The sequence below is a fragment of the Pholcus phalangioides genome, unplaced genomic scaffold, assembly GCF_987345545.1.
Source record: "Pholcus phalangioides strain wild (caught in Gottingen) unplaced genomic scaffold, Ppha-v1.0 ptg000010l_1, whole genome shotgun sequence".
In the NCBI taxonomy this organism is placed as follows: Eukaryota; Metazoa; Arthropoda; class Arachnida; order Araneae; family Pholcidae; genus Pholcus; species Pholcus phalangioides.
In genome coordinates, this window is record NW_028301603.1 from 11,330,757 (window position 1) to 11,445,061 (window position 114,305).

General features: G+C 35.9%; 2 protein-coding genes across 5 annotated transcripts; one reads left to right on the forward strand and one right to left on the reverse strand.

Moving 5' to 3' along the window:
* Window positions 1-51,421: 51,421 nt before the first annotated feature.
* On the reverse strand, window positions 51,422-89,522 carry LOC149080921 (transmembrane channel-like protein 7). 3 transcript variants are annotated; one of them, XM_089237611.1, is made up of 17 exons: window positions 89,307-89,522; window positions 85,345-85,392; window positions 83,577-83,639; window positions 81,737-81,802; window positions 80,795-80,937; window positions 78,304-78,438; window positions 76,609-76,899; window positions 71,800-71,954; window positions 70,188-70,335; window positions 68,807-68,962; window positions 67,312-67,454; window positions 64,151-64,241; window positions 61,013-61,221; window positions 58,926-59,132; window positions 57,291-57,455; window positions 55,870-55,948; window positions 51,422-51,597 (listed from the first exon to the last, which is right to left on the reverse strand). In XM_089237611.1, exons 2-17 carry the CDS (start codon window positions 85,379-85,381, stop codon window positions 51,535-51,537), a joined length of 2,151 nt encoding a protein of 716 aa, XP_089093737.1. In that variant the 5' UTR covers window positions 85,382-85,392; window positions 89,307-89,522; the 3' UTR covers window positions 51,422-51,534. The 3 variants fall into 3 exon arrangements, with proteins under 3 accessions (XP_089093737.1, XP_089093738.1, XP_089093736.1); XM_089237610.1 differs by having other exon boundaries at window positions 51,439-51,597; window positions 68,804-68,962; window positions 89,307-89,447; XM_089237612.1 differs by lacking the exon at window positions 78,304-78,438 and having other exon boundaries at window positions 51,423-51,597; window positions 68,804-68,962; window positions 89,307-89,508.
* A 491-nt stretch (window positions 89,523-90,013) lies between these two features.
* Window positions 90,014-113,403, forward strand: spas (spastin). 2 transcript variants are annotated; one of them, XM_089237614.1, is made up of 16 exons: window positions 90,014-90,411; window positions 93,124-93,210; window positions 97,535-97,618; window positions 98,767-99,021; window positions 99,663-99,832; window positions 100,278-100,428; window positions 101,341-101,405; window positions 101,992-102,066; window positions 104,279-104,350; window positions 105,005-105,080; window positions 106,623-106,714; window positions 107,095-107,174; window positions 109,650-109,772; window positions 110,640-110,710; window positions 110,830-110,870; window positions 110,972-113,403. In XM_089237614.1, the coding sequence occupies exons 1-16, from the start codon at window positions 90,039-90,041 to the stop codon at window positions 111,092-111,094; spliced, it is 1,938 nt and encodes a 645-aa protein (XP_089093740.1). In that variant the 5' UTR covers window positions 90,014-90,038; the 3' UTR covers window positions 111,095-113,403. The 2 variants fall into 2 exon arrangements, with proteins under 2 accessions (XP_089093740.1, XP_089093741.1); XM_089237615.1 differs by having other exon boundaries at window positions 90,015-90,411; window positions 98,767-98,982.
* The last annotated feature ends 902 nt before the right edge of the window (window positions 113,404-114,305 follow it).

The following is a 114,305-nucleotide window of genomic DNA, read 5'->3' on the forward strand; positions in this document are numbered from 1 at the left end:
AATTGTGATGTGAATATTTCCAAGCACAGACATTTTGAAAGTCTCCACCCCTCCCCATTTTTTTTCTACTTGCAAATTCTTTGATATCTCCTGAATTTTTTTTTTTTGGAACATCGAATGTTTTGGATTGGATTTTTCGAACATTGGATGTGTTTTTGGAATTTTTCTTTCATATTTTTCCGAAAAGACAGATTTTTTTTCAAAATTTTTTGAAAATATTTCAAGATATTTTCTCCTATCGACTACTTGTGAGGATCGGAATGAAGGCATCTTTATACCCATATTCTATAGGGCTCAAGATTAAACCACCAAAGAATTCCTCTAGGCTGCCTATGGGCACTGAATCAGGGGTGAAGGAGAAAAATAATTACAAAAATTGCGAAAAAATAGTTTTTATGCGCGAATTTCAACCTAAAGATGCGGGCGAAACACCCGCATCTTCAGTGTTCGTGTGAATGCGGACCCGCGTCCGCATCCGCATCCGCTCCGCGTGTTTTTTCCGGCGTTCCTCGGAAAACGCATGTTTTCATTCTTTCCTCTTTGATATTTTATTGAATGAAAATAAAAATAATTAAAGTATATATTTACAGAATTGTTTCTTTGTGTTGAAACGCGGTTAGGAATATCTTTTAACTCTTTAGCGCTTATAAGTGTGTAGTTTTATATTTGAAATTTATTGGATGGGGGTGGGGGGGGGGGACAAGCCTCTTGCTACAATTTTTTGATAGTTTGTTCAGTATTTATACATTCGGTTCAGTTCTTATGAAAGTGAGAAAAAAAATTGCTTTCGACTTTCCCTCGGGAAGGAAGTTTCGGGGTTTGAATTTCATCACTTTACAAGTTAAAATTTTTAAATTGATATGTTACTGAAAATTGTGATCAATCGCGGATATGATTTCTTTTTTGTTGTATCATTCAAAACAGTTGTTAGAAGATGGATTTTTTTTTTTCATATTAGCATAAGTAGGCCTATATGTCATGCAAAAAAATTATATTACTGGGGATGGCCCATAATGTAACTCATTGAAAGTTATATGGTTTATATTTAATTTCTGTTCAAGTAAAATATCCATACGAATTTAATGACTATATAAATAATCATAAATTTTTATTGACGTGGTTTATTTTATTTGAAAAAGAAATCGTGTGAGAAAAAAACTATACAAATCAAAATTTTTTCCTACTTTTTATTCAATAAAAATAATTTCATCATAATTCAATTACAAAGGTCCTTAAACACACAGATGATATTTTTCGTAATCAAAAACTGTGCAATGGTGGAAAATGTTTTAACATACCAAAAACAACAACAATCATCAATAGTGATAAAGACGACAACATATATAGCATTTAAGAAAATAAATTAACGATAATGAAAACAGTTTTTTCAGGCTTTGCGCAAGTCATTGGATTGAAAGCCACCAATAGATTTGAATGGCTTTACGCAACAAGATTCCAATATAGTCAAGCGAAGGAAAAGGTAAAAAATAATTCCGGCAGAATTTTCCAATAAAAAACTTATTACGTATTTACTATAATTTCCCACTATCTACAACATGATAATAAAATAATGTTTCATTGTATGTAAATACAAAATTCCATTTTTAAAAATTACTAAGAAAACTGGTAACATTTTGCAGCGAATGTGTATTACCAGTTCCACGAGACATTACTGCAAGCAGATATGCATAGATATCTACTTGTTTCATCTAGTATGCTTATGTAATGTAGTGCATTTGATTCTTTTCCAATCGCCATGGCACGGATTGAATCGGAATTGTTTGAAGAAAGGTCATGAAATGAAATCTTTATGATCAAGTCCTAACTCGTAATTTATTGCTGCGAAATACTATTTAATCAAACCCAGTGCTTCATGTATTTATTGCAATATTTTTATATTTAAAATATAATATAAATACAAATACAAAAACAGCGCCATGACAGGCAAAATGCCCAACAAGTTGGCTGAGAAAAAGATGCCCATAACAAATATGGACGTCGTATATTTCAAAAATACAACAACTCAATTAAAAATGCAATTACAAACAATATATATTCATAATGAAATATTATACAATGCCCATAAAGAATACTTATGGTTGTCTTATTCTAAGTATGGATAGGGCTTCTCGATTTACTCCAACATGTTTATCGTATTTCTTTTTAAACGTGTCAGTTTTGTATTAGAATTTACTACTTCCGGGGTGAGCAATTCTATTTATTAACAACCCTATTAGAGAAACATCCTCTGCGATACCATAACCTAGAATTGTCCCTTAACATTCGATACTTTTTTTTTTTTGCCGAGCACAACTCAGGTCTATCGCCATGGGCAATTTACTACCTAGTGAGTTGTACCGGAAGTGTAAGTATGTGTACCTAACAGTCTGAGTGCATTTTTGTGTTGTGTATGATTTTTAGTGCTGCCATCTATATCTCAGAAGTGAAGTGAGTGAAGTGTAAGGACTGAATATTTGTACTGTTTGTAGGACTGTTGCTCTCTGTGGCGAGACTTTTTAACAGGGACATCGGCTCGCATTTGCGCCTTGAAGTTGGAAACCACAGACCATTCGATACTGGTGTCCCCTTGTAGAAGCAGTCGATTGACGGTGTACTAATAATTCATGCTCCATCCTATCCATCTGAGTTAAAAATTTTGAACACTTCGATCATATCTACCCGACACCTGGTTTCATCCAATGTAAACATATTCAAAAAAATGAAGTCTTTCTTCATAATTCAAGCCCGGTGTGTCAATGAGGACACGCGTAGCTCTTCTCTGCACCTCTTTAACCAAGTCTATGTCCCTCTGTAGGTATGATCTCCAAAATCTTAAAGCATACTACTTTCCAGGACGAACCAAGCCTCGGAAAAGCGGAAGAATGACTTTAACGCTAAGAGACTTTATTGGAAATGAAACATTTTCACTTTTATATATAAAAATTACATATTTTATTATGTTTACGAAATTTCATTTTATAAAGACAACGAAGGAAACGAGTAATATTTTGCAGCGAAGAATTACCAGTTCCACAGGACATTACTGAATGAATACCAGAACTTTGCCACTGGTCATATCTCGTTGCCGAGATCTCTTCCAGCCCAGCTTCATGGCAGAGTCTGGAACACTTTATTTTGTGTCAAAAAAAAAAAAATATATATATACAAAATTTTTACAACATATTTTCCCTGGACAATCGGGTACTGTCGCGATCAACAAATTTTGTGGTGATTACAAACGAGATGGGTTGGGAGTTGGAGAAAAGTTTCGGCTTTTCGTTGAGACGGATGAATCTACACATTATTAGGATGGAAGTATGTTTTAAAAGCAATTGGGGGGGGGGGGGCATTCCATCTCATTTGTTATCTTACACTTGCCATATTATATACACAGGATACACAAAATGATGAAAAAAACGAAATGGGAATCTTATTGTGAAATATAAAATATCCATCGGAGCGAGTCATCTCGCTTAACCCGTTATTGGTGAGCAGATGGGTTTGATAACTTGTGGAATAGAGGCCAGCATCAGTTTTATTGGGTTGAGTTCACTCGCTCCGGCGGATTTAATGAAAATATACAAAATAGAAGTATTGTGTGGGGGAATATATACAATTAGGGGGAATCACCCGTGGCATCTCGCTTAGCACCTTATTCGGTGAGCAGCATGAATACGACAATATGAGTACGCACGTGTGTTGTGTTGTGTAGAGGAGAGAGAGAGAGAGAGAGAAATATATACACATATAAACACATTTATATACATATATATAACTGTCAGGCCGAGTCGTCTCGCTATTTTGGTAAGCAATGTGGGCGGCTTAGTTTAAATGGGGGATTGTCTGGAGTTTTGTCAGCTCCGGTCTTGTTGTTTTGGTTGACTCACCCTGGCTGGATATATTTGTATTTTTAAAAACAAAAGAATATATATAAAATATAAACTACGCATGTAATGGTTATTATAAAACCATTCGTGTCTTTCTGCCTAGCACCCTCGCTAGCATAGGAGAATAAAGGACACTTGTGGTTATTACATTTACATCATTGTAACGGAAATGCCCTAAAATCCTTGTTAGGGTCCCGTTAGTAAATGCTATATCTTGTACACGTAATGGTTATGTATTAGTAGTGGCAGACATGTGTATATGATTTTTGTTCTTGTTTTTATCCATTTCTGTTTTCTAAAGACAACGAAGGAAACGAGTAATATTTTGCAGCGAATGAATTACCAGTTCTACAGGACATTACTGCAAGCAGATATGTATAGATATCTACTTGTTTCAGCCAGTATGCGAATGTAATGTTCTGCATTTCATTCTTTTCCTATTGCCTTTTAGAATGGATTGGATCGGAATTGTTGGACGGAAAAGGTCATGAATTAAAATCTTTCTAACCAAATCCTAACTCGTAATTTATTGCTGCAAAATACTAGTTAATCAAAGCCAGTTCCTCATGCATTTATTGCAATATTTTTATACTAATAAATATAGTAATACTTTATATGTAAAACGAAATTTCATTTTCTAAAGCCAACGAAGGTAACGAGTAATATTTTGCAGCGAATGAATTACCAGTTCTACAGTACATTACTGCAAGCAGATATGTATAGATATCTACTTGTTTCACCAAGTATGCGAATGTAATGTTCTGCTTTCATTCTTTTCCTATTGCCTTTTAGAATGGATTGGATCGGAATTGTTGGACGGAAAAGGTCATGAATTAAAATCTTTCTAACCAAATCCTAACTCGTAATTTATTGCTGCAAAATACTAGTTAATCACAGCCAGTGCCTCATGCATTTATTGCAATATTTTTATACTAATAAATATAGTAATACTTTATATGTAAAACGAAATTTCATTTTCTAAAGACAACGAAGGTAACGAGTAATATTTTGCAGCGAATGAATTACCAGTTCTACAGGACATTACTGCAAGCAGATATGTATAGATATCTACTTGTTTCACCAAGTATGCGAATGTAATGTTCTGCTTTCATTCTTTTCCTATTGCCTTTTAGAATGGATTGGATCGGAATTGTTGGACGGAAAAGGTCATGAATTAAAATCTTTCTAACCAAATCCTAACTCGTAATTTATTGCTGCAAAATACTAGTTAATCAAAGCCAGTGCCTCATGCATTTATTGCAATATTTTTATACTAATAAATATAGTAATACTTTATATGTAAAACGAAATTTCATTTTCTAAAGACAACGAAGGTAACGAGTAATATTTTGCAGCGAATGAATTACCAGTTCTACAGGACATTACTGCAAGCAGATATGTATAGATATCTACTTGTTTCACCAAGTATGCGAATGTAATGTTCTGCTTTCATTCTTTTCCTATTGCCTTTTAGAATGGATTGGATCGGAATTGTTGGACGGAAAAGGTCATGAATTAAAATCTTTCTAACCAAATCCTAACTCGTAATTTATTGCTGCAAAATACTAGTTAATCAAAGCCAGCGCATCATGCATTTATTGCAATATTTTTATACTAATAAATATAGTAATACTTTATATGTAAAACGAAATTTCATTTTCTAAAGACAACGAAGGTAATGAGTAATATTTTGCAGCGAATGAATTACCAGTTCTACAGTACATTACTGCAAGCAGATATGTATAGATATCTACTTGTTTCACCAAGTATGCGAATGTAATGTTCTGCTTTCATTCTTTTCCTATTGCCTTTTAGAATGGATTGGATCGGAATTGTTGGACGGAAAAGGTCATGAATTAAAATCTTTCTAACCAAATCCTAACTCGTAATTTATTGCTGCAAAATACTAGTTAATCACAGCCAGTGCCTCATGCATTTATTGCAATATTTTTATACTAATAAATATAGTAATACTTTATATGTAAAACGAAATTTCATTTTCTAAAGACAACGAAGGTAACGAGTAATATTTTGCAGCGAATGAATTACCAGTTCTACAGGACATTACTGCAAGCAGATATGTATAGATATCTACTTGTTTCACCAAGTATGCGAATGTAATGTTCTGCTTTCATTCTTTTCCTATTGCCTTTTAGAATGGATTGGATCGGAATTGTTGGACGGAAAAGGTCATGAATTAAAATCTTTCTAACCAAATGCTAACTCGTAATTTATTGCTGCAAAATACTAGTTAATCAAAGCCAGCGCATCATGCATTTATTGCAATATTTTTATACTAATAAATATAGTAATACTTTATATGTAAAACGAAATTTCATTTTCTAAAGACAACGAAGGTAATGAGTAATATTTTGCAGCGAATAAATTACCAGTTCTACAGGACATTACTGCAAGCAGATATGTATAGATATCTACTTGTTTCACCAAGTATGCGAATGTAATGTTCTGCTTTCATTCTTTTCCTATTGCCTTTTAGAATGGATTGGATCGGAATTGTTGGACGGAAAAGGTCATGAATTAAAATCTTTCTAACCAAATGCTAACTCGTAATTTATTGCTGCAAAATACTAGTTAATCAAAGCCAGCGCATCATGCATTTATTGCAATATTTTTATACTAATAAATATAGTAATACTTTATATGTAAAACGAAATTTCATTTTCTAAAGACAACGAAGGTAATGAGTAATATTTTGCAGCGAATGAATTACCAGTTCTACAGTACATTACTGCAAGCAGATATGTATAGATATCTACTTGTTTCACCAAGTATGCGAATGTAATGTTCTGCTTTCATTCTTTTCCTATTGCCTTTTAGAATGGATTGGATCGGAATTGTTGGACGGAAAAGGTCATGAATTAAAATCTTTCTAACCAAATCCTAACTCGTAATTTATTGCTGCAAAATACTAGTTAATCAAAGCCAGCGCATCATGCATTTATTGCAATATTTTTATACTAATAAATATAGTAATACTTTATATGTAAAACGAAATTTCATTTTCTAAAGACAACGAAGGTAATGAGTAATATTTTGCAGCGAATGAATTACCAGTTCTACAGTACATTACTGCAAGCAGATATGTATAGATATCTACTTGTTTCACCAAGTATGCGAATGTAATGTTCTGCTTTCATTCTTTTCCTATTGCCTTTTAGAATGGATTGGATCGGAATTGTTGGACGGAAAAGGTCATGAATTAAAATCTTTCTAACCAAATGCTAACTCGTAATTTATTGCTGCAAAATACTAGTTAATCAAAGCCAGCGCATCATGCATTTATTGCAATATTTTTATACTAATAAATATAGTAATACTTTATATGTAAAACGAAATTTCATTTTCTAAAGACAACGAAGGTAATGAGTAATATTTTGCAGCGAATAAATTACCAGTTCTACAGGACATTACTGCAAGCAGATATGTATAGATATCTACTTGTTTCACCAAGTATGCGAATGTAATGTTCTGCTTTCATTCTTTTCCTATTGCCTTTTAGAATGGATTGGATCGGAATTGTTGGACGGAAAAGGTCATGAATTAAAATCTTTCTAACCAAATGCTAACTCGTAATTTATTGCTGCAAAATACTAGTTAATCAAAGCCAGCGCATCATGCATTTATTGCAATATTTTTATACTAATAAATATAGTAATACTTTATATGTAAAACGAAATTTCATTTTCTAAAGACAACGAAGGTAATGAGTAATATTTTGCAGCGAATAAATTACCAGTTCTACAGGACATTACTGCAAGCAGATATGTATAGATATCTACTTGTTTCACCAAGTATGCGAATGTAATGTTCTGCTTTCATTCTTTTCCTATTGCCTTTTAGAATGGATTGGATCGGAATTGTTGGACGGAAAAGGTCATGAATTAAAATCTTTCTAACCAAATCCTAACTCGTAATTTATTGCTGCAAAATACTAGTTAATCAAAGCCAGCGCATCATGCATTTATTGCAATATTTTTATACTAATAAATATAGTAATACTTTATATGTAAAACGAAATTTCATTTTCTAAAGACAACGAAGGTAATGAGTAATATTTTGCAGCGAATGAATTACCAGTTCTACAGTACATTACTGCAAGCAGATATGTATAAATATCTACTTGTTTCAGCCAGTATGCGAATGTAATGTTCTGCATTTCATTCTTTTCCTATTGCCTTTTAGAATGGATTGGATCAGAATTGCTGGACGGAAAAGGTCATGAATTAAAATTTTTCTAACCAAATCCTAACTCGTAATTTATTGCTGCAAAATACTAGTTAATCAAAGCCAGTTCCTCATGCATTTATTGCAATATTTTTATACTAATAAATATAGTAATACTTTATATGTAAAACGAAATTTCATTTTCTAAAGACAACGAAGGTAACGAGTAATATTTTGCAGCGAATGAATTACCAGTTCTACAGGACATTACTGCAAGCAGATATGTATAGATATCTACTTGTTTCACCAAGTATGCGAATGTAATGTTCTGCATTTCATTCTTTTCCTATTGCCTTTTAGAATGGATTGGATCAGAATTGCTGGACGGAAAAGGTCATGAATTAAAATTTTTCTAACCAAATCCTAACTCGTAATTTATTGCTGCAAAATACTAGTTAATCAAAGCCAGTGCCTCATGCATTTATTGCAATATTTTTATACTAATAAATATAGTAATACTTTATACGTAAAACGAAATTTCATTTTCTAAAGCCAACGAAGGTAACGAGTAATATTTTGCAGCGAATGAATTACCAGTTCTACAGGACATTACTGCAAGCAGATATGTATAGATATCTACTTGTTTCACCAAGTATGCGAATGTAATGTTCTGCTTTCATTCTTTTCCTATTGCCTTTTAGAATGGATTGGATCGGAATTGTTGGACGGAAAAGGTCATGAATTAAAATCTTTCTAACCAAATGCTAACTCGTAATTTATTGCTGCAAAATACTAGTTAATCAAAGCCAGCGCATCATGCATTTATTGCAATATTTTTATACTAATAAATATAGTAATACTTTATATGTAAAACGAAATTTCATTTTCTAAAGACAACGAAGGTAATGAGTAATATTTTGCAGCGAATAAATTACCAGTTCTACAGGACATTACTGCAAGCAGATATGTATAGATATCTACTTGTTTCACCAAGTATGCGAATGTAATGTTCTGCTTTCATTCTTTTCCTATTGCCTTTTAGAATGGATTGGATCGGAATTGTTGGACGGAAAAGGTCATGAATTAAAATCTTTCTAACCAAATCCTAACTCGTAATTTATTGCTGCAAAATACTAGTTAATCAAAGCCAGCGCATCATGCATTTATTGCAATATTTTTATACTAATAAATATAGTAATACTTTATATGTAAAACGAAATTTCATTTTCTAAAGACAACGAAGGTAATGAGTAATATTTTGCAGCGAATGAATTACCAGTTCTACAGTACATTACTGCAAGCAGATATGTATAGATATCTACTTGTTTCACCAAGTATGCGAATGTAATGTTCTGCTTTCATTCTTTTCCTATTGCCTTTTAGAATGGATTGGATCGGAATTGTTGGACGGAAAAGGTCATGAATTAAAATCTTTCTAACCAAATCCTAACTCGTAATTTATTGCTGCAAAATACTAGTTAATCAAAGCCAGTGCCTCATGCATTTATTGCAATATTTTTATACTAATAAATATAGTAATACTTTATATGTAAAACGAAATTTCATTTTCTAAAGACAACGAAGGTAACGAGTAATATTTTGCAGCGAATGAATTACCAGTTCTACAGGACATTACTGCAAGCAGATATGTATAGATATCTACTTGTTTCACCAAGTATGCGAATGTAATGTTCTGCATTTCATTCTTTTCCTATTGCCTTTTAGAATGGATTGGATCGGAATTGTTGGACGGAAAAGGTCATGAATTAAAATCTTTCTAACCAAATCCTAACTCGTAATTTATTGCTGCAAAATACTAGTTAATCAAAGCCAGTGCCTCATGCATTTATTGCAATATTTTTATACTAATAAATATAGTAATACTTTATATGTAAAACGAAATTTCATTTTCTAAAGACAACGAAGGTAACGAGTAATATTTTGCAGCGAATGAATTACCAGTTCTACAGGACATTACTGCAAGCAGATATGTATAGATGTCTACTTGTTTCAGCCAGTATGCGAATGTAATGTTCTGCTTTCATTCTTTTCCTATTGCCTTTTAGAATGGATTGGATCGGAATTGTTGGACGGAAAAGGTCATGAATTAAAATCTTTCTAACCAAATCCTAACTCGTAATTTATTGCTGCAAAATACTAGTTAATCACAGCCAGTGCCTCATGCATTTATTGCAATATTTTATACTAATAAATATAGTAATACTTTATATGTAAAACGAAATTTCATTTTCTAAAGACAACGAAGGTAACGAGTAATATTTTGCAGCGAATGAATTACCAGTTCTACAGGACATTACTGCAAGCAGATATGTATAGATATCTACTTGTTTCACCAAGTATGCGAATGTAATGTTCTGCTTTCATTCTTTTCCTATTGCCTTTTAGAATGGATTGGATCGGAATTGTTGGACGGAAAAGGTCATGAATTAAAATCTTTCTAACCAAATCCTAACTCGTAATTTATTGCTGCAAAATACTAGTTAATCACAGCCAGTGCCTCATGCATTTATTGCAATATTTTTATACTAATAAATATAGCAATACTTTATATGTAAAACGAAATTTCATTTTCTAAAGACAACGAAGGTAACGAGTAATATTTTGCAGCGAATGAATTACCAGTTCTACAGGACATTACTGCAAGCAGATATGTATAAATATCTACTTGTTTCAGCCAGTATGCGAATGTAATGTTCTGCATTTCATTCTTTTCCTATTGCCTTTTAGAATGGATTGGATCAGAATTGCTGGACGGAAAAGGTCATGAATTAAAATTTTTCTAACCAAATCCTAACTCGTAATTTATTGCTGCAAAATACTAGTTAATCAAAGCCAGTTCCTCATGCATTTATTGCAATATTTTTATACTAATAAATATAGTAATACTTTATATGTAAAACGAAATTTCATTTTCTAAAGACAACGAAGGTAACGAGTAATATTTTGCAGCGAATGAATTACCAGTTCTACAGGACATTACTGCAAGCAGATATGTATAGATATCTACTTGTTTCACCAAGTATGCGAATGTAATGTTCTGCATTTCATTCTTTTCCTATTGCCTTTTAGAATGGATTGGATCAGAATTGCTGGACGGAAAAGGTCATGAATTAAAATTTTTCTAACCAAATCCTAACTCGTAATTTATTGCTGCAAAATACTAGTTAATCAAAGCCAGTGCCTCATGCATTTATTGCAATATTTTTATACTAATAAATATAGTAATACTTTATACGTAAAACGAAATTTCATTTTCTAAAGCCAACGAAGGTAACGAGTAATATTTTGCAGCGAATGAATTACCAGTTCTACAGGACATTACTGCAAGCAGATATGTATAGATATCTACTTGTTTCACCAAGTATGCGAATGTAATGTTCTGCTTTCATTCTTTTCCTATTGCCTTTTAGAATGGATTGGATCGGAATTGTTGGACGGAAAAGGTCATGAATTAAAATCTTTCTAACCAAATCCTAACTCGTAATTTATTGCTGCAAAATACTAGTTAATCACAGCCAGTGCCTCATGCATTTATTGCAATATTTTTATACTAATAAATATAGTAATACTTTATATGTAAAACGAAATTTCATTTTCTAAAGACAACGAAGGTAACGAGTAATATTTTGCAGCGAATGAATTACCAGTTCTACAGGACATTACTGCAAGCAGATATGTATAGATATCTACTTGTTTCACCAAGTATGCGAATGTAATGTTCTGCTTTCATTCTTTTCCTATTGCCTTTTAGAATGGATTGGATCGGAATTGTTGGACGGAAAAGGTCATGAATTAAAATCTTTCTAACCAAATCCTAACTCGTAATTTATTGCTGCAAAATACTAGTTAATCAAAGCCAGTGCCTCATGCATTTATTGCAATATTTTTATACTAATAAATATAGTAATACTTTATATGTAAAACGAAATTTCATTTTCTAAAGACAACGAAGGTAACGAGTAATATTTTGCAGCGAATGAATTACCAGTTCTACAGGACATTACTGCAAGCAGATATGTATAGATATCTACTTGTTTCAGCCAGTATGCGAATGTAATGTTCTGCATTTCATTCTTTTCCTATTGCCTTTTAGAATGGATTGGATCGGAATTGTTGGACGGAAAAGGTCATGAATTAAAATCTTTCTAACCAAATCCTAACTCGTAATTTATTGCTGCAAAATACTAGTTAATCAAAGCCAGTGCCTCATGCATTTATTGCAATATTTTTATACTAATAAATATAGTAATACATTATATGTAAAACGAAATTTCATTTTCTAAAGACAACGAAGGTAACGAGTAATATTTTGCAGCGAATGAATTACCAGTTCTACAGGACATTACTGCAAGCAGATATGTATAGATATCTACTTGTTTCACCAAGTATGCGAATGTAATGTTCTGCTTTCATTCTTTTCCTATTGCCTTTTAGAATGGATTGGATCGGAATTGTTGGACGGAAAAGGTCATGAATTAAAATCTTTCTAACCAAATCCTAACTCGTAATTTATTGCTGCAAAATACTAGTTAATCACAGCCAGTGCCTCATGCATTTATTGCAATATTTTTATACTAATAAATATAGTAATACTTTATATGTAAAACGAAATTTCATTTTCTAAAGACAACGAAGGTAACGAGTAATATTTTGCAGCGAATGAATTACCAGTTCTACAGGACATTACTGCAAGCAGATATGTATAGATATCTACTTGTTTCAGCCAGTATGCGAATGTAATGTTCTGCATTTCATTCTTTTCCTATTGCCTTTTGGAATGGATTGGATCGGAATTGTTGGACGGAAAAGGTCATGAATTAAAATCTTTCTAACCAAATCCTAACTCGTAATTTATTGCTGCAAAATACTAGTTAATCAAAGCCAGTGCCTCATGCATTTATTGCAATATTTTTATACTAATAAATATAGTAATACTTTATATGTAAAACGAAATTTCATTTTCTAAAGCCAACGAAGGTAACGATTAATATTTTGCAGCGAATGAATTACCAGTTCTACAGGACATTACTGCAAGCAGATATGTATAGATATCTACTTGTTTCAGCCAGTATGCGAATGTAATGTTCTGCATTTCATTCTTTTCCTATTGCCTTTTGGAATGGATTGGATCGGAATTGTTGGACGGAAAAGGTCATGAATTAAAATCTTTCTAACCAAATCCTAACTCGTAATTTATTGCTGCAAAATACTAGTTAATCAAAGCCAGTGCCTCATGCATTTATTCCAATATTCATACCTGATTGGTCCTTTCACCAATAAAAGCAAAATCCAATCCAAATCTTACTGAATTATTCTTATATTTAACATATAATACTTTAATACATACATACTAAAAATATTTTATTTATGGAAACGAAATTTCATTTTCTAAAACATCTAAGGAAACAAATGAATTTTTTGCAGCTAATGAATTATCAGGTTAATTGGACATTAATGCGTATAGCCAGATATCTTCTTGTTTATCATGCAAATGTATTTCACTGCATATTAGATTTTTTAAGCCAAGGCACATTTGCAATCTGCCGGGCTTTGTGGAAAATTTTGAAGTACGCGGTCAACTAATGGACATTACTGATAACAGTACTTCTACATAATATACCATCACACGAAAATAAATAAACTTAATGCTGAGAAACAACGAGAAATGGCTCTTTTCTTTCTTGTTAATTTGTATATAATTATTTAAATCGATTCATTAGAGATTTTATTAATCTGATAATTTTTTTAAGAATTTAGTTAGATATAATTGTGCTTCATTCATTTTGTTGTGTTCATGCTATAATTAATAATTTAAGCAAATAGTTGTGCAGTTGGTTGAGTTCGTTTGTTTCAAATTAGTGATTCATAGTATTTCTCATTTCTGCTTCTTATTTCTATTCAAGCAAAATCATCGTATTTGTATACACATATATCACAGAATTTGGACTGATACAGTAGGTATGCATTACTGTATTCGAACAACACGGAATTGATTATATTTTTTGTGCGTCAAACATAAGTTTTGAGTATTTCATTTTGTAAGATTCTTTCTCATGGCGCTTCCCTTTCAAATGGTTATTGTAATCGCTTCGTTTTTTATAACTGATTTTGCAGAACTTGCAATCGAAAATTTTCTCACCTCTAAGCTGTTTGATCATCTGTAAGCGTAAGGCTATCGATTTGTACATTATTTCCTCTTTTTTGGTGGGCTTCCCTTTGTTGGTGGATGTCATCTCCTTGTTGTGCTTTTTACCTCTGAGATGATCTAGGAACCTCTCGTGCCCTGCTGTGCGGATGTTGCATTGCTCGCAACGAAGCTCGATATCAGGCTGTATCGCTGCGTAAAAAATCACATCTTCCTTGTTAAACGTGCAGTGGAATAATTTTCTGTTATTTGGAGTACTTCGTTCTAATGAACTAGCGTGAAAGTCGCTCTTCAGGTGACTAACGAATGGTATCATGCCATTGAAACTCGTAACGCCACACAATTTACAGGAGTAGTATAGAGCTGATTTAGCAATGACCTGTGTGTGAGTAAGGTTGAGTAAATAAATTGTGAATAAAATGAATTAAGAGAAGTAAATAAAAACGAAGCTAATAAAAAAAAAAGTGAAAAATAATTGAAAACAGCATTGAAATAACCACTGGAAAAAGAAAAATTAAGAATAACCATTATCAAAGTATCTGTTAACTATCAGTTAATTTGTTTTTCATTATTTCATTCCACTTTGAATTTGAACGCTCAGTTTTTTTTGAGAAACTCCATTGTGATAGCCTCTTCGCAACCGCCATTTTCACCGGTTTTAAATGGTTTTTAATAGGGCTGGTCGATTAACTAATTAAGTGGGTTGTTTAATCGATCAGTTGTTAATCGCAGTTAAAAAATTTAGTTGATTTAATCGACTCGATTAATCCGATAAAAAAAATCGATTAAAATTTTTACTAAGAAGTTTCTGAATTAACTTGATTTGTTTGAAGAAAAAAAAACCGATCAGATGTCTTACAAATTAAAATTCCTATACCGTTCAACATTTTGGATAATTGACCATATTTAAAAATATTTGAATCAATATTTTGATCAAATTTCTTCCACAAGTCTATTCAACAGAAACTGATGATTTCAGTATCAAAATGAATTCGATGGGAGTTTTTTTTAGAAGACAAAGCCAAAATATATTTATTGTCTGCACTATGAACAGTAGTTTACGGTATTCTTGGAAGCATCAGCTCCTCTCCTCACAAGTACCATTTGGGAGGAGTTTCTAGGAAAACAAGAAACAGTATGAGATCGCATATAGTTTCTCGAAATCAGTGAGTAACGTAAGAGATAACCGATTTTCAAAAAATACGATAAGATCCAGGTGAAAAAATTACAGGTTTTGATAAAGTTATATTCAGCATATATATTAAATTGCTTCAAGCGAGCAACCTTAATTTCTTAATTATCACTATATTTGTTTATATCTGTAGAATATAGGAGAAATGAATAAAATTTATTTTTGCAGCATATATTTAATATTATATATAGTTACAAAAACTATCCGATTAAAATTCGATTAATCAGTCGATTAATCAATAAAAATTTTTGAATTAACGGGTTTAAATATTTTAGTTGATTCTGTTGGATTACGATACCTCGCCAACCGACACTCAAAGCCTGTATGCTGAGAAAATTTTGCATCGTTTTGGTATGGAGCAGTAGCCAGTAGCTACTCCGTGTGAAACCACTAAAGCTCAGGAGGGAGCTGATCCTGTTGATGTTCCCTACAGAGAAGCAGTTGGGTGCTTACAGTATCTAGCTGTGGCTACTCGCCCGTATATACCTTTTCTGTCTCGAGTTTTGTGCAAACCAACAAAAGATGACTGGATTCGTGTGAAAAGGATTTACAGATACCTTCGCGGTACCACTGATTTGTGCCTGATGTATCGTTCATCTCTGAGATCAAGCTCCTGCGTTTACAGTGATGCAGATCATGCTGGTGATGAGAAAACTCGAAGGTCAACTTCTAGAACAGTCTCTTTGAATTCAGGTGCTGCTATCACCTGGTGGTCAAGACTTCAACACAGTGTAGCCATCTCCTCGACGGAAGCCGAGTATGTAGCCGCAAGTGAAGCTGCTAATGAGCTGGTGTGGTTGAAGCTGTTATTCAAAGAACTTATCGGATTCTGTGACATTCCAGTTCTGTATGTGGACAACAAAAGTGCTATGAAGTTGGTGCAAAATCCACAATTTCATCGTAGATCAAAGCATATTGACGTTCGATTTCATTCAGTGTGTGAAAAATGTGAAAATAATGTAATGTCTGTGATGTATGTACCGTCCCGAGATCAAAGGGCTGATATCATGACGAAGCCATTGTCAAGAGAATTTTTAATTGTATTCGAAAAAATATTGGGCTTCATATTGGGAGGGAGTGTTGAATTACGATATCTCGCCAACCTTGGCGGTGACTTGGCGACCGAAACATGTAGTACCGCGAAGTCAGTTCGTTCGTCATCAGTCCAGTACTGTACTCGCGGAGACTGGGTTGTGTATGGGGTATGTGCTAAGCATCATGTAATATTTTTTGTTTCACTTTACTATTAATTAAAGTAATAATTAAGCATGAAGCACTCCGTATTAGTTTGCCATCTCCGTTATCTACTCTGCTACACCTTGCGTCTGTAGAAATCGCAAGAGATTCGCAGCCCTACTTTTTGATAATTATTTTTTCAAGTTAAGACCTGAGGTAGACGTGTACATCTAACTTAAATGTTCCTGGTAAAGTTATCGACCCAAATTAACTAATTGGATGTTTTCATTTTTAAAGGCATTTTGACATACAATAATTACAAACCAATCAAAAAAAAAATTAACAGTCAGTTTTGGCCCTGGTGCGAACAGTATAGGGCCGTCTAAACGAGTTTTAGGCTTCAAAGCCTAAGCATTTTTAGGCTGCAAAAAAAAATTCTAAAACAACTTTTGTAAAAAAGTCTTAACTTCTAATTCCTTTAAAAAAAAAATGTCTTTTTAGCAGTACAACACTGAATTGTTGATGTGACACCGTATTATATCAATATTCGACTAGCTTGAGATGTTCGGGGGTTTATTTATACAAATACAACGCCACAACAGGCAAAATGTCCAACGAGGTGGCTGAGAAAAAGATGCCCATAACAAATATGGATGTCATATATTTCAAAAATACAACAACTCAATTAAAAATGCAATTACAAACAATATAAATGCAAGATGAAATATCATACAATGCACATAAAGAATACTTATGGTTGTCTTATTCTAAGTACGGATAAAGCTTCTCGATTTACCCCAACATGTTTATCGTATTTCTTTTTAAACGTGTCAATTGTGTTAGAATTTACTACCTCCAGGGGTAAGCTATTCCATTCATTAACAACTCTATTAGAGAAAAATTCCCCCTGCGACACCATAACCTCACATTGCCCCTTACCAATCGATACTGGTGTCCTCTTGTAAGTTGAAGGTTTATTTAGAAAGTTAACTTGAACTTTCATCATATCGGATGGAGTGCCATCCGATCCTATTGTGCACTGATCTAAACCTATTGCCACTGAAAGTTAACTTGAAACTTTCAAAGTTTATTTTGAAAGTTTATTTATAGGGGGTACACGTTAGTTCGAGAGGCGATTTTTTAACTTTGCCCAACACTACTGTTGTATATATACAGTTATTGTAGATGGCTTTATATCGTACCTGTAGTTCCCATTGCCCGCCTGGACCGTTCCAGTGCCATCCGATCCTATTGCCACTGATCTAAACCATCTATGATAATAAATTTCTGACATTATTTGTGAACGGATAAAATTTAAATAGAATCCGTTAAATTTGTTCCCTACTTCCCCATAATAGCTTTTTAAAAAACACTTTTCTAAAGAAAAAAGAGGAATTTCCATCATTTTTGATAAAATTCGTAATAAGATCACGGTTCAAGAAGAAGAAAAAGTGATATTTAAAACAACTGACTTTATCGGGTGACTAACTTGAAATCAAATCGGAAAGGTAGAGAAGCACTTACTTCGATCATTGCATTCTTCCGTTTCCGACGACGAATCATGAATTTCCTCAAAGAAATGGGATCGGTGTCCTCTGTAATTTCCATTTCATCTAAAATTAATGAAAAAATTAAAAAAAATAACCGATTTATAAATCCACATTTTTTCCAATATTTTTCATAATATATGAATAACAAAAAAAACCTTTTCTTAAAAAAAATAACTTAAAAAAAACCATTTTAAGTTAATATTAAAAAAATAATAATAACCATTATTTTTTCGAATTTTTGTTATAATTTCTTTGATGGCCAGCGGAAAGAAAAAAAGTAAACTATTTGACTCACCCGTAATGTCTTTGCTCGTTGCGACTCTCTTTCGGGCTGATGACTTTCCGAATGTGACATCGGTTTGTCGGATCAACCCAATCTTTTATATGTATTGAAACGCAAAGTAAACCTTATGAAGGAAAAAAACAAACAAACAAAACTTTCGGTTCGGAAATGTCCGAGAGCGCGACACGTTTTGTTTCGGAACGGAATCCCCCTCCCCTCCTCCCCCCCCCCCCCCATCGAACAACGTTATTCCGAAAGTAAAAGATATCATTCCAAAAGTAAATCTTTATCCATTACTTCTTTCCGCGCCCCTTTCCCTGTTGTCGGACGTAATTGGACGAAGAGAGTTTTGGTTTTTATGTATTCAACGATGATTTCGTGATTCTCGCTTCTTTTTTTTTTCTTCTAGTGATAATACAATAAGTTCTTTCTTTCCTATATACCATTAACAGAGAGAGAGAGACACACACAAACACACAATGAGCATTACCGCTGCACTGATTAAAGAAAAAATTGATTGTTTTGGTTTTGATATCTTTACAGTTTGAAAATTTCTCCTGTTTAATCAGCATTTAATAAGTTCGAAAACTCGTGTTTTGGTAGTTTTTCCTCCCCCTATCTCTTGTATGTAAACGAAATCGGAATGAATTCTTGAATGAATCGGGCAGTAATAGGAAAAATATATAATGCTATCGCGCGTGCGCGCGTATATACTGGTCGACTTATTTTTCATCAGATTTTTTTTACAATTTCGGTTATTACATTGCGTATTCACACGAATGTATTTGGAATGTGCAGCTGTGGTGGTCGAGTGGTTATAGTGACGGACTCGCGATGCGAGGATCCGGGTTCGAACCCCGCTGTGGTGGTCGGCTAAAGTTGATTTTCTGTGGTTCCCACCTTCAAGGCGCAAATGCGAGCCGATCTCCCCGTTAAAAAGTCTCGCCACAGAGAGCAACAGCCCTACAACGATAAATCATTCAATCATAACACTTCACTCATAGTTAGAAAAACTGGTGGCAGATGGCAGCACTACACATAACAAGCGTTACAGAGAAACAACAAAAAAAAACTTCACGTCAGGTTTCACTACACCTGACGTGCCCACTGATGAGCAAGTTAGTGACCTATGAAGTAAGTGATCACTTACTTCATACGTCACTCGAGTCCCGTCGTTCACTCATTTGTTAACACTCATTTGGTCACTCACTCGATCATTCACTCACTCTTTCACTTGATCAATTCATTCACTCGTTCATTCACTCATGTCAAACTGTTAACGGTAAATTTTTCCATTTAATGAATTTTCTGGACGCCTGCTACCTTTCTTTCCGGGTTACTCTTTTGGTCGTTCACACTGACCTGCTACCTTTCTTTGTAGGTCACTCTTTTGGGCATTCACATGCTTGCACATTCTCTAGGTCACATTTTTGAGCGCTTACGGACCTGGTTCACCCTTTTCAGGTCACTCTTTCGCTCACTCATGTGCATGCCCACTCTATAGATCATTCGTTTAGTCACTCGCTACAGCCGACCTGTAAACACGCTACTGGTGGGATGATCATCTACCTTGTAGATCCGTGCCCGACGCTGGGTTCGAGAGATCGATCTTATTTGTAATTTTTTTTTTCATTATCGATTCAGTTTTGATTAAATTCCAATTCGATAAGCAGAAAGAGTCTCGCTCTTGGATGACGGTAGGGGGCCCCTGGATAAGACAAGGGAGCTAAGAGAAGAAAATATCGTCCAGGGGGGGGGGCATGGGCTGAAAAGGTTGAGAAACATTGGTCTAAACCAAAAATTGCCTCCTCTTCATATGGCAAATGGATATTAAAATCAATAATAATTGGCAGTGTTTAGTCTGCCGGGGCTTGATCCAATGATAAAACCAGTATTCGATAATAATTTAAAGCGCTCATTGCCAAAGTCCCAGTCGCTGAAACACCTTTATCGGATATTTAGCACAAAAAGCGCTCAACTTTTTGGAAGGTGCGGGCCACTTCATTGTTTTGGAAATATGTCACGAGCTTCTTGAGAAATGAACCTCAATCCTCCAAAATTATCTAAAAAAAAAAAAATTCACGTGTCACTTAAGTTATCTGCAAGCGTGCCGCGGGCCACTCGAAAGATCTGGAAATGTGCCACTAACCACTCAATAGGATTTTCTGCAAATGTACCACGATCCACTTAAGCGAACTGGAGGTGTGCCGCTGGTCGCTCAAGTGATTTTGAAACGTGCTCGAGGCCACTTGAGAGGTTTGTTTTGTTTTTTGTTGTCACGGGCCGCATAAAATGCTTCCTGGAGCCACATTTGGCCCACAGGACATGGGTTGAGCATTTATGGCTTAACATGTTGCGTGATCTGATGTGAGTACCAAATTTAAAATGTCTCCTATATTTTCACATAAGAAAAAACCCAAAAATTTTCGAACCGTTTTCTATTTATATAATTTATGTTAAAACCAAAACAATGATTCATTTATAGAGCATCGGAAATTAAACCCAGTTACTTTTCCAAGTTTACATTATTATTTTAACAAAAATCTCCCCGGCAAAATTTCGTTATATGCTATGAAACATAATTTTAAACTTCCTTTTCCCATCAAAGTTGTAGAAATGTTTATTCAGATGTTTTCTACAAAACGCTTGTGCCGCAGAACCGAGGTCAGGTGCGTCTAAACAATTTCGGGGGCACGAAAAATGTTTAGGACATCCCCCGCCCCGCATCAACAAGATTTCATATATTTTGTGGGGAAGAGGGGATCGGCATACACAGAATATACACGAACGCTAAGAAATACACACACAATTAAATGTGAATTAACACGAAAATTGATGGAGATAATTTTAAACTAATGTGAGAAACCGTTTCCGAAATTAATGAAAACTTTAGAATCGATGGATTAAAAATAATATAAATAATTTCAGTACTAATGAAAATTCACAGAACTGACAAAAGAAATAATTTCGGAATTATTGAAAACTAGCTGATACCCGGCGACGTTGCCCGCCCCGTAAAAAATAGCTTATTAATTACTTCTTAATCAAAAAAATTTCTGCATCAAGTAAGAGAAAATTACTTTTATATTTAAATATTTTAATTAAAATCTTCAGGCAATCGCTTGTGGATACACAATACTTTTTCTTTTTCCATCTGGTGTGTAGATGTACAAATTTTTGCTATTACCAACACGCGAACAGGTGACGAAAAGGTGTGAAAAACAGGGCTCAAGTAAGTGGATACCTGCCACTGCTAACAACTGGCCTTGCACTTTGTTGATTGTCATGGCAAAAGCTAAACGAATCGGGAACTGTAATCGCTTGAAAGTGAATGGCATTTCTTCGGTGATGATTGGGATACGTGGAATGAAGACTTCTTTTTCTTTGTAACATCCAGTTAGAATCGTTGCTTCAATGATGCAATTGTGCAATTTCTTCATGCAGAGTCTGTTGCCATACCAGAGTATCGGTGTCTCCAAATTTCTTAAAAGCATTACAGGTGCTCCGACTTTGAAGGTCAAATTGTGTGGTGGTGCACCCGGAATATCCAAAGAGTTCAGAAATTCTGCAGGATACAGAACTGTCTGCGCTGTGTCTGTGACAGTGTCAACCGATTTGCAGGATGTGGAGTCTCCCGGAATAATTTTTGTTGATCTTGTTCACACTGTCATTTTTCGGTGCCAGAATCGCACTCTCACAAAGTCACTCATGGTTTCGGTGATTTTGTTGAATTTTTGGGAAGACTTTGTCTGCAAGTTCTTGAACTGAGTTTATATATATAATAACTGGCAAAATCCATTTGGGAACGTTATCAGTCCAGTGCTTGGGTCTACGGGAATTCTTCCATTGCCAAGTTTGATCAACTGATGTGAAAATGATAGCAGTGCTGAGTCATTTTGCAGTTGAACTCGCATGTTGGTGGATAATGATAATTTTTTAGCTTCGTGCCAGAGTGTTGATGTCCTAACAAACTCGACCACCGATAGACAGAACCTTCACTTCCAACCCATCTCACTAATGGCAGTAAATTGCAATGTAACGATATGGCCAGAGTTGGTGTTTGGTGAAGTAGAGTGCTGATGATTTGAGGCAAGCATTTCATCAGCTGGCGTAGAACATTTTTATTCCCTGTTTTATCGTCGTAGTTGTTGTTCTCTGTTGTTAGTGACGTCAGATGTCCAGCTTCTGCAGCGAATATTATTCAAACTCCTTTTAAGCACTTTTTAAATTGAAACTATACCTCAACGATGGGTGGTTGAAGAGATAAAGGCCACATTAGCACTTACAGGACACCCTGTATACATGCAAGCAAAAATATCTGGCGCTTCCAGGGTTTTCTTCAATTACTGGGAGTATTGGAAAAGAGCCAAACCATTATAAAGGAATAAACTGTAATGATGGCAGCGTTAAAGATGTGACAAACCATTGTAAAGACATATACACGTCTGAAATGCATTGTTGGGAACCACGGTAACCAAAGTAAACGTTCCGAAAGTAATTGTTGAGGCCCCAAAACCATTGTTGCCCGGCAGTTTTTCGCCCATTTCGGGCATTTGCCCAACTCTGACGAACTTTTAAAGTAGCCTACGGTTCAATCCCGGACCTGTTTGGTATATATGCAAAATCTGGCGACGATCGGTCTAAAACTGTAGATTTGTATAAAGAGCATACATACATACATACATACTTTCACATTTATATATAAGATTTCAGAATTAATGAAAATCGAGAAATAAATGGAATGAATAATTCCGCAATTGATGAAAATTGAGAAGCGAAATAAAATAAATGAGCTCTTTTATAAAAAAACTAGCCATAATACCCGACAAATCAGTCACGACCCAGGCTCTGTCCCTCCAGGGATATAAGCCTTTTACTCTTGCGGGTTAGCCATAATACCCGGCAATGCCCGGGTTTTCTTCAGTTACTGGGAGGACTGAAAAAAGTGACAAACCATTGTAAAGGCATAAACTGTTATACATGATACTGGCAGCATCAAAGAAGTGACAAACCATTGTAAAAAAAGTGACAAACCATTGTAAAAAAAGTGACAAACCATTGTAAAAAAAGTGACAAACCATTGTAAAAAAGTGACAAACCATTGTAAAAAAGTGACAAACCATTGTAAAGGCATATACACGTCTGAAACGCATTGTTGGGAACCATGGTAACCAGAGTAAACGTTCCGAAAGTGATTGTTGAAGCCCCCAAAACCATTGTTGCCCGACAGTTTTTCGCCCATTTCGGGCATTTGCCCAGCTCTGACGAACTTTTAAAATAGCCTACGGTTCAATCGCGGTCCTGTTTGGTATATATGCAAAATCTGGCGACGATCGGCCTAAAACTGTAGATTTGTATAAAGAGCAGACATACATACTTTCCCCTTATATATAGAAGAAGATATAAATTATCTGCTCTATCTCTCTCGCACGAGAGACCGCACCGTCACAATATAAAATAGACTCAGAAATTGAATGTTCTGGATGTTATGCCGAAACTGGTATTTGGAAAGAAAAGCGTTTTGCCTCCTCCCGGGAATTGTACCCGGATCCCCTTGCATACCGGGCAAGTGCGATAACCAATACGCCAGAGACACACTTTTCAATTTCTTGTAACATGAATTAGTAGCGTGAAGCACTGAGTGGAGTCGGCAGTCTCCCCCTTATAACTACAGCAATTTTCGCCCCAGTCGGCGTAGTTGCTTTAGTTAAGGGAGAATGAACGAAAGTCACCAATTGAACACGTAATGAAAACTTTGTCAAAAATTAATATCTCTTGTTATATTTCCCAAAAAAGGAGTTCTATTTTTTTTATTTCGTTTTTTGAAGCTGTAGTTTCAGCAGCCAGTTTTCGAAAATGTTTTTTTTGTCACCCCTAGAGGTTTCATGTGCAAGGATTGGATGTTTAACACGAGATAACTTCACACAGCTTTTGAACTCAAGCATGGCTGAGGAGCTGAGGCTATCTTTTGCCAGTTTCGCCGATGGAGAAAAGTAAACTTATATATCTTCATATTCACTTTATTACATTAATTTTTTTTTTTCCCCAGCATCAGTATTAGGACCTGGGTCATGGGTCGACAGGTCAAAGTTCCAACAGGGTTATAACCCCGGAATGGACGAATTGAAAATTTTAGTTTCACCGTATACGCCGCTTTTCGCAATTTCTGTCGAGATTTGAATTTCTCGCGGCGGAGGGGCGTTGTGGGGTGCCGATCAAGTAAATTTTGAAATTTTAATCTTCACCGTCTAAGCAGCACTTTGCCCTTTCTGTCGGGATTTGCATTTCTCGCAGCATAATGTTTCGTATGTCTGGGGAGGAAAAGAAGTCGTTTTTAAAATACAAAAGTCTCAGTCATTCGATGTTGAAAACGAAAATCCATCTGGACAGGCCAATATATACCGGTGTCACAATTTTGGGCCTGTCCAAACACTTGATGGCGGACTTCCATTACAATTTCATGAAGAAAAAATACGGACCCGGTGTGGAAGTTTTGTTCACAGATACAGATTCATTCCTATACGAGATTAAAACCAGTGATATTTATAGTGATATGCGGGAGGAGCTCCACAGATTCGACACGTCAAATTACCCCGGTGATCATCCTCTGTTTAGCCTGCAGAATAAAAAAGTGGTGGGCGTCATGAAGGATGAGAACGGCGGTGAACCCGTTGTGGAATTCGTCGGTTTGCGTTTCAAAAATGTATAGCATGGTCACAGCAGTCGCGGAGAAAAAGACCGCTAAAGGGGTCGTTCGTGCGGTTGTTAAAAAACAACTAAAACATCAAGATTATCTGGCTTGCCTCCGTAACCACTCCTCCATCAAAAATACTATGATAAAAATATCCTCCGTGAATCACAAACTGCAAACGGTCGCCCTGCGAAAAACATCGCTGTGCCCCCGTGACGATAAAAGATATATTCTCGGTGATGGTGTAAAAACATATGCGTATGGTCATTACGCAATCGCAACCGCGATAGAGACGGTGCTGTAAATATTTTTTCATGTAAATATTTTTCATTAATTATTTTATTTTTATTTATTTATTATTTATTTTCATGTAAATATTTTTCATTCAATTATTTTTTTTTCTTTTCATGTAAATATTTTTCATTCAATTATTTTTTTTCTTACGTGTATATATATTTGAATAAATGAAAACTTGATTCGTATAAAATGACTCTGTATTTTATTGCTCCTTTGTTTTATTATTTTTTTACAGCTAAAGTGTTGAAAAAATATCTTGGTGAGAACTTTTTTGGGGATTTAATTTGTGTGGGAAGAAAACTTTTTACATAAAAAAGTAAGAACGGCTCCGACGGGAAAGTTAAAAAACGATAATTCCCTCTCTTAGCGTTGGAAACTTCTAGGAAAACTTTTTAGTCAGACTAACATAAAAAAAAAATTTAATTTAAGAACAACCCGACATAAAAAAAAACCGATATTTTGGGATGCAATTTAAGAAAGATCCCTGATGTGACATAAAAAATTTAATTTAAGAACGACCCCTAATGAAAAAAAGTTTTCCGACCTCTTCGTGGGAATGATAATTTAGGAAAGATCCCTCTTAGACATAAACAATTTTAATTTAATAATGACCCCCCAATAAAAAATTTAATTTGGGAAAGATCCCTGACGTGATATAAAAAATTTTAAATTTAATTATGACCCCCCCCAATAAAAAATTTAATTTAGGAAAAAAAAACAGTAAAGCGCCATCTAGTGTCCCTCACCTTCGTCATTCTCTTATCGCGGGGCAGCAGCAAAGCCGCTTGTAAGTAACTCTTAATGCAGCTTTGGGCAGCAGCCTCCCTTATCGGTGGCAGCAAAGGGCAGCAGGTGGGCAGCACCCATTGTTCTCGTGGGCAGGCCTATTGTGTCCCAGAACCGCTAATTCTCCCCTACTCTGATGCTCGAAAAACATAAGTGGAATAAAGTGAATGTAAAGATAAGTTCAATTTTCTCCATCAGCAAAAATGGTAAAAGGTAGCCTCAGCTCCTTATTGTTCAAAGCCATGCTTGAGTTCAAAAACTGCGTGAATTTATTTCGTTTTAAACATGCCATTCTTGCACATAAAGCCTCTCGGGTGACCAAAAACATTTTCCAAAACTGGTTCATGAAACTTGAGCTTCAAAGAACGAAATCAAAAAATAGCGCTTCTTTTTGGGAAATGTTAGAGGAAATTTAATTTTCGACTAACTTTTTCATTAGTTGTTTAATTGGTGATTTTCATTCAGAACGTACTGTATTTAATTAATAATTTTCGACGTAATTTCAATTCTTTTCATATTTATAATTAAAGCGTTTCTCGCTCACTCATTCGATTACTATTTCGCTCGAAAGCTCACCCACTCACTCGCTCCTTCATTCCCTATTTCATTCGCTCACGGACTCAGTAGCTCGCTCGATTACTCCCTCACTCACCCACTCACGGTAGCTCGTTCCCACCCACTCGTTCGCTCGCTCACTTACTCACTCGTCCACTCACCCACTTATTCTCTCCTCCACTCTCCCACACGCTCACCAACTCACTCGCTCGCTCATTCGCCCAATCACTTGCCCACTCTCTCGCTCGCTCATTCGCCCAATCACTTGCCCACTCTCTCGCTCGCTCATTCGCCCAATCACTTGCCCACTCTCTCGCTCGCTCATTCGCCCAATCACTTGCCCACTCTCTCGCTCGCTCATTCGCCCAATCACTTGCCCACTCTCTCGCTCAGGAACTCGGTAGCTCGCTCTCCCACTCATTCACCCACCCACCCACTCACTCACTCACTATTTCCCTGCGCTAACTAACTCACTCACTTGCTCACTGACTCGCTCAAGCACTCAGCTGCTCGCTCGCCCACTCATTCGCAACACCCAGTCACCCACTCGCTCGCTCACTCTCAAACTCACTCAGTATTTCACTCGCTCATGGACTCCGTAGCTCGCTCGATCACTCCCTCACTCACCCACTCACTCGCTCATGGACTTAGTAGCTCACTCGCCCACTCATTCGCCCGTTAACTCATTCATTCACTCGCTCATTTACCTGCTCGCTCATTTACCCACTTGCACCTTCACTCACGGACTCACAAACTCGCCCGCTCACTCTCTCTCATTCAGCCACTCGCTCACTCGTTCACCTACTCACTCACGGACTCAGTAGCTCGCTCACTCGCTCCGTCACTCAATATTTCACTCTCTCACTTGCTCACTGACTCAGTAGCTTCGTGACGAACTGTTGTCAGTGAATTGTTGTCGGTTAATTTTCCCGTAAACCATTTCGCTCGGGGCAGTGTCCCGGTTGCCCCAGACTTGTTACGGCCCAGGGTCTCATAAATATCTGATATTAAATCAAACTTCTTCACAGCCATTGAACCCGGGTTTTAATTTTTGTCAACAGATAGCAACAGCAGCGGCATTTTGATTTTATTTAATTACTGAGGGGGCTCTGCCCCCTTTCGCCTGTGCCGGCCACCCCCCATTTTCTCTTCACAACATATCTTGTTTATTTCGTTCCACCTTATCAGAGTGCTATGAAAAGCGAAATGTCAAAGCACCAGCTTACTGACGAATTTTAAAATAATAAACGGGGGAAAAAAAAAACAAATGTGATTCATCAAGTACCTCTAGAAAACTTCTCCATGGAGGGTCCCTAGACCCTAGACTGGAGCCCTGTTGGACCACGAAAAATTTTCACTGGTATTCATTTTACCAACAAATGAATTCCAGGACTCCCAATCGAGGACCTGGGACCCAATTAGCAGATTTTAGCGGAGCCCAGACTCTGGATTTATCTCGGTCTTCCACAGTTGCAAGTGTACAGTGTTAAACAACCGAAAAACAACACGATTCATGCAAGGCCCCCAAAATGAAATCTGTCAACTACCACATTGGGCCACCAACCTGGAACCTTGTCGGTCATCCCCTCTGTGAGGACCACGAAAAATTTTTACTTGTATTCAATTTGCCAACAAATAAATTCCAGGGGCCACCAATCAAGAACCCAGGAACCAATACGCAGAATTTTAGAATGCAATTCATCCAGGGTCCCAAAATGAAACCTAACAACTTCCACATGGGTCCCCCGATCTGGAAGCTTGTCGGACATCCCTCCTGTGAGGGCCACGAAAAATTTTCATTTGTATTCATTTTAACAACAAACAAAATCCAGGACTCCCGTCCAATTTCCCGAGACCCAATGCAGATTTTTAGTGGGGGCCGCAAATTGGATTTATCTCGCGCTTCCGCTGTTGCAAATTTTACAATGTTAAACAAAAAAAAAATCATTGAGACTCATCCAAGGCCCGCCGAAATGAAACCTGTAACTTTTCCATGGGGGGGCCCTTACCTGGAGACTTCTCGGACATCCCCCCTGTGAGGGCCACGAAAACTTTTTTTTATTTGCAATCATTTTACCAATGAATAAAACCCAGGTCCACCCAATCAAGGAACCGCAACCCAATTCGCAGATTTTTATGGGGGCCCACAGACTGGATATATCTTGGGCTTCCGCTATTGCAAATTTTTCAATGTTAAAGCAGCAAGAAAACATTGAGATTCATCAAAGGCTATTGGAAATGAAACCTTATACTTTCCCCGTGAAGGTAAATGTGCAATACCACTCCCTGGGTATCCCGACCTTGTGTGCTGCGAGCACTGGTAATATATATATATTATAAATATACACACATCTCGGCATGGCCCCCAAAAGGGCAGGGCTGACAGGGCCCGGAAAGATTCTTGCCACTTTTTGATTTTTCCACAGTATAAATTAACCACAGGGGGGGGGGGGGCCCGCCAACTATCCCAGCATAGGGGCCCTGCTGCAGGATGTGGGGGACGACGACATGTTTTGGGATGCTAACTGAGTTGGTTTGATAACGCATATCTGACTCCGCTCTAATTATAAGGCGACTCTTGCCAACAATCTCACAACATTAAATTATTTATCAAAATCCACACACTGTATATTTTTTCTTTTTTTCGGTCGCTTGGTGCGTGTAATCTGCGGAGTCACTTTTAACGCCAAGCGTTGGCGAAACTCCGCAACAACGCCTCTCGGTACATGCACATAATTTGGTCCTGATGGGTCAAACGGTACCCGATATATTCAAGAGAAGAATGAAAACTTCACCAAAAAACGTAACCGATTTCCATTGCATAAGCCGTTTTCCTAGGAGCAGGTTTTCTGTGCCGCGTGCAACGTGAATCACCCAGTGCGACACGCCGTCAACTCACCAATAAGAAAATCAGTATGACTGTTTTCCTACAGAGCGCAACGCGGGTCACGACAGCGCCTTACGTCGGGCTGGATTGGTGGACTGCTTCTGGAGGAGTCAAATGCGTCGTGCGCAGCGCGTTTTGCCGGTGCACTTTCTCTTCACTCTTGTGTGTTTTCTTTCCCCTCCCTTCAAACCGGAGCATGAGTAGCTGATGCCAAGGCCATATACTATAATATAGCCGTCCCTGATCTGATGCGCTCCGCTAGGAAGCTACGTATATACGTAGGGGGAACATGCGTCCCGTATTTCCGTGCACAATCCCGATCTTTTCTGTTTTTCTGGCTGTTCCGACTTTTTTTGCAAAAATGTACCGGTTTTTCACTTTTTTTTCAACGAAGCCAACTTCACTTTTAATTATTAATTTCATTCATCAAGTCAACGAATAGAAGTACACTCATGTCCATAAATTAAGGATAATGCCAGCTCCGGCAAATAAAGGTTCAGAAGCAAAACACACGTTACTTATTCATAATGCCCATTTATTAAACAAAAGATAAAGAGCAAAAACGATGGTGTATGTATGATACCATTGATAAAAACTACGATTTTTGCTCCCTGGAGCAATTGTAAAAAATATCTCCTTTACAAAAACTTACTATTACATGGTTGGTATGATGGTTAATACATTGTATGTCTCCCATGCGATGAAATACAGTCCGTACACCCACGCCTAGGCATGCTGAGTATCAAATTATCGATCTGATCTTGAGGAAGATCACTCCACTCAGCAAGCAATGCTCTCCGAAGTTCCGGAACACATGTAGGAGGTGGTTGACGGGCTGCAACTCGTCGGCCAAGCATGTCCCACACATGCTCTGTCGGATTCAAGTCAGGTGAGAATGCTGGCCATTCCATACGGGTTATATCCTCAGATTCAAGGCATTCGTTTACGATGTTTGCTCGGTGAGGACGGGCGTTGTCATCCATAAACACAAATTCTGCTCCCATGGCACCCCTAAACAAACGTACATGCTGTTCCAGAATGATGTCCCGATAAATTTGGGCTTTCATGGTTCCGGTTTGAACCTGCAGATCTGTTCTGGAACCCAGTATAATTCCACCCCAAACGAGCAATGCTGCACCACCGTAACGGTGTCGTTCAATGATGTTGTCTTGGTGATAACGGGTACCTGGCGTTCTCCATATGAAAGTCTAACGTGAATCAGACTGCAAGCCAAACCTGGACTCGTCGGAAAACATCACACAAGCCCACTGTGACGATGTCCACATTGCATGTTCTCTACTCCAGGCTAATCGCTGCCGACAGTGAGTTGCCGTGAGCGGAACACATCTGACAGGCCTGCGAGCATATAGACCAATATCTCCCAAACGTCTGTACACGGTTTGCCTTGAAACTGTGGTACTGATGATAGCTGTGGCTGCAGATAGCTGACGAGACAGGTCGGATGCTGTACTCCGTCTGCTTCTTTTGGCAGTTACTGCCAAATACCGGTCTTCATTCGGCGTTGTAACTCGACAAGGGGCGACCTGTACTGTAACGTCTACTGACATTTCCGTTATCTTGGAATCGTTGCCAAAGCCTAGAGATGACACTTTGGGCAATTCTAAGTTCCTCGGATACTTCCATCTGACTACGCCCACATTCCAGGCGGCCGATAATTCTACCACATAAAAAATCATCCACATGCGTCCTCTGTGTCATAACTATTCGCTTATAGCACTGAGCGCCTTACAGAACTCTTGTGAACAATTTCACTTCTTCGCCACCATTCCTTATATACCCCCCTCTTACACTCTCGTCATTGTGACGTACTATCGGCATCATCTGGTGGCTTCCTGAAATTTGCATATCATTCTTGCAGATGTGTGTCATAATTCTACAGGTGAAATTTTTACTTTAGATTTCGATTTCCGTGTGATTCTGAATTATCCTTAATTTATGGACATGAGTGTATATTCCAAACTCAGAAATTATATCACGATTACAAACAAGAAAAATCACTCACATTTTTTTCATTTTTTTTATTTTAATTGACTGTAATTTGAAGCGGGCTTCATCAGACCCGTCTCTATTCCACGTAGAATAGAGACGGCCCTGCCTTCATTTCCCGAGATTTTCGACTTTTCTGTGATTTTAGCACGAGTTGGCAAATATACTTATTTCTAGCATCAATTTTGGCGATAATTGACGATATTCCGTATTTCTGAAATTAATTTACCATATTTTTCTCGAGCAAATATGGTTTGTCTACTAATCTGTAACAAATCGACTTTCTACCAAAGCCTAAAACCACTGAGCTACAAGTAAAGTAAGCTATAAGTTTACTTATAGCTAGGCTGACCATATTTCCTCGAAAGAAATACGGGACATCGGGATTCCAAATACGGGAAAATACAGGACTTCGCCAATTATCGCCAAAAACGACGCCAAAACCAAACAAAGTTGCCAAATATTGTTGAAATTACGGAAAAATCCCAATGGCGGGAAATGATGCATTACTGCAAATTGCAGTGGATTAAAATGTATTCCACGGAAAAAAAAACGTTTACCAACGCAAATGTGGGAGATTAATATCCCATATATAGTTGTAACTATCATAAAATAATTTGAGTTGAAAAATAATTTCAATCTTCGACTTTAATAAAGAATAAAAATTCAAGTAGGCTTCGTGTGAAATACGGGAAAAACCGGGACACTTTTGCCAAAAAGTTGGGACGGCCAAAAAAAGAGAAAATACCGGGACTGTCCCGGGAAATACGGGACGTATGGTCACCTTACTTATAGCTCAGTGCCTAAAACATAGTAAAACCCCAATACACTTCTCTCAACTTATGTTAATGTCTTAGCATATAAAGACTCATTAGATGTCACTGCGAACAGTTAGTTGTCTGTGACAAATATAAGTAAACAAATCAACATTCTACCAACGCCTAAAACGTAGTGAAAGCCCAATACACTTCTCTCAGCTTATGTTGATATCTTAGAATATAAAGACTCACTAGAAGCCACTGCAAACAGTTTGTTATCTATCGCAAATATAAGTAAACGAGCTCAAAACAATGCCTAAAAAGTAGTAAAGGACCTACATCATTTATGATCATGTCCTAGCATACGGAGACTCACTAGGTTGCTGCGAAATGTACGTTTATTACAAATACCAGTGGATAAACTTGTTTCTGACCTATCATTAATGCCTAAAAAGCAGGCTGACCATATTTGCTAGAGTAAAATACATGAAATTTTTCTTCGAAATACGGAGAAGTTACCAATAATCGCTAAAAAATGATCCCAATAGTGAGGAAAGTCACCAACTTGTACTAAAATTGCAGAAAAGTCACTGATCGAGAAAAATGAAGAACAAATTGCAGTGAATTGAAAAAAACCATGACAAATATTAACTCTGTAATATAAAATCACAAATCGAAAAAGGCCCGTTTCTATGCAACGGAAATTAGTGACAATTTTATGTTACGGAAGTTGACGACGTGTTTTTTAGTGAGGGGTCATTAAAGTATTACGTCAGCTTCGGGGGGGGGGGAGGTGGGGTTTGAAGGTTTCTGACGTCATCAACCACCCTTTTTGAAGATATGAAATATTCTAATCTGCTGACGAAATTTTTCTGACAAGGGAGGGGGGGGAGTCAGTGTTTTACTGACTTTTGCTGACAAGGGGGGGGGGGGTCAAAAATTGCTGAAAATCTGCTTACGTAATACTTGAATGTCCCCTGACGGGAAATCAGTTACGTTTTTGCGTTACCAAAATCTGTTACGTTTTTCTCTTACGGAAGTCGAATTTTTCATTACGAGTTTTCATTTCACTCCTGAACACTTCGGAGAGTGATTGACCTGTAGGGAACACGTTTTTAAGATGTACCCAGAGGTATACATCCCACCAAGTGCTCCCAGTGTATTCACAGGGTACCCAGAGTGCGGCATTGGACAGAGATTGACAGGTTTCATTTCGAGTCGAGGATGAATCTCATTGTTTCATTGCTTATTGTGATGCACTGTAAATTTTCTGGTGCATTGCTGATTGTGCGGTGCATCGCGTGCTGTATTGCTTGCAGCGTTATTGCGTATTGTGGTGCAGTGCGTAATATAGTGCTTTGCTCATTGCGATGCATCGCATGTGCCGTATTGCTAATTGTAGTGTATTGGGTAGTATGCTGCATTGCTTATTGTGGTGCACTATATTACTGATTACACACATTACTCATTTTTTGTATGCTTTACGTGCTGTAGTGCACTGAATGCTGTATATAATGGCTCGTATTGCGTATTATGGTGCTTTGCTTATTGCGATGCATCGCGTATTGTGCTGTATTTCGGTGTATGAGGGTACCATGCTGCATTGCTTATTGTGTGGTGCACTGTAAATATTTTTCTGTATTTGCGCATATTGCATTATATTTTAATGCTTTACATATTTTAGTGCATCATGTGCCATATTGCTCATTCTGCAGTGCTTACGGTGTATTGTGGTTCACTGCATATTGTGCTGTATTGCCTTTTAGTGGCGATGTATTTCTTATTGTTGGGATTTTCCGGACGTGGTGATACGCATTGTGTTGTTTTGCTTATTGTGATGTATTGCAGATGGTGGTGTATTGCTTGACGGGTAGCGTCATAAGCGGATACAGACTCTTCGAATGGAAGTAGGGAGGGCGAATCACTAAGAGTGTGCATTGTGAACTTGAGGGGAGAATTTTCACCTTCACCCTTCGCCAATAATTGCTTATTGTGGTGCATTGAATATAGTGGTGCATTGCTTATTGCGGTGCTTTGAACATGGTGGTGCATTAAGTATTGTGCTGTATTTCTTGTTGTAGTGCATTGCAAATAATGGTACATTGCTGATTATAGAGCATTGCGCATTGCAACGCATCGCGTGATGTATTGCTTATTGTAATGCAATAATGCAGTGCTTTTTGCGTATGTTATGGTGCTTCGCTTATTGCGATGCATTACGTTTCATGCTGTATTGCGGTGCACTGTAAATAGTGAAAATGTATAGAAGTTGACGGTAGATCAAGTTATAGATCTCTTTTGCACGCACCAGCAAGAGCTCATGGACGGTATCCCGTCTGAGGAAGAGAGAAGGAGGAATCCCTCGCACACACATAAAATGAGATTAGAGAGATGTGTAGAATGTAGGAATCTGTGCAAAACACTGTAGAAAATAACCACCCAATAAAAGCTGTGGCAATGTGCAATTTTTCCAACGAACACTGCAATTTACCATTTACCAGACATCCTTGAAAATTCAAAAACAAGTGTCATTGGATAAGGTTCTTTTTGAAAGTCACGCAAAAAGAATAAGTTTGCAAACAACGGCGAGTCTGTAAATCGTCCTAATGGGCCGTTCAAGTATTACGTAAGCAAATTTTTAGCCATTTTTGACCCCCCCTCCCCCCCCCCTTGTCAGCAAAATTTGGTCATCAGCTCTGCCCCTCCAACTCTCATTTTCATAAAGGGTGGTTGATGACGTAAACATTATTCAACCCCCCCTCCCCCTTGTCATCAAAAGTCAGCAAATCGGAACCCCCCCCCCCCCCATCGATGATGACGTAATACTTGAATGGCCCCTAAACGATAGTCCTTTCTCTCGTCGTTTAGAGCAAGTTAATTTGTAAAAATTATCGTATTGTACGTTTATTTATGGTGTTGTTTATATTACGTACATTTTATTGCATTATGTATAGTTATTAATGCGTTGAATACCGCTTTTGTTAATCATTTTCATGTCAATGACTACTTGCGGATCGAATTATCCAAGTTTATTTCCTACGGGGAAATCCCATTATTTCTTACGGGGAAGTTCGATTCGCAAAACGAGCTCGTTGGCGGAATGAAGAAAGCTAGTTAACCGAAGTCCCACTGTATTTCGATTGATTATCGTGGATTACCACATATTAGACTGATTTCATGCAATAAATTGAAATTTCTATTGCATATGTTCTTTGTCAGCCATCTTGAATTAGCGACGGATTGCTTGGCACGAAAAACAAAGTTGCCACGTTCGTGGTGACCACGCTTAAGCCGGGTTTTCCTAGGAGTCGAATTTCTGCGCCGTGTCGTGTGCAGCGCGAAAACGCTGATTGGCCAAAAATCTATAAAATTAAAGTTTTCTGACCAATCACAGGTTTTAAGTTGCTCACGGCGAAGAAACTCTACTCCCAGGAATAAGTGTTTTGCGCCTCGTGAACCGAACAGTATAATTTTGCGTCGGCAGTAGCGTGTTACATAATCACGCTATGCATTTGTTTTTCTAGCGGGGCGCATCAGATTAGGACGACTATATTATAGTATATGGCCTTGGCATCAGCTACTATGTGGCAATTTTGCCAATGATGTGGGAAAAAAAGATGAGCGACTCGCGAACGTATTAAACATTTTAATCCATAATTAAATACGACATCACAAGTATTAAGGAAAAGAAACATACACGGAGAAAATTGAGAACTAATTATACATGTCGACAATCCAGAGCGAACTGACTGGGGACGCCTCAGCCTCGTGGCTGTAACAAGAAGAAACTACTCGCTCGATTATACAGGCCCAAAACATGCTTTTTACAAAAATTATAATAATAATCCCCACAACTTTGTCGTCTGCATGCTCTGGTTTGAAGGGAGGGGAAAGAAAACACACACACAAGAGTGAAGAGAAAGAGCATCGGCAAAACGCGCTGCGCACGACACATTTGACTCCTCCAGAAGCAGTTCGCCAATCACGCCCGACGTAAAGCACTGTCGTGAGACGTATTGCGCTCTGTAAGAAAAGTCATGCTGCTTTTTCTCATTGGTGAATCGACGGCGTGTCGCGCTGGGCGAATCACGTTGCGCGCGGCACAGGAAACCTGCTCCTAGGAAAATTAACCCTTCACTTTACGCTCTTTCCCGTTTGAAGCCATTCAAGTATTACGCCAACAGATATTTAGCCATTTTTGACCCCACCCCCCCCCCCACCCCTTTGGCAGCAAAATTTCCTATGTATATATAAGCAGCTGAGCATTCATATATTCAAAAAAGGGTGGTTGATTACGTAAGCAACCTCCAAACCCCACCCTCTACCCTTGTCACTAAATCCGAACTACCCTCACGATGCTGACGTAATATTTGAATGACTCCTTTGCAGGGGTTGCACAACTTCGAAACCGATACTGAATACACCCCGCAACTATTTTAAAAAATACGGGACGCATGGTCACGTTGACTGCATTTTATGAGCTTCATGTCAAGGCCGTCCAGTGTTGGACGAAATCGGCTACGGTCGCCCGAATTGGCATCAAATTTATTTATTTTTTTTGTTTCATCCAATGTGGGGTCGATGTTGTGAATTTATGTATAATTCCCGAAGCAAACGATTATCCCACGTTGAAATACTCTCGATTCTAGCCACGGGAAACGTAAGTGATTTGGAGAAATATTGGGACAGCCATTGTTTTTCGGACGAGGATTTATCGGAAGAAACTATGGAAGAGAGACCTGACAGTGACGTCGACGACCCCGCCGAGCCTCTCCAGACTGACGTCCCGCACAATTTCGAATTACTGATCGAGTTTGACGAGTCCTCGCAATGTAATAACAGCCCCACCGAAATCGGAGCTGAACCACGTGAAGACTCTCGATTCATCTGTGGGCTATGCAACTGCGAGCTTCGAACATCGGACGAACTCGTGTTTCACATGTTCGATCACGACGAGCATCGAAAACACCAATCACCTCATTCCGACGAAGAACCAGCGCTCAACAGGGAAACACAGTCACCTGATTGGGATGAAGAACCAGTGCTCGAAAGGGAAACACAGTCACTTGATTCGGATGAAGAACCAGTGCTCAACAGAGAACCGTTATCACCTGATTTGGACGAAGGATGGGTTCACAATGGGGAAGTGGAACAATTCGATTTGGATTCAAAACCAGTGCCTAAGAAAGAAGCACGTTGGTCTGATTCGGAACCAACGCTCGACAAAGAATCGCAATCATCTGATTCGGAACCAACATTCGAGAAAAAAGCGCATTTGTCTGATCCAGATTGGGAACCAGTGTACAGCGAAAAAGCAAAATCACATTATTTGGGTGTGAAAAAACAATCATCTGGTCCTGTAAGAAAACGAGTTCTCAACAGAGAACCACAATCATCTGCTCTTGGTAAAGGACGAATATTCAGTGGTGAACCCCAATCACCTGACCAAGAACAAGTCTTCGACAGAGAATCACAATCACCTGGTCCGGATTTTAACCCAACGTCTCACATAGAAGGATGCTCACGCGTTTTCTGTGAGAAACCAGAGTTCAACACGGAAGAACTGTCATCAGTTCTGGCGGAAACACCAATTCCAGGAGCTGGTAAGCGCATTGTTTGTGAGAAATGTAACAATTGGTTCTCTGAGAGTGAGCATTTAAGGGAACATGAAATCGCGGTGCATTATCTCAAAAAAGCGTGGATGTGTCGGGTGTGTATGAAATGCTTCACGACAGAAAAAAAACTGGTGGCGCACGCGTTCATTCACGAACTCAAGTGCATTGAGTGCGTCAAGAACTTCCAGACCCGCAGCAGTTTCGAAAAACACCTAATTCTTTTTCACACAGAGAAGTTTGGATATGGGAAAGGTAACAAGAAGAAAAAGCAGTGCCATTTTCTATGCAAAGTGTGCAACAAAACTCGATCGAGTTACCTTTATTTGAAAAACCACATGATACTCCATTCCCGTCAGAAATTTTTTGAGTGTATCCTTTGTCCTAAACAGTTCCATGATGAGCATAATTTCAGGGCGCATATGATTCTTCATACTGGAAAAAGACCTTACCCTTGTAAAATATGTAAAAAGCGTTTCACGATACCGCAGAATTTAAAAAAGCACATGCTAATACATACGGGACAGAGATCTTATGCATGTACCAAATGCTCGAGACGTTTCACCCATAAGTGTGTATTGGAGAAACATTTAATGATTCATACGGGCGAGAAACCTCACTCGTGCAAGATCTGTAAAAGAAGCTTCAGGCAATTAGGGAATCTGAAACGGCACATGTATATGCATACGGGCGGCGAACCTTTTGTCTGTTCCGTGTGTGAGAAAAGATTTGCACTGAGAGCGCTTCTGAAATCCCATATGTTGATCCACAGTGGTGATAGATCTCATAGGTGTGACAGATGCGAGAAGAGTTTCCTTAGTAAAGGAGCTTTAAAACAACACAAGTTAACCATGCATTATGGAGTGAAACGTAATCAATTCTACGCTCTCTCCGAAAAGAAGAAAAGACAACTTTTAGATGAAATTGAAGAAACTATGAAATGATCGAAACAGGTTTCGCGTATAAATTTTGCTGAAATGTCCATTCAAAATATTCCCGTTTTGTATTGTCAGTGTTTTTCTCAATGATAAATACCACTTTTTTTCCATGCGGAAATAAATATATAGGTTCAACTGCGTAATACACAAGGTATATTATAAACATTACAAAATATTCATAAAGATTCCTGCCATTTTTGTTGTCTCGTGGGAAGAAATGATCGTGATAACTAGGTCTTAGATCTTTATAACCTGAAGATGAAACGTCATAGCTAATCGGTTAATAAACCTGAAATTCAGGTTTTTTTTAACCTATTGGCAATGACATTTGATCTTTAGGTCATAAAAATACGAGCCATACTGATAACAAAATAAGTGTGTAACATGAGATCGGAGCAGAAAAATTTTTTTATTTTGAATAAGAGCACAGTTCCACACCAGTTATAGCTGAACTAATAGTGAAGAAATCTCGAAACAGCACTCTTAGGGTTGTCTGCTACGAAATGAAATCTCAGAATGTAGGAGGTGATAACATTTACAATTGCCAGTGTTTTTCTGTATGTTTCCCGAGGAAATATGGTCAGCCTAATAAGGGGCTGTTCAAGTATTATGTAAGCAAATTTTTAGCTATTTTTGCCCCCCCCCCCCCCTCGTCAGCAAAATTTTGTCATCAGATCTGCCCCTCTGAATCCTAACGCATATTGGTGGGATCAGAGATTATCAAAAATTTATTTTTTTAATGCAAAAAAATATTTTTTCAAATTGAACTTTCGGAAGAAAATACCTTTATATGTTGTTATAATCAGTTTCTGTTCATTTAAATGCTATTTGAAAGTTAAGAACTCAAAATTTCTAAAGTGGCTCTGTAGGGCACTTATATCAATAAGGGGGATGTTACTTCAAGTGCCCACAAACTATCGAAAGGTTTTTCTCGTTTTTGGCGCACCTAGTAAGATGCCATTAAAGATATTTCATACTTTCATAAAGGGTGGTTGATCATGTATAATACATAGAAAATATTTATTTATACAACATACAGGACCGTTGTTTATTTATAAGAACCCGGATTCCCGAAAAAAGAGTCCGGGTTTTAATTTATAATACATAGAATATATTTATTTATACAACATGCAAGACCGTTGTTTATTTATAAGAACCCGGATTCCCGGAAAGAGAGTCCGGGTTTTCATTTATAATTATTTTTTTATTATAATTATGCTTGTTGGTTTTAGCATTTTTATGCTCGCTCAATTCAGCTGTTATTTACGTTTCCATTTCTCTTGTGTTTCATGATATTTTTCATATTGTTTTCTATGCTGGCGATTTTTTTTTTCGGCGCTCATAATGTGTCTAACGGCCTTGGCGACTTCTGATGGGGTTGTCGGACATATTTGGCACCGAAAAAAAAGTTGCAGAAAATCGCCAACCTGTCCCCTATACCGAAGCTGTTCCGCATTATCTAAACCCTCCCTCCCCCCTTGTCATCAAAAGTCAGCAAATCTGAAACCTCCTCCCTCATCAATGATGACGTAATAATTGAACGGCTCCTAAATGAAATCGTCCCCACCATCCAAACAAAATCATTAATTCTGAAAATTTGTTTAGTTAAAAATAGACTTGAGTAACTCAACTCCATACCTAATAATGATACAAGTGTGAATGTACTAAATGAATTTTTTCTATGTACAAGATAGAGATCAATCGTACCCTTGAATTTAAAAAAAAGCTTTCGATACCCATTGTGAAGAAAAGAAAGTTGTTCAATTCTACATTTCATATATCAGATTTCCTCCCCCCCCCCCCTCCTCAAATTAATAGAATGAGCATCTGAGGGAGTTGGCATCAGTATGATTTGTATTTCCCTCAAGCCTTTCGCTTAGGAAGGAACATATCATGCTACACGAAAATCCTATGTGATATAACAACTAATGTAACGATAATCACCTATACAACAATATTACTCCCTGATTCTGGTGCACTTTCCAGTTCCAATGTATTTGGTCTGTTACAGTAAATTCCACCGGTTCCCTTACTATCATTATACATGAGATTCATTACGTTTTATATCACCTGAATATAATTTCTTTGCATGAGTGAGGTCTCGGCTGTGGAAGATGATAAGGCTAGAAGACTGGAACTTTCTCGATGTCTCTTGGATACATCAATCGAAATCAGTAGGGCTAGGATTTTCATGCTCTAAAAACGTCTAAAAAATTCTCATGATATATATGCAAAATATGCCTTAAAATTTTGAAAATATGCTTTATCACGAAGAAATAGCGAAATATGGAAAAAGATATGCAGAGACACAGAAATCTGAGTCTAAGTAGTCAGGAAAAAAGAAAAAAAATACAAGAAAAGTACATTATGAATGTCCTAAATCTATTCCCAGGATAGATTTGCAGACCTGCCAACCTTGAAAAAGCGAAAGTCCTGTAATTTCTTGCAAAAATCCCAAAATTCCTTGGGAAAATCCTGCAAGCATACGATAGCATCGCTTCCAACTTTGGGGAATTAGAATTCGGGAGGTTTTTACGCAGATCCAAATTCTGTGTATAAAAATCAATACAATTCTAAAATTTTTTAGAAAACAATGAAATGAAAAAATTTAGATTTCTCCTCTTGCAAAAAACGTGACATCGTGCAAAGACACGGCACCAAGTCGCCAACCAGTAAGTTAAATTACCTGTCATTAAGATGGGTTTTCCTAGGAGCAGGTTCCCTGTGCCGGGCGCAACGTGATTCGCCTAGCGTGACACGCTGCCCACTCCCCAATAAGACAAGCAGCACGACTGTTTTCCTACAGAGCGCAATACGGCTCACAACAGCGCTTTACGTCGGGCGTGATTGGCTGACTGCTTCTGGAGGAGTCAAATGCGTCGTGTGCCGTACGTTTTGTCGATGTTCTCTTCACTCTTCTGTTTTCTTTCCCTACAAACCGGAGCATGCAGACGACAGAGTAGTTGATGCCAAAGCCATATACTATAACATAGCTGCCCTGATCTGATGCGCTCCGCTAGGAAAACACAAATGCGTAGCGTGATTATGTAACACGTTGCTGCAGACGCGAAATTATACTGTTCGGTTCACGCGGCGCAAAACTCCTATTCCTAGGAAAACCCGGCTTTCCCTTCAAACCGGAGCATGCAGACGACAGAGTAGCTGATGCCAAGGCCATATGCTACAATATAACCGCCCTGATCTGATGCGCCACGATAGGAAAACACAAACGCGTAATTATGTAACATGTTTCTGCCGGCGCGAAATTGTCTAATTCGGTTCACGCTGCGTAAAAAAACCTATTCCTAGGAAAACCCGGCTTTACTGCTTTCCAATCAAATCACGCCAACAAAACAATTGCCATCGGCTCTAAACAGGCCATACAGACGTAACTGGAAATATGGTCAAAGCAAATAAGAGTCATCTCGCCAATTTCGGTCAATCAAGGCCCAATTGACGCTGGCTGTTTAGCGAATTTTCTCTTTTCCCCCCTGAAAATGAAACACAGTCGAATCCCGTTTTAACGAATACCGTTATAGCTAAAATCTCGTTTTGACGAACACTTTTCTAATCCCCCAAATAATTTTACATAGCGACAATGCTAGGTAACCTAGAATTCCTTTATAACGAAATTTCGTTTTAACGAAGTGATTCTTCCGGTCTCTTGGCTTTCGTTATAACGGGATTCGACTGTACCTTTTTTGTTATTTTACGAAGTGGTGACAATTTACACTACGCTTGTGACGTCATTTCGGAGGATTAAAACTGAAAGCATGTCTTTCTCTTCCAAGTAAATTCTTTGGGAATAATTTTTCCCTAAAATTAGGGATTTTTTTACCATCACGGTCGAAATTCGGGAGACTTGGCAGCTATGCGACAACTTCCTATGTATAATCCGCGGAGTAAAAGTCAAAATACAGAAGAATTAACTGTAAAATATGAGCATATTTTTTATAAGGTTCATGGATGCGACATTTAGAAGCAACATTTTCTCTGAAAATCAAATACTTTCCTCGAATCTCTTAAGATTTCATTGAGGAGGAATATAAATTTACGCATGCTGATTACAGCAGTGTTTCTTAACCTTTTTTTGCCCGTGGGCCCCCCCCCCCCCTTTGAACCATATTTTATTTTCTCGTGGTTCCCCTATCTTACCCAGAGTCTTCAACCCTCATCTAGAAGCAAGATATCCTTTATACGTATTGAACTGATTTTGTTTTCAGTGAATTTATACTGAACGAAAATTTTGCAAATAAAATTGGCCTCCAGACCACTTGCCTAGAATTTATTGAGCTCCCCGCCAGTCCAAGTTCTATTCAGGGCCGTGTCAACACCATGAGTCCCCTCAGGCAAAGTGATGTTATGGTAGTCCCAATACTTATAGCTGGAAATAAACAGCCTACATATATCCTACTTATTTTCAAAATTTACTGTACTGTACAAAATATCATAAGGTGGGGGTCACTTATGGACATAAAACCCCCGGGCATCACAGAGCTGCAGCGCCGGATCTGACATGGTTTTCATCATGTTTTTCACACTATATTAATATAGTTGGGGGGGGGGGGGGTCTGTGAAAACCCCCATCCTAGCGAACCTGCTGCAAAATGTCGGCGATGAGGCCCGGGTGGGTCCATTCCCTAAGACGGCCTTGTAATGTATAGTCACTACATTACAGATGATTCTGTAATCTATGTATATAGTCACTCTAATATATATAAAAGCTTTATTTCTTCTCAGCCCTCCAAACTACCTGTTATGGCCCCCTTCTCCATTTTCTTCCGTGGCCTATCTATTTAGTATCTATTTGTATTTTAGTATCAAAGCTGCATTAAGAGTTCCTTTCAAGCGGCTTTGATTTCCGAGCGTTTAGAGAGCAAAGTGAGCATTGCGAGGTTGCTTTAAAATTGGCGTCTAAAATTGGCGAAAAGACTTAGAATTGAAGATTGGCGAAGAAAATCGCATTCTGCTTTTTTCGTTCAGCCATGTTTTCGTTTCGCTTGTCGTCGTTTTCTTGCTTGTTTCTGCTATTCATTTTTCTGTTGCCGTCCTTGTTATGTCATCCGATCATGGAAATAAACGGCCCTTATCAGGACCAAATACCTCTTCTAACACGGGGAATCGCTCAAAATTACGATTACGGGTCCTCTTTGATTTAGATGTTCCAATTTACGGTTCCCCTATTTTTCGGTACATAAGGAGGTGCCCAAAACAAATAGCTCTGGTAGAAGCAAACGACAGACGAAAAGTTCCCCTTTTTTTATTTTACTACTGATGCTGCCATCTTATCTTGAAAATAGTAACTATTTATCAGGTGAAGCTTAATTTTTAAGAAAAGCAGAATACTGCAAAACAAATAGCTGTGGTGGAAGCACACGACAGGTGAAAAGTGTTTTCCTCTTTTCTATTCTACTACTGCTGCTGCCATCTTACACAACAAATAATAACAATTTATAAGGTGAAGCTCATTTAAGGAAAAAGCAGACGACCTCATTCAGTCTGGTTTCTTATAGATTAAGCCAAAGAACTGAACTGAATGTTGCAATTCACAGTTCAGTTATTTTTTAGGCGCATAAGAAGGAGCAAAGAAACGACCTTGATAGAAGCAGACGACCATCCAGATTATATTATAATTAAACTGACCATATTTTCTCGAGAGAAATACGGGACATCTCCAATTATTGCCAAAAATGATACCAAAATCGAACAAAGTTGCTAAATATTGATGACATTACAGAAAAACTACAATGGCGGGAAATGAAACATTACTGTAAATTGTAGTGGATTAAAATGAATTCCACGATAAATAAACGTTCACCACGACAAATGTGGGAGATTAATATTCTTATTTATAGTTATAATTATAATATAATTTATGAGTTGAAAAATAATTTCAATCTTTGACTTTAATGAAGAAAAAAAAATTCAAGTAGGCTTCTTGTAAAATACGGGAAAAACCGGGACGGCCAGAAAAAAAGAAAATACCGGTATTGTCCCGGGAAATACGGGATGTATGGGTACCTTAATTATAAATGAAAGTGGTAGTTATAATTCCAGAATTAATGAGATATAATTTCAGAATCAATGAAATAAATAATTCCAGCATTATTAAAAGAAATAATTTCAGCATTAATGAAACGAATCCAGAATAATGAAAGAAAATTCCACCTTGGCAATGCTGAGAATGGTGTCCCTAGGCTGACCATATTTCCTCGAGAGAAATACGGAACATTGGGATTCCAAATACGGGACATTGCCAATTATCGCCAAAAATGACGCTAAAACCGAAAAAAGTCGCCAAATATTGTTGAAATAACGGAGAAATCACAATGGCGGGAAATGCAGTATTACTGCTAATTGGATTAAAATGCAGTGGATATTACTGCAGTGGATTAAAATGAATTCCACGAAAAAAAATTTTCACTAAGACAAATGTGGGAGATTCATATACTCATTTATAGTTGCAGTTATCATAATATAATTTATAAGTTGAAAATAATTTCAATCTTTGACTTCAATAAAGGATAAAAATTCAAGTAGGCTTCGTGCAAAATACGGGAAAAACCGGGACACTTTTGCTAAAAAGTCGGGACAGCCAAAAAAACAGAAAATACCGGGACTGTCCCGGGAAATACGGGACGTATGGTCACCCTAGGTGTCCCCTAACATCATTCATCGGAAGATCGCGTGACTCAGTTAAAACGCACACAATCCCGTTATTTTCTTATGGCATAAATAGGAGTTCAAAACAATAAACGAAAGAAATAATTTCAGCATCGGTGAGATAATTTCAGTATTAAGAAAGGTGATTCCAGAATTAATGAAAGCAAATATTCCAGAATTAATGAAAGCAAATATTCCAGAATTAATAAAAGAAAATATTCTACAATAAATGTGAGATAATTTCAGCATTAATGAAAGATATAATAACAAAATTAATGAAAGATATAATAACAAAATTAATGAAAGATATAATAACAAAATTAATGAAAGATATAATAACAAAATTAATGAAAGATATAATAACAAAATTAATGAAAGATATAATAACAAAATTAATGAAAGATATAATAACAAAATTAATGAAAGATATAATAACAAAATTAATGAAAGATAATTCCAGAATGAAGGAAAGAGATAATTTCAGAATGAAGGAAAGAGATTATTTCAGAATGAAGAGAGAGATAATTTCAGAATTAATGAAAGTGATAACTTCAGCATTAATGAAAGTTAATTCCAAAATTAATGAAAAATCGAGAATTCCAAAATTAAGGAAAGAGATAATTCCAAAATTAATGAAAGAAAAATTATAGAATTAATTAAAGAGATAATTTCAAATTAATGAAAGAGAAAATTCTAGAATTAATGGAAGAGAAAAATTCTAGAATTAATGGAAGAGAAAAATTCTAGAATTAATGGAAGAGACAATTCCAAAATCAATGAAAAATAATTTCATTTTTTCTCATCAAACTCGGCAATATGTAATTAAAATCCGGAAACCCTGTAAACGTTTAAAAAATCCGGTATTGCCAGACCAAATCCGGAGAGTTGGCAGGTCTGGATTTGAAATACTCGGGGGGGGGGGGGGGAAGAGAATAAATTTACGAATTTAGCTATAGAAAAAATTGTGACATCTTGATTAAATGACTATATCGATTGCAACGTATGTGCTACTTGAATATGCCATATTCAAGAGGCGATTTATAATTATCAACTGCAGGGATAGCAAATCTGTTACAATCTGCTACATTCTGTAACAATTTTGACAATTTCTCCTCGTTTGCTACAAAAATGCAGAAATTCTTCTATTCTGTGCCGTCTTGTGCCAAAAACAAAATTTTCCCTTAAGGTATCCGACTACCTTTCTTGTCACTTTTCTTTAAAATGGTCCTGGAGTGAACTTTAAATACATTTTTTTGATAGAAAGTGTCTTGAAATGGTCAAAACAGTGACAAATCTTGGTCTATCTATTATATTTTCTATGAAAAAGTCGTTTTTATGTCAAATTTTAGGCAAAATTCATGTGATATTCGAAACACGATTGCAAAAAATTTTATTAATGAAATGCTTTGTGATTTGTACAGTGCATTTAGCTAGTAATTTTGCAGGTTATGAACCCAAAATCTAAAAGATTGCACGATGTGTTCATAAGTTACACCAAAATATGTTTTAGTACGTGTGAATTTTTTGAAATTTCTTCCTACATTTTGTCTATAAAACACTGTAATTCAAAAAATATATGTGATAGACCTTAGATTTTGGTTCATAACCTCAACAATATATAGCAAAATATCACATTAAAATTTCGTAAGGATGCAATGCACCAATTTTTAAGCAAAACGAGAGACTGGAAATCTGTTAAAATTGCTGGAAAATAAAATACACGGAGCAATCACAAATCAGCTAAAAATAGGTAGTAAAAACAGATGTACATACTCGGATTGAAATTTTTGTGAAAATAGAATCATTTCATTAAATTTCTAATACTTTAATCATTACTCTATGGTTTTATTTCTACAGTTTAAATTGAAAATAATTTAAGTTTATAGTTTTTAATCATTCTATTAAATTTCTGAGAATTTCGAATAAATATTCTAAGAATGACCCAGGAAAAGAAGTCATCTCAAAGTATGTTGAATCAAACTGAGATGATGATCAAGAGCAAATTCAAAAAGAAACACATCATTTTAAATATGAAATGAGTGAATTTTGGTAAAAAAAGCAAGATCAAAATGTTCAAAAATGCTTGGAACCGAAGAGTACAAAAGCACAACTTGAACTTGAATCAGCGGCAAAAACAACAAAAATAATTACTTTTCTAATGAGTGTTTCAAGCATCTCCTTTAGTGATTTTTTTAAAATTAGTGATCAGCAAGTCTACAAGCTAAATCTAAAAACACTCATTTTCAAATTGTTTTTGAAATCTGAAATACCAATATGTTAGCCTCTCATTTGTTGATATTGTAGAGCAGCAGTTCTCAACTGGTGCTCTTTGTGCACTCTCCAGGGGCTCCACGGCCGTTCGAGAAAAATAAAAAAAAAAACCAGTAAAATTTAAAAAAAATTACAAATATTTTTAAATAGTAAAAATAAATCAGTAACTTTGATGAATAATTAAAAAATTGGCCTATACGGGGCTCCGCCATAGAATTTTTTTACTTAAAAAGGCTCCATGAATCAAAAAAGGTTGTGAACGGCTGATGTAGAGAATGTAAAAATATAAATATCAAGAAGTCTCTCAAATTTTTTTTATTATTTAAAAATTAAAAAAAAAAAAATTATTTAGAGTATATATGTATTTTGCACCCGGGGGGGGGGGGAGAAGACACCCCCTTATTCTGAGCTGAGATAACACTGTTTTTGAAATAAAAAGTAATCCTAGGTACACTACCACATATATGTATGTAAAAAAATGTGTATTTCGTTTACTGCCAAAATTTTGAAATACTGATAAAACTGATAAATGCTGCTCCAAAAACAACATTTATGTTGCTACGAAAATACTTTTTCCTGCTACAAAAATCAAATTTTCATTTCCACCAGTAATGCTCATGATTGTCAGTAAAGCTCATTATCGCAGGAATGTCCAAAATCCACATTGTGAGATCGAACCAAAAATGAGTCTAATATGGGGTATGGTCCCCTTTTACAGTCAGACAGGTCACACAGCACGACGGCATACTGGACACGAGGCAGTTGAGGAGTCCCTGTGGCAATCGGCTCCACTCCTGCAGCAACACAGTTTTCAGTTCCGGGGCGGTTCTTGGAGGGTGATGGCAAGATGCAATTGCCCTCCCAAGAGCGTCCCAGACATGTTTTATAGGGTTTAGGTCAGGAGATCTGACTGGCCAATCCATACACCGAATATCCTCACTTTTCAGATAATCGTTGACCAGGTGAGCCCAATGTAGGTGAGCGTTGTCGTCCATGAACAGGAACTGAGGGCCAACTGCACCCCTGAAAAGTGACATAGGGCTCTAAGATCTCTCTATATCACCTAGCAGTCATGGACCCTCTGCCAAACACATGGAGGGGTGTGCAGCCGTCCAACATGATGCCTGCTCAGACCATGACACCTCCACCACCATAGTGGTCCATTTCCTTGATGTGAGAGGGAGGGTATCGGGTACCAGGCTCTTTACAGATGAGTGTATATCTGGAATCTGTGTCCAGGCTGAATCTCGACTCATCTGTGAAGAGCACAGTGCTCCACTCAAGTCTGGTCCAAGGCTGATGTTGTCTGCACCATGCTAAACACGGTCTCTTGTGTGCTGCAGTTAGCGGAACGCAAACAGCGGGTTTCCTGGCATAAAGCCCTCTCCCACGAAGCCTTCAGGCAACAGTAACCCGTGAAACTCGAGTTCCAGTGGCAGCATGCAGCTCATGTAAGAGCTGTGATGCTGTAGCAGTCCTGTGGCGCCACGCTGAAGTGTCAAATAACGATCCTCATTGGTCGTCGCGGCTCTTCAATGACCTTGTCCAGGTCTTCTCGATATGGATCCAGTGTCCTGAAACTGTTTCCACAAATTGCAGATGACACTGGGCGTAACATCAAGCTCTGTAGCCACCTGCACTTGTGATTGCCCCGCCTTCAATCTACCGACGATTTTTTTTTAAAATTGAACAAACAGCACAATAGACAAAACAAAAAATTTAAACAAACACTTTTCGACCCAAAGGGATATAAATAACCATCCATGGGTCGTATTGATACATAACATAAAGAATTTCTGGCAACATACATAGATATATTTTACTACCATTGCTGCAGGCAAGTCACACCAAATATATTACTTTAAAATGTTAAACTATAGTCTGATATGTCGAAATACAGATATATTTTCTTACACAACAAAGATATAAACAAATTTTACTCCTTATATCATTTGCAATTTCATTAACTATCGAACGAAACGAACCGCTCCATATCTGCTATTTCCAGTATACGATCTTTTATAGCCCTTTTAAACATATAAAATGATTGCTGTTGTCTAATAATATCAAATTCTCTACATATTCTTGGAGCAAGAAAAAATATTGACTTTTTGAAAATTGTTTTTTTAGGTAATGGTATTTGATATAAGTATTGTGATCTCATAATGCTTCTTTGTATATTCACCCTGGGATACCAATCAGGATTCTTATAGATGAATACTAAAACTTTATACAGATAAAGTTGCCGTATATTAAATTGGATTAATGATACTTTATTTTGTGAAGAACTGTTAGTTTGTATAATGTCACGTCGCAAACAGTCATAAAGAATATCTATAGTATGGACTGAATTTTTATATGTTCCCCCCCCCCCCAAACTTGCAGTCCATATAAAATATGTGGGAACACCCATGCAAAAAACACTTCTTTCAAACTTTGGTGTGAGATGATAGCCTTTAGTTTATACGTCATTGCTATAATTGCTCGTAATTTATTAACAACTTGATCAGTATGATCTTTCCATTTTAGGTTAGATGGAATAATGATTCCAAGATATTTATAATGCTGTACTCTTTCAATGTATGAACAATTACATATAGTATTTGAAAGAAAGTCGTTACATTCATGAAATTTCATTAAATCTGTCTGTGCGCTTAAGTTAGTTAAATTAAAAAGAACCCATTTAGTTTTGCTAGCATTTAGCCTAAGTCGAAGGTTTCAAATTCTTTTATTTATTGCATGGATGTCTTTTTCCAAATTTTTTATCAGTTCTTCAGTTGTTTCAGCGGAGGATACCAGAACTGTATCATCTGCGAATGAAACAAGTTGACCAAAAATATTGATATTATGAATTTCGTTAATGTAAATAGAAAAAAGTATTGGACCCAGGACCGATCCCTGAGGTACGCCTGTATCTATTGCCCTTACCTGACTTATTGCATTGCCTACATTAACAGTCTGTTTCCTATTTATTATAAAAGATCTGAACCAATCGAGCGCAATTCTCCATCTCATTCCGTCATTCATACGTTTGTGGCAACTCACTTTACCCGATAGCTTATAAAATTTACCAAACTCTTGCGAGAAACACAGTGAATGTTGCCAAAGAGTATGAACACACGAATCATGGAAAACGCCATGTGCCCTTATCATCCCCTCCATGGTCACAGCTCCGCCCACACACACACGTGTACGCTTATGTATTCGACACTGAATATTTGCATATTTCTTTGGTGGCATTATTAGTACCTTTGGTTCAGTACTTTTTTGTGAAAATGGGCACAATGTGCAAATTCTCTTAATTTTGCACATGAGTACTTGGTGTCAGAGCAATGGGCAAAATGCCTAAGCTCTTCCTGCATGGGACACCACAGAAATGATAATGATCTATGTCGCCACTATTTTATAAACAACCCTTAAAATAAACTGAAAATTTGTGCTACAATTGCTGATGAGTCTTGTAATATTGAAATGCTCCCATCTAACCATGATTTAAAAGTCTTCATGCCACAGAATTCAAAACTAAATTCCCTCTTTTAATTGTATGAGGAAAAACCATAAACAATGGAACAAATTCAGTCTTTTACAATTCTTGTTCGGGTTCTTTTTCAAATAAAAAATACTCAGCGTTCATGCAGGTTTCTTCTTTTTATCTTCATATATCTTCAGAAGAATGGACTTGTACTCTTCTTCCTGCAGGAAAAAAAACCCTGTAATCCAATTTTATAACTCGTGTCATTGCCAAGAAAATCATGCAGTCAGGTGAATTTTAGCAAAACTATTGCCTCTGTGCTAGGTTCCAACACTCTCTTCAAAAATGTTCTCTTTCCAGGAACATAGATGGCCATAATTAAACTAGTAGTAAGTTGTCTATTCAGGTTCTAAGACCATTGCTTGTTTAGTTAGGCCTCAATGTTTCCCCAATACTAGTGGTTGGCATCTTCAGGAATTAGTAAAACTGGATCAAAAGTCAAATTTTCTAGAGTCTCTGGCTGAATTTACGCCCATGAGTGGCTTGGCCTACACTATTGTTTTCGGATCGATCCGTTGATTTTATCGCTGGAGGTGAATTGGGAATGCTTCTTAAGTTGGAAGAACCTGATTGGTTAAGAGATGCGGAGCTATCTGATTGGCTGTTGTCGTTATTCCGTTGCTGGATCTTGAAGGGGAAGATTCTCGTTCTTCTGAGAGCTGAGGTCTAGGATATGCTCAATTTTAAAGTTTCTTCTCTTCTATTGTAGATGTTTTTTGTGCAAAAGATAAATTCCTGGTGTTGATTACAGGAGTAATCCTGCGATCAGCGAATGATCACTGTAACCCTCACCTGTAATAGGAGCTCCTAATTCACGCTGTAATCAACACCAGGGATTTAAAGAATAATGTGCACATGTGGCCACGTTTACACTGGAACCACATAAAATATTTGTAGCCATAAGAATAAAAGAGCATGGGTGATGCTGCAGAATGGGCCAAACAGAAAAGTCCGCGCGGTGGTGCAACATGCCCTTATTAACAGCCACAGGTAATAGTTGATGTTGACCGTTTCTTTCCACACATCTACAGAGAAGCTATTGAAATCTACAAGTACAAAAATAGCTAGAGTGGAAGGGAAGAAACTGAAATTGAGCAGATCCTGGACTCCATGAACCATGAGTGGTGCTTATGGGGTTCCAACTGCAATCAGATACAGTGCATACCCACTTGATCTATACTCTGCCTATCCAAGACTGCCGTAGATTGGCAAAATTAGAGTTGTGAAATTATTAAAATTTCTGGTACCCAGGCGGGTTTGTTATCCTTCGGCAAAAACCTCCTGAGGATGAGCAGGGACTCATCAACTGATCATTAATCTTAACAGTTCAATGGCAGTGACATTATTCTACCTAAATATTCCAACAGAAGAGTATATTATATATGAGTAACTAAATGCTAGCTTACAAAAATAAAGCAGTACAGTAAACCTCGACTATCTGAACACATCAGGACTGAAGGGTGTTTGGAAAAGTGAAAAGTTCGGAAAATTGGTTTCGAAATTAATTCGATAATGCAAAGGAATAAGTTGAATTTCAGCAACAAACGATACCCCCTCCCCAGCAATAAAAACCGTAATAAGAACTGTCTTGTTGTCAAGAAGACTCACCCTTCCCTCTCATCAAGGCACAACCATAAGATTAATTCGTCAGACAAAAAGAAAGCAGGTAAATCTGCTCCTATTCACGCATTTGTTTGCTTGTCAATCGTTTATAACTACACAAACTATACCCGGATCCGCCCATACATCTATAGCTCATAGGTATGGGCATGTACAGTTGTTTGGAAATGGATTATATTGTACAATAGAATAAAGCAATTGAGCTGAGAGATAAGAGGATTCAAGTTCCAAGAAAATACCAACTGTTGAGTATCACTGACTACAGAAAACTGAAGATGAATTAGTTTGAAAAGATGTTTGGTTGACCGAGTTGTTCGGAAAATTGATGTTCTACTGTATTGAAAAGAGAGGTTAAATATAAATATTATTTACACTAATTATTATCAACCTAAGCTAATCCTCTTATTTTGTTCATCATTACATCAACAAGTAAACCGATCATCCCAAGATATGACTGTCAGCATTACTGCATCAAGAAAACCGAAAAGAAAGCTTACTATAATTTCATAATCATTTTTTTTCCTCAAAAAGAATTTTTATCAGGGCCAATAGTGGGCTAACCACTAAGTATATGCATAAAAAAACTTTGCAGCATAAATTCAATCTATATATGGTACAAAAGGCAAGAAACAATAGTGTAGGCTAAGCCACTCGAGGGCGTAAATATAACCTTTAGACTCCGGAAAATTAGACTTTCCAGTTTTATCAATTCTCCTGAAGATGCAATAACCAGTGTTGGGGGGAAACATTAAGGGCTAACTCAAATAGACGACCCACTTCTAACCCAAATTGACAATTTTCATCAAATGATGGCAACGAAAACCTTAACTATTTAAACTGGTACTGCTTAAAGGCATCTGTAGCTTGAAATATACTCCCAAAAACGTGGAAGATGTGAAGTTTTGTATGGGACTAATTAAGACATTGGAGGAAGAATTCCGGAAAAAAGAATCCTTTAGAAATCTCCCCAATGAGAGAAGGGAAATGTGACACTTTACGATGCTTAACTTTTTACTGGCCGAATTAAGATATCAATTGATTCTCTTAATATTTTTCTGCAATTTCCCATTCTGATCCTTTAGTTTAGAAATATCAACCATAAAATTCACAGAAAAAATGTTTTCTGGACTTGTCCATGTCCATAGAAACAACATTAAAATTAAAAACAAAAAAAATTAAATGTTATTCTTCCTTAAAAATAGGCAATTAAAAAAAATTAAATTTATAACAAATGTTAAAATGAATGAATCGTCGATAGTCTAATGTTAAATTCCTCTGGGTACAATGATATCCTTTATCTCTTTATAACAATATTTTTTTCAGGAGATTTTGAAACTGCAACAGCAATACTTTTTCTATGCTGCTCAAATAAAAATGCTCCCATAAATTTTTAAACTTGTCACAAAAATTAGTTATTCTGAAGACGTCATCAATATTTGGTCCGCCTGATCTCCGAAAGTGTTGGAAGGTTTCAGTATTGCTACTTTTTGTGTGATACACCAAAGAGTATTGTGATAAACCTCTTTACAGGGGCAATACATCCAACTTAATTTTGTTCATCAACTCATAAATTAAAATTTTTGCAGTGAATTAATACTCAAAAGTGCATTTCATGGTCGTACTAACAATGCCAATTTACAAAAGATGCCAACAGCAGCATAAATTTGATGGCACATGATGATAATGTTGCCACTCGATATACAACAATAATCCCTCTACAATATTTTTTCCTGATCCGCAGAATATTGTTATATCTATGTTTCACTGCAATTTAACATGAGCTGTGATGAACATTTCTTTCGAGATGTTACATTCAGCTGTAGAGGATGTTTTGCATATGAGATGCAATTCTTGGTTCACAAGAATGGTGGGCAGGGGCTTCAGGTGGGGGGGGGGGGCAAAGAACATATACTCAATGTATGCATATATATACCATTTTTAGTGTATTTTCAAAAGCCGGGGGGTGGGGGGCAACCTGCTTTATTTAGACCCGCCTAGAACTTGTGGGTGCTCGTCTTGATCTTTACACAGGCAATTTTTTCAATTTCTGAATTAATTCAGTGCATGCTCAGACCTATGCTCTAAATTACTGTGGAGCATGCACACCATCCCCGGCTATGATGCCGCTGGACAGTAGTGTATGCAGGATTTTCTTGAAAGGGGGAGTAAAGGTAACTTTTTACTGCAAAATGCACAATAATCTCAGCTCAAAGGGATGTTTACCCTTACCTTTGGGTACGCCCCTGATGGTAGGGATATTCAGAATGAACTTCAATGTCTTCCAAGCAGGGCTGGACCTTGAATCCTGCAAACTATGCAGCTGCGGAAAGTGCCAACTGAAGCGGGGCAATTTTTTATAACCAAATATTTTTTGCTTACATATGAAAAATGTCCAGAACCGGCCCTGTTTCCATGCCTGCAGCAAGAGAGAATGGGAAAGAGGAGAAAAGAGGAATGAAATGTGAGAAAATGAATGAATTATATGGAATCACATTGTTGAGAGTTTACTGCACTATGCAGTTTGATCCCCCCTTCGAAAAAAAATTTCTGGCTACAATCCTCATGTCTTCAGTTTAGTTTATCGCTGTAATTAATTTTTCGGTCCATTATAAGTCTGAGCATTGCAAAGTATGATTTCCACCTACCTGAAAAATTTGGAACTAATTTTTTTTTTTTAAATTTTTCTACCTACATCTGTTAGATCCAGCTACAGATGGCTCAGAGAAGTGTCAGTTCAATTATGATTACCTTATTCTTCAACATCAGGGTGGGAATGAGAAAATTGAAAAAATAAATAACGAGACATAATATACCTCTTGGAGCTGATTCTCAAGGAATTCCACAGTCCCCCTGTAGGCAAGGTAATGTGTACGAATGAAGTGGATGGAAACCCTTTAAAAAAAAGACTATTATTATAATTGTATCATCATGAATGGGCAAAGGGAAATGATAGATCAATTTCATTCCTACCATCAATGAGGGAGTCAAATGATATAATAAACAGGATGTTTCAAAACTCCTCACTCAAACGTTAGGGGCGTGATAGAATACAACTACCAGAACTTAAGTAGTTAAGAGCTAGATGGTGATACCTACTATACCATGAAATTGTGAGAAACAAGACAGACAGAGACAGAATAAAACAACACTGATGGATTTAAGGAAAATGTTTTATTCAGAAACCAAATTATGCAGAGTTGTTGGGTGCAATTGATGAAAAGCTCTCACTTCTGACACGTCTTGTCTGAAAACGTTATTGGTGAATTTTTTAGCTTCCACAGTGATCCACAGCGCATAGGACAAAGACTGCTTATCGGACTGCATATTCATTGGAATCACCCTCTAGAGCCAATTCCTCTTCCTTTGGCGACATCATTTTGGCTGGTACATGTCACAGCGTTCATGGATTACTTTGTACTCGACTACTGGATGGTGATAGCTATTGATTGGACTTGATCTTCATGATATATTTCTACAATTCGTCATCTCAGAATAGTTGATTCAACATTGTGTTCGCAACTAGAACATTGAACTTCTTGATTGACAAGAGAAAAGGAGATACTCGACAAGGTATGGACTTTGTTTTCCAGTGGGCACCACCCCTTTTGACTGTCTCAAATTATTGAATTAATTTTGTAAATTTGATTAGAAAGGATGTGTTAATCGAAGATGTTTTTAGCAAAACTGAAAATTTAATTATAGTTCCAATTAGAGAAATGTACGGTCTTAAACTTATTTAAAGAACTGTAATAAAGTGATTGAAGTGAAATCTTTGTGTTCCCTTGTTGTCTGCATTAACTTGAATATTTAGAACCTGAGCATGTAATCATGCGGGAGGTTACAATTTGTATTTGTCCAGTTGTGTTCCAAACCACCCTCCACCTTACGTATGCATTATGAGTTTTGAAACACCCCTATATATGTATTGACCACATCAATTAAAGTGTAAACATTCAGATACAACTTGGAGGTAGATTTTGGAAGGAAAATTGACAAGCCTCTGCGTTGAATCAAACCACCGTTCATTTCCACTCTTACAATCCGGAAGAGTGATGTCATAACACTTGTCATAAAAACACTAAAATTTTTTAAGCGTTCAATATGGGTTAAACTGTAATCAGCATGACTATACAATTTACTAAGTGAGGGTTCACATTCATGAATTGATTAAATAATCAAAACAGACGGAGCAATAATAATGATAAAAAACTGAACACAATTTCTGAAAACTCACATCAAGCTGAGAATCATTGTAATGACCAAGCCCGGAGACTGTATGAATTCCATGAATGATCCCAGAGCGGTTTCTGTCTCTATTACACTATGAGCCCACTCAATAACTTTGTCATAAGCAAACTTGTAGTGGATGAAAGGGCCACAAGTGGTTGAAGGCTCGATGCTAAAATTAGAGAAAAACATTGATACTGAATGTTTGTCTTGATATGACAATGTCTTAATTTTCATCTGAGAAGTAATAGATGCGCAAATGGTCAATAAGATATGTGTAAATCACTTCAAGTTGGATATTTCGGAAACTGAGATACACGTGAGTTAGTAAAAGACAAATGTTTGTGTCCATTTTGGACACAAAAAGAATTTTAGAAAAATATTTATACTTGTGCATGCACTTAGACATTGTTCACCAAAAAAAAAAAAAAAAAAAAAGTCATTAGATGTTTTCTCATCTATTTTAATTATTTGTTATCTATTTTAGTATTAAAAATTTTCATTTGATGTGCTTTTGTCCAGGTGATGCTTTGATGTGGAACCTACATCAGGTGTCCAAAGTGGAAATATTTTATTAATTTTCTGAATTTTATGAACTTGTTTAAAAATTATGAGGGATGAATGGAAAGTCAAAATATCAGGTAGAAATAGAGGCTAATCACTAATAGGTAAAAACTTCAATTTTGCACAGTATAATTTTGATAGTTTGTGTCTCGAGTTCCGAATAATCCAAGGTGCTGAATTCACTCTCAAAAAGTCTGTGTTTTTGCTTTTTATTTTTCCTAAGCCTTGCAATTCGAGATGCACAAATGTGGAGGTCAAGTCATATAATCAAGATCACTTTAACCCCATCAAAGGTATAATTTATTTTACTGATCCACATATTAGTTTTTTTTATGAGAAGTCTTCCTCCTGCTTTTGAGCATATTCAAGCAGAGCCAGGGGGAGGGGGCAAGAGGATATTGCCCTGGGCAGCAAAATTTAGAGGCGGAAAGAAAACTCCATTATAAAATCATGTTTTATAATGGTGAGGGCAGCAAAATCTTGTTTGCCACCCCCAAAAATCCTAGTTACAGCCCTGCGTGCAAGTGCCATCTTCACCCCCCTTAGTTCCAAGAACAATTCAAAAGACAATCAATATTTTTTCTGGAGAATATAAACTCCATTTGTATTCTTTCATTACCTTGAATTAGACAACAGGAGGAATAAAAAAAATTTTATTTCAAACACACTCCAAAACTTGAGCAAAAGAAGGATCTTCGACACTGCCACTTACTAACCTTGAACTGACAATGGGAAAAGGGAGGGGAACAGGTACGAATAAAGAATTTTCCATCGAGAAATCAGCTTTACAAAACGTTTGGGCTCATCATTGCTGAAATAAGAGGTTTTTATGGAGGCAAGATATCTCATAGATACTACTGAAAAGGTTAACTGAACATTTTGGAAAAGAGACAAAAAGCCATTAACAGTGAAGACATTATTTGTGATAGCGTTGAATGTTAGAACAAAGCTGCAGCAATATAGTTAAAAAAAAGACCTCTTTGTGTTAAAAATAAGAAATGCAAGAAGGCATCTGTGTTAGAAATTTGACTAAGGCATACGGAAAAAATCATTTAATGAACACACAAAATCAACTTACAACAATATCTTGTATGCAGCATTGAACAAGCAAAATATGAAAGATATCAGCAATAATGACAGGAAGAAAATGTTGGACACCTTGCAGCTGAAATGTTGTTTCGACGGCATGTAACACCAGGAAAGGCTGTGTTTCATGATGTAGAAGTTCAAAACAAAGATGAGAAGAATAACGACTGGCAGTAATGGCACATAAAATGTTCCGACCCTAAAAATGAAAAAAAAAAGCATCAAAATTAAAACATACACAAAAATTATGTGTCAGTTAGGGCAAGAAAGAGACACAAATACTGCATTCCCCCGCACTAGCTGAAATGTCATGAAATTTGAGTCACTGATTCCAAATCATTCTTAAATACATGGATTCTAAGAGTAGACTGAATTGGTTGATTTGAACCTTGTCTGTTCTCTGCATTTTAGGATCCTAGCAGTTTTACAAACTACCTTCACATAGTTCAAACTTTGTTTGCTTTTGCCCTAACCAATCTTGATTTATTAAAAAATGTGAAATACTAAGCATATTTGTTTGTGCAGAACAGTGTTTCTCAAAGTATGCATTGCGGCTCCTAGGGGCGCTGCCAACATTCGTTATGGGCATTGCGCAGAGCTGAAAATATTGATGTGTGTGCTTATTTATGCTTTGAAGTGGTTTTTTTATGCATGTAAAATACTTACTAAACTATATTAGGAAGCCACAGATGAATCATGAATAAAGCAAGGGAGCAGCAAGTGACAAAAGTTTGAGAACCACTGGCAGAGACTATAGAAACATGCGGGGCTGCAACTAGATACTTTGTCCGCTGGGTCGAGCAAGCATTTTGGCACCCTGTGTAATGTAGAAGAAGTTGAAGGGTGAATTCGACTCCCCCCCCTCTATTCAAGCGTCTGGGGCACCAGACTCGCCTGCTTGCCCCTAGTTATGGCCCTGAAAACGTGTATGCAGGCTGCAAAATATTTTATATCAAATGATCTTGTGTGTAAAATTGGCAAAATCAGAGCAAAAAATTGAAGAATTGCACAGCAAAACATGTAATTCAAAAAAGCGACAGCATATTTCTTTAATCTCTACACATACAGAAAAACGTGCATAACAGTGTATCTTTTTCTGTATTTTGTATTAGGCTCACGATCTAAGGTGTATTTATGGAGGGCTTAGTAGTTCAGAGTGACAAGTTTGGAGGAGCGGCAGATTTGAGGAATGAATGATATTAAAGATAATGATAATAAAGAAAATGATCAGAATGGAAGAAGCGTGGTAAAATATCTATAGTCCACAGACAGTGAAAGTGATGCTTAAATCAGCCTCTGCCTATAGATGGGGGGGAAAGGTTGAATCAGTAAGTGATAGTACTGACCTAGAGAGTGTGGAAACCATGTGGTGTGTGACCAGAACAGTGTGCAAGCATGCAAGCAAACAAAAGGGTGACCTAGAGAGCGAAGGACAAAATCAAGGACTGAAAAAGTAACCCAGGGAGCGAGGAAGCAGCTCAGTAAACCACAAAAATGGTGACTTAAAGAGAAAGGGATGAGGTCACAGAGTGACCAAAAAAAGGGACCAAGAAAATGTGCTAGTAAGTGAGTGACTTAGAGACAGATACATATGTATAGGATCATGGGTCTACTGTGTGAGAGCTAAACGAGTTTTATCTGGCGCAGTAAATTTGAGGAATGAGTGGTCAAGACTATAATGGGAGAAAAATGGTAAAATTTGTATAGAGAGACCACAGGCAGAAAAACAATGTTATTGAATTCTTGGGCAAAACACATTTATTAGAGTTAAAAGAAATTATATTATTCAGATTCACCTATTTATTAGGGCTTTATATAAATTAATATTTGTTCTTTTGAATGTATTCTCTGATTCTTATCAAACCTCAATTTTCCCAGTATGCTACGAATGGACCAAATTCCACCATTCAAAAAGCTGGTGTCCTCCCGATTTTTATGGCATGTCGGCTAATGCAGGGGTATGCTATTTGAGAACCACTGGGTTAAGGGAAGCCATACTTGTTTGTATCATTTCCCTCGTTTGTTCGCCAATGCACAGATTCATCATTTTGATCTGAGAGTATAATTCGAGAAACTTACCAAATTAATGTTTGATAAAAGATAAGATCCGTGATGTGAAAAGCCACATTGAATTCTGGGAGGATGTCTCTGAGGGCACTACGAAGATGAAACAATTGCACAAAGAACCATAGAATACCAAAGAAGCATAGCAAACCCAAAGTGTCAATAAAAAAGTTGACGACTGAAATCCTGTAGATCTCTTTGCCTTCGGAATTTTCAAAGCAATTCTGCAAGGAAAATCATTATGTTTAAGGCTGAGATTACGTTATATAAGTTTTGCAAAACTGAAAAAAAAAAAACAACCAATAAGCCTATTGGTTACATTTGAGCTAATGTAACCAACTTGCTTATTGGTTGTATTTTTCAAGTGTTATAAATGAACTTCTATCAAACTTTTAGTGTAATTCCAGCCTAATTCAAAATGCAGAGTTTGCCTATAATCAATAAAAATGTTTAATTATGCTTAGATAGATTAAAGATATATATAAACTTGAATGTGAATTCTGGCCCCATGGAGCAGCCAATTAGATCAGAGGTAGCTGCAGACTGATCAATCATGTGCGTATCATTATGACTTCACATTTTGAAGTCTCAGGTTCGATTTCACTACAGGCAGCACAGTGGTGGTAAGCTGTGGTTGTTTCTCCAGCATTGGGGTGTGATGGCAAGCCAGTCTTTCATTAAAAAAAAGCCTCTGAACAGAGAGCAATCAGACCAACAATATTTCAATTCACACAGAATATATACAAGCTATTTGAAAATTTGTCATTTCAAAATTTGAATACAGGGTGATTCTAATTCATGGGACAAACAAAAAGAAATACAATCCAAAGGCGCATATGCACCCTCAAATGGTTGATAGCACATATCGCAGGAAATCCGTCGGGAAAATATGATTTATTTTTGGTGAAGTGCTATTGTGGACTCTGTAAATTAAACACCACATATAAACAGGTTTAAAGTTTATAAAATGAATTGGTGGCAATGTTGAAAGTCTCACAACATAAAAAGGATTAAAAAAAAGAAAAAACACAATATTTAAAATTTAATTACAATCTCCCGGGAAAAGGAAAAAGGGGGGGGGGCAACATTTCAAAATATAGGATGTATCCTAACCCTGAGATATTATTCCACAAAATGAGTGGAAAAAGTTTTTGTGCTTCAGAGAGGCATGCGTAAGAGTTGTGGAAAATGTTTTGTTAAGAAAAGTTACAAATGGATTGTTTGCCTCAAATACATATGTAAGTAAATAAAACTTATCTGAAGATATGTATTTATGCAAACCTGGCAGTTCAGTGGTTAGGGAGCTAGCTTCTGACTATGCAGGCCTGGGTTCGAATTCCAGTTCGGGCATGGATTGTCTACTAACACTAATTCTTTGGACAGATTGTAATGATCTCTTGGGAATACCTGCTGATAACATTTTAAAAATTCAACGTCCAATTGATTTGAATTGTTTTGAGTTGGTTTTGAAATTTAACTTCATTCTTTTTATTGCCTAGAATGCAAATAATTAATTTTTTCCCTAGAATCAAATTCCACTCACAAAGAACAGTGCCTTGGAGTTTGTTATAATAAGATTCTACTGCATCTTACAATAGAACAACAGCTCTCAAAGCAGGACTTCAGGACAGCAAAAATATTGAAATGGCCATCCTGCCAAAAAATATTTTCCAGCAGGTCTTCAAAAAGTAGCAGAAATGCTTTGATGGGTGCATCCAGTCACAAGCAGTAGCGTATGCTGGATTTTCTCTACGGCAGGCGATTTTCATTTCTTACCGAAAAAATATACCATAATCTTGACTCAATGGGGGGGGGGGGAATTAACTCCAACTTCCCCCTTCCTTTTCGCATATGCCCATGGTCACAAAAAAGACTACTTTGAAGGCGATCCATATCAATAAGCTGAGAACTTGGTTAAGAGCATTTTTGTGTCATTTCTGAAACTCTGATTGCACCTTGAATATAAAATTCAATAAAAAAAATGCATGGAAAAACATAGAATTCAAAAAATGTAATACAGGACTTCCACTCAGATTAGAAAAAGTTGGCCTAAAAAATGGAACGGGGAGGGTAATCCCCTTAGCACCATAATCATAGCATAATAAAAAAAAGTCCCTCAAATTTTTTTTTTATTTCAAAAAATTTTTTTAATGAATTTTTTTTTTCTGCAACACTATTTCTGTATCCTGAAAGATTGATTGAAGCCAAAGCAAAATGACAGAAATGACTTGGTTACAAAAACAATTTTGGCCAAAACACATAATTTTTTCTGTCTCTCACAATATATATTACATTTTTTTTACAGTTTTCCACAGTCCAGTCTGTCAACTCTCTTCGACAATGCGCACACAGCAAATTATGAAAACATGAGTTTTTAAGAATGATGCTTTTTTGAGACCACATCAAAAACACAGTAAAACATGAGTAAATTACTGGGTCTGATGTAAATAAAGTGAACTGGATGGCTTTACTGCGTTCTTCACCCTTTTTTTTAAAGGGACTTTTTAATATTTTTTACATTTTACTGTCCAATGCCAGTGTAATCGTTTTTGACAAATAAAGCACTTTAATTTCTAGCTCTTTGCTGAGCATTGCAAATATGTTTATGCCTCTTCATGTCTTAAAATACAAAAGACAATTGAATGCATTTGGGTAGCATCAGAATCACCAAACATATAATAAGCCTATGTATCCAACTGCTTTGTAATGCAAACCATTGTTTCTTCTATGCACAAAATGTGCACCATAATTTTGAATGATGAATGTTAGTTACTGTCCAAGCCCATGAAGTAGTAGATACAAGATTAATTTTTTCATCCAGACAGAAGTTTTTGATGACTATTCTACTAGTTGAATCCTTAAACTAAGCAAATGAAAAAATAATTAACCAAATGGTCCACACACACCCCTCAAATAACCTTACAAACGATACAATTTTTTCTTTGGCGGAATCATTAATTACAATTTATAACATTTATAATGTTCGGCAATATAAATCGATGATTTCCTTCTCAATTAAAATCAATTACACCAATCTTACTGATAGGATTTAGTAAAAAAGTAGGACAAACATACCACATTTTACCAAAAAGTATGACCAGTGGGAGCCCTGTGTAATACAAAAAAATTCTTTTCACCACATACTATACATACTATTTTTCCTTTAGTTGTCTCTCCAACATGAGCTCCGGGAAGCCAGAAGTACAGCAGGATAACAAGCATCCCTAGCCTAAATGCAAGTGTTCTAGTGCAAAGAATAAAAAGAACTTATTAAAATCTCGGATAGAACGTTAAAGCAAACATCAAAAAAATTCCTTTGCATCATAAGATATTCTTTTCCGTATTATACTTTTCTTAAACACCAAGAAAAGCTTATGCAATTTAAGAGAATGTAGCCACAAGAAAAATCATATAGTCTACTGTATTCCTACTTTTAGGAAAGAAATTTTTCAAAATAATTTTTACTATTTAGAGCGGAAATTATACAAGGTGATTCACTACCAGTGCGACAAACTTGCAGGAGAGGTAGGGGGGCACAAAACCGAATCGGAATCACATAGCATTGCAGAGTCAGAAATTACTTCCACATGAGCTAGGGTCAGAAGAAGCAAATAAGATAAGAACAGAAACATGTTAGCATAATATAAAGCATTTTAATGACGAGTTTTACGCATTGGAAAAATGCATACATGCTACAGAAGGTTTTCGAAATTTCAACCACGAGCACTCACACAGGTTTTGCATTGGCACCACATAGAATCCCTAACATTCTATTAGATTCCTGGCAAGTCTCGGATCTCCCCGGCAGCTGCATAGATGTGAGCAATTAGGTTTTCAACTGATTCAACAGGGGATCTCGTACACTAATAACTTGATATAACCCCAGCAGAAGAAGTCCAGGCATGATAAGTCTGACGATCTAGTAGGACAATGAACGGGACTACACGACTGATCCAATAATGTCGAAACGTAACATTTAGGTGTTACTGGACATCATTGGTGTAATGGGCGGGAGCTTCATCATGCTGGAACTACATTGAGTGGTGCAACAACTGAGGAACATGTACTTCTTCGATAAGGTCAGGCAGGACTTTGCAACCAATCAATAAGTTTAATTCCCGAATTCTTTTTATGATCCACAGACAATCAATTGAAAAAAAACAAAACAAACAATATTTTCAGCCAGAAGAAAAAATATTTATTTTTAACCATTAAATTTCCCTTTCCTTCTTTTGTTTACATTTCAAACATGAAAAAATGATCATAAACTATGAATCACAAAACAGCTCACTCATTGCCCATAAAAGTAACAATGAACTATCTCACCAACATGAAGTCTCCCTAAGTTATCGATTTTAGCAGCATATTCAAATCAGTACGTTCAGTTCGTAGTTGGTTCATCAGATGATCCTCCATTCCAACAAATACCTCCAAGAATCTAAGCACGATATCCAGCTCAAGTCAGGACGGTTGTTTTTTCCCCAGTGAGAAACATGAGCACAGAAACAACTTTAAAATGGCCCAAGTGATGAAGACAGTAATGAGATAGACCGGAGGAAGAATCATTGTAAGTATGGCAAGACTGGACCTCCACTGGAGATTAGTGCACCAAGATGCAAACTAATTTATTATTTCATTTTAATCCTCAAGCTTTAACGACCAAAAGGTCAAATGCTATGTTAAACTCAAGTCATGATTATAGACAGATAATGGAAATAGCAGTCACGTATGACTTCGATCGCAAACAATATTTATATCTCGGATCATGGACAATCCTCTAAGCACAGCTGACCCACCGTAACTTTCCATCTCAAAATGAAATATGACATTAAATTCATTTGCATATTTCTACATAAGAAAATATTGCCAATTGGAAACACTGATCGACCAATCAGCCGCAATTGCAGAATAACCATCGCGATCGATTGCCAAAAATCGGACAAAGTAGTTTTTTTTTAATGTATTTCAGCATTATTTTAAGAATTATTTGAAAAATACATATATATTTAGAGACCTTTCAACATTTGGTAACATGGATGATGTTACAACTTGCTGCCAGAAGATGAAGTATTCCTTACCGTCCAGACAAGGGGGAAGGAGGTAAGGTCCAATTAGGTGTTCTCTGACAATGCCGGCCCAAACATTTACAGAGGAACAGCTTTGAAGTGCACGTGTTCACGTACTATGGGGTTCTCCAAAGAACACAAATGGTAATTATGTGGATTGAAGGTTGCCTCTTTTGTAAAACTTGCCTCATCTGTGAACAAAACAGATGCGAAAATGTAGGGTCTGCTTGCACTCTGTTGAAGAAACCAAGTAGCAAAATGCCTCCGGTGTTGATAATCCTCATGCATCACTACTTGGACATGCTGCAAATGGTATGGACTTATTTGGTTTGCTGACAGTATCTTCCATATGGGGAGTTGGGAAATACCCAATCGTTGGGCTATCGCTTGAGTACTTGTAGTTGGATTTCTTTTTGCAAGATGTAGGACATTCTCCTCACTGTCTGGCATCCTCATTGATTGCTGTCGATTCATGGTAGCTCTCTTGAAACAACCATTCTCACATAACTGTCTGTGCAGACGTGCAAAGATCATATGATGAGGAGCATGCCTGTTTGGGAAACGTTCCTGGTACAAGTGCAGAGTTGAACACCTGTTACAGTCTGCAATTCCATACGGGAAGTGCATGTCGACCAATTCAACCTTTGAATATTCGTCCATCCTACTCACTCAGTGTCTGGTTCTCAAATGCTGGTTTCCAGTGGGATGGTTATGCAATTGAACTCCTATACAACACCCTCTACCGCATGAAAAAGCTATTTCATACCCTGCAATGCTATGTGATTCTGAATCGTCTTTGTACTCCCTACCTCTCCTGCAAGTTTATCCCACTGGTAGTGAATCATTCTGTATAATTCATTACTACTGGAAACATAGAATATGCCTTCATACATAGTGATTATAGAAAAAATTTATTAAGCTCTGGGACGGACTGATTGGGTCTCTAAGAGCTGCAGAGCGCAAGTTTTCTTTTGTTTTGTTCTACTGTCTTATTTTATATATTATTTGTGTATGCTATATTTTATATAAAAAAAACAGCATTTAAAGCATTATTTAAATTACTCATTTTAATAGACGATGCACTCTTATTTTTGCATTTAGGAGAAATTATTGCCCTCTAGATAGTAAATATGTTCCTCATAAATTCATTTTATTTTTTTTTTACATATGAAATGAATTGATTTGAATTGAGAGGGTGGGAAAACCACTATCTGTTGATCAATTTGAAATAGTCAAAGCTTTGCATACCTGAAAGCAATGAAGTAAATCTTGATCCTATCTGACAGAAACTCTTCGTTCCTAGTGAGGAATGTGACCAAATAGTGTAAAGTCAGAACTGAAAATGAGGCATAAATAGCTATTGAGAGTTTGTGAAATAGTCCGATTTCCTCCTGTAAATGAGAAAATTACTTAAATATTTGTCTAAAAATTCATCAACTGAAAAATGCCGGATGTATAGACATCAGCGCTGTAAATAATTTACACTGAAAGTTCTTGAAAAAGTATACAAGCAAATTGCAATCAAATCAATCGTGTTTGAGAGCCGCTTTTCGATATAATACTGAAAACCATCAAGTAACCTACCCAAACATAAAAAGACTGATATAAGCCTCCCTAATCACCAACTCAAGGAAAAAGAGAATATGAGAATAAAATGGGCCATCTCCATCAAACTCCTCTTTGGTAACAACGATCCCTAAGTGCAAAAAACAAGCACGAGGCATCACCAGAGGGCATGAATGAAGGAGCACCATGAGAGAATGTATAAATAGCCAAGGAAATTGCTGGTCCATTGTGTTTTAATTTTCTTCAAAATGACAATCAAAAAGACGTATGACATGTCATATGATTTCAAGTTGAGGTAGGTTACTATTTACACACAAGTCCTAAGGTAAGTTACTATTAGGCGCGAGTTATGCCAGACCCTGTTCTGATTAAGTTGTTAAATGATAAATCCAACAGAAAAATCGAATGAAAGTTTAAATACACTGACATTTTGGCAGGTTAAAGGAGGGGTCGTTTTCAAAAGGAGTAAAATGTTACCAAATTTTCCATCATATAATTTGCAGATGTTATAATAAAAAAACCATCAGAATTCTTTATACAGATTCTGCTGTATCGTATCTGCAGTTTTTTTCCCTGCAAGGTTTGAATAGGAATAAATATTGAAAGAATTGTAGAAAATAATTTTTCAAAGATTTAAAGAGGATTTATAGATGAGAGTAAAAAAAAAAAAACCAACATTTTGTGAAAAAAAGCATGACCAATATTCCCTTCCATTCTTTAAGATTTCATTATTCGAGATGAAATTTTCATATGTGGATGATATGCCTCTGCAAACTACAAAACAATAATTTTTCCTCAAAGTAGCAAAATTGGCATCGGTGGATTATATGCCACTACACACTGTATGCAAGGAATTATGGTACTTGAACATAGTCTTCGGCATCTTGACTTGATCAGCAATCGAAGCAATTCTATACATCTAGGAGTCTGGCCCTCCCTGATGTATCTCTAGACTTCCCTCTCCCCTGCTTCACACCAATAATCACTGACAGATGGGAAAAGCAAGCACCGAGCAACAATTATTTTGGTACAGAATCATATACTCTAGTGGCAACAGAAAAAGTGAAAAACCAGATTTTTATGAAGGAAAATTTCTGAAAATAAAGAAAACCACTTCCCTACAACATTAATTGTTTTCTTTTATAGATAAGATGATAAAATGAATAATAACGACTACCAGAATGACAAAACGGCTCAGTTGATCATAGAGGATGCATAAAATGAAGACGCTCAGGCTCAGCATCAAAGTATACATGACTACCACTTGAATGATCTCTAGATTAGTGTATCCATCTCTGAAACTTTCTCTGGCTTTTTCCTTATGCAGAAGTCCCTGGAGAAAAAAAAAATTAAAGCTAGAATTCTTTATTTTTTGTTGTGTAGGATAAGCAAACATACAGAGAAAAAAAATTATTGTTTAAGCAGGTTTATATCTATGGGTCTTGGCATGATTTAAAAAGTTCAAAATTATAAATACAAAGTTAATGATGGAAGTTTGTTGATTATATAAACATCCAGTTAAATTATGCAATTTTCCCATCCTTCCTTCTCTCAAAGTAAGACCTCATACTCTTCCAACAAATGAGATCAGATTAGAATTGGAAATTTTCTCATTGCTTCCTAGTCCAACAAGGCTGTCTGAAGACTTAACGGCTGTTTTTATTAGGGCCTGCGAAGAACACTTCATATGGTGGCATATATATGTTCATATATACACTTCTGTGGTGGCAAACCCTTTCATATACTAACAAGTATACAAATAGACAAATATTACCGAGGCCTTGGTGTGACAACACTGTATACTGGGGGCTGAAAAGTACCTTCCTATTGTAGTAAAATATTAATATAATTGATAATTAGTTTTTTGAAAGCTCTTAATTCATTTTCATATTTCATTTCATTTGGCAGGTTATTAGAATATAATGGAGCCAAATATGTGAATTACTTTTGGGTTAATGTTTTTTTATAGGTTGTATAATATTATATTGGAAACCTTGATGGAGACGTGTGTTTGTGGGGGGGGGGGGTGCATTGCTTGATTTCAAACCAAGTAGGATTTTTATAAATAAACATTAGACTTCTGTATATATACAGTTTCTCAATAATAAACCTATAGTCTGATTTATAATTATAGGAATGGAAATTCCTATAATTATAAATTATATTCTCCCTATGGAAATTATAATTATATTATAATTTCCATAGGGAGTCCACAAGACTCAAAGAAAAATAAAACTGCTGTTAGTCAAAAGGATTTATACTATGGGGGGAAAGAAAATGGCTAGCAATTATAAATTCAAGTTTTGTGTCAATCAGTCAGGAAAGATAAGTACTAGATAGAATGAATAAATAACATGAATATATATTGTCTGTCTATCTTTGAGTGTTCTGCCATGCAATACACACGAATGATATATTTTCATTTTTTAATATTTCAATAGAATTCAGGTTACTTTCGAATGCGATTGCCTTGACATAATTTTTTTTTTCATTTAACAAAAAGTAGTGGCAATAGGTCATAAAGTAATCACTAAAAATCATAAACATAACCTAGTTACCTTCATGGACACACATACATTCTGCTGCTTTCTTAATGCAGCTTTTTGTGTTAATGTACTAAAATCCCAAGAATTGAAGACTTCATTGCAGAAAGGATTGCTTGAATAGGAGCTGATCGTACTAGCATGACGAAACTGCATACATAAACTGTCAAAATGCAAAAAAAGAAACCACAACTCAATGTCTATTGATACACTTTGATACAGCAATACAGCGTTTACCAATAATATATGATGAAAATATATGATAGAAATTAGACAAACTTGGGTTCATTAAATATATTTAAAAAGTTTTTGAAAAAAGTCTGTATTCATCTCAACCACAGTTGACACTCGTTTCTACTAATAACTCGAGTGAGAGTTTAACAATTTCATCAAGAAGTTATCCATCAAAATGTTCATGACACTGAATCTGTGAGGTTTGCTTCAAGTTTCAAAGGCAAATAGGAAGTGGGTGGGGGGGGGGAATGCATCACCTTGTTTTCGGTGAAATATATGCTGGGTTATGTCAGTAGTCAGAGCATGGGCTGAGAATAGGGGGATGGGGGGGCGTCAAAGGTGGAGTCGACTGATCTAATGTATATATGAATTGACATCATCATCATCGTGCCCCCCAGCAATAATGACAGTGCCCCCAGAGACTTCCAAGTCTATTTCCGCCTATGAGTCAGAGTGGAGAGATAGATGGTTGCTGTGTGCAGGACTGTAACTAACCATTCCCGAGCAAGAATTAGCATTTAGGCCCCTTCTGACCCATTCTTGGACACAGAGAAAGACTCATTTAGGCCCATTCTGGGCTCTCCTTCCAAGTGGGCTCTGTGCAGTGCACCTGCCTAGTTATGGCACTGGCTGTGCGATACGAAGTGTTGTTGTCATGAAGTGTTGACCAACAATTTCCCAGTGCCATTTTTAACATCATGGGCAACCCCCTACAAGTCTGACACAATTGATGTTAATTGCTATTCAAGGACATAAGAAGATCCTCATACACAGAGGGTTCTAAGCTATGCCAAGAACCCTCTGTGTATGAGGGTTCACAATTGTCTTTACATAATTGTTTGCTTATTTACCACCTAACAGCTAGAGATTGTTTGAAATTTGTTACCAGACAAACATTTAACTTTGTTATTTCCGTTGTCATGAGTGTAAGTGATATTAATATTTTTTTAGGGAAGAAAGTTTGATTTCTTTTGTATTCATACCTTGGTACTCAACTGTTTCAGAAATCAACACCTGCTTCATGGTTCTCGCTGCATTCTTCCTGATTTACGTGAAAATATCTTGCCAGCTTTGCTGGCGCCATTATTCTTTCCACATATTATAACAAAATTAGCTTGGTACTTCTTAATATCTGCAATCTTTGTAAGTTCCAGAATGAATTATTAACAAGCAGGCTGTAACTAAGCAGAGGCAACCAAGGCAGTGCCCAAGGACCCAGAGTTACAAGTTGATTTGAGAAGTTATATCAAGCATAGGAAAACTAATATCCAGGCAGTTGGCTTCAGGCAACTGTATAGAATGTTATAGGATGAACATAGGTTCGGTATTCTAAAAATTTCACATAATATTTTTCATAAGCAGAATATCGAATGTAGACAAAAAAAATACTTGCCTGCAAGAGATGAAAATGAGATTTACTATGAAAAGTGCTATATTCGCCAACATGTAGCTCACAGGAAAATCATACAGCGTTTTAATCCCAAAGTATCCAGGAAATGAACCATTATAATAACTGCTATAATACAACAAGGTGTTTTCGAGGCTACCCTGTAAAAAAATCATCTCACCATAACCATTTATGTTTTCATTCCAAATGAAATTTATGAAGTCAATAAAAAGATGAGCAGGAAAAAATATATAAAGGGTGAGTTAAGAAAGTCAGGATGGAAAGAGGGGAGAAACAGGAGACAGTTATCAATCGCAGCACATAACTTAGAGACACAGATAAACAGCCGCTTTTCACACTTAATCATGTTTGCAGAAAGTGCTGCCAGCTCCACTCTCTTGCATAACTTTTATTGATGCTGCTTGCCTTTGAATGACACACACACACACTCTCTGGATTTCCTGTTTTTTGAACTATATTTAATCTAATTATTAAAAACTTTCCATTTGCTAAACTCATGGGAACCAGTATATCCATACGTAAAACCTATCTATAACGATACTGTAGGAACCTAGAAAAATATTGTTGCAGACAGTATGAACATTTGCGCTATTTCCTATCAGGTTTTTTTTATCGTTATACATGAGTTTCAATGTATATAAAATTGATTTTCTTTCTGTCTGTGTGTGTATACATTCTCTATACAAATCTATCCCTATACTTCACATTCAGGTATTCATGAGAAATGTGCTTTCGGGACCCCCCTCCTCTTTTTCGACCACACCATTATTTTTTCTTTATAAGTCATTTGCTAACTAAACTGTTGTCATTTTGACTGATAATAACAGTGGAGTGAAAAAGATAAATCTTCAACTCCTTTTCGAAAAAAAAAAAAGAGAAGAAATGTGGAAATTTCATTGAAAAATGAACTTTGTATACATCCAAACAATAGTTGGTGTTATAACGAGTTGGCGCTAAAACAGGTTTTTACATTATAATCCTTATATAAAAGATTTGTGCACTGAAAATTTATGGCGTTAAGCAGAGTTTGACTGCATACATACAGCATTACTGTATGAATGAATATCTTCCACACAATGTCTAGTTTTTTTATCATCATTTTAACCCAGTCAGAGGGAGTGAACTCGATCCACTAAAACCAAACCGGCTAGACTCCAGTTTGGAAAATTAATAAAAATGGATGCTTTGGCAGAGTCCCATTAATTGCTTCTTAAACAATAGCATGTTCCTTCTTACTAACGAAACAACAACTCCCCTTTTATCCATTACCACCACACAGGGTTGTTTGGTTTAAACCAAGTGGTTTTTTTAAAAAAACCAGTTTGATTTTTTTCAAAAAATCAAATAAAAGTTGACTAAATATAATTTTTTTCGTTGAAAAATATCGTATTGGTTCATTATTAGCCAAGATGTTTCATTTTTACCACATTTTATATCCTTGGGGTACATTCTGATGGTATATCTTTAAATGACAAAAGATTTTATAAGTGGTTTTTTTCAAAAAGTCTCATAAAAGTGGCCAGAATATATATATATTTTTCATATGAGGTATCTTAGTTATTTAAAGTATCTGACTACGTTGAAAACGTCATTTTGGAAGAAAATATGGATTTTCATTTTTTTATTTTTTATAAAAGCCCTATTTGTTGTGATTCCAAAACGGGCCTTGTTTTGTTTATATGATGCTTAGAATCAAAGTTACGTTCACTTTAGTGTTGTGTTTTACATAAAAGTAATATGCCATTAAACGTGTCTTTAAAAATAAAGTCTTTAAACGTGTTTTACGAAGAATGCTATTTTTGACATTTTACTTGACTTTGTGACATGATTTGTAAAAATTGATGCATTGCATCCTTACGAAATTGCATGATATTTTGCTATATATTTTTGAGGTTCTGAACCAAAATCTAAGGTCTATCTATCACATATATTTTTTGAATTACAGTGTTTTATAGACAAAATGTAGAATGAAATTTCAAAAAATTCACACGTACTAAAACATATTTTGGTGTAACTTATGAACATATCATGCAATCCTTTAAATTTTGGTTCATAACCTGCAACATTACTAGCTAAATGCACTGTGAAAATCACAAAGCGTTTCATTAAAATTTTTTGCAATCGTGTTTCGAATATTACATGAATTTTGCCTAAAATTTGACATAAAAACGACTTTTTCATAGAAAATATAATAGACCAAAATTTGTCACTGTTTTCACAATTTCGAGACACTTTCTACCACAAAATATATTTAAAGTTCACTCCAGAACCATTTTAAAGAAAAGTGACAAGGAAGGTAGTCAGATACCTTAAAGTTATATACAAAAGCCAAAATTTCTCATTCTTACAACATTTTCTAACCTTTGGCTACGTTCTGATGCTCTATCTTTAGCAAATTCATGAATAAGGATTGCATCACACATCTAAATGTAGTGGTGTATTATCTCACAGGGTTTATTTTTCCCTTCACAAAGAAGCAGCAACAGTAGTGACACCATCATGCTAGGGGCAGGTGGTCCTATAATCCAATAAAGACACCAGCTGTCCCTACAGGACAAAGACCAGTGTACTCTAGTTACATTACCTCACATACATTTTCATTTTCTTTCCCATAAGAAGTAGCACATCTCCTACTGTATATCTCCCAGTCTTAATATTCAACAGTTGTTTTTTTTTATATTTTCACACACACACACTGTTAAGCCTAGTTAATCAAGGTTCTACTGTATAGTAGTAACAGATTTCTGAAAAATAATCAGCTATATACAGGGTGATTATAATTTAAGTTTTGATTCCAAAACTATACAATAAGTACTGATCAGAATGACTTTAAAATTTACATGGATACTCCTGAAGCAATGGAAGTTAATTTTGCAAAAGCGAAAAAAGTGCAAAATGTGCAAGTAGATGATGCTGTACTTGGCCAGCAGTATAATCTATTTTGTGCAACCACATCATTTTGGCACTTCCACAGCATCAGTGTGTGGATAGAACTATCAAGATGCACACTGCTATACCAGCAAAGCAGCTGCTGAAGACCGATTTTGACAGGATGCACCTTAACCCTTGCAACTTCTGGCTGTGGCTGTAGCTCTAAATGTTATAAACAGTGGTCAGATTGCAAACTTCGGTGAATTGCAATCTCCAGCACATTTTCTATATGTTCGAAGTTCCTCAGGAATATTAATTGGAGGGGGGGGGGAGACGTTTGGTTTAATAAAGCTGAATTGCAAGCACATCCACATCATGACCATGGCATACTCGGATTCTGTTGTTGAACAACAATTTTTGTGTCTTCAACCTCAGGTTCGACAACATATTTAACATTTCTTAAGTAAGTTGTAGTTATTTGTTTAATTACTTCGTTTTTTGTAATGTTTCCATGAATTATGAAATCGTGAAATGCTATAATTAAGGTATCATTTTGCCATGACTGGCTATCGTTTCCATTCTGCGAGCAAATTTCCCACATGTTGGATGATGTCATTAATTTTACATTTTTAAGTATTTTTTTCCCCTTTACCAAATAAAATTGCATTTTTTCAGGAATATTCATGTCCATTTTCAAGTCATTTTGACAATCGTTCTTTTTTTACAGTGTTTTGAAATCAGAACCTTAGTTATAATCACTCTGTATATTGTAAATCATTGCTAATTAATCTGCATTATTTATGCTTCATTAAATAAATTATATTCACCTAATTTTTATTTCTAATTTTGCAAAATAGCTTCATAATTAAGCATACTAAAAGTAACTGGAGAAAAACCTATATGATTAATAATAACATTGAAAGAATTTTCAAACACACAGTAATCCATTGAGTTAAGCAAAAAATAATTAAATTGCAAAAGTTGGTTTTTGTTAAAATGTAAGAAATATTTATTGATTAATTAGTATGGGAATAGTGTTAATTACATTAATAACCATTTTATTTTAGTTAATTATTAGAAGTTTGAATGATTTTTCAGAAATTTCATTGTTTTTAATGTTAATACTATTTAAAACAAAAAACCGGTTTAAACCAAAAAAAACCTGGTTTTTTGGTTTTTTTAAAAAAAAACGGTTTTTTTACCAACCCTGCCACCACACCTAATTGGCTGGGGATAATGCAGTATAACCACCATAACTTGACGTGTCAATAACTGGGCATTTATTATTCCTATGATTGGCATGATACTCAATTAAATGGGGGAACCCTTCCTTAACTTGGCGATGAGCAGAGATAGAGGGACCTCCATTATCAAAGATGCGTGTGTGGGTGAAACCTGCATGAGACGGGAAACTTGTCTTGAATGTAATTAAACGATATAATGATTAATGCCATGATATGCACCTTTATAAAACAGAAAACTGTCTAAAATGGGATATAATTTTGGTCTAATGATGTTCCATGTTGTACAGGTTCCACTGTATATATGTTTACATAAAATTTTTTGACATTGGTTGAGAAAGCTAGATCAAAATATTCTAAGTGTGAAGGGGAGAGTTTTCCTCATTTTGAACAACTGCATTGCACATTCAAAAATAACAGATCTTTTGACAAACAGAATATGCTTCTATCTGATTCAAAATTATTCTTAACAGGGAAACTCTTCATAGAAAAAATCACAGGTCAAAAAATTTTGTGAATGGAATCACAATTGTCCATCTATATACAGTGCCGTCTTAAGAGCATATTGGGCCCTGGACAAGAGAGATTTTTCTGAGGCCCTACCCGATCGGACATGCTTACTTTTGAAAATTTTAACCGAAAAAAAAAGAAGAGAGTAAAGCACATGGTTTTTGTTACTTACAGAGCCTGACAATAGATCTTTTAGTCCAAATGAAACATTGCCAGGCTTTCTATGACCTTCAGGGTCTATGTGGTCTCTGTCATCATGATGAAAGTTCCATAATTCGGGGCCCACAATGAACAGCAAAACAATGACAATACTGAGGATGTTCATCAAGACTAAGTAGCGCAGAAACGTGAAGTATATCAGAACCTCTGATCCATAATTTCCATGGATCTTCTTGATGGCATCATGCCATAAATCACACATATGCTGAAACTTCATCCAGGAGTCTTTTATGGTTGTCAAGATCTGTTGGAATAAAGTTCAGAAATTAATTTTTTTTCATTTATTGATTAAATTTTAACCAGTCACCTGGGCATAATGAGCATTTGTGTCATGGCTGATTGCTTCAATGGTGATAGCCGGCAAGCAGATTTTTTGTCTATTTGACATCGTTTATAGGCATTGTCAGAATATATTCATCCTCAGGGTGAGGAGGATAACAATGAATGTTTCATGTAGAGCTGAGGGTCATATCGAAATGCAATTTAGATGTATTCATGAAGAAAAATTCTGTTTAAGAACAAATTTGTAGAAGTTAAATTTTCAAAGAACAAAGAAGGAAAACCCACCACATGTTCGGCTTCAAGAATTTAAATACAAATTACAGGGCCTCAACAGGTAAAATACCAAACCAGGTAACAAAAAAAACAACAAAAAGAATACCCATATCTCTAGAATAAGCCTACAGTAACCCAAAATAAAAGCAATTTACACAAAAAACTAAAAACAATGAGAAAATATTCAGATGACCGGTTAAAAAATTCAAGTAGTATTTTATTTGGATTTGAAATGAATGCATTTGAATAGGAGAAACGATATGAAACAGCATTGAATATGAACAGCTTTACTCCTATTTCAATTCACTGCTTCAGCACAACTCATAATACACAATTTGATTCTTACACGTTCTTTTAAATAAAAATTGTTTGAAACCAGAACCTGTCAATTCTCATGACAGTTACATTTTCCTCTTACAATTGTGTATCCCAGCCATTAAGCTCATGCAAAGAGAAGCAGTAGGAAAGTTTGCAACACCAGATGACATCTCATTTAGACCTAGAGCAATAATTTTTGTTTTAGCAATAGCTTCCACTTTCCATAATCATAAACTCCAAGTAGTTTGCAGCTGCGAGAAGCCATTCATTATCGGCAAAACTCAAAAGAAAAGATACAAAGGTTGACAGAAGTGGAATGTCATGCGATGTAGCTTTTTATATGGATAGAACACTGATCACTGTTTAGAAGAAATGGTTCCATTCATGGGAAATAATTTTCTATATAGATGCTACAAGCAATTTCACAAAGAAATATTCACAATACTGGATCATCCTCTCTGAGATACTGATAGCAGGAAACAGGGCCACAACCTAGATGTTTCGTCACCTGGGGCAAGCGTCCATTTTGACGCCCCCTTGTAATGTTGAAGGAGAGGTTTCAGAATGAAATTTGTGCCCCCTCGGGTCTACCGCCAAGGGCACCAGACCCACCTGCTCTCCCTTAGTTGCGGCCCTGGAAGGAAATGTTCCTTCAAATTTGATGACCAGAGAAATTAACGTTTATATCAAAAACTCTTGAAACAATATTCAAAGTGAGATGCACCAATGACAGCTAAAAAAGCAAATCACAAAATTATAGTTTGGAAAAACTTACGTGAAATAACTTGTTGGCTGTTCCAACCTCCCTCTCTTCTTCCAATAATCTCTCGCGAACTACCCTAGCTATTTGTTTCTTAACATCTAATGGAGCATACAAGTCTCGAATTTCTAATTTTGAATGCAACATCACCTTCGTAAAGAAAGGAGAGCAAATTAAAAGAAAATTTTGAAAATACACCTTCAAATTAATAATACAAATACAAATACAACGCCACAACAGGCAAAATGCCCAACGAGGTGGCTGAGAAAAAGATACCCATAAAAATATCGATGCCATATATTTCAAAAATATAGCAACCCAATTAAAAATGCAATTAACAAAAAATTGTAAACAATATATACACATGATAAAATATTATACAATGCCCGTAAAGAATACTTATGGTTGTCTTATTCCTAGGGTTGTCTTAAGTATGGATAGCTTCTCGATTACCCCAACATGTTTATCATATTTCTTTTTAAACGTGTCAATTGTGTTACAATTTACTACCTCCGGGGGTAAGCTATTCCATTTATTAACAAGCCTATTAGAGAAAAATTCCCTGCGACACCATAGCCTTGCATTGTCCCTCACTAATTGATACTGGTGTCCCCTTGTAAAAGCAGTCGATTGGCGGTGTACTAAAAGTTCATGGTCCATCCTATCCATCCCATTGAAAATTTTGAACACTTCGATCATATCCCCTTGACACCTGTGTTCATCCAATGTAAACATATTCAAAAAATGAAGTCTCTCTTCATAACCCAAGCCCTGTGTGCCAATAAGGACACACGTAGCTCTTCTCTGCACCCCTTCAACCAAGTCTATGTCCCTCTGTAAGTATGGTCTCCAAAACATTACAGCATACTCCAGTCCAGGACGAACTAAGCCTCGAAAAAGTGGAAGAATGACTTTAGGAGAACGTGAAGAGACCTCTTTGAAAATGAGTGAATGAATAATACCAAATGGGCATAAAAAATGACTCACAGTAGTGAAACCATAAAAATTATAGCAAAAATAAATTTTTTTTGTTGTCTGTGATCCACTGTGAATAATAAAAATTGTTCAAACATGTTTTGGTGGTGCCACTTTGCCATATCAGGAGACACACCTAGGATTTACTTTGGGGGAGATGCACACACTGGTGGATTAAAAAGAGGGAGGGAGAGAGGGAAACACAAAAAAATTCTTTTGGAGAAGTTTGAGTGATTACCATCAAAAAATACTTTGAATCAAAAGAAATTTATTAAACCCCGCCATGTAGTATTTCCTCTTTCCATATATATCTTTCCATTTTTAATCAGTTAAAACATTCAGAAGTCCGAGAGGATATAATGGCTGTGCTGAGAAAAACTTAATTACTTGAAATAAGTAAATATTTTGGCAAATGATATCACAAAGACTAAGCAGCATTTAATGCAGCTCTGCAGTAGCCCACAGGATTTTCTTAGGGAGGATAGTTTTCATCACAAAAAAAGACTAATCTATGCTCAAGGAGCGTGAATTGAGAGCCCACCTTCACACACATAATTGTAGCTCTGTATGACCATTTATAAACAGGCAAAGGCAGCGCTGTTGAAAACTCTGCAAAATTCCTCAGCGAATGTTCATGAATGGTTGGTCTATAGTGGCTGTGGGAGATTAAACATTTATTCCCCTCCCTCGAAGTGCAAAAAATTTACAAAGCAACACCATCAATTTATTTAAATCAAATCTTTGTACCATTGAGGTTTACAAACATGGATGAAGTGTTTCAAGTTTCAAACACATCATAAATAGTGGACAAACATAATTCTAAGACTGAATGAAATAAAAAAAAATCAACATGTTTACCTGTATAATGTGAGTTCGAATGACATTCATGATAATGTGTCACGTGGAAAGAAACTGAGGGTTCCAATGATTGAGTGTGCAATTTATGGCAGTGGGCATATGCAGCTGCTCTAAGTCCTGGTCTAAATCAGATTCTGTATGGGATAAACTGGAACGCCTGCACTCCAAGCCAAGCCACAATCGTCAAAATCAAAACTGCCAGAACTATTTCAAGCTCTTTTGCCAGAATGACTTTCTTTTAAAAAAATGTAATTTTCGATCACAGAGAAAAGTGGAGCCCCCCCCCCCCCCCCCCCGTTATGAATTTCTGATTGTAACTTGAAACATTAAAGTGCCAGAATACTTGTGATTAGATAGAGTATATTTGAAATTTTAAGATGGTTTCCATTGATATGTAATAATTATGATTATATTATTAATTCTATTAATATGTAGTTTAATGCGCACATTGAGATAAATAATAACCCACCCAAGTAACTTCCCTTTTTTCAAATTTTTTTTTGTCACTGCCAGTTTAATTGTAAAATTTATTTTCATCATACATGAATTACATCTCAGAGGGGGGGAATATGTTGATTACAAATTAAAAAAGTATTTTTTTATATTTTGACGAGACGATTAATCAAATAAAAAAAAAATATAAAGTAGATGAGATATAAAAATATTGACTTACTTCTGCAATATGCTCAACATCATCGTGCGTTAAACGACGCCGGAGGTTTCTATTTGATTCTTTGTTTAATTTGAGGACTTCAATGGAATATTTCTTTTCTTTCCTTGCTGAGCACATCGGGTCTTTTCTTATATTTACTGCATCTACAAATTGCAATGAAAATTCATTAATACGCAGAATACAGTGATACAGGAAAATTAAAAACTTGGAAAACATTAAATGAGATGAATCAAAATCTAAGTACAGTAGAATCTCTTATAATGCTGCATGACTCATACCGCTTGTCCGCCATTAAAATGAGAATTAACATTGTCTATACCTACATACAGTGTTGAAGGCTGTTTTTTATATGATGTATAATAAACTATTCTTATACCTTTCTACTTTACTTTCATTAATGCACACCTTGTTGCATTACACCCCTGTTAGAATAATTTTTTATAAAACAGACCTTCACAAAAAAGGTCCCTTGTCTGTTGCAATGAGGTTCTATTATTATTAGTTTCATGAAGGAGAATGTTAGAAGGTTTTTTCACTTCACTGAAGTCATATCTGGAATTAGAAGACAACATTCTCCCTCCCCATAAAAACAATGGTAGTACATTTTTTTGTACCGTCATTGTCAAGTGGGTTCAATATTAAGAAAAAAACACCTTTGCATGACAATCTTGCCAATGTAAACGAAACTATAACGATTGATTGATCTAACCAGCACCTTCTGTTACCAAAATGCATAAATGCAATTAGACAAAAAAAAAAACCTTAATGATTATGTTAGTCTATTGATCATGAAAACATTTGACTATTCATTTTCTAAACAATTTTGTAGGTACTATTACTTAACCCTAAAGGTACAGTTAAGTAGCAGTAGTAAGGAATGAGTAGTAGTGGCGGGTTTCATACACAAATATTTGAATGAGATGGATGATAAAAATTTCATACCAAAATTGTGACTTGGGAGCTCTTTAATTGTTTCTTTTCTGATATGTGTTTCCATCTCACTGCAAGCTAATCAGAACAAAGAAGCATTCATTACAGAATAAAAGTAACATATCGACCAGAGAAGAAGAAAAAAAAGAAAAAAAAAAACCAAAACAAGATGTAAAGAAAAATATTATCCATGAAAAAAATGTATTTCTGAAATGAAATGCTAAATAATGAAATGTTTCCTTATAATTCTGACAGGTCTTGCTTCATAGAGATGCTCTCCTGCTTAGGCCCATAGAACACATGAATACTTGAAACATTTCCCTTCAGGCAAAGCTTCATTAGACAAATATGTAAGACCAAGACTATTTTGTTTGATATGGATTCAAAGGAACAAAATTATCAATTTTGAAGGACTGTTTTTTTAAATTTCTTATTTCACCTTTGAAGACGCTTCTATACTAGTGATTGATACTCTCTTTCACCACAACAAAATACGAAATTATTCTTCCATTATATAATACTGTATCATCTAGTATAGTCAGACTTCAATCAATGCTCTACCATTTCAGAACTCATCAAATTTAACTGGTCTTATTTAAATAAATTATTTAAATAAATACCATCTGAGGACTTTAATCACTCACTGGATGTGTCATGTGCTTGTAACGATTCCAACACTATAAGTCAAAATTTATACGGAAAATAATGGATGAGAGAAAGAGAGTACTAAGGTAGCACTGTCATATTAAACATACCGTTATTTCATGAGTATAGCCAGAAAGAAAAAAAAAAGTCAAAGACTTTGGTATATAGTCTGCGCTGTTGTATAGGTTGCATTTGTGAGTCTGCAACACTTTACTTTCCAAATTTTTCCGACTGGAGATAAAGACAGGGTAGCAACTATGCTTTTTGTCAGGGGTGCAAACAAGATTTTGCTGCTCCCTCTCCCTCTACATTTAAAGCTACAATAAAGAATAGCTATTTTTGTCTCTATTTTCCTGCCCCGCCCCCACATAAAATTGACTGTCCTCCAATGACTGTCATCCAGGGCATGAGCTAATTCCACCTGATCCAGTTCTGGCCATGTATGAAGGTGATTGTTTATGATGAGAGTTTAAATAGCAGAAATTGTTAAAAATCAGGGTTCTGCCGCACATATCTATGCTATGACTAATATGCTTTTTTAATGTTAGTTTTTAGCTCCAATGGCCAATTCTTCTACAGCCTATCCACACAAGAATGATTTTTTTCTAGCATTGTAACTTCTAGGGATTGAAATGAATTTTAATGAACATTTTTTATCCAGGATATAATGTCTGTTTATTCAATAATACAGTAGACTCTTGATAATCTGACCAATCCAGTAATCCAGTGTTTTTTAGGTGGGTTTTCTTTGAGCATAGAGGAGGAAAACATCACTGCATGTCCATGCGTATAAGTATATATTATTTAAATGGGCTTTTCAATCGACTTCCAGTGATCCAGTGATTTTCATAATCCAGCACACCACGGTCTGATACGTACCAGATTAGTGAGAGCCTATTGTATTATAAAATTCTCAATGAAAACTGAAAGCAAGATAAACATACAAAAGAAAATACAATAAAATTTAATTTTCTATATTTTGCTTTTTTTTAGTTCTTCAATGCAAATTACATTCTGCTTACTTATTACAACTGTGGCATTGCTCTACGAAACTAATATGTTCCCCCACTCATTTTTCTGGATGGGGCTTATTTACTGGAAATTTTTTTGAAAATTTTTTTTTCATGAGTTGAGAGATGAAATTGACTCAAACATATATACATGGTTATTCTTACTTTGATAAAAATAGTTATATGCCTATACATACCCACAGCTATCTGCAATACTTTATTTAATGTAGACGATACAGATGCAAGGTTTTCCACTGCAGCTAGTAGATAACAAAGAAAAAATATCTTTGGAAATTGTATCATAGATCAAATTTTGTATAAAAAAAACTAGTAAACTCTACAATTACATAAATTAATACTCTGTGAGTTTATCATCAACATTTCAGGCAAATGCATGCTATAAAAACACATTTGATATCTATTACTGTTGTCTTTATTCTTACTGCCGCTTTCACAAAAGTATGAGTGGATAAAGCTCTAAAGTGTTTTTTTTTTTCAGTCCTAACAGTCAGAACTGCAACTGGGTACTTGGTCACAGAGCCATCTTATGAGCATTATGTTCCCAAAGGCAATGCAATATATTCTAGGGAACCAACCTCTCTGGGAAATATTGTAAATCCTTATACAATGGTCACTTCTGAACAATGACCACATTTTCTTGGAATGAATCATATCCCATTGGAATAACATTAAGGTTAACAGCAACAAGGATTTTCGAATAACAAATTACTTTTGGAAATAGGTGTTAAGTTATTGGAAGTAATGGGAGGGCTCAGAACTGTTGGAGGCGGGAAGGCCGGATATGTTTATGCTTTTCAGACATGAAAATAAAAGAAAAATGATAAATATCATAAAATGAATATTCCTCAATTGGACAATTTTGACAGACAATTTGAACTGAACGAACTCGTTCTCTGAGACAATATTTCCATTTGTGCAAGATATTGTTTCCCTATGCTGTATAAGGAGCATTAATAAAAATGACCATGACAGCTCCCAGCTAGATGAAATGCATCAAATATGTTACAGTTTTCTCTACCAATCATTGAATCTAATACATCAATAGTTTAAATTCCACAGACAAAACATTTTTTAAATATTTTTTCTGCAATTATTTCTCCCTTTTACCATCAATTTGACATCTTTCCTGTACCATGCCTTGTGCAGCTGCACAGGTTCCATAACCCTAGAGCCACCCCTCCTGCTATGTTAGTGATTTCCAAAATGCAGTCAACGATTCCCCCCCACCCCAAAGTACAGTGGATCCCGCTTATAATGTTTTTCAAAAAAGCGTCATGAAAAAAAGTTGTAGGTGGTGGGAAAATGCTTTAAACAGGAAATCTTAATCAGAATTACTTAGAGACCATGAGACCGTTGAGACCATGAAAAAATTAGATGCATAAAATGGGAAAACGTTATAAACAGGATTGATTGTGGTTGCTAATGGGTGCACAAGATCTTCACATTAAATTCATATGTTTTCAATGCAAAATAGATATCAGGCGCTGCAAAACTTTGTTAGTGGCCATTGTTGAGAGGTTTTTTTTTGTGTAACTTATCAATTTACACACAGCCAGACACTGGTATAACAAAGTCTGATTCGTCGAGTTCCTCGATATAACAAATATTTTTCTGAAATTCTGATGAAAACAAAGGTAAAACCCTTATTCAATAAATAAAAACTGTCGAGGTCCAAGGGGGACATATCCGGGTGTGCCCCCATGTGTTAAGACGCCACTGCTTGGTCAACCAGGGTGAGCATGTAATTTGACACCCTGTGCAATGTTTACAGAACAGCTAAACAGCAAATTAGATGCTCTTCTGTTTCATCATCTGAGGCACCAGCTTCATCTGCTCCTCCATAACTGGGGAAGTGTCAACAGCATCCACCTATAGAAGTTTGACTGTACTTGAGAAATTCAAATCAGTTAAAAACAATATTGTAAGTAAAACTATTTTACTCACACGCATCATCATTTCGCTCTGGTAACAAGGGCTCCATACCCGTGGAAACTGAAGAAAGAAAATTACTTTTAACAATATCATTAAGAACACACACACACAATGTGGAGCATTGGAAAAAAATTCAAATTTCTAATAAAGCTATTATTATGTAACTAAAGGAAATTAAGTTCAAAATTCTTTTCATTTCCACAAATCTTTGACCATTTCCATCATCTTCATTTTATTTACGCAAGAACTAATCAGACTACGACGAACAGTTTATAGCCAATCAGAGAGCAAAAAAAAAAAAAAAAAAAAAAAATAGCCTCTTTTTTATATCTCTCACTAAAGAAGGGTCCGCAATAGCTCAACATGCTGACTTCCTGTGGTAGCAACGAGCTTAACAATACAAATTGGATAGCTTTTATATAAAAGGAACCAAACATCATTTTAAATATTTTTGAGTTATACAGACACCTGAACTATTGGAAGAGGTGGGACTTTTTATTTAAATAGTTGTATTTTTTCCATATTAGTTAGTAAATATGACATGTTAATATCCTATTTGACCTATTTAAACTTTACTTGGTTCCTTTTAGCTAAATATTAATTTGAAATTTAAACAGAACCAACAGCCTTTTCCTATGATGAAGCTATGAGGGGGAGGGGAATATTAATGGTATACATAACAGTAAAACAGCTTAATATGTACCTAAAAAAAGTCATCATAATGCACAAAAAAGTTATTTTCATAATTGAAGATAACTTTAAATAGCCTTTTCTCAGTTTTGAATTAATGGCACTTGGTTCCTCTCATATAAAAGCTGTGCAATTGTTATTTGTGTTGGATAAAATCAAACGGCTGTTTTACTAGTTAATGCAAAATTCTTTTAGTGAAAAATATTTTTTGAGATGTTTCTTACACTTTGTCTTGATGAGGTTGTTTGACAAGAATAGCCAGGATTAATCATACTGAAATATGGTTACGCTAAACATGCATGATTTTTCTATAAAACATATGCAAAAAAAACAAGCATTGACAATTCAAACAATGCTGCATGTGTTTGTGCAAGCAGATCTCTCCCTGGAACAAAGTTATAGGGGGTTAGTAGGAAGCATGTAAAAAAGAAAGACATGATGTATAAAGACCTCATATGTTTTTGTTACCCTCTTGTTTATTTTCATACTGTTTTCTTCATTGTTTAATTTTTGACTCGAAGACTCGCTCTGAATGAAGGATACACATGTTCACATATTTTCTATCCAAATGAAATGTTTGAAAAATAGATCTGGGTGTGCAGGGGACACACACACACAAGAAACAAAAATGATCCATCAATTAGAAACAAAAATGCACTTGGTCACCACCAGGGAAAGTAGAGTCTTCCATGCACGAGATGAAATTCACCACCTCACATCCATGTTAGACAATTGTGTATCTTTTTTTCTAGAAGCAGAACTGAAATGTGACAGTTTGATCGCTGACGAGCAATTCTCAACGAAGAATATCACACAACCCAACATTTCTCAGAGTGTGCATCGTGGCTCCTTATGGGCATTATCACTCTTTGTCAAAGGTGCTATGCGAGCTGGAAATATTGATTAGTGTACCTATTTATGTTTTGAAGCATTTCAGTTATAAGTGCAAACACCTACTAAACTATTCTGGGGAGTCGCAGATGGAACCATGAATTGAGCAAGGGTGCTGCGAGTGACAAAAGTTTGAGAACCACTGACTTAAGTTAGTTAACCTAAAGTTGGATTTTCCCAGGAGCCAATTTTTGCCAACGAGCATCAAAATTCAATTTCACTCTAAATTTTGTTGAGGGGTGAGAATGCTCCTTCAAATTTCAGGTAATTTATTTCATTAGTTATTTCTTATTTCTAACCAATAAAAAACCCTAAAAATTTTGAAATTACTCTTCAAAATTATTTTAGGTTAACACATACACACACACTGCCAGGAGTAGGTTTTCTGCACTGCGTGCAATGTTAATCTATCCAGAGCAACACACCATATACTCACTAATGGGAAAAGCGGTATGACTGTTTTCCTACAGAGCACAACATGCCAGTGCTTTACGTTGGGTGTAATTGGTAGACTGGTTCCAGAGAAGTCAAATGCATCCGGGGGCACATGCTTTGCTGATCTTTTCTCCACTTTTGTTTTCTTTCCATCCTCCCTTTTTATTGTAGAAAATGGCAAAAATACATGGATATGCAGACAACAGAACAGATGATGCACCACGCTAAGAAAATGCAAACGCATAGTGTGATGGTACACATTTCTGCCGATGCAAAATGACCCCATTCAAGAAAGCAGTTTCTTAGAAGCAGGTTTTTCTATACTGCATGTTAGGATAAATTTCGTGGAGAACTATTTCATGTCAGAAGAATCGTGTAACTTTATCATGCTATGTGTTTTTTATTGTGCGAAATGGCAAAAATGCATATAGATATGCAGGTGACAGAACAGATGATGTAAAACGCTAGGAAAGACAAATGTGCAGCATGATAAATTTACATGCTTTTGCTGATGCAAAATGGTCCTATTCGGTTCAAGTTGTGCAGAAAAATCTGCTCCTAGGAAAACCCAGACTAAAAAGAAAAAAAAATACTTTTCTGAAGTGATGTAGTCAAGTCTCAACTGCCCATGCAATTCCATACAGAGTCAAAGAAAGACCAAAAGGGGACGAAACCTCAGAATCCCCATTTTCCCTTCCGCAGTAGTGGTACTGGCATTGGATCTAATAATGTCATACTCCAGTAGCGCAATGATGTCGTTAGGATATCATACCAATACCGGTCTGACGTTGAAACATTGAATGAATACCAAATGTCGGAAAGAGATCAGAAATTTTTACGTGTCTGATATCGAACAGTATAGTGAAAATGTGTTCACTCAATAAACTCTGAAGTACAGTCAAACCTCGTTAATGAGTCACTCTTGGGAGAGTAAAAATATGACTTAGTAAGCGGAGTGACTCGTTAAACGGAGTAAGCCATAGCTGTGCCAATTCCTGCCTGAGGACAATTGGGACTTCCAAAAAAGTGACCCAGTAAGCGTGTTAACCGAGTGACGTACTAACGAGGTTTGACTTTACCTCTTTTTTTCTCTAAAAAATAGTTTAACTCCCATTTTTACAGCATTTCATTTCGAAGGAGAATATCTCATGCAATAATTGGTCCCTTTTGAAAGAATCCAAATTTCTCTGTCAAACTACGGCGATAAATGTATGTCATTTCTACGTCGAACAGTATCAAAATCTCTACGGCATTCTATACCGGTACGCTACTGGGAATATGAAGGGTCAAAGTAAAGTTAGCTGATTTCAAAAAATCTTATTTCATTGCATTAAACAATACATTCACAGAACAGTGGCACCAGTTATAATATTTCAAGGTATTGATATGCAGTGAAAATGCTTGAATAATACTACTCAAGGGACTGGAGAAACATTATAGACCGAGCATATTTTATCACTATAAACAGCGCAACAAAATGAACTGTATTGTAATATAGGTGATAATCATTATTGAAAGCATCATTATGTAGGATTTTCAATGTGTGATGACAACATGTTTTGGCATATGATATAGATACTGCTATAATAAACATCGCTAACCCTTGCTTACAAATGTTACATCAGATGTGACTTGAAACATTGTTTTCAATGTGTTGACATATAAGAAGCAATTGGCGAGAATGAACATGTTTGCGCGAGTGATTATTGAGGTTGGAGAGAATGAACATGTTTGTGCGAGTGATTATTGAGGTTGGAGAGAATGGCATTCGTTGAGAATGTCACCACATTAACTCTAAATCTTGAGGACCACCCATCAAATTACACAGAGTTTAACTTTTCTCGAAATGAAATTGTTAAAGAACTTATAAAGTTTTTACACATATCACATGTATCACTTCCCAACAACATTTTGACTTTAATAGCAATTTAATTAATGAATACAAAAGCATCATGTACCCTAGCATTTTAATGGAATTGCATTGGTTTTGTGGCACAAACAGTTTCCGGAAAGAAAATTACGAAATCTTAGTTTCAACTTGAAGCCAAAAACATAGAATAAATCGACGATGGTATATTTCAACACGTGCGGTATCAATTACAAACAAAAAAGTAAACAATACATTGAAATCCCAAATTCATGTTCCAATATTTGAAACTTGACTTGACTGCACTGGTAAAAGTCCCAAAAAAAACTACAATCACATGGTCCAATTTTATATTTTGTATTAAAATTGTGACCATATTTCACAATTACGGGACATTTCATTGATGTAAAATTAACGTTAAACAAGAGATTCACAATAAAAAATTTCAGTATGAGTTTCATTAAAATGCTTGACAAAATGAGTATTTCCACTAAAACTGTGAATTAGTTGAACATTAAGAAAGACATATTGTGTTGCAAAACATACGGGTTGTATGGTCAGTAAAGTTTTAAAGGTCTTTTTCCAGGGATTTCAATGGCGATCATCCCATGTTTCAACATGCTTTCCAACGTGACGGTGAATCGATTTCCAATAAAAGTATGATATTTATTTATATTGAAATGAACATTTAATCAATAAATAATTATGTGATGAAAAAAAAAATATTAAAGTTTAAGTGGTCATTCACCCAATGTTGTTGTTTTTTTTCAAAGTCCTCTGCGTGTGGCAACGTGATTGTTTATTTGAAATCAATGGCGTACGGATGATTCCGAGAAGTGCAGCGAGATCCGAGGCTGGTGCTTCGGATGGAAAACAATCTGAAGGAAAAGAACTTCTCCCCAGGAAAAATAAACTTATGTTCGTGTTCGCGCCGTTTTGGTTGCTGTTGAGACTTTTGATGTTTATATTCTCGCAGCTGGTCGCCCTCTTCGGCCAGGTGTTCGGGATGTTTGGTCGCCCCCAAAACCCGTCATCGGTCGTGGTCACAGTCAACGAACCCGCGACGAATGTAAACAAACCCGTGGCCACTTCTTCGAACATGAGCCTGGAGAGCCCTTTCGCCAAGCAGAGGTATTACCATCGGAGAGCCTTCGAGTTCATATCCAAGGCGTTGAAGATTGACGAGGAAAATGAAGGTGCGTTTGCAACATTTTCCACTCTTTGCTTGTGAATTTTGTGGGAATGAAAGGTGATGGACTCGAAGGGCCTAGGAGAGTTCTTGATTAAGATGTCAGTAATATGAATTTTTATACGGTTTTCAGGTTGTTAGGCCATGGTCTAAGATGGGCTGTCAAACTTTATTCCACCGGCGGTGCCCTTTTTTCCCTAATTAATGCTTATCTCCCCCAAAGCATGTTCCAGACTCTGCCACGAAGCTGGGCTGGAAGAGATCTCGGCAATGGGATTAGCCCAGTAGCAAAGTTCTGGCGTTCATTCATTCATTGCTCCCCAGAGCAGTTTAGCTAGTTTTAGTTGCTTTGAAAAACCTTTGTTGACCTGACGAAGGTTAGCGTTGCATCAGGGTGCAGCGTCGCACAGTTTGAGAACCTCAGGTCTAAGAAATTACATTCCTGTTGTTTTGACCACATCTGTGACAGGCATCTTGAGAGGTTTACGCACATGTAGGCCTCTGTGACAAGCTAAAAAGGCATCTATTCCAGAAGATCTATTCCTAAAAGGAATCTATTCCCTTCGAGTTGCTCTTGAGGTCTGAGGCATGTTCAACTGCAGAAGAGTTGTATTGGCTGGTTTAACCGGCAGTGTCAGCTGTGATTGGCTGTGTCGAGTCTGGTGGCAATTGTCTGTCAAGGTAATTTCCTTTCTCGTTCTCATTGGGGTGGGGGGGGGGAAGCACATCTTGGCTCTCTTCACTGCGTGAGCAACTGGACCCAAGTGGGATGCATCTTCATCAACAGCTATAGTGTAATAGATTTTTTTTCTTTGTCAAGATAAATGCCCGAAAGCATGACAATAAATCGCTAAGAGTGAAACAGAGTCGTGCTTTTGGATGCCTTTCTTGCCGAAGAAAAAAATCGACAACACATGGTCGCAAATGAATAATACTACTTTTAAACGGAAAAGTGACAATCAAAAATGGATGTTTCAAAACGAGTGACAATAAAAAAAATATGTAACATATCCTAGACTAGGTAAAGGATAGAAAATAGTAAAAAGGAGGACTCTGGTCCCTCATGATATATAAATAAATGTTCTCTGGAAATATACATAAAAACCGACTCTCAAGTAATAAAATGGTTAGGGCAAAAAAAGTACTCTGGGTTCAATAAAAACAAGATTGTGGATTAAAACTTATGGAATGCACGAAATGGAAATATGGATGTACAACCTGAGAGAAAAAAATTCAAAACTGAGATATTCCAACACTAAAATCCTAATGCAACATAATGGGGAAACGGTATGTACGTATAAACGAACAAAAAAAGCTCCAAAATACTAACAGACTCAATTACATTGCCTTGCTCAAGTGATTTAAATGCTGCGCTGTGTGCAAAAGCTTATTATTACTAGAGACTTCTAAGGGTAACTTCAGATGATAACCGACAGTAAGGAAGGAAATAGCAACCTAGAAGTCGGAAGAAAATATTAATAGCCGAAAACAAAAGGTAACATAGCTGATCATCGCCGACCAGGAACAAAAGCACCAACATACTTAAAATGAAATTGTCAAAGAAGAAGGAATCAAAAACTATAGCTGTTCCCTTTCAATTGATTTTGTTGTGCTTGAAAATTTCAGTCGCTTCTCTATGAAGGGGGAGCATGGTAGTGTGCTACTTCAAATGACATCGCTCCAGTATTTTGAAATTTAATTTCATGTCCAGATTCCAATATTGTTTCGCAATGGCTGAACTTTCCTATTTCTCCATGTGGCAGCTTCTCCGGTGTTCTTTAATTCTCATACATATCTGAACAACCAAAAGCAGTCTCCAACTTATGATAATTATGCCTATAAATATATTCATCTCGTATATTCGTCATGTTCAGTGGTTTTCTATCATTAGCAATAATCATCCGGCGAGACATCCCATACCTTCCAGTGTCTGGGGTCCTAATTTTTCTTATTTTTTTTGTGATGAAATATGGTCGCCCTACAGAATCCTGCATTCACTGTTGAAATCAAGGTGCAGATGCAGTATAATCCAGATTGCCAAAGCAGTATAATCCAGATCGCCAAGGGTGCCGTAAGTCGTCAAGGCAAGCATAATGGTGCCAGGTTGATGTAATTTTTTTAGATTTTTTATTCCAGGTGGTGCTAGTATTGCAGGCTATTCAAATGACATCTCCCTTTGTGTAATAGTATTTGAAAAAGCATCATTTCGTTATCCGTTGTCTAAAAGTGTCGTTTTGTCTCACTAGGATTATGTTTCCGTCAGGTTGTATTTGCTGATGTATTTATTATTATTATTTTTTGTAACTTCTGCCCTTCCGCTTTCAATGTTGCAAAGAAATATCATTATTTTAGTTTACTATATTTTAAAGAGTCTGATACCCAGAGGGACTTGTGGCCAGATAGATTTATTATTTCGAAGAGAGTCCAGGTTATATTAATATAATTTGTAATATTGTTGGTTTCCACTTTTGGTATGTTTTCTATGCTGGTTTGCATTTTTTTCGGCATCCGTAGTCAGTCACGGCCATCGGACGTGTTTGGCGCCAAAAAAAAAAGTCGCCAAGGGATCTGGATTATACTGCATCTGTTCCAAAATCAATAATTTTGTTTCAGAAATGTATTGCCAGTGTGTGTTTTACAAGTGTTTTTTTCCTGTGATCTTATTGTGGTAATTGCAGTTTGGATGTAGGTATAATTACAAGGTTATTGTTTCATCTAGGTCCGAAAGACATGGCTATAGATTTGTATGGTCGAGGTATTGCAGAACTAGAAAAGGGAATTGCAGTGAATTGCACCAATGGAACAGGTTGATTTTATTCGTTTTCTTCTCTTTCTTCATTTATTATTATATCAAAAATTATATTTTATAAAATAGTTTCATTATTTACACTTATTTTTATTTATTTCTGTAAATTTATATTTTTTGCTCATAAGAAAAGGGGCCGTTCAAGTATTATGTCAGCAAATTTTTAGCTGTTTCTGATTCCTCCCCCCCTTGTCAGCACAGCGAAATTTCATCATCAGCTCTGCCCTCTGCCTTTTAACACGCATATTGGTGGGATCAGAGACATTTGGGGAGGGGGGATGAGCCTTCCCTCTCCCCATGATCAAAAATTTATTATTTTATTTATTTTTTATTTATATTATTTATTATTTTAATGCAAAAAATATTTTAAAAAAAATTCGAAAAAAATACCTTTGCATATTATTATAATCGATTTCTGTTGATTTCAATGCCATTTTTAGAACGCAGAATTTCTTTTTAAGAAATTCATTGTGACCAGGGTTTAAGCTGGATAAAAAATTCCTTTCGCAAAAAAGCGAAAATTGGGGGAAAAGCTTTAGCAAAATGCTACAATGCTAATGTAATGATTGATGGTTGGATGTCTACTCCTTGCGTACCTCCTGTACGCATTTTTGCGAAAGTGGCTACTATTTTTTTCGCATTCTATGATTTTCTTTCGCATTTTGTGAAAAATACGACCATAGCTTAAACCCTGATTGTGACCCTGCCTTTATAAGCCATATATGATGAACCCGTGGACCAAATATGGTCCTGGGGATTATCTGATGTAGCCTGCCCCTTCAAACCTAATTTTGTAAAAATGAACTATAAGCGGTATATTTACAGTTTGCTGAAGTGTTCTGTGGCGCAATGCCAGAGCATTTAAGTGGCCTGTGGCACATTTTCAGATCACTCAAGCAGTTCCATGGCACATTCACTGATCACTTGTGACCTGTGGCACAGTTCCAGACAGGGTTGACCCGGGTTTTTTCAGAGAAAACCCAACCCACTGGACTTTTTTGGGTTTTTTCAGGGCTTTTGATATTGAAGCATAAGGAAAGAAAGTTATATATGCTGTAAATAAATATAATAGACTGGGTAATTATATGACAATTATTATGTATATAAGTGTATTAATAATAATCAGAACAGAACATTAAATTAATATTAATAAAAATTTTAGCTGGTTTCATGTGTGCTTAAAGCGTAACCAGAGTTCAAACACCTCTAGTGGAGAAACACTGTTCCCAAATGATAAGAAGGAGCATAGCATTTATTAGAACTGTGATTTAAAAAACAAAAACCCCTAACAAATTATTTGTAAGCAACTAAATTCTGAAACAGATCAATCCGACTGGACTGAATAATGGATGTTCTCCCTCCTGGATACAGCATTTCACCATTCCTTTCTGCTGTTTAGCTAGACAAGTTATGTGTATGAAGTGCCCAAGTTCTAAAATTTTGCTTTGAGAGAAGTGTAAGCTTCAGTGGTAAAATTTAGTCAGCGAAATTCCAAGAACTGAAGGTTCTGAAAGAAATTAGTCCATTGAATGGCAAGTGATTTATGTAAGTTTTGCAATACCATAGTTAGTGTAAAGAATCCGTGCTCGTGTGAATAAATGCAAGAAATCAGAAGCTTATTCTTTGTTTTCGTGTTCATCAAACACTGATAATAATGAACCTTCATGCAGTGAAGAGACATCTATACTTCATTGAAAAGAAAGCAACCTCTTGAAGATGATATTTCTGCATGCAGAAGTTCAAATATTATTGTGGATGCTGGAACATATCAAAACCCAAAGGCCAATAGGACAATTTATTGTTAAAACAAGTGACTGCTAGAAAGGTTAGTTCTTGAAAAGTACCCAAATTTTTTTATGCTAATAATATACCTTTTAACATAGCAGATAGTGATGCATTTAGAGAAGTGGTTAATGCTTTGCATCCAGGTTATATCCCTCCTAATAGGAAGGAATTAACTGGATCATTATTAGATGAGGCAGATAAAGCTGTCAATATGCTAATGACAGAGAAATTGAAAAATTCAACTATCACTCGGATGTTGGATGTTTGGTCAAGTTGAAATGCTGACTCCATCATCGCAGTGGGTATCCACACTGGCTAGAGCACCCAATTAATAGATACTGTAGAATGTGGCTCACACAAGAAAACAGCAGAATTCTGTGTTGAAATAGCTATGGGGGGGGGGGGGATATATACTATAGTACAATAAAAGTGTTTTTGCTGATTTTTGTGATAACAAGGACAAAATGGAAAAATTTTGTGACATGATTGTCCAAAACCATCCACATGTGTTTGCTTTTGGCTGTTCAGCCGATTTTATGAATCTTCATTCATCCATAATTACCAAAAATACGTAGAAATATCCATTGAACATAAAGAAATTGAAAAAAGTATTGTTATGTTTTTAGATAACAAAGGATTATATAAAGAATGTGTCAACTTGCAAATGCTGTTATCGAGTATTGGTAAAGCCTTAGAGATAATTTACAAAGAGATAGATGTACTCTTGGACAGACGGTAGAAATATGGCTAGAGATGTATTGGAAAGTAAATAATTATCTTTGTATAAGGAGTATGTTGCACATCACTTTGAAAAAGCACTAACTCCATTTCATTTCATTGCAAACATGACTGATCCTGTTTTGAGAGGAAAAACATTAACTAAGGAACAAGAAGATTCCGCTGAACAATGGATCAAAAAACTGAATACAGAATTTCTTATTGCACTACAGATGTTTCAAATAGAAGACGCAGAGTTCTATCCAGGTACAATGTTTTCACAAAACATGATGGAGTCAGTTGAAGAAAAAAAGTGGTGGAAAATCATGCATTGCAAAGGCAGAAAAAAATAAGATTTTAAATGCAGACTTTTGCAAATTTTTGGAAGACCTGCATTCAATTACATCTGCATCAATTGAGCATATTTTTTCTACTTTTGGACTAGTATGGTCAAAACTGAGAAATAAACATTGTGAAAAAGCAAAGAAATAAGTGAAAGATCACTCAAATCAAAAGGTGTTATTGAAAAGGATTGGTAATTGTGAGCTAGACATTAATGAAAACGTTTATTTTCTTTACTTGTAAAAAAAAGGCATTTAAAATATAACGGGAAGAAATATAATTTAAATAGTATTGACTACATAGATTTATTTCTGTATTTCTTTTGAGATAGAGTATGACAATGCAATAACATCATTAGAAAGTGTACTGTTTGCGAGTAAATGCAGTTTTATAAGGTGTAGTTTTTGTTGGGTTTTTTCAGGAGTTTTTTCAGGTTGGGCAAAATCGGACCAACCCTGGTTCCAGAACACTTAAGCAGCTATCTGTTGCACATTTAGAGATTCCTTAAGTGACGTTGCATAGTTTTGAAGCACTGAAGTTGCCCGCAGCCCATTCGCAGATTACTTAAATGATCTGTGTTATAATGACAGATCACTTGAATGATGTGTAGTGCAGTTCCAGAGCACTAAGTGGCCTGGACACATTTCCAGAGCACTTATAGGCAATATAATAGTTTTGAACACAAACACACACTTCTTGCCGAACTTTACTTTAAGAATTAATAAATTTTTGAGTTGGTGAGTTTTTGCCATCGCTAGAAGAAACTGCAGCAAAAAATGTCCTGGCAATAATAGGTTTTCCAAGAATCAAAACTGATACTTCATACTTTTTTCTTATATTGCACATGTTGGCGAGATATTTATAATTAAATGTTTAAAAAATATTGTTTTTAAAACATATTTGATATTTTACAATCAAAATGAGGTGAAATAACAAGCATTAGTTATGTGTACTTGAACTAAACTGTAATTAATACACATTTTTTCAGGATCTTCCTCTTCCCCTGTCCTGTTTCTTCCCCTGTCCTGGAAAAAACCCAACCCTCATGTGTGTGTGCAGGGATGTCGGAAGTTAAAAATGTTTGATATTGTTGAGTAATGACCATAATGTTCGCTTGGATATGTGTGAAGACCATACGTCACACATTCAACAAAAAATGGCCTGTTTTTAGTAAATCTCCCATCGCCTGAATTGGGGGGGGGGGGAATGAGCTGTATTTGAATGATTATTGGTGTGCTGAGCAATACCATTCAAATGATTGGTGTTGTTTTAGCAACATGAGCATATATGTTCCGGCGTCCCTGTATGTGTGTACCTGCATTTTCTTTAATTTAAAGCCTATTATGTTCGTGTTCAGACCTCATGACAAATCAGACTTTTACTCTAATTAAATTTGACTTTTGATCAATATTTTCTGAATAAGACATAGATCACAATTATTCAATCATCATTTATATAGCGTTTCTTGATCATGTTTCAGGTCCAGCATGGGAAAGATCTCAAACTCTTCAAACTATCATGAGGAAAAACTTGGACATGGCAAAAGATCGTCTTCAATTTCTAAGTGAGCAACTGAGAATTTTTTTTTTTTAAAATTGTAAACTTTAGATCTAATTCCAGTTAGAATAATTTAATGACTAGCTTTGTGGTGCGATTGAATTCATCCAGGGTCTGTCCAGTGTGATTTGGGGGTCCCTGTGATTTTGTGATAGTGTTTTTTAAAATAAATCCATAATTTTGTAAAAGGTTAGTAATTTTTTGGTAAGCCAAAAAAATCTGGTTAATTTTGTACCGAAGAAATGAAATTTCCAATTTATGGGTGGTTTGTTGATTTGCATTTTGTGATGGGTCCATGGGTGTGCCCAGCGAGGGGCAGAGGGGAGCAGCTGCCCAATCCCCAGAAGAGAAATTAAAGTGTAGTAATTGGTATACAGCACAGATGTATCAATTTAGTATCGGTGAGTTGCCCCCTTCCCCCCCCCCCCCCCCCCCCAGTTCATATCCTGGGTACGCCCTTCGATGGGTCCGTTTTTTTAGATTCAGAATTTCTGGAAGGGTTTGGAAAACTCACTCAAATTTCAGCTGGACAGTCCCCTGTTCATGCTGCCAAAATGTTTATTAATTATTAATAAACATTTTGTATAATTTGAAAAAAAAAATTTATACAAATCAACCCATTGCTCTGTGGGGGCTTTTGAAAGTTATGAAACCTGTGGTGCAATAAGTGCATTTATAGCAGGACTGTGAATTGATTTGTTTTGGAAGTCCCTGTGGCCCATAGGTTTAGAACTCCTGTTTCATGGTATTTTTATCATTTGACATTGGGAGACTTGGTGTTTTAGAGCAGTGGTTCTCAACCTATGGAAGCCCAAGGCCCGGTTGATTTCATTTTTTGTTAGTGGAGGGCCTGGTCATACTACAGGACTGACAAAAAAAATTTGGTAAAAATGAAACCGCAAACCACTCACGGCCCGGTTTGACTGATGTCAGGACCCGGTACTGGGTCGCGATCCGACTGTCGAGAAACACTGCTTTAGAGGACTTTCTGCTTTAGGAGATCTTTCCTTTGTTGCAGCATAATGTTAGAATGATCTCTGGTAAAGTAGTGTAACATGCACCACATTTTATGTCTTACTGTTGTCAATGTAGATATGTAAAGTTCTTCTCTAAAAGTGATTTGATCATATGTTACTAAAAACATTTTTTTTCCAGAGTGTCAGACCCATGCAATACCAAGAAGTAACACATTCTCGCAGTCCCATAGTTCTTCAGACATCAGTTCCTCGGATGCAAATAGTTCACCAAAGTACAGTGGGCTTGAAAGCACTTCTCGTAGGCGAACATGGCAAAGGCCTGCTCCCTTGAAGCTCAAAAGTTGCATCACAGTAGAAACCGAAAATTCGAAAGAATTAAGTTCTGCTTTATCTGGTGAGCAAAACAAGATAATTTGTGGTTATTGCATATCAGGTATTGACTTTTTGTAATTACATTGTCTTGCAGGCTTACTGCACTTCATTCATAGTTGGGAAAATTGATAGCAGATGGCGGCACTACACATAACAGGCATTATACAAAAACAAACTTCACGTTAGGTTCACAACATTTACACACACATTCTAATATATACCGATTCATTAGAAGTTCCGCAGAAAAATGTGGATGAGGTGCATGTGTGGTTTAATAGTAGGAGTCTTGAACATGACATGAATACTTCAGGCATCTGTCAGGGCACAATGGTGAATTGTTCTTATTAATGTGTGCCTATTCAATACTATGAAGCATTTCTTCGTTAGGCTATTCTGAGAAAGCTGTGGATACATGTTTACTCGGAGAAGAAAGGGTGTGTTAGGGCCACACATATATACATGCGAACCATTCCAGCATGTACCAAATCATTAGAAATTCCTTGGAGGAATATTTCCGAAGTGCATGCACAGCTTTGTAATAGTAGTCTCAAACTCGGTTAAGCAAATTACTTACACAATGAAAATACCTATAAACATTGTTATTAGAAATTGCTTTGAAATTCTTATACATTTCATGCGAAATTTGAATTTATGATAATTCAATGCCGGATATCGTTTTAAATCTGTGATGCATTTTCTTAGGATACAAAGCTCATGGAAAAAAGTCAACACCAACTCGTTACCAAACAGTGCCTCGGTACAGACCACCATCACCCCAAAGAAATGCTTCCCGTTCTGCTCTGTCGAAAAAACAATCTTCTCCTCCAACTACAAGGCGCCAATTCCCATCAGTACCTACCACAAGTCTAAAGGTAAGGACCTCTGTTTCTGAATTTAGTTTTCGAATTGTCCAGAAACTCTAAAGACATTAGACTTATTTCCTTTCGGACAAAAAAAATACAGTGTATATTAAGGTCTTATCAGATCATTGTTTATCCAGGACGTTTTGTTGACTAATGTCTAAAACAGTGGTTCTCAACTGGGGGGGGGGGGGAGGAGGGACACTCCACAACCTCCCGAGGAAAATATAAAAAAGGGTAAATTTGAAAAAAAAATTATAAACATTTTTTAATGATAAAAATAAATTAGAAACTTTAATAAATAAATAGAAAATAGGCCTGTGGGGCTCCGCCATAGAAATTGTATACCAAAAAGGGCTCTGCAAGTGAAGAAAGGTTGAGAAAATTGCTGGTCTAAAACATTCACTAATTATTGATATGGTGTTTCATATGCTTCTTATTATTTTTAATGTTTCAGTGCAATTCTCCCTCCAAAAACACTCCTGCCATGTCCAGGTCTCAGAAAGTGAACAGAGTCTTGGGATTAAAGGGAATCGATCCTAAACTTGCTCAAGTTATTGTTGATGAAATTGTTGACGGTGGTCCAAATGTTGTGTTCAGCGACATTGGTAATTATCCGTCCTTTACTAGTTGTCATGTTTTGTGATTTTGTTTTATTGAGGGTATGAGGGAACTGATGTTTTGTTATTATTTCAGTTCGGGCAAATCATTATGAACCGAATCCCACTCTAACTATTTCATTACTTAGTTTCAACTTTTGCAGGGATGGCAATCTTTATTTTCCAAAAGCATCTGAGCACAGAATAGTACAGAGAACCATCTGTTCATTCTTGTATTAAAATAAAACAAGAATATAATTCTAACTTTTCGACACCTGGAGAACAAATTCAACCTCCTGATTATAATTTTAAATTTCGCATGGTAGTGGATTTATCTGTTTTTACTGTTTGTGTCAGCATTCATTGTAACACCTTCTATCATTCCATCAAAAATGGATGTTGCATTGAGTGGCTGTTGTATCGGGGAAAAAATTATAGGATAGTCATTATATGGAAAACATTTAGGACCTATCATGTTGGTCGTTGTAATGGTATGGTTGCTATAATGAGCATCAACTGAATATATAGTCAATCTCAGGGCTTGACAAATCCCAGTGGTCACGGTGGTAACTTTATAATTGGTAAATGCCAATATTGCTACCTAAAATATTTTATGTATGATTATTAAATTGGAGTCTGAGAACAACTCAAAATTTTCAAAATTTATGATGCATCTTTTGACATGGAAAAGGGTCATTAAGTCCTGGAAAAGTTAAGAGAAAAATTATTTTTGGACAAAATTACCCTCTAAAAAAAGATGTCTTTTTCTCCTAAAAATTTGGCTAGCACCTAGATTTGTTTTAGATATGTCAAGTTTTGGAGAATCCATTTTATCTTGTGCTGGTAACTTTATTTCATAAATATTACTTTATTATTCCTGTTCTATTATTAAATCTTGATTATGTTTCTTTGTGGTATTAGCTGGACAAGAAGTAGCTAAACAAGCTTTGCGAGAAATGGTGATTTTGCCTACAGTAAGACCAGAGGTGCGTAATGTACGAGTAGTATTGCTGTACCTACCCACTTAAGCCATTCAAATATGGATTCTTTTTTTTAAATCAAAATCATTGTAAATACTTAAAACTTTCTATGTTATAGTATTATACTGCTGTTCATGCTTTTCACAATAATCCATTGATTTTCTAGATTTGTAAGGGAGGTCAAGCTGTAAAAAATAAAAATAAAATAATTCAAACATTAACATTGAAACTAAATTGCAAACATTCCTTTTAACTTTGCTTTTATATTGGGTGGTTGTATTTTTTTTATATTTGACATCCATATTTTTTATGCGCATCTTCTTTCAGCCACCTCGTTGGACAATTCACCTGTTGTGGCCTTTGTGTTTGTAACATTAAAAATATTATTAGGATTCTCAAACTGTGCTCTGTGGTGCCCCGACAAAGGCTTTTTTTTAATGAGATTCTTTGTTAAACTCCTCTGGGGAGCCATGGGTAATTGTTGCTTAGGGAAAGGGGCTGAAAATGTTTTAGAACCCCTGCTATAAGTCTGCATTTATTTTGCAATTTCATAATGAAAGATAGTTTTGAAGTTTCATGACTCTAATTACAGCTGTTCACTGGGCTGAGATCTCCACCTCATGGCCTGCTTCTTTTTGGTCCACCTGGCAACGGGAAAACTATGCTGGCAAGTATTTTTAAAGTTTTTTCCGTTCTTTTATTTCTTATTGAGCTTCATAAAACTTGAATTTCTTTTCCTAGATGCAGAATATATTTCTTGAATGGCCACAACTCTGATTTATCTAAAAATGCTTGATTTTAGGAGGGGGGGGGATTAATTTTATAAGTACTTTCTAAATGATCAGGAATTATAATTATTTTCACATTTTTGAGGAAAACATAAATTTGATTATTTTTAACATCCGTACAACATGAAGGTGAAACTTTGAAATAATGTATTAATGTCAGCTTTTCTTCAAACAAATCCAAATATTTTATTTTGACCATAAGTATGTTCATTTCAGAGAGTCATTTTGAAATAATTTCATAAGAATAATTTTCCAGCTAAATAATCATTATGATTGATATTAACAGTAATCATAATTTCAGTTAATTGATGTTAATGTCACCTCCGAAATCCAGTAACCAATCACAACTCGATAACAACTATCATGTTAGTTCAAGCTATGAATATGAACTGCAATGGTGAAAGACTATTTCGTTCTTTCTTGCAAACATCTGATGATGCTGACCACCATTGTTGGGAAAACATTGAGAATGACCCCCTCATAAAACTATTCAAGAGCTTTTAAACCTAAAAGTCCTCCTTTGTTAAATTGTATATTTATTCCTTTTCACAATTATAGTCTGATCATGTATTTAGTATGTACTTGAGTCTGCATAAAGCAAAGCCATTCCATAGAAAGTGTTTTTAATGAACAAAAAATTTATCATAAGTAAATTAACGAGAATATTTTGTTGAAAATTTTGCTAAGGGGCCGTTCAAGTAGTACGTAAGCAAACTTTTAGCCATTTTGGACCCCCTCCCCCCGTCGGCAAAACGCTGATTCTCCCTCTCCCCCGTCAGGAAAATCAACTCTGCCCCCCCCCCTGAATCCTAACGCATATTGATGGGATCAGAGACGTACACGGGGGGGGGGGCCTCATGTACCCTTCCCTTCCCCCCCCCCCCCACAATCAAAAATGTATTTCTCCTAAAAAAATAATTTTTTTAATTGAAATTTCAGAATAAAATACCTTTATATGTTATTATAATCAATTTCTGTTAATTTCAATGCCATTTGAAGACTATGAACTCAAAATTTATCTTTAATAAATTCATTGCGACCCACCCTCTAAGTCACATATAGTAAATTGCATAGTGGTTCTTGGCCCTCGGACCAAATATGGCCCTTGAGTTTTGTTATCTTATGCTGCCTGCCCTCTTCAAACCTAATTTTGTAAAAATGAACTAAGCAGCACATTTAGAGATCCCTTGAGTGACAGGTGACATAGTTTTACAGCACTCAAGTGGCCCCCAGTGTGGTTCTACATCACTTAAGTTACCCACGGCACATTCTCAGATAATTTAAGTAATGCTTGGCACATTTCCAGAGCACTTAAGTGGCTTGGACACATTTCCAGATCACTTGGATTTGCGAAACATATAGAGATCACTAAAGTGACTCTGTAGGGCACTTATCAATAGAGGGGGGGGGGCATGTTAATTCAAGTGCCACAGAGTTTTTTCCGTTTTGGCGCACCGAGTAAGATGCCATTAAAAATATTTCATAATTTCATAAAAGGGGTTGATTACGTAAGCATTATCCAAATCCCCAAACCCCCCTCCCCATCAAAAGTTCAAGTGGCTTCACCTATGCATATTTGTTTATTATTCTTTTTGTAAAACTATAAGCGTCACACCATAGACAGACATGAATAATCACACCACACCTATGGAATGAATGGTATTTTTAAGGGCTTGACAAATCCTTGTTGCTAGATCATTATGATAACTGAAAAATTGCTGCTGGCACCTAAAATTTTATATGTATGCTGATGACTCAATTGAAATCTGAGGGTAAAGTTAAATTTTTGGAATTTGTATTTCCACCTACATGGGAAAAGATTAAGGCTTAGAAAAACCTAAAAAGATTATTTTGGCTCTTTTCTTGGAAAAAAATATCCTTAGCTCTCTCCGAAGAAATTCTACTGGTGCTTAACTTTTTTTGATTTATCAAGCCCTGATATTTCGTTTTATGAGTTTCTCGTGCGTGAAAAAGCTTGTTAATTTATTTGTATTTATTTGTAAGTAAGCTTGAAAATTGCCTTTATCAAGAATTTTCTTTGGCAACAAATTTTTAACACATATTTTAATTTATTCACGTGCTTTATTTCAGGCAAAAGCAGTTGCTTGTGAGTCAAGCTCAACATTTCTAAACATCAGTGCATCCTCCCTGACATCTAAATGGGTATGCATCCATATTTTGAACACATTATCCCTTGAACTGCTTTCATCGCTCATGACTTAATAGGGTGCTAAATCATATAATGACGGTTTATAATGTAGTCAAAGAAAGTGGGAAATTTTTATTTTCTGCATATAGAGTGGGGATATCTCAGATTATTTGCACAGTTCAAAGGTCAAGTGCTGAGTGATTCTTTGTTGATCTTTCTGTTGTGTCAATTTTGTATGCATGTTAGATTTTGTATTGTCTTGCACAAGTGATGAAACATACTGCTTAATGCATTAATTTGTATTTTGAAAATTCACAAATGCAAGTTAGTTTTGGTTTTAGTGGTGATGAGTTTAATCTTTATTATTGGTTTTGCTAGAGTGAAGAACTCAACTGTATGAAATTATTAATCATTTGTACAGAAAATCTATGAAACTGATGTTTGGTTCTACTATACAGCAGTCATCAAAATAAGCAAATACTTGAGTTTGGGACATAGCGCAATTGAAACATCCACGAGACTGTATCATAATCTCCTTGATGGACACTTTATCTTGCATTAACTGACTAACTTAAAGTAGACTTCTCTTGAATGTTTGATTTACTTTTAGTATTTCATCACATTTTTTTCACAGTACAAGTGTGTATTATTGTGCGTTGATTTTCTAGGTTGGTGAAGGTGAGAAACTGGTACGTGCCTTGTTTGCTGTGGCCAGGGAATTACAGCCAACAATTATATTCATAGGTGAGCTATATTTCAAAGTTATTCAATTATATATTTTTTTAAAAAGGTACAGAAATTGATTAAAAAATGTAAAATTAGAGTGGTACATCCATGAGAAACACGTATAATATTAGATTTCAGTCACATGTTCTGAGAAATCAATTCATGAAGAGTTCTGTTGGTAATTTTTTTCATTTCAAAAAGGTTATTGAATACAAAGAAGTATATTTTGCTCTTCAAAATAAAGTGTTTCAGACTTTGATGAAAGAAAAAACTTAAACTTATCTTAAGTATAGAAAAAGTTAAGGTAGGCTGTGTCAGGACACTGCTGCAAGTTTTTAACATTAATATGTCGTGTTAGTTGAAAGGCTTCTAAGAATGCACTGAGAATTAACATGGATTGCACGTGAAGGTCCCCAGCAATATTAATTTTTGGCATTGTGATGAAAAAAGTTTAGCACTTCATATTCTTCTCAACCACCTCGTTGGACATTTTGCCTGTTGTGGCCTTGTATTTGTGTATTTGCAACACTATTGTACCATCCAAGGACAGCATATCCAGGTCAGACTCCCTGAAGTGGAATGTTTTGCATTGTTCTGCAACGAGCCCTTGACTGACTGGAAATGTTCTGTGTTAAAATTTCCTAAAATAGTGTTTGCTACATTTTCACTTTTCTTAAAATTCTTCCAGGTTGTTCTGCAGTAGCACTGATTGTTCTGCGACATACGTCAGAGATTTCGGCATATTCTGCTTTAGGGGGTCAGACTCTTCATATCAAATGCATTGAATCTTCTTTTTCCCCAATGAGATATTCAACACTGCCTTTGCTTGTGTTGTCTAGAAGTTATTTTGATTTAAAACTGACCTACTTTTGTCAGACATTTTTCAAACTGATATCCCAGACATATTCACCTCAAAAGTGTGAAGTTACTTGCAATTGGGCACCTCAAAGTTGAGTCTTTGAGACGTTCACGGTAAGGCATTTGATGACCAAAATTAATTGACTCTGTACTTTCTCTCAGCTGTGTTTTTTGATGCTTCAAAAACAATTTGTTTCCCGTTATTTTTAGAAATAATGAAACAAGGTTTTTTGCACCATAATTGAACCCATTTTCAGGGTACGACTAGACAGTTTTAGTACAGTGTGTTTTTGACGCTATTGCGCCATGTGATATCATATCAAGATAAAAGTCTTATCACTTATAACTTTGTTTTTCCACCAAGATATTGGACATTGTGTGTCTTTACGCGTGTTGTCCAGAAGTTATTTAGATTTCACGTCAAAAAAAAGGACCACGAGTAGAGGCCAGTCAAGAGTCACAAATATTCTGATGCTATGTTTTTGTGGGCCATGTTCGCAAAAGCTAAACATTTGTTACTGCTGGTTTCAATTTGTATGATACATTAAAAACATCTTTTTTAAATGTAAGGATAAAGGCTTTTTTTTTATATCTCAGATGCACCTGTAATGGCAAGAGAGTAGAAAAACCAAGATCTATTCTTGAAAATTCATCATGATTATTAGTGTAGAATGATTGTCGAAATATTTTTCTCTATCTCAGATGAAGTAGACTCATTACTGAGTGAAAGAAAAGAAAATGAACATGAAGCTAGCCGGAGATTGAAGACAGAGTTTTTGCTTGAATTTGATGGTGTAAGTTATTTTTTGTTGTTAGAGATCAAATTCTAAGTTCCTTCAATGCTTTAATTATCATTTCCAATTCCTGTGGGGGTGGGGGACTACAGTGAAACCTGTATGAAATGGCAAGGGACCGAAGTAATTTTCCATTTCAGGTAGGTTTTAGTTTTTTGAGGGTGCACATCAATACACTAATCATTGACAAGACTAGCTTTTGTTTCCGTTCAAGACTGGTACTCGTCTTTAGAGGGTTTTTTTTAGGCAGGTTTCACTGTATATGTGTTTATATTTGGCTCTTTATGTTCATAAATGTAACTTCACAGATGTCTATCTAAAATTAATTATGACATTAGAATAGTTCTGATCCCTAAACGCTGACCGATTCTCTTTTACAGCTGCGTTCATCAAGTGAAGAGCGTATCCTAGTAATGGGTGCTACAAACCGTCCACAAGAGTTGGATGATGCTGCATTAAGGTAATTATAACAATTGAAATAACTGTGACTGAATTTCTTTTGAAAAAACTGCATGCTTTAAATTATGAACAAGACCGCAAATTGTGCTAGACATTTTTTTGTGAACAAATATTTTTTAATGTTCTGAAGTATTGTCAGGTTTTGATGAGATTTTAATATGCATATTGCTCACACACACACTTTTTATAAATTAGCCAATATTTTTTACAATGACTACATTAATATTTTCTTCATAAAGCACTTATATATCTGTATGCCAGAGGTAAAGGACACCATGTTCATTTTCGTCAATATTGAGACAACACTATTAATTTGCCGTAATTTTGCTACACTACACATAAGTATTGTCCTACTTCAATAAACGACAGAGATATCCACTTTATAAAACAAGCATGATCCATAGAAAGACAAAAAAGTTTTTTGACCGCTGTCCTGTAAAATTTCCCTTTTGTGATATGGTGCTGTCCTGTACTGACATATGCAGTAGACTCTTGATTTAATCTATATATATAAAATTGGTTTTCTGTGTGTATGTTCTCTATACAAATCTAAAATTTTAGATCAATCGTCGCCAAATTTTGTATATATACCAAATGGGACCCAACTTGAACGATAGGCTACTTTAAAATTTCATCAGAGCAGGGCAAATGACCCAAATGGGCAAAAAACTGTCGGCAACAATGGTTTCTGGGCCTCAACAATCACTTTCCGAACGTTTACAGTGGTTCCCTAGCAATGCGTTTCAGACATGTTTTATGCCTTTACAATGGTTTGTCACTTCTCTAATCCTGTTACTATATGTGTAACAGTTTATGCCTTTGCAATGGTTTGCCACTTTTTCAATCCTACCAGTAAGGAGACTTTTTAATAGATGCCATAATCATCATCGCTTTGAGGGTCAGGTAAAGGGTGATCCTCATAGAAATCAGTGTTAAAATTGCCGATTTTAATGTAGAAATGCGAAAATTTGGTGGTGTTTTCTGTTACATCAATAATTTTAAAAATTGTATTGAATTCTTGATTTTTGAGATTTTCATATAATCCATACATTTCTTGATTTTGATATAGTCCAGTCATAAAACATCACTCACTTTACTTATGAAATATAGATGGCGGCACTGGAAAATCAAACTCAACACTACATACACACACAGTTACACTTCCGGCACAACTCACTACGTAGTAAATCGCCCATAGATGGTGATAGACCTGAGTTGTGCTTGGATTGAAAGAAAGTAATAAATGTTGTTTTAGTATTGTGCTGCAGTCATAAATCGGAAAAAGGTTTATTTATTATGAAGAATGTTATAATAACAAGAGAACTGTAACTCATAACAAAGTAATTCACAAAGTGTTTATGTTCACTGCACCATTGACAGTACAGTAGACTGTCTAGAACAGCGGTTCTCAACATTTGGAAGCCAGCGGCCCCCTGTTTAATTTATTTTTGTAAGTGGAAGGCCTGGTCAAACACATGATTAATTGAACATGAATGGTGGAAAAGGAAATGGCAGATCAGTCGCGGCCCGGTATGAATGATGTCATGGCCCAGTACCAGGCTGCATCCCGGTGGTTGAGAAGCATTGCTCTAGAATCTGGCCCATCCATAATTTTGTGTTTCTTCGCAGGTTTTTTGGAGCATAGAACAGAAAAACATGTCACTACATGTCTGTACACAGAAGTTAATATTATTCAAATAATAGGCTTTTTCAATTGACTTCCAGTAATCTGGCACACTCTGGTCTGATATATGCCGGATTAGCTGGAGTTTACTGTATTTGTAATACTAATTACTGTAATATTCTGCATTATATACAGTAGACTATGTTAAAAAAATATCTAAATTCCTTAGTACAGATTATTTCTATATAGCCCATTGTTTGTTGCTTTTCTGCTGTGAGGTTGCAAGTGAAATAAATATATTTTTTAAACTAATTTTCAAAATTAAAAAAAAAAAAGCAAGATGTGTCCAGTAGAACAATCAACAGCTTTGCTGAAAATAGGTACTTGTCATTTATAAAAAAATCAAATATATGACCTAGGATCTTTTTTGTCAGGACGACTAGCTCGATATGTCTCTACTTTGCAGACAGAATGATAGATAATGCGGCTGTTCAAGCTAGAATTCTAGGGTTGTTCAATGATTCAATGTTGAAGAAACGTCTGGTATTGCTTGTAGGATTTTTTCAAACTATCACAAACATTTTGAAGAAAAACTTGATTGCAACATTAAATTAGACAAAACACAAGGGGAATTCTTAAAAATTCATTGAATATCTATACTTGTTATATCTCGATGCTATTGAAAAATTTGTATGAATATGTAGCCTTCCTTTCTTAGAAAAGTGCTGCTTATTTTTGTGAAGAGCTTATACGACTATGATTTTCACAGTATTCTTTATCTTTATTTTATTTTCTTATGTGCTGCACTGTATTGTTCTTTTTTTTTATACTCGCAAATATTATATTTTTCAGGAGGTTTAGCAAGCGCGTGTATGTAATGCTTCCAGATATCCAAACCAGAGTCACCCTTCTAGAGAAATTACTGGCTACCCAAGAGAATTCATTATCTGATAAAGACATAAAAAACTTGGCAAAGTATATTTTCTTCCTTTCCTATTTTTTCCTTTTTAGTTATCTATGTATGTGTTGACAATATTTGGATTTAACAAAACGATAACTTGATAGAAAAACAGACTTAAAATATACATACTAAACTACTATATTGCTAACTTCACATACGCTTATTTCATTTCCCCTTTAACAATTTTTAAAAATTATTTATGTATGTATATGTGCCTGTATATTTTTGAATAATTCTATACTCAATCATCTACAAATTCATCAAATGTTCTGATCTGCAATTTTCTATGTAAAGTTTTTATATTGAGAATAATCCAGAATTAGGTGGAAAAGCATGTTTTGATTGTTGGAAGATTGATTACTTGTGAATGAGCAATGCAATTGTCCCGAATAACTTCCCTTTTCTCACTTAAAACATTTTAATCTAGCTTTCTCGACCAGCTCTCACTCAAAAATTTCAGAAATCATTTGCATCTATCTGGCTTCCATAGTCCACATCATCAGTTTTCAGGTTCCAAACAGAGGAATAATGGAAAGTAACTCTACCCGAAGGTGTGAGGGAGAACCTCTCACACACATAACTCAATAAACAAACAGCAGAAACAATGAAACATAGAATTTTTTAAACACATAAAGAGTAATGTAAAATTTTTTGAACTGATCACATGGCCGATTTCTGAAAAAGAGTTGCGATAATGCAATATAAATTGTAGTTAAGTTGATCGGGATGTGGTCATCATTTGTTAGAGTTAGAGGTTTTTCTCCATTAAATTGTGCCAACCATGAGAATGATAAATGTTGAGTTACTAGGCTAGTCTAGTTATCAGAGTTGCACTGTATTAAATTAGAATTTTTACGAAATCTTGTATCTTTTCAATTTAGATGCACCGAAGGCTATTCTGGTAGTGATTTGACGGCTCTTGCAAAAGATGCAGCTCTGGGACCAATAAGAGGTATAAAAACATTACCACTAAAGCTGATTATTCTATGATTGTGTAGTCTAACTATTTTAATTTGGTATCATCTTTAAATCAATAATTATGATCTTATTGTAATTTTTTTTGTCATATAGAACTAAAGCCAGATGAATTGAAATACGTGGATGCAAACAAGGTAATGACACAATTTTATACAATATTTATGTTCGTGTAATTATTTGAAAATTTTCTTAAGATTTCCCTTGCATCGTATTCACCTCAATTATCTATTTTCAGATGCGTACGGTCTCCATGTCTGACTTTGTAGAATCCCTGAAACGAATAAGACGCAGTGTTCCTGCGCAGACTTTGATGTTCTACACTCAATGGAATTCACAGTATGGTGATGTGAGCCTCTGACTTCTTGCCATTCTGGCAGGATGTTCTGCAAGTGCATCTGCTGTTGCTGGCAGTCTCTATCTTGTCCATAATGCATGCTTCAGTCACGATGGACCACTTAGAGCTTGATTGCGATGTCTTGCTTGGACCGTGCACAATGAACTAAACCTGGACTGAAATGCGATGAAAAGAGCAAATATTTATACTTGCAACTAAAACGTGTGAATGGTTTCCCCATGCATTATGATTTGTTTTATCTATATTTTATGTGTTAAAGTTTCGATATCTGTTAGACAAATAATTTTATGGTTATTGACAAAAGCTATGTGTTTATTATACTATTGTTTGGTTTGAAGTGTTACTTGTATCAAATTGGTTTTAGTATTATTATTATACTGATTTGACAGCTGGGAACAAATGAATAGTTTTATGAGTGCAGAAGCAGCTGAGGATAAAATTATTCCAGGAGATCTAGGAGAAAGGGGTCCTAGAAGAAGAAAATCGAATAAAAAGTTTTAGGATAAGTAATGTTCTTAAGTTACTAGAAATTTCTTGAGAATTTCTGCTCACATAGTTGTTGATTTTAGTTATTATTTATTGGTGATTAAAGATATAGTTACATTGTATTATTTGTGAGAGAGATTTGATTTTTCTGCTGCATGGAAGATAGAAAATTCATTCCTAAGTATGGGTTTTAGTAATAGGTTTTATGAATTTTTCTTTTCTTATCTCCCCTCTGATGATAGGAATGATTTGGCTCATATTCATTCACTTTTTCAGTGACATGTATAGTAACACAGGATTTTTCATCTATAACTCTATATTGAATTTTTCTTATCAGGCTGAATTCTTTTATTCTAAGGTAGTACAGTACCCGCTGCTCATTGAAATCACTTTTGCCATGAAGATTTTGATTTCATAATTTTTGAATTGGATTTTCCTGCAGACGTTTGTAGGCAGATATTGTCGACTTGCATTGCTTGAACTCCTCTACTGGTTCATTCAGCATTAATTTTGTTTCTTCTGCGAATGTAAATGTTTCATTTTGCATAGTACAATCATAGTCTTTAAAACAATTGGATTTGACGAACAAAGTCCAGGTGCTAAAAATTAAGTATTGCTTTTTGAATTTCATCAAGTTTGAAAGTATGAGTTAATTTTGATTCTTCCAAGAAGCAGCATTGCCAATTTTATTAAGCAGATATTTTGAGATGTTATATGGATGTTAATCATATGGATTTTAATCTCATTTTTCTTCTTGGTTTTATTAACCTTTGATTTTATAAGCAGCGGCTACTGAAATAGTTTTTTCATATTGTTCCTTCAGCATTTAGAAAATTGAACGATTTCACTGTAGATTATTTACTGTCATTTTAACCTAAATGCTTGTTTGTTTCTGTTATTAAACATCGAACAAACGAATATCATGCAATCACACTGTCATCACAAGTTCATGTGTACAAAGCCATAGTACAAAAGTAATTTGATATCCTGAATGATTGTTTCTTACGGGTGTCTGGTGAAATTTGATAATTATCATATTGATAATTTATGTGGTAATGAAATCAACGACATTTCTTTATTCAATAAAAATTCCCTTGTGTTGACAGTTATTGTTCAAGTAGGGAGTTTTAATAGTTTTCTTGGCTATTACTGCCCCTTTGATCTAAGAATGAGACCAATGTAGTAATTCCATTTTGATTAATTCTCAAACATGAAGTTATACCCTTTATACAATTTCACTATTAATTCCTCACCCTATATTCTCTGTGGTAGGCGTGTTAACCCAAATAATATCCCCTAATTAAGCTAATCTTATTCATCTCAAGTCATTTCTTTCACTAAAGTTCTTGAGTGTATCTTGGTTATCAAATGTAACAATTTTATGTTCTTGTGACGTTTTCATTGGTATTTTATAAAGTTTGTCATTTAATTACATTAATATTTTTTTCTTTTATTTATATTAAAGCAATAAATGCATTGTATGTGCGTGTGTGAATTAAGGCTTTCATGTTTTTTTTAATGCCTGTGATGCCATGTTGTTTTTACTAAGTGCTAGTCAGTAACACATTGTGATGTCAAATTTATTGAATCCGCCCATTTCTCGGATAATGAATGAAGCAGGATATACAACATTTTGCTTATGTCACATTTTGTCATGATGTTTTGCTCAGAAATGTATTTTACATTATGTGTTTTGTAATCTTTCTATTTGATGCCTTATAACGTGTTCATCTTATGCATCAGTTTGCAATATGTCTGTGGTTAACTTTTTTTTTTTTTTTTTTCATGTTTGGTAACTATTATGATTAAAGTGTATAGGCTCATCCAGTTGGTGTCTCTCAGAATATATTTCCACATCTCATATATTTAATTCACCATTATACAACTTACATATTTAATAGGGCATATGACATTTTACTGGCGAATCTGTGATCCTAGGGACATACTTCCAGTTATTGAGTAATATATAATTAATCCATAATCCAAATAACGTGTAGTACTCAGATATGCCATTCATGTTGCAAGGGGTTGTATAAATATTTAAATAAACTTTTTATAGTCCATGTGCCAAAAAAACCCAATTAGAGAGTTGTTGCCCTGTCTCTCTTGATGCCAACTAAAGAAAATTCCACATTTCTAAGTACAATATTCACTTAGATATTCAAATTTGAAAATCAGAAGAAACTTGGGGGAAAAAACCCATTAAATGTGGGAGAATCATGTTACCCACATTTAACACGTTTTCCCCAACTTTCTTGCATTTTTTGAATTCAAATATATCAGTGTACATTGCACTTGGAAATTTGGATTTTTTTTTTGGTTGGCATCAGGAGAGACAGGGCAACAACTTTCTACTTGGATTCCTGAGCATAAAGTATCCATATAAAAAGTTAAAATTTTTTATTTTGATAACTATACAACCCCTTGCAAGATGAATGACATCTGAGTACTGAATATTGCTTGGAAAGTTTTTCTAATTGGAAGTATGCCCTTAGGATCAACTCTGTTCGCCAGTAAAAACCATGCACCCTGTTACCTATCACTCTGTATGTAGATATATCTGGCTGTTTTCTTGATTATTTGGGCCATTTTTTTAACATAAATGAATTTTGAAATTACAATACATATACAGCAAAACCTTGTTAAGTCGTCACTCCGGTTAAGTCGTCATTTTTCTGCAGACCCTTCCAGCTCTCATAGACCACAATGTTATTAAAACCTCGTTTAC

Bases quoted from the DNA above. Each gene is read 5' to 3' on its own strand.
- LOC149080921 (XM_089237610.1), bottom strand. From the start codon at position 85,381: ATGGAGCCCTTGTTACCAGAGCGAAATGATGATGCGT. The intron at 76,900-78,303 runs GTAAGTTTTTCC...TTATTCCAACAG, and splicing joins CAGCCAACAAGTTATTTCAC to ATCTTGACAACCATAAAAGA. The intron at 57,456-58,925 runs GTAAGTTGATTT...CTCTAATTTTAG, and splicing joins GCTGCATACAAGATATTGTT to CATCGAGCCTTCAACCACTT.
- spas (XM_089237614.1), top strand. From the start codon at position 90,039: ATGATTCCGAGAAGTGCAGCGAGATCCGAGGCTGGTGCTTCGGATGGA. The intron at 99,833-100,277 runs GTAAGGACCTCT...TTAATGTTTCAG, and splicing joins TACCTACCACAAGTCTAAAG to TGCAATTCTCCCTCCAAAAA. The intron at 106,715-107,094 runs GTAAGTTATTTT...TCTCTTTTACAG, and splicing joins TTTTGCTTGAATTTGATGGT to CTGCGTTCATCAAGTGAAGA.